Consider the following 124,690-nt stretch of genomic DNA (forward strand, 5'->3'; position numbering starts at 1 on the left):
ACTGACAACAGAAAAGATGTTGTCAGGTAAGGTGGGGGCTTTTTAAAATTTATGTTACCATCAAACTCCTATCTCCTCGTGTACCAAGGCTCCAAAAGCAAATTTTTAGGAAAGACATTAGGAGGAAAAAAAGAGGGAATCATGATTTAGAGTAATGGCAGGAAGGCAAGCTGCATCGATAAATCTCTAAAGAGCAGTTTGTTAAATAAATGGTTTCTCTCTGGAAGGCAGATGTTTATCAGTAAATACTCATCGGAAGCACAGTTTGTTAATCTGCAGGGGGAGATTTCTGGGCACTTTTGTCCCCTAGAGGCCAGGGTGAGATAAGGCGGAGGGAAGCTTGACAGCTGCTCTTGGATCTGTGTTCACGAAGCGACGCAGAGCCGTGTTTCTGCTCATGGCTGATCGCAGACCTCTCCTGCTAAGATACAGGCTGGGGCCGCTTGCGCACACACGTGCGGTGCCCACAAGCGCGCGCACACCCACTGCACCTGATTCTGGCAGAGCAAGAAGGAGATTAACATTCAGAAAGAGGTCTGTTACGGGACTGTACCAGTGTTTTTGATGGTACTACATAGCACACTGGTTTCAACCTGGGTTAAGCAAGAAGAAAGGCAACGGAGCTTACCTGATGAAGTCTCAAATTGGGGCTGGTGAGGGGACAAAGCAAAAGGTCAACGTGTCCTAACCGCTGGTGTTGCACTCAGAAGCATCTTGGGAAGGAGGCCTGAAATCTACATGGGTGGTGCAACATTCCTCCAGGCCCATCCCCGCCGAGGCCAAGAGAGGGGAGGGATGCCTCCTCTGCTTTTAAATCTGCAGTGGAGGATGGGTTTAAGGCCTTAATGACACAAGGTACTGGAGAGAGTCAGCTGGCTAGAAACTCTGCAGAGAATGTTACTCTCCCTGAGCCCAGAGAATCTGACTCACTTGCTATCCTTGCATACCCAGCCCTAGAACAGGACCCCGCCCAATAAATAATCGATGAATGAGCACTGAAATGAATGAATTGAATGAATATGAATGAATGCACAAACGTCATCTTATGGCATGCATTCCCCCTCTTGGGGATCTCAGCCAGAGCAAAAGAGAGGTAACTTTCCCAGCCAGCATTTCATATCATGAGCCCTGTTTGAGCTCATGACAAAAGAAAAAAGTAGATGTCAACAGTTTTTCCTCTATGGCTGCAAATCTCAGGGCCCTGATCGTAAGGTACCAACCAAATCTACAAAATAGTAAAAGTTTTTCGGATTTTTACCTGAAAGGAGTAAGAGAAATTACTGTATTCATAATACCAAAGCCATTGGCAATGGCATACACACATCTTTTTCCCTATGAAAGGCAGGCTTTATCCCTCTAATGCCGGTAAGAAAATATTTGGGTAAAGTCCCTCCTGCCCCCTCCCAAATATGCCCACAAATGTTTGCTACTTACATTACCAGACCCTTTGAAAAATTTACCCTCACTTCCCATCATCCAGAAATCTCAACTTTCCACAATCCCTCGGACCCTGCACACTTTATGAGTAAAAATTTACAGGTGGCATCCAAACCCAGTAAAGTCATCACTAAACAAAACCCAATAATTAGTCTGCTTTCTAAAGTCAGATACTTCTGCTAATCGGATACAAAACCATCCAAAATTAGCATCTTCCTTCCCCCTCGGTGCCAACGGCACTAAATGACTCAACCCCGCCATGCATCAGTCCCTAAAGCTCCCAGGGTATGTGCTGACATCCTTATCACGACACACTCCCTCATCCTGTAACTGCATTCTGTCTGCATCTTCACACTCACCCTGATGAACCCCCTGCCCTTCAGCATCGCTTGGTCTGGTTTAAACACCATCAGGCTGGGGGCTTTGGCCACACAGTGATAATGGCGGAAGATACTCTGGTAGCTGACGTGATGGGGGAAGGACGAATTCTTCTTAGTCTGTATTCTGGTTAAGGGAGAGGGATCATGCTTCTCATACTTGTTGGGTGGCCAGCCTTCAAATATAGTAATTCGCACGGGAAAATGTACTGCATGCTGGAGTTATCCTGAATTTTAACGAGTCTTTGATGATTCAGAAGGCACTGCGGGAATACTGCAATACTTGTGACTCATCGTTCTGAATATCAGTAATCAACGGAGGAGGAGGTTTTGGAAAGGCCACTGACCGATGCTTCAGATTGGTTTCGGCTCAATTGTTTCTTTGCATTGAACAGGTGCAGCAAATCTCTGAATGTGCCTGGAAAAGCCCTAGGGAGTCCTAACTGTTTTTATTATTACTATTATTTATTATTGAAATATAACTGACATATAACATTGTGTAAGCTTAAGACCCACAATGTGTTGGTTTGATACATTTATATATTACAATACGATTATTACAGGAGCTTAGCTAGTACCTTTACCATGTCACATATCATTTCTTTTTTATGTGAGAACAGTTACAACGTGGTCTCTTAGCAACTTAGGAGTTTATAATACAGTGTTGTTGACTATAATCACTATGCTGTGTATTAAGTCTCCATAACTTATTTGTCTACTAGTTGTAAGCTTATACCCTTAAACAACATCTCCCCAGGCCCACCCACCATTCTACTGTTCCTGAGAACCACCATTCTACTGTTTTTACAAGTTCAGCTTTTTTTCAGATTCTACATACAAGTGAGATCATATAGTATTTATCTTTCTCTGACTTCTCTCCCTTCCTAGCTGGTTTCTTGGTGTTTGAGCCTCTAGTATGATTTCATCCATCCAACAAATATTTAAGTTCTGTCTACATGCCTGACAGAATTTCTAAATTTTTGGTTCTGGCATTACCTATTGCAAATGCGCTCCTTCCTTGAGTACCTCATCAAATAGAATAAATGCCATGCCTCCTTGCCTCCAACTTTCTGGTAAAGGTTTGCCTTTGCCCATTTTCTTCATGATGGTCAATTATGGTAGACAGAGAAGTTTCATAGGGCTCTTCTCTTGGCTCATCTGGTCTGGTGGGTAAGAAGGCACACAGTGTGAAACATGAAGAGGTTTTTAAATTATTTTGTTTATTGACCATTTTTCTAATTTTTAAAAGAGATTATTTATTTGAGAGAGAGACAGCATGAGCAGGGGAGAGGCAGAGGGAGAAGCAGACTCCCCATTGAGCAGGGAGCCTGATGCGGGACTCGATCCCAGGACCCTGAGATCATGACCTGAGCCACAGGCAGATGCTCAACCGACTGAGCCAGCCAGACACCCCCACTTTTCTAATTATAAAAAAGAACTGTACCCAAACTCATCCCTATGTCAAGCTGAGATGCACCCAAAAACTTATAACTGTACCCGTCTCCTTCCTTTTATCATAACTCACCGATTTGAGGGTGGGGGAACAAGGAATATATTCACTCACTGATATTTGATGCTTAATTTTATTCAAAATTTAATTAATTTGAAGGCACGTTGGAGGGAAATAGGATTCTGCAAACCAGGGACCAACATTGGCTCTGCTAGTGACCAAGCTCTAACTTGGCTTTTCTGCACAACTTCCTGAACAGTTTTAAAGCAGGTACGTTATAACCTGCCCAGAGCAATGCAAGAGCAAGCAGATGACTGAACAGAAGGCTTTATATAAGACAAGCCACTGAAAAATGTCTTGGAGCTAACTGCTGCCTTTTCTCAAAAGAGTTGCAATATTTAAAAAATAACCAAGCACTTTCGACACTCAGATGTTTTTCACTGAAATTCTTTGCATTTTCTTGATGTGCTCATTTCAACAGAATTAAAAAGCAATCTATCACATCAGGTAAAAATGTTTTTAATTAGTGATATTTAGCACTATCCACCAGGACAGCTGGATTTCACAGGGTTTTACTGAAGACATGCACAAAATAAATGGCTCTTCTTTTCTATAATAGGATAAACAATGCCACATGATTGAACACAGGTAAGCACTGAAATCCTTCAGAGAACTTGGGAGGAAATGTCACTTTTCTCTCTTCTTTCTCTCTGGGTAAAAGAACAAACAGGATTACAAAAAGTTCAAAGTTCCTTTCTCAGCAGCCACGAGCTTCATAGGCTGCAGGCTGCCATACATATCCCATTATGGAAGGCAGAGGCTGTGAGAAACATCACTCATCAGTCTGTCTGCTTTTTGTTTCTTCCATTTCGTGCGATATCTAATTTTAAGGCCCTCAAAAATCATTTAATCCAATCCTTTTCTAAGCAACAATTACAGAAATCACTTGTTTTGTGAGTCTCCAAAAGGCTATATTAATACTTAAAAGCAAAGGACGAGGCAAAAGATAGCCTTGAAAATCACATTTGAAGAAGGGAGAATGTAAGTGGAATTAGATACTCCACGTGTTGAGAAATGGGACCAAGTTTGGGGCTTAATTGATTTAAATCCTAACTTTTCACTCAGATTATTCAAAATAGCATCTATTTCAAGCTGAGTTTGTTGCCAAGCTAATCTTTTTTTTAAAGTACAGCAATAGATGCTTGTTGTAGAACTCTGAAGCAGTGCAGAAAAGAACAAGCCATGGCCCAACCATGAGTCCCTCACCCCTGGTCCCCCAGTCCCATTCCCCAGAATTTGTGTACCCTTCCAGACATTTTCACTGCATGTACTAGCGTGTTTTCACATACACATATGGAATTAAAACATACTCTGTGTCCTCGGGAGGCCTGCGTGGCTCAGTCGGTTAAGCGTCTGCCCTTGGCTCAGGTCATGATCCCAGGGTCCTGCGATCCAGTCCCGCATCGGGCCCCTTGCTCAGCGGGGGGTCTGCTTCTCCCTCTCCCTCTGCTCCTCCCTCTGCTTGTGCTCTCTCTCAAAAATAAATAAAATCTTAAAAAAAATACTGTGTCCTATAATCTGACCATACATCCAGATGATCTGTAGCAAGTAAGCTATGAAGTGAGGTAGCTTTTCTGCAGGACTGTCAATGTGCTGTCTTCATGGGGCAGTATAGAGAATATGGACAGGGCTGTTTCTTCTAATATGAAATCCTGAAGATGGGTGTTTAGGGTGCTAGGGTTTATTTATGTCCCAGTCTCCTTCTGAGCAAGAGAAAATCATCATGGTTCTACTCCCGCTCACTTAGAAAACACTTTATGTAGTGAGTTACGTGGCAGCTGGTGGGCTAGGCTCTGGGGGTTCTGAGCCTAGTCAGCAAGCTTTGGCCCTGCCCTCATGGAGCTTCACAGAATGCTCTCCCTATAAACCACTGTCCCCGAGAGAACCTGCTCATCTACTCAAGCCAACCTTTATTGAGCACCTATCAGGAACCGAGCTCTATTTTAAGCATGTTAATACAAAGATGAACAAGGTTTCAAACCTGTCCTTAAGAATGCCAGTCTAATGGGGAAATAGATTATTCTGTCACCATGGGAGCGATGGGAAATATGCACGGTTTTATTGCCAGACAGGAAGAGGGGTCACATAGCTTTTTGGGGACCGGAGGGTTGCTGGGAAGGTTTCCTGAAGCCCGTGGGTAGAGTTGGGGTGGGGTTATGTCAGGGGGGAAGGAGACAAGGTGAGCAGGTACCTCCTTCAGAGCACGCACAGGAGAACGTGGAAAGCTTCACAAGTGTGTAAGGACTTTGGACAGATCCTAGGCAAGACGGGCATACTGATCTGGGCAGCAGGATAGAGGTGGGCGTGAAGGTTCAGAGAGCTCACTAGTAACAGCTGTAGGAGCCAGAAAACCCACCCAGCGGACTGAGGCCAGAGGAGAAATGAGAATCTAAGCCTAGGCAGGGTAGGAGAGAGAGACGTATTTAGTGCGTAAAACGGTCAGAGTATGGCCCCCAACTGGATGTGATGTTTCAGAAAAAGGGAGGGTAGGGACAACTCCCAGGTTTAAAATGTGGGGGACTGGTAGATGGAAGTCCAGTCTCTCTGGACTTAGGTGAAAATATATATATATATTTTTTACTTTTGCATTATCTGTAACCCTCTTATATTTCCCCTTGGCATAAAACTCCTTTTCTATCTTAAAATACTCTCTCCATCCTACCTACCACTCCAACGTTATTTCTGTTTATTTGTTTCAAGTTTTTATTTAGATTCTAGTTAGTTAACATATAGTGTGCATTAGTTGCAGTAGAATTTAGTGAGTCACCACTTACATACAACACCCAGTGCTCATCACAGCAAGTGCCCTCCTTAATAGCCATCACCCATTCAACCCATCCCCCCACCACCCTCCCCTCCAGCAACCCTCAGTTTGTTCTCTATAGTTAAAAGTCTGTTTCTTGGTTGCCTCTCTCCCCGCCATGTTCACCCGTTTCCTTTCTTAAATTCCACATATGAGTGAATTATTTATTATGCTTATTTTGCTTAGCATAATACACTCTAGCTCCATCCACATCGTTGCAAATGGCAAGATTTCATTCTTTCTGATGGTTGGGTAATATCCCATTGTATATATATATACCACATCTTTACCTATTCACTTATCGATGGACATTTGGGCTCTTTCCATAATTTGGCTCTTGTTGATAAAGCTGCTATAAATATTGGGGTGCAGGTACCCCTTCAAATCAGTACTTTTGTACCCTTTGGGTAAATACCTAGCAGTGCACTTGCGGGATCATAGGATAGCTCTATTTTCAACTTTTTGAGGAACCTCCATACTGTTTTCCAGAGTGGCTGCACCAGCTTGCATTCCCACCAACAGTGTAAGAAGGTTCCCCTTTCTCTGCATCCTCACCAACATCTGTTGTTTCCTGTGTTAATTTTAGCCATTGTGACAGGTGTTAGGTTTTGATCTGTGTCTCATTGTGGTTGTGTCTCACTGATTTGTGTCTCATTGTGTCTCACTGTGGTTTTTGATTTGTATTTCCCTGATGATGAGTGACATTGAACATCTTTGCATGTGTCTGTTGGCCATCTGGATGTCTTCTTTGGAAAAATGTCTATTCCTGTCTTCTGCCTATTTTTTAACTGGATTACTTGTTTTTTGGGTGCTGAGTTTCAAAAAATGGTGTTGGGAAAACAGGAGAGCAACATGGAAAAGAATGAAACTGGACCACTTTCTCACATTATACACAAAGATAAATTCAAAATGGGTGAAAGACCTCAATGTGAGACGGGAATCCATCAAAATCCTAGAGGAGAACACAGGCTGCAACCTCTCTGACATTGGTCATAGCAACTTCTTACTAAGGGTTATGTCTCCTGAGGTAAGGGAAACAAAAGCAAAAACAAACTTTTGGGACTACAGCAAAATAAAAAGCTTCCGCACAGCGAAGGAAACAACCAACAAAATTAAAAGGCAATCTTTGGAATGGGAGAAGGTATTTGCAAATAACATATCTGAAAAAGGTGTTAGTATCCAAAATCTGTAACAAACTAATCAAACCCAACACCCAATGTTCTTTAAATAACAGCTTTCTCACCTCCCATTCAATCTTCAACCCGCCACAGTCCACCAATGTGTCCCCACAGCCCCTGATGATGCCGCAGCTGCACCCTCTCTCCTGGACCTCCGGATGTGGACTCTCCCAGAGGGCTGCCCTCCCACCCCGTTCCTGGAATCCAGTTCTGTCTTGGGCTCCCTCCTCCTCACATCCTCCACAAGCTGTCCTGTCCACACTTGTGGCCTGACCTCCATCTCCACACTGAAGCCTCCCAATCCTAAGGCCAGACAGTCTTCCTAAATTCCAAAGTCACGTATCCGACTGCCCGTATTCAGTCATGTCAACCTTGTCCCAAACTCATCTCTTCTCCCCTCCTACATCCTGTGCTGCAGCAAACGGCACTGTGTGCACTCATTCACCAAAGCCCACGCACAAAGCACCCCTCTGCCCCCGCCTTTGCACTGCTGTTCACTCTGGCCGACACATTCTTCCTTTCTGAAAAAAAATCTATCTGACACATACACAACATTATATGCAAAGTCACCATCCCAGATTTTTGCTTATTCTGTCTTTATTTAAAATAGACTTGATACATGCATTAAATACATTTAATACATACAAAACTCTGTTAATAAAGAATAATGTAACAAACAGCCATAAACCTATCATACAACCCGAGAACTAGAATATTACTAATGACCTGCATCCACCTAGGTGTCCCTCTGCGATCCGCTCAGGATCCCCCTCTCAGGGTTAATTCCTCTGCTCAATTTTGGTTTATCATGGTTACTTCTTCTTTTTTTACAACATAGTTTTACCGGATACATGTGGTTAGACAACATATTCTTTGGTTTTGCTTGTTTTTGAGCTCCATAAAAATAGCATCATAGCCCATGATCTCCTGGGGTCTGCTTTTGTTCTTCTTATTTCCTGATATTCATTCTTACTGTCCCATACAGCTGCAGTTCATTCATTTCCACTACTGAATAATAACCACTTAGTATGAATATACCTAATTTATTTACCCATCCCCCTACAGACAGATGGACATTTTGGGTGTTTCGGTTCTTGACTATCATGAAGATGTTGCTATGAACGTTATTGCCCACACCTCCGGGCACATGTGTGCAAGTTTGTTGGATACCCGAGGGGGAGTCCGAGTCGTAAGCCAGATCCTAACGCATGCAAGAGTTCAACTTTGGGAGATAGCATGGTTTTCTGAAGCAGAGATGCCTGGTCACGTGCCCGCACCCTGAGAGTTCTCACAGAGCTTCTTCAGCACCCTGTATCATCAGGCTCCTTAACTTCTGCAAAATATGGATGTAAAATGAGATCTCGTTGTGGTCTTAATTCATATTTCTGATCTCCGAGGCTGTGGAACACTTTTTATAAGCCATGTGTTTTTCCTCTTCTGGGAAATGCCTCTTCAAGTCTAATTCTGCCAAGTTTCTTTTTTTATTAAATAGGAACCCTCTATCTATTCTGCCTACCAATCCTTTGTCAGTCAAGTGTAATACAAATATCTCAAGTCATGGTTTGTCTTTTCGCTACTTTAAATTGTTTATTAGCTTAACATCAATCTTAAAGAAAAAACCAGTTGATTTAATCATCTTTTATTTTTGCGGTTAGTGCTTTATGTCTCGAGGGATTCTTTCCTGCCCTTAGGCTTGTCCACGCAAACATTGAAATATATATTTTTTGTATTTAAGACCTTAATATATTTGGAATTGATGGTTGGATAACACGTGAGGCAGAAACCAAATTTCACCTTTTCCCTTCAGATAAGCATTGTTGCAGCACCCCGTGTGGAGTCACCCTGCCTGTCCTCCTGGATGCGCCAAGCCACCTCCGCCATGTTGTCAAGATCAACACATGCACAGGTTACCCTGCAGGCTCCTCATTTCACGGCACTGCTTGGAATGCTCACCTCTGCACCACATACAATGAAACCTACTACCTCGTAACCTCTTCTTCACATTTGGTAGCACTCAGCCATTCTTGGTCCTTTGCTTTTCCATATAAATTTAAATATCTGCTTGTCATATTGAACACAGCCTCTACTATAATTTCTGTTGGAAATGGCACTGAACCTATAGATCAATTCGGGAAGATGTGATACCTTTCCAACCCTTCATACTCCTGTTCATGAACAAAGACAGCTTGTTCCTACCTTGTTTCTTCTTCATCCCTCACATCCCAAGTCAGGCCTTCATCTAAGCATTGCCTTCCCAAAATATCTCTGCCGCCATCCTGACTAAAATAGGCTAAGTGTGTCTTTCATGTGCTGACTTTTTCAGATACCTGCAATAGTCTAAGCCAAAGATGATATAGGCTAAGTGTGAGGTTTCATGTTGGAGTGGTGGCACCATTCTTCATGACTGAATTTCACGATTGGAGAGGAATGAGACGAGACACACTGAGGTGTCTGTCTGTCTGCCTGGAAGGGGCTGTTGGATGTACCCTGTGCTCTTCAGGACAGAGCTTAGATGGGGATACTGACTCAGTGAGATCACCCACTGGAACTACACATGCCAAGGAGGTCACTAATGCCAGGCCCTTGAGGACACCAGGATTTAAATGGGCAGAGGAAGGAAAAAAAACTATGAAAATGGCTGAGAAATGATCAGAAACACAGAAGGATAAGCAGAGAGTGATGCCAAGGGGGAAGCAGGGAAAGGAGAGTTTTGAAGAAGTGGGTCTGCATTGTCCAGGCCCACGCAGATGACAAATCTCCGGGAAGGCCACTGGGTCTAACCTCTGAGGGGTCACTGATGCCAGAAGAGGCAGGTAAAAACCTAACCTCACTGGGTTCAAGAGAGAAAGGGGGAGCAGGTGGGGGGCACACAGCAGTCAGTCAGTATCTGCTGAGGGCGTGCCAGAGAGAAACAGAAAGAAGGCGGACTATTCTTACATGAGTTCAGCTGTGAGTGCAGCGAGGACATAGGAGAATATCTCAAAGGAGAAATGGGTTGTCATACACCCGATCTACCCACCATCCCACCAACCAGACTCCTCAGTGTGGACAGCAGAGCAAGCAGCAGAGAGAGGAAGATGCCAAACAAACGCCTCTTTAGAGGGAAAAATAATGTGGGATCTTCAGTGAAAATGATGACTATGAGTGGGTTCGAATGACAGCCACAGACGGTGACGACCAGAAGAGGTTCTGCATGGACAGGCACTGACACAGAAGGGACCCCGCATTCAGAACGGCCACCTACCTGCCTTCCAAGTGTATGACATAAACAAGGGAGGGGGCTTCAACTGGCACTTTATATTCTTCCATGAATATATAGGGGCTCGAACTTCCATGAACTGTTTCTGTCTTTGGAAAAAAAGGCATCCCTCGTGGGAGGAGATGAACAGTACATTTAAGGAAGCCATTCTGTCACATAACCAGCTGAGGGAAGAGATGGTAAATACTTAATGAAATCAGGAGACTCTTAGCAACTCTAATTCTGACGAAACACAGTCAAATATGCGGAGGAGGTTACTCTTTCTCACAGAAGAAGGTACCAAGAATAACACACCTGTTACAGAACAGAAGATAAGTCTCCCGACTAAGTGTCTCGGGAAACTGAGTCCCGTTCTCACTCACGCACAGACCGACTGTACCTCAAGAAGCACAAGGCTGTGTTTGCTTCAAGGGCAAGTGGTGGCTGAAAGGTCTGTTCCTCTGTAAGTCCACGTGGATACACTGCAGATGTGGAGGGTTCTCCTTCTCCGAAGATTTTTTCCTTTCGCCTCCGATGCACTTGAATGTACATTTGCTAGAACTGCTTTGGGAAGCAAGGCTTAAATCACGAGAGCAGAGGGAGAGGGCTGTCACACAGAACGTGAGTCCTAACGGTTCATGGGACATGAAGGCAGCTTCCCTGTCCCAGTCATAGTGTAAATGGGGCTCTAATCGCAGAAAGGGCACCTCGTGCAGGCGGTCCAGTCTTTATCACCTGCAATCCCCTGGTATCTTTTCGCCTGTTAATCTATTCCCTTCCCAGGAAGACTAACCGTGTGCTGAGCTGGAGGCGCTACTCACTGAGCTCTACAGAAGCTACTGTGTGTCAGATGCTCTGCTCCGTGCCCTACGTGTGTCACCTCATTTATCCACCCCTCAGACCCATGACAGAGAAACTGGTGTCCCCATTGTACAGATGAGAAGACAGTGTTGGAGAGTGGAAGCAATTTGCCCGCGTTGCACAGCCAGCGGCAAAGGTGAAATGTGAATCCAGGTATGTCTGACGTCGAAGTCCATGTTCTTAGCCATTTCCCCCAAAATAACTGAGAACATGTCAATGTGCTGTCCTACACTGCAGGAGTCCGCAGTCGGGTTGGCACAGAAATGGGGGAATTGAGTGCAAACTCGCTGCTCGTCGGTCCAACCCTGCACAGGACACCGTGGCTCAGCCAAGAGCCTGCTCAATTCCAGAAAACAGCGACAAGATGCTAATTACCCTGAGCAGCCATTTCCTCACCCCACCTCCTTCTTCGTCCTCAGGGCAGAGAATATGAAACTAGAAGAGGACATAAATGCTAGGAGAACACCCATGTGTCTGACCACCCTAGGGCAAACAGACTGAGCATTTCTAAGCAGTCAGCGGTGAGAGCGGACCTTCTGCCAAAGGGACTTCCGCACCCATGTAATCAGGACTTCAGAAAATGAAAATGAGGTCTTCCAGAGGGAGAGCAGAGTTGTACTTTCTTCCCTGTCAGAGTGCTGTTGCAACCGTTTTAGATTAAAATGCCCCATTTCGCACAGGGTGATTTTGCCATGGGGTCACGTTTTTCTATACATTTCTCTACTCAGCTAAGTCTCGGGCCTTTTTCTAAGAGAGCAAGAGAAAAAAATAATAATAATAAGTGGCCTCCTAGACGCAAGGTAAAAATGAAAGAAAAAAAAAAAAAAAGCAAGCTGACTTGCTTTGAAAGGCAAAAGACCTCTAACTCCAGCTTGTCCTGTCCGCGGGGACCAGGAAAACCACCAGAGCTGTGCTTGCTGCTCTTCGTTCAAGGTCCCCCGGAAAGGAGCCGCTTGCTTCCCAAGGACACAGGAAGGCCCTGCTCCTCTACAAGGTTCCACCAAACAGTCTTCTGAAGCCTGGAGCAGAGCGAGGCGGCGGGCTTTTATGTTGCTACTACTGCTGTTCATTTTAAAGGCACTCTGGACTCTATTTCCTTGAGGATCCTCAAGCAGAGAAAAGGATTTAAAAAATAAATAAACAAGTTACTCTGTGTCGTATCCCAAAATGGGTCCCAGCCATTTCTCAACCTCAGCCACAGACATGTTCTTCCGAAGAGCATAATCCTCAATCTGCAAAAGATTAGAAGCGGCATATCAAACCAAAATGATAAAGACTTTCTGAAGTGAGGTTCCCACAGGATTTGCTAGGAAACCTGAAATGCCTTCCATTTCTTGTCATAATAGCAATCTACTGAGTTAGATAGAGATGGATATTTATCTGTTCACCAAGTCGCCTTATCCTCTGGGCAGAAAACAACATGCAGTAAGTTTCCGGTGCCAAGATGCTGGCTAGAGTGTGTGAGTGTTGGGGGTATAGGTGTGCAAATGGGAGGGTGAGCATCGGGGTAACAAGCTGATATCAAATTAAGACATTAACTGGGGGTAAATTTCGTCACGCTTTCCCTCCCTTTTTATTCTCATTCACATGTAAAATAAAACAGGTTCTTCAGTTCCATTTAAGACAAGACAGGCATCTAGGGAAGCCATACACAAAGAAACGGCTAACTTACCTGATCCTTGGAAATTTTCCCCACTGCAAAGTATTTGGACTTCAAATTGGAGAAGTAAAGGCCGGATACTGCTGAAGCAGGTGCCATTGCTAGGGATTCCGTTAACCTAATGCCTGCAGAGAGCAACACAGGGGCGGGGGATGGGGGAGGGGAGAAAATGCTGATTTCTCCAGTGCCTAGCATAGGGCCTGGCGGTTGGCAGCACCCAATAAGCTCTTGTTTAAGAAGGAACAGGTGAATGAAAGTGAGCTCATGCCTTCTAAGTGGACACATGACACAGCATGAAATTCAGGCCGATCTCCTCTAACCCAGGGGGACAGACCTTGAAAAGACCGTCTGTACCCCCCCACCCCCCGCCATTCCTCCAATCTCAGGGACAGAGGCCTCCACTTGGTCCTAAACCCGGGCCTCTCAGAGAAGGAGTGCCAGCCCTGGGAGAAAGGCACCATCTGGACTCCCAGGCTCCTGCCCCTTGGGATGACAACAGTCGGGCCCTGAGAACTAGCCCACAGGACACAGAGGGAGCACCGGGCTGTCCCGTCTAAGCCTCTCATCTTATGGACAAGGAACAGAGCAGCACAAAGCTTCAACACTTTGCCGGAGATCACTAGGTAGCTCACGGCAGGGAAGGACTCGAACCTATATCTTACGGTTCCGGGAGTCCACGCCATTCCTGCCAGTGTCCAAAAGCCTCAGTCCCTCACCTGAACCCAAGTCCCTTTCACCTGATCGGCACTGACGGCACGCTTCTGATTAATTCCACTGACACGGTTAGTTGTGTTAATAAAGGGGAAAAGCTGAGGGGCAGGGGCAGCGTCCAGAGGAGGAGGAGCTGACGGGAACTACGTCACTGAAGGCTTTGAAGGTCGCTAATGGTGAGATTAGAAGCAGTGAGAGCCCTGTAGCAGGAAATCAGGGCGGGAGATGGGCGGGCACTATGATAAGCTAAATTCTCATCCGTTACAGCCTAAGAGAAAGTAATGGGAATTGATCCATCTAAAAGCGAGGGGTGTGAGACGACTATTCAGTAATGTAGTTGTAAAACAGTGGGATCAAGAGCTAGATGGGAGGAAGGGGGGGGGTTCATTCCGAGCGTTCCCACGTGTTGACACGGGTGGCCACGTGTGCACTGCTGTGTGTGACCGGAGCAGGCCCGTGACCCGCACGGGGAAGGAGGGCGCCCCCCGCTCCCCGCACGCACCCGTGCACCGCTCCACGTCGGCGAGCTTCCACATGGTGAGCTTCTCGCTGTGGTCAGGCTGGCTGGGGTAGCCGGGCGCCGGCCGGATGCCCTCGTAGCGCAGCCGCCGCAGGTCGGCGACGTCCAGCTCTTCGCACCTGCAGTAGGCCCACAACTCCCTGCGGACCCGCTCGTGGAGCTCCTCCGCAAAGGCCTGCAGCGGGGAGCAAGGCGTGCGTGTGGGCAGAGGCAGGAGCCCCCTGCACCGGCGCCCCCCGCCCCGCCCCCCCCATCAAAGCCGACCGGGGCAACCCCCGCCCTTGCCTGCACCACAGGCGGGAGGAACTGGGCAAGAGGGGCCGACTGCATTCTCAGCTCGCTTGTCGCTTCATCAGCTGCTCTCTGCCCAGTTTTGGCCTCAGCCTGGGCTCTGACGTATCCTCTTCAGTGATCTGAGGATTCGAGGGCCTTGAACTGAAACGCTTCCCTGACAGTGGCCACAAGGAGAAGCGGGGACCACTACAGCTGCCAGTTCCTCCCCTGCCAGCCTCAGGGGAAGCAGAGGGGACCCCGGCCACGTACAGGAAGATGAATCTACAGAGGATCGCAACACGAGAACAAGGAGTCCTGGCGTAGAAATTTGTCCTGAATTTTTCAGGCTCCTCAGGAAAACGTCACACAACAAGCAAAGAGAGACATCAGAACTACAGCAAAGAGGTCGCGGTTCTAAGGACGGCTACAAACTACGGCATTGCTGGAGGCATTCCTTTGCCCAAAAGATGATGTATGAGAGCAATTCGAGAAGAGCTGATTTTTTAAAATTGCATGTGATGCTAAGGCCAGCCTCATCTGACTCGGTGAAAACAAAACGGCAGGACATGGATGCTAAGGGCTGCTTCACACCTGGCACCGTCACGCGCTCCCCACCCAGTCTGTCCCCAGCGCCGCCGCTCTACCTCAGCCAGCCGGTCTCCCAGAGCCTTGACCATGATGCTGCTATAGTCGTCACACTCCTGCTCATAGGCCTTGCTCAGCTCCTCCACCCCGAAGCAGGCGACGGCAAACAGACCCAGGTAGTCGCGGACGCCGGAATGCAGCGGAGCAATGAAGTCCGAGAGGCACTGGTACGGGTCCGCGCTGGCAGGGTCCTTCTCGGCCTTCAAACCCAACAGACGGACAGACAGACTGTCAGCACAGATGTGGGAGCGACGCGCAACAGACAGCAATCTCGTCTCTTCAGACGGATCTAAGCTTCACACAGCGATGCCCGTTTTGTTCCCTGTTACATCCCCAGTACTTAGAAGAGGGCCTGATACGTAGCGAGTATTTGATAAATATTTGTGGAATCAACAAGTGAAAGAAGATTCTAAAAAAATACATGACATGACATGACAGACAGTCAAGAAACCACTGAATTTGCTCCTTCCCACATTTATTGCATGCCTCCAGGCACTGTGCTGGGAACTGGAACCCTAAACATTCATATAAAACAAATTTCCCCCAAAAGTGTTTTCAATTCAAAATCAACATTAAATCCAGAAGTTACATCCAAAAGGGATCCACAAATGCCTAAGCCTCTACTTAGCATCAACAGATGCAGTTCAGCAAACCTCTGGTCAGCAGCCCAGGGCCCCGTGCTGCCCGCCACAGTGGTGGCTCAGGAGACCGCGAGGCCGCCCCTGGGCCGGCCTGACACCAAACCCAGAATTCAGCAGCCCAGCTTCGGGAGTCTCTCCTCAAGGCCAGGTGCCCGCCCTTGCCCATTTCTCATGCCCAAATGGTGATGGACTCCCCCCTGCCACCAAGCAGACAAATAAGGTCGTATACATATCTCACAATCAACAAACACTTGCCGAGAAGATAAAGAGCTAGTAACTACTGTTCACCGAGTGCTCGCTGTACATCAGGCGCTACTCTTGCTGCTGTACAGGAACTCGCTAATGTCACGCCTGTCAACGACCGTGTGACGTAAGGAAGTGATACCATCAGCCCCATTTCACAGACAGGAAACCTGAGGCAGACAGAGCTTGATCAGCAAGCCCAGTGTCAGACGGTGCTAGGTCCGGGGGTCTGATACCACAACCCACGCTCTTGACCGCTGTACGGCACGTAAGACTGATCAATTAATCGGTGAGCAGCAAGCCAGAGGCTTCAGAGCTATTATTTGCTTGCCGGATCTGGAAACAAGCACAGCCTAACCAACACTGGGCAGAAAATGGTTAAATGGCCAGAAGGTGTTTGGTAATGGCCCGCAGAAATGTCACAGAGCGCAGGGACCATGATGCGGGGGCCATTATCAAATGATGTACTGTGTCCATCAACCATTCTTCACTAACAAAAGCCAGAGGCAGACATAGAGCTTCCCAGCACCACAAGCAGAGACAGGTCACAGAGCCCCTTCACAGTGCAGAAGAGACGGCCACTACAGTCTGAGACAGAAGCCTCCCACAGCAGTAAGTGGCTGTAGCCAGAATCATCTTCCGGAGCACTGGAAGAGAGCACCTCCTCAGCAAGAGCTATCTGAATGCGTCATACGTGCACATCGAGAAGTCCTGCTGTTAAATGCCATAACACGGTCTGCCATAGCCTGCCCGGTCACGAATGGTGTTGGACGTAAACAGGGCTAGGGCAGAGGTTTGTGACCCGAATTACACCTGCAGAAGAAAAGTCACCAGTTGGCTAGTGAGGAGGGGTGGGACCATACATAACATTACAACCGGCGGCCTCCTGTTCTGTGGTGTCGGAGCCTGGGTGCAGACAGGAGTGATGTAGCTGCCCTCCCCGATCTTATTACGGTATCAGTGGCCCAAGTTTAAGAATCCCTTCAGGACGCCTGGGTGGCTCAGTTGGTTAAGCGTCTGCCTTCGGCTCAGGTCATGATCTCAGGGTCCTGGGATCGAGTCCCACATCAGGCTGCCTGCTCAGCGAGGAGCCTGCTTCTCCCTCTGCCTGCCACTCCCCCTGCTTGTGCTTCCTCTCTCTACCTACTAAATAAAAATAAAATCTTAAAAAAAAAAAAAAAAAAGAATCCCTTCAGATGCTGTTACGGTGAAACTATCTGTCATTATGAATTACGCGGTGGTTATGATTAAAAGCAATACTATCGCTTCTGAATGACTGACAATGGTAGTGGAACTTTGCAGGATGATTTACTGCAACCCTCTGTTAATGGCTCTGGTGAGTTCTGGCTCCAACTCTGGATGAGGACAACTTTCATCACGGCCACAGGGACACGCACATGGTATCTGCATTCTTCCAGGTGGGGACACAGGAGAGGCAACCGTGTTGAGAAATGCCAGTTCTTGCCACACTGAGGGAAGCCCCCACGTGTGGACGAGCTGGGCTCGCCCCTCTAAAGCTGTGGACTTAGCACCATCTCCATCGGCCCTCATCCCCCTCCCCCTGTAGAATGGAAACATAAACTGTCTACAAGGCGGCGTGGAAATGAATTAAGACGGTCCATCCAGCACCCGACTAAGCACCTGGCACATCACAGACATTCAGCAAATGTGTGCTTCCGCCTGTCTTCCCCTTGAGAAAGGGAGCCACCGGCCTGTTTTAATAATATGCATGCATGCAAACCGATGTTTTTGATCAAGGAAACGTCCGTCTGTGTGTGACCACCGAGGCAGCAACAGTGTGTCCCGGCAGCCTGTCCAACACCACATCCAACACCCCTCTCCTGCTGGTGCCAAGGGGCCAGCCTCTCAACCCACACCGGCTCCTTCTGTCCACTGTCCTCCCGAATGCCTTGGCCCTGGGCCTATGAGTGGTCATTTGGGGTGAGGTGTATCATGTATACACAGCTCAGGCTTGCTTAATTCCTATTTATGATTTTTTTTTTTAGCACCGTGGTTCCCCATACCTGCTGCCTTAGCCCGTGGAAGGTGGCTATGGGCTCCGCGGCCTGTGGCGCTGCATCCTCCGCGTACAGGTGGATGTCGTCTTCCACGCTCTGCGCCGGCCAGAACCCCACCACGCCCCTGGCTTGGAGCTTCTTCTCACTGATCAGCACTTCCAGCATGTCCTGGGCATCGTCATAGACCTTTTTGGCCTCTTCACCTATTAGGAAAACATAGTCAGAATTCACTTAAAAATGCCAGTGATAGCCAGCAAAAAATACTTCTTTTTAAAGCCACTCCCCCTCCTCAGCCAGCCTCTCCCATCCCCCTTTTATCCCCCCAAATACTTCACTGGTGCCTGTCAGTGGCTGAGGGTTAGCGGTTCGGGCTGACTGCAGTGCCCCTAAATGCCTCTGTTCAGTAAGAGGCAGAGAGAGCCCAATCTGGGGCTCCCCAACGCAGTCTCAGACAGCGAGTGAAACAAAGCCGGCCAGAGCCTTCCATCACCGACCTTCCTCGTGTACCCATCACTCCAGTGACCTCACAGTGGCCTCTGGGGCCGTGGACCAGGTGGAGGAGGGAAGTGTGGGCCCAGCCCCTCTGCAGGGGCTCCAGCACTGCACTTGGGTGGTTGTCCCTGCACAATGGGCACCTGGCTCCCCTTGACCCTCACCCCAACCTCCTAGCAGAACACCCCTCCACCTTGCTCTCCTCTGGCTCTCTCCTAATCCTCTAGAGGCTTGGCATTGTGATCCCATGCCTCTGGGGGTAGATTCTGGGGGTGGGGCTGGGCCTGAAAAGTGGGGCCAGCAGTTTACCAGCTCACCCACATCTCCAGCTTCTCACCCCCTCCCCCCACCAGTGATCCCGGCACAATGGGCTCCTGGCATTTCCCCCAGTGGGCACATGTGACTGTGCCTTCCCATCCTGTCTCCTCTGCTGGGGACATCCTTTTCTCCAGGAACATCTCATATCCCCAATCCCAGTCCCTCCCATTTCATCTTCAAAAAGTACTTCACATACCACCTCCCCCAGGTCTGTCTCGTTATTGTGTGTTCACAAACGCCTTGGACTCAGCCCCGAGGCAGGAGCTTGGAGGGCCGCGCAGGAACTGCCCATCGTTGGTGGCCGCACCAGCTGTGAGCCCTGCACTGGAGGGCAGGGGTTACCCCTGTTACCTTCTGTTCATCCCCAGCACCCGCCACAGAGCCTGCCTCGTAACTGACGTCGATAAGCATTTATCAAAGAACAGACCAACAAAATACCCAATTATCCCATAAATAAGGACCGATCTAGCAGTTTAAAAACCACAGAAGAGCTGAATAGGTGAACGATTATAGCAATAAACTATCTGGCAGAATCCAAACCCTCTGCTCACCACCCTTTCTCCTCTTCAAAGTCCAGACACTACGTCTCGAATAGCAGAGTAGAAAGGAAGAAGGGCGTACTGAACTAACCTACAGTTTTGTCCTTAAATATCTTGGGAAAGCTTCGATTCGGGTACTTGCCCCGGAGCTGCCAGACATCGAAGAAGGGCTTCCAGTCGATGTAGGCCACCAGCTTCCTCAGGTCATAGTCTTCGAAGACCCGAGTCCCAAGAAACGTGGGCTTCACTGTAAAAAGAAGCCCCTATGTCAAGGCCAATGCCGGGGCCTGGGGCTGAGCTGCCTGCACCAGACACTCCTGGCAGGCTCTTCCCTGCTCTGGGGCTCCCCCTCTCCCTCCCTCCTGTTGCCTGTTGGACTTGTTTTACAAAGAGTGGAACTTTAAATGATCACGGAGAAGGAGTAACTCCGCAGCGAATTTAAATCAAATCACTCTTCCCAAGGGGCTGACTGTCCTTGGAAATTCTTCCCTCAGCCCTTCGGTCCAAGAGAAGAGACTTGGGTTTCTCTTCACTTGCACAAATGAAGACAATACTACAATAAATGCCACTGTAGAAAGGCACACGCAGGAAGCCACTTAGAAAAACGTTAGAAACCTGAATCAATCATCTCTACTGCCCACTGCTATATACGTACGCAGGCAAAACATAAGGAAATGCACGGAAAGAAGGCATCAAATTCAGGATCCTGCAGGGGAGGGAGGGGCGCTAGGGTGACTTCCACTATGTATGTTCTGCTTTGTTTTTGTTTTTTTTTAAATGGGCACCAGGTTCTTTTTTGTTTTCTTAAAGATTTTATTTGTCAGAGAGAGAGAGAGAGCACAAGCAGGGGGGCGGCAGGCAGAGGAAGAGGGAAAAGCAGGCTCCCCACTAAGTAGGGAGCCCAACACGAGACCCGATCCCAGGACCCTGGCATCATGACCTGAGCCGAAGGCAGACGCTTAACCAACTGAGCCACCCGGGTGCCCCTACAGGTTATTTCTTAGGTCTTATGTACCTAAGGGCTGGTATCCAAGATCTATATAGAATTTCTCAAACTCAACACCCAAAAAACAAATAATCAAGTCAAAAAATGGGTTATTTCTTAGGTCTTATGTACCTAATATATATATAGCAGGTATATATGGGTGTTCAACATATTGTTCTTTACACCTCCCTGCGAGTCTAAAATAGATCATAAGTGAATTAATGACAAAGAATCTGGAGACAGATGGTGCCACGGGGCCCTCTGGGACACCAGGAGTGACATTACTGCACCCTGTCTACCCAAGCCTGGGGCAGGATCAGGCCAGGGTCAGATGCCACGACCACCCCACCAGCTTCCTGGCCTCCGTGTCCTCAGTTCCCTGCTCTGTAAATAGGGATCAGAGAACTTACGCTCTCCTACTCATCTCAGGTGCTGTGGGGTAACACCGGAGCCTCCGGAGTATTTTTGTGTCACCAGATAGTCAGAGGTAGACGTGAGAGGGAGAAAAGTACGGGGAGAGTAGGCACTGCTTCTTACTTCTGCCCGGAAATCTCTATCTTTTCATACATGCTCACAGTAGCTCTATCTCATTTGTTGCTGGTCATCTTTTTACTATTCAGAACAATCTCTTCTTCATAACATTAAATTGTGTTGATGTGTTTGACCGTTAAGAAGAAACTAGATTTCCTCTGGATGAAAGCTCCCTCTTGCCTTGTAGTCACTGAAGGATGCTATTCTGGAATTTTACCACCAAGGACCTTGAGAGAAGAGCTCCTCTTTTTCCCTTTAGTGACTTCCTGCGACTACTGGAAGACTGGGTTGTCCTCAGAAACATCTCTGTGGGCTATACCTCAGGGCCTCTGCCCTTCTGAAGTAACAGGTGCAGAGCCCCACAGCAGCCCCACCCTGGGGACAGAGGGCTATTCGAAAAGTATCCCCACTGCTGCCTTCAGAGGACTGTCTCTGCTGAATCGTGCTGGATATTTGGGCTAAAATGGGACTTTCCCTGTGATGTTTTTCTAATTTCATAGTGAAAGGTAAAGGGAAAATAGTAGTTGGACTATCCAGTGATTTACATTTTTCAAAAGCTGATCTTCTTTTATCCTCACAATCTTCCATAGGGTAACTCCTTTTTACACATTAGAAACTGTCAACCATGGAAATGAGACGCTCAAGGTCGTTCAGTGATTCGGAGCGAGGAGCCAAACTGGGAGTAGAACCCGACCTCCTGACTCCCAGTGTGGCATTCCTCCCACTCACCCACACTGAACTCAGCAGGACTGAAAGTAGAACCAAGTGCACCTACATTTCCAATTTAATGCTCTCCACTCTGCCGATCATATGCGTAACACTGATGTTGTGAGCCAGGAGAGTGGATTTGAGGCATTACCTTGGAAATACGGATTCAAGTAATACAACCCCTGTTCACCCGGTCTCAGTTCTGCATTTGTACCTCATGCCCTTCTAAGCGTGCCAAAACATCTTCCATATTTTATTCCCTCATGAACAACTCCATAAGGCAAGAGAGATGGCTGGAAATAAGAAAGGAAAAAAAAGAAAAAACAAAAGAAATAGAAGGAAGCATTCAGAGAGAGAACGGGAAAGAGTGCACAGGAAATAGGAGCTCTTGCTTTGCTGGAATGTTCTAAAGGTCTGTTCAGGGTGAGGGCATCTTCGATCTCAAGCACTCCATGTCTACACTTGGGACTGCCCCGCGACCCAGGCCACCCAGGCAGGTCTCTAGAACTTATGTCAAGTTGCGGGGGGCCCCTCGAGCCCCACACAGAGGAAAGAGTGTGGGGTCAGAAGACAGACCAGAGAGAGAATCCCAGTAACCTTTCGTGTTCTCACCCGAAACTCAGGGTCTTCACATGTGAGTGGGGACAACAGCACATTCACTACAGAGTGCGGTCAGTCTGGTCCTCCGTAAATGGTACCTATTTCCTTTTCTTTTAAATCATCACTGTGCTTCATCACTATTATTAGACACAAGTAAGAGTCTCTAGCTGCACATTTGATTCTGTAGCCAAGTACGTGCAAACACCTCTCCAGCCCTCACTATCACACGCAGCCTTTCTCTAACCGACAGCCAGACAGACCTGGAGGGGGCTCCGACAGCCAGTCAATACGGAAACCATTTTTTCTAGCTTGACTTAAGGTTAAGTATCTTCTCTCCTATGAACAAAAGAAAAGTTATTTTAGTCGGAGACGCTTCTCTCTCCAGCTGCTACTATGGAAGTATGTCCCCAAAGCTAGTACATGACTTGTGTAAAAACAAAACAAAACAAAACAAACACAAATGCTTTTATTAATGAAAATTCATATCATAAGAAGCTCTTCCTTTTCCACCCAATATGGCTCCATGTTAGCACCAGAACAATAGAGAGTAAAGATTCGGTAAATACCCATTAAATGTTGATATGTAGATCCCTCAACACTGCAGTAAGCCCGGCAATGGAGCGGCATCCCGCCTGCCCTTTTAGAACATCCGAGGCCAGGGCTAACCGGCCTGCCGTCGACCGGCCCTAGGACCAGAAGGCAGAGCTAGGAAACTGTCAACTGTGGGCAGACCTGAGGAGAGGCGGAAAGCCAACCACAGAATCTTGGGCTAGTCAACACCTCAGAAACACCTGTTCTCTTCATGCCATTTGTTGTCTCCTTTTGCTCGCCTAACCACCCCCAAAGTGCCCCCCACCACGGACAAGGTCCAACAGGCAGATGAACCGGGAAGAAATATCCCGGTGACTTCTAACGAGTGATTACGTCTGCTGCCCAAGGATTCCCTGAAGCTTACGTAGAGAGGGACAGTTCCTTTAACACCGCTCTGCAGCCTGCGCTAGGCAGTAGGGAGAGAGGCTGCAATGGTCCTGTCTGATGTCTTCATTTTCTTCCATTATTTCAAGAAGAAGGATCCGGGGGAATCATGTCCACACACCGTTTCAGTTCTTGTTCTCCTGCTGGATATGTTTCATTCGTTCTCATATCTCTGCTCTCAGGCACAGCACCTAACACCTACTGTGTACCCAATAAATGTTTGGTGGAATAAATGAAATTAATTTTAGTATAACCCCAAATTACTGGGAACTCAGACACCAGAGAATTCCGATTTGAACTAGAAAACAGGGCTTCTCTAAAATGATCCTAAACTTTTGCGCTCCATAAAACAATAAAGTCACATTAAAAAATGCAGGATCGTTTTAATGCCCAACCATCAGTGACCTGTTTTTGTCACTTACCTTGAGAGACTCATAGTGGTCCTGTCTAATATCTTCATATTCTTCCATGATCTCCTCAAAATATTCATCCTTTAGATTCTCATCTAATAGTTGCGAGCACTGAACATGCAAGATCGAAATTCAAGAACCACAGAGGAGCAAAAGGAGACAAACAAAACAGGAGCAACACTGGTCAGTTCTGGTGACACCTCCTTCAGGGAGCTTTCCCTCGTTCACGTCATTCCCTCTCCCTTCGCCAGCTTCACTAATTCCTGCCGGGGCGTGCAGCCGAGGGCTACCTCAGTAGACCTAGGATGTCCAACTCTCACACATTCCAGAGAAACGCCTGGCTCTTGATGGATCCTGAGAGATAAGCTCTAAGCCCTTGCGATATCCTGCCTGATAAGAGTCTTCGTCCACCTGGAGCCCTGGGCCACCCTGCATAGTTTACGCTAACAATGTGATTTTGGGAAGACCTGACTTATGTTGTATCTGTCTGACTCTGGAGTAACTAAGGCGAGTCAGGTGCTTAAAGCATTCCATTCCTACAGGACTGACTCCCAGGAGAAGTCCTGGATACCAAGGCTTGGCTGAGCTTCCCTGGTCAGCAATGCGCTGCCCGTGGTGTCCCGCCTCACTCTCGGAAGGATTAAGCACTGTCCGTAGGACTCCACGGGGGAGGACACCTGGAAGCTGGTGCCTGCCCTTTCTTGGATTCCACCTTTTGTATCTTTTGCCTCTGCTGATTTTAATCTGTATTCTTTCACTGCAATACAGCGTGATTGTGAGTATAACGGTATTTCTGAGTTCTTTGAGTCCTTCTAGCAAATCACTGAAACTGAGGGTGGTCCCAGGGACCCACACAACACATTGGTCAGGTACCAATCTTCTATGTTTCAAAGGTACTCGGTGCCTCTCTCCCTCACTGCACTTCCCACAGGCTTTTAGTATCTGTGTATCCACTTGGCTCACTAGAGGACAAGCCCTTGGAGGGCAGGACTGCACCTTAACTGCCTTCGTGTCCCCGGTTTCTAGCTCTGTACCTGGCACGTACAAGGTGTCTCCTCACTAAATGTCTGCTGAAGGAATGAGGCTGATCTTCATGGTCAACTACAAGCTTGTGCTAAGGAAAGAAAGGAAACCCATCATCTGAGAAATGTGAGGCGACTTAGTCAATTCTAAAACTAGGATCAGCTAAATATTGTTTATGACTGGGATTATCAAGGTAATGGGAGAATAGCCACCACCAAAGCTCAAAATACAATTATCCAGAAAGAGGAAATGGCTGCTGATCACCATCAGCTCAAAACCCTGCGCTGCCCCATCTCATCTCTCAGCCTCCAACTGGATCTTCCAACACAAGGGCCTGGAAGGTCAGTATCATTATGTGAAACTGACCAAGTTAGGCTGGACGATGGCTGAGGTGCCCACCGGCTTGAAATGCCTTTAATTCTACATGAATTTTCTAAGTATCTCTAACAGCAATCCAATCCCCTAAGAGTTAGTATAAAGCCAAATCACTTTAAGGAAACTAATCAGAAAAGACCACTGTGACAAGCCTGACAATAGACTCCTGAATGGTATTCACACCACAAAGTACCTCCCAGCCTTTCATCCACCTTAACTCAATGGGGTCCTCGCTTAAGCCAGCAGAGCTAAATGGAGACAGGAAGGGGATGCCTGCTGTTGAGCCCGCCAATGCACATGGAATCAGTGATTTTAAATATTGTTTGAAATATTGTTTAAAATTCTGCATTCTGTGAGATTTTAGACCTGAAAAAGCAAAATCCTGATTTTTCTAAACATCCAAAGGACTTTTAACAGGACTCTGACATGGCTCCCATCGGGTAGACAGGGCACACCAGTTTGCTGGCACTGTCCATACCCTGGGGGCCCCAGCTCCCAGAGCCAGAGTGACAAGCCCCTCCCTGCCCAGTCTGACTTGCTCATGGCCCATTATACGGGCTTATCTTTGTGATCTTTCCACCACAAATCAGAGCTCGTCGTGGGTTTTCAGGCCAACCATTCACACGTGTTTTATTCTTTTATTCTTCATTTTTCATAACAGCAATAGCACAGTGAGAGGGGAGAAGTTGAAAATACAGTTTATAATTTAGAAAGAACTAAATATTGGCACCTCGTTTTTTATTTAAAAAGAAAGGAAAGACAGCAGGGGCATCCTGAGGTCTAAAGCTCCAATGATCCCATAGTTGCCACATTTCGGAATCTTTCAGATATTGGAGCCAGTGGTCCAGAGCACGGGCCTGGGCCACGCTCACTGGGGTAGGATCAAAAGACTCTGAACTGACAATCAGCCTAAATGAATTGTACCACTGACTCCTGAGAAGTGTCACCAGCAATGACCCAAATGACTTATCATCGCACTTATGTCTGAGTAATTTCAGAAGGGGGCCATCTCTTTGTATCTGAGAAGAGCTAACCACTGCCGGCTGTCCAGCCGGAACGACCGGCAAGAGCACCAGTACCCACGCCTCATCTTCGGGCTTTCGGCTCAGCCCCTGCTGCATTACTCTTCAAGACGGTGATGGAGTGCCCTCAAAATAGAATCCAGAGGCCAGTTCCTTCCCACCCAGAGTCATCCCCCTACCTGTGGGGGCAACGCTACCACCATGGACTTAAAGAGGGCCAACAGCCTGGTCTCCAAATGGGAAATGTTCAGTCATTCATTAGCATTTGAAAATAGCAACAAGCCTTAAAAACAGGCCCAATGGTTACTCAATCATGAACTCGATATAAGCTGGATATATGAAGCACAATCCAAATATAAGATACAAAAAACTGTTCTGAAATTGTAGAAATGTAGTTTGTTTACACATTAGTCTACATCAATGGCAAATAAAAAACTGCAACTTTATGATTCCAGTCTGATTTAATTGTATCCTTTTGAATAAAGGAGGATCATTTAAATATTAATGGAAGCAAGTTTAACGAGGCATGGAGTTAAGACCACCTGCCTTCACACCCCACACCTGCCGCTTGATGGACATGTGGCTTCAAGAGGGGTACTAACCTCTCCATTCCTGTGTCCTCATCTCTCAAATGGGGATAATGAAAGTATCTGCTTCATGGGGGTTTAAAAAAAAAAAATCCACGGAAAGCACTTAGCACAGTGTCTGGCACCCTATCAATTTCCAGTAATGTTAGTCATTATTGTTCAACTTCAATATAAATGAATTCACAGATCTGGAAGGATGCCTTTGGAAAATGGCTTAGGACATGTGGTCACCTGAGTTCAGGCCGCGTGATGTCACTGGGCAGTCTCACGAATCATCAGAGCCCCTCGGTAACTCTGCTCGCCCACAAATCAGAAGGCTGCACTACATTAGCGGTTTTTAAAATTGTGCTCTTTCGAGAACTAGGTGCGGGATGAAGGATGGAAGAGGCTGCTCTTATCCATACCGTGCTGTACTTGCAGACAAGGTTTCTGTGGCTAAAACAAACCTGGAAACCACGGGACCACACGGTCCCTCAGATTCTCTCCAGCTATTATTTCCTATTATACAATGAAACAAATGAAACACGTAACAACAAGAGAGGATACTGGGCTTCACTGATGGAGAGAAGCATAAAAACACACTCAGGTATGTTGTTTATTACATTTACTGAGAAAAAGCATCTATTATTCTGGGTTTTGAACATCTACAGAATGTTTTTCTCTCTTTGGGTAGGGTCAACTGGCCCATTCCGGGTTAAGGGTCTTTTTATCTGGACATAGGTCATTTTTTAAAATTCCACATTCCTTTTAGCTCTGGTGTGGAGTTAAGACAGTATATATTCATATTTGTAAATGCATGTAAATGGCTGAAACCTCTCTCCCTCTGGGTTGGTGTCAAGGTCACGAGTCTCTTGGTACCATGTCTCTGTTGCTCAGACCAGCGTTCCGCTGCTAGCTCAGGACGCGGTCTTCAAAAGCACAGGACATGTCACCTGGCCCCCCCTTCCAGCAATGCAGACCCCCGCAGTTGACACTGTGACAAGCTGTAGGCTCTTCTTCCACATTTTTTTTTAGTAGACTTGGACAAAAATAAAAGAAGATCTTGGGAAATACCCTGAACTCTGCATCTTCTCTTCTCCTTACAACATATCTGAAGGAACGCAAGGCCCCACACTTACCACCACCACGCTCTTAGATGCGTCCAGGACGTGGATTACAGGCGCGCTGTATCTTGGAGCTATTTTAACCGCCGTGTGGGTTCTAAAAAGAGGGGTCGGGAAGAAAAACACATCCATCAGGGCTGACAGTTCCTCCACGACACGTGTTTGGAACCATTAGAGATAATGTGTTTCTACAGAGTGCTTTCCAAGGAAAGATTGTAAGGTACTTCAAATACTGAACTTCACATTTCCCTTGTAAAACAAGGGGACTTCCTCCTCTCCCCCACCCCATAAGATGGGGAGTCTAAGGGGAGAAGACATGGATTTGTTGGCTCACGCTACAAAAACAAAAATCTGTGACAAAATGCAGAAGACTGTCCTCAGCTCTCTGCCAACAGGGATGCGACCATGACCTTGCACTCATTAGCAGCCTGTCTGAACTGAGGGAGCTAAGCAGCCCGGGCAATTGCGCTTTGCTGCCATAAAAGTCAGGCTGAGTTCCTTCCTCCAAATGGGCTGGGAGAGCAGCCAGGGCCCCTGGGGCACCAGGCACCAGGCAGAGGACGCACACGCTAGCTCAGGACGCAGTCTTCGAAAAGTCCACCTCGGACTTGCAGTAAGGAACCTCAGACCCTGAATAAATTTGACACGAAGTAACACAGAGAGGCAAAAGTGGCAACAACATTCAGCCCCAAACCCCTACTGCCAGACTGGGAAACAGGAGCAGTGAGGAAGAAACACCCTTTAACCCTTGGAGGGGCCTAACTCACTGAAGTGTGCAGCAAGCTGCCCTCTGATCACTGAATCTCATAGCACAGGCTCTGCAGCGGCTAAAGTGAGACCCAGTCGCACACCCTCCCCGACAGTGGTTACACCAGGGCCCTGAAAGTGGGACCCGAGTGTGCACTTTGCCACAAGCGCATTTAAAAGGGCGGCTGCTGTGGCTCCCCCAGGACGGACTGTCCTTCCCGGTCTTTTCTCGCCCTATCTTGTCCCCCTAAGGTAGCAGCACTCTTCCCGGGGTCAGATGCTTTCCTGTTCTTCCCCCTCAACTAACATGCATTTTCCTGTGGAAAGATGTCCAGAATAAGCTACTACGTGGGGAGAAAACCAAAGTAACAGAACAGTCTGTTTAATACAACTCTGCTTTTTAAATAAACAAGTACTACCGCCCTGAACCTGCCCTCACCTGCCAACCTTGTATGTGTATTTAGAAAAAAACAGAGAGACACACATCAGATGTCAGCCCTGGTTACACGGAGGTTGGAGGTGGAATGGAAGGCAGGAAGGGAGAGACTAAATTTTACTTTCCATTCCTCTGAAGGGTTTGACATGTTCTAATAATAAGCGTGGATTACTGAGGTAATTTTTAACAACCAGGAGAATATTAAAGGCACAATATATGGGTGAGTGTGTTTTTAATAGGCTTCTCAGGGATGACTAAAAGTTCATTCCCAAGAAGACAGACAAGAGCCTGACATTTCACCTGTCCCCCCCTTTTTAAGATTTTATTTATTTATTTGACCGAGAGAGAGAGAGAGAGCGAGAGAGGGAACACAAGCGGGGGGGGTGGGAGAGGGAGAAGCAGACTTCCCGCAGAGCAGGGAGCCCGACGCGGGCCTCGATCCCAGGGCCCTGGGATCATGACCTGAGCCAAAGGCAGACGCTCAATGACTGAGCCCCCCAGGCACCCCTCACCTGTCCCCTTTGTACAGGTCTCTCCACACACGGACAGGAAGCAGAGGACTAAAGCCCAAAGTCACAGGCACTGAGCTCTACAACAGACGTGCAGGCCCAAGGTGCTGGGCACAGGAGGCTCTGCTGGACTGGGGGGTTGGGGCGTACAGCGGCAGAGGGAGTCAGACCCAACACCTCCACGGCCGTCCCAGGGTGTGCTGTTGGTGCTAACTGTGTGCACAAAGATTTGAAAGTATCCCTGGTATTCTACAAGGCAGAAGATTTTCAAACAGTGGGAACAGTTTTAAAGAAGAAACTGTTTCCAGCTTCTCAAGAGAACACAAGTGAGACTATGCTTTCTTCCTCTTCCTCAGGTGGTCAGCTCTTCGAACACGCAAATAGCCCTCAATATATATTCTGCATGAAGTTCCTCTGGGAAACATTAGGCCTGATGTGACTTGGCTACTTCTCTTAAAGGGAACCAGAGCAGTTTTAAATCTTAAAGTCAACACAATCAATATTCATTAAGCATCCAAGGATTCCCAGTGCAATTCTGGCCATTCTCTCATTGATGATCTTCTGGACAAGGACACCGGGAAGAAATGGATGGATCCCACTATTTAAAACCAGCAACAACAAATAAAAGCAAAGTGCTGTTTTCCAGCGTGCACACACACACACACACACACACACAACAAAGCTAAAGGAGCACAGCCATGAAATTTGAGCTGGCTCAGCCATCAAGAGCACTACTGGTTTCCTTATAAATTAGTATGACATTGAGTCTACTTTCTTCTAAGCTTCCATTTACGCATCTGTCTCCAGCGGGAAGCAGACTTCTTTCCGAAGCCTGAAAAGATGGAAAACACTGGAATCTCTCCTCCCCTCCTACAGACCAACAGCACAGGGCTGGGCCCTGAGGCTGAATCTCAGCTCCGTCTCTGCTGAGTCCCTCAGCAATGCTGGGGATTCAGTGAGTCGCCCCCCCATGGTTGCCCAACGGGCAGGACAGTGTTAACTTCAGAAGGTCTTTTTAAAAACTCTGAAAAAGAACAAGTTAATTCAAGAATTTTTTTTAATGCCTTATCCTTCCAGAATTAAAACGTTTTACATAAATGCAGCATGACCAAAAAAACCCTTAGAATTTGATGAGAAAAATGAGAGTCAGGGGAAATGAAGACGGGAGGCAATCAGCAGTGGGATCAGACGCAGAAGTCGGGTCCGTGAAATCCTCCCCCCGCACCTGAGCTCCAAGCTTCCCCATAGCCAACGCCACGAGGAAAACAATGCTAGTTATGCAATTCAGCATCTTACCTCCTAACAATTCATAAAAAAAACAAAAACATGGGGCATCTGGGTGGCTCAGTCATTAGGCGTCTGCCTTCGGCTCAGGTCATGATCCCGGAGTCCCAGGATCGAGCCCCGCATCGGCTCCCTGCTCAGCCGGAAGCCTGCTCCTCCCTCTCCCACTCCCCCTGCTTGTGTTCCTGCTCTCGCTCGCTCTCTCTCTGTCAAATAAATAAATAAAATCTTAAAAAAAAAAAACAAAAACAAAAACTCGGGAAATGACCTCTCTCTTCGAGCAATGTGACTTCCTTCTGAATTCTCCACTATTCACAAAAAAATAACTGAAAAAGACACTGTGAAGTTATGGGTTTTGAACCATTTAAAAATTGAGTGCTAACTACCAGACTTGTGCCTTTGAGAAGCTGTGCAGCTAACAGGGCCAGATTTCCATGCAAGTCATTTCTAGCTTGTGATACAAAACAATATGCATTACGGACGGAAGAATATTCAGTTTTCTATCCTCTCAGAGCTACAGGTTAAAAAGGGAACTCCAGGCATGTTTCCATGCACACATGACCCCAAGTCTGTAGAGCCCTTTCAACTCATCCCGGGATCCATCAATCAGCTGTAAGGCTCATTGCAAGTGTCCTGGGAATAGGGTTCTAATTCCATCATGCCACCATGGGCCACTGAGATCTGGAAAAGCCATGGACATGGTACAGCCCCTCATCTTCTTTTATGACAACTTGGAAATCCTGAGCTGCCATCTGCTCAAATAACAGTTCACAAAGGCAAAAAATGGAACACGGCTGCTCTCTCAACAGGTCTGCAGGAGGTAAGAGTAAGAGCTCCCAGAGGGCTTCTGAGATATCCCAACTCTCCTTGCCTTCTAGCAAAGCTGACTTTCCCAGGAGTAGAGGGCGTTCTTAGAGAGATGCAAAAAGCACTAACCGTAAAGGAAGAGACTGATAAATCAGACTTCCTGAAGATTAAAAACTTTGTTATCGAAAAACACAACTAAGACAGCAAAAGGCAAGCCATAATGGAAGAATCTATTTGCCATATATTTCTAATAAAGGGCTTGCATCCAATATAAATAAAGAATGCATACCAATCGGTAAGAAAAAAGGCAGAATACCGAATTAAAAAAAAATAGAAAGCAAACCCAAATGGTCAACATACACATGAAAAGGTAGTCAACATCATCAGTCAGCAAGAAAGACAAGTGAAAACCATACCAAGATACTATTAACATATGTACTGAAATGGATGAAATTGAAAAGGGTGTGGAGTAACTGAACTTTCGTAGTTGCTGGTGGGAGTGTAAATTAATACAATCACTTTGGAAAACTACCTAGCGACATCTAATGCCAATGATCGTACGCACAGGTCCCAGCAAGTTTGCTTCAGGGCAGAAATACGAACACAGCGGCATTCTGCCCAATAGCCCCAAACTGGAAAAACCCAATGTCCACCAACAGTAGCCTGGATAACTAAGCCACAGTATAGTATACAATTATACAATGGAATATTATATACACCACAGTGGAAAAACAACTACTATAACCACCAGTTTGGGCCTCACAGGCAGAACGGTGCACAAGATAAGCGGGACACAGAAGAACACATGCAACGGGATTCCATGTCTATGAAGTTGAAATGCAGGCAAACCCAACCTACGGTGATGGGAGACAGCACAGTGGTCATTTTGTTGTAAAGGATGACTAGGTGGGGGACCAGCCAAGCGCCCAGAGTGCCAATAACGTTCTATTTCTTTATCTAGAGGTGCTTAAGTAGGGGGTTCAGTTTTGTAAAAATTCATCGAGTTGTAGATCTCTGACTTGTGTACTTTTCTGTATGACCGTTGTATTTCAGGAAATGGGCTTCCTTAAAGAAGAGGGCTGGATTAAGCAAGACTGAGTGAGGCTTCACCCACTGTCACTACTTTAGAACGGAGTCAGAGTCGGGGAGTTTTACACCGAGGTTCTTAGAATCTAAGGAATCTATCCTGCAAGGGCTGTTCTAGCAGAACAATGGAAAAGAGAACGTGTAACTGGTGACTGGCTTTTATTTTCCAATTATTTTCCCAGAAACTCTAAGAGGCATGAAGAGAACAGCATGGAAAAAGGCGGAGTTCATACAGAAACAGAGCACTGGAGAGCTGAAGGAACTTTGTGAGGTCGTAGGACCTAGATTTCCACCTTTGGGGAGGATCACGTCACCAATTCCCAGACCAAGAGAACAGAAGTTTTGCAGGAGCACAGAGAGACAGTGGGTAACTTCTGACCTGCTTCTAACTTGATATGCCAGGTTCTAACTGTTAGGAGGCACGTGTGGCTAATTTTGCATATGGTATATCTTGGGAAGCTAGTTATGTCGCTTCCAAATGTTTTTTTAAAATCCTCTTTAATCTGGTGGCCCTTACTTGGTAAGAGATATAACAGAATGGACCATTTATAATGTTCCAATTTGCATAAGAGCAATACGTGGTTTCCTGACGTTGAACTTCTCAGTGTGGTGTCGTGCCTTATAAAATGGTTTATTTGGAAACCAACATCACATCTATTTATTCTGTTTTATAACCGTGATCTTAAAAGGTATTTCATCCTCACAACAGTCTGTAAATTCTGATCATTCTCTTTACTAAGCTGATGAATATTCACATTAAAATCATCAGTTACCCAAGACCCTGCTCACTGAAACCCCAGTTCTTGATGGGTGGTCATATCCCTAGAGAATAATCTGCCCCATATCCTAGTGGGTAAGTCCTGGGTGGAAAAACAAACCCAGTTTTCTAAGGTGAGCAACAATGGCCACATTACGGAGTCCTTCAAGTATGAAAAGCAGTTAGTGAATAAATGACACAGAACACTGTTACTACTTGTGAAAATGATGCTCTCAGATTATAAATGGTATGATGGTTCATTTTATGTGTCCATTTGGCCACACCATGGGATCTAGGTTTTGGTCATACACTCTAGATGTTTCTGTGAAGGTATTTTTTTAGATGTGATTTAACATTTAAATCAGTAGACTCTCGGTGAAGCAGATTACTCTTCCTAGTGTGGGTGGGCCTTGTCAAATCAGTTGAAGACCTTAAGAGAAGAGACTGAGGTGCCCCAAGGAAGAAGGAATCCCGCCTCCAGACAGCCTTTGGAACCAAGACTGCAACATCAACTCCTGCCTGGTCTCCAGCCTGCTGACCTTCCCTGCAGATTTCAGTCTTACCAGACCCAAAAATGGCATGGTCCAACTCCTTAAAATAAACCTCTCTGTATACATAATATATAATATATATTAAGAATATAATATAGAGTAATATATATAACATACATAAAGTAAATATATACATATACATCCTATTGATTCTGTTTCTCTGGAAAACTTGGTTAATACGACTGGCTTAATGTACAGTTGTTTCTAGTGTGAAAGGAACTTTGGAATATCTTTGGACTCTACTGTATTCTTGTATTAGAAAAAAAATAAACTGCGTGCTAGTAGGATCATCAAGTTCAATGTTCCACCTGGGCATTATTCCCTGCCAAAGTAAATAACACGGGGCATAAGGAACATGTCAGAAAAAGTCTAACAGTACCCATAAATTAACATATTTCTCACCAAATATCATTATGATCAGAACGCCAGGAAAAATCTGACAAACTGAATAATGTCATGGGACCAACTTATAACTTTCTCCTCCTTAAACTGCTTAACTGAAAGTTTCTCAAAAGGTTCCCCCTTTCAAAAACAACTTCCCAAGGTGATCCTTTGGTTCATTCTTGCTAGCTTGGCCTCCTGCCTCAACTATTACAAAGCTGGAGTTTCTTCAAGGGAACCTGTAATTACTCAATCAGACACCTGCTTCCAGACAGAGAATGGGCTAAAGTTAAAGCAACGTCTTTGTGCCAAAAGATATACCTTTCTCCACTTGGTCTGATTTCAAGAGGAGTGTTTATCAGAAATCTCAGGAACTGAATGGGAGGTGAGGGGATTAAGGAAAAGACAATGACAAGCCAAAGGAATCCAAAAAAAGGCAAAGGGTGGGGAGATCACAAAGGAGTTTCCTAGACCATGCTCCAAAAGCACACTGGCTCTTGTCCAAGGGAAGGCTGAACGCTCATGGGCTTATACAGAAGGAGCCAACGCACTAAGCATAAAAAAACCAAACCAACAAACAAACCCCCCTCCCCAAAACCCCACAGGTTTTATCACTGTTTTTAAACACTGGCATTTAGATGAATTTAAAGGAAAGCAAAAAGCTCATTAGCATGACTTACCTGGATGTGGTTGCTCCTCCAATCAACAGTGGAATCTTTATAGCCAATCTCTCCATTTCTTTGGCAACAAAAATCATTTCATCCAGGGAAGGAGTGATGAGTCCTGATAGGCCAATTATATCTATTATTTCAAAAAGGAAAAAAGGACAGTGAGGAGGAGGATGAGAGAAAACACAGAAAAGTATGCAAGACTCATTTTAAAACCTTTGTAATAAAGACCAGAAGACCTTAAATGAATTCCCAACTTCTAATTATAAGACATCTTTTCTGGGGAGTTTCAATTTATTTGTTTGCTTTTGGTAGTAAATACGATTTGTAGCTTCAAGTTGCAATAATGTGCTTGCCACAGTTTGGGGAAGCCATGCAAATAAAATGCACTGTTTAGGAATTCCCAGACTTAAATGCGTCACAGTGTCTCAAGAAACATAAAAACGATGATACACAGAGGAAAATCTGATACGACCCTGTAATAATCCTGTTCCCATTCCCCATCTTCCCAGCTGGGAGGAGTTTCACCGGTCCCTATTCACCAATCCAAACCGCACTATAAACGACAGTGAAAGCCCCCCACGCAGGAACTGGCCCCTAATTGCCTGAGTGCCCCACTGGTCCCACGCGGGCTGGGGCATCACCGGTTACCAACAGACACACCCTGCTGGTGAGGACATCCAGTGGAAAGCCCAGAAGCACAGGTGGACCGTACCTGCTTTGTGGTCAAGAGCAGCTTTCAGGATCTTGTCACAGGGAGTCATGACTCCTAAATCAATAACTCTGGGGGACAGAAAGGAGATGTGAGGAAATTAATGAGAACCCATCAGAGACAAAGCCGAGATGAACATTTTTACTCAGCCACCAAACACTCCTCTAATGTCAACTGGAGTCACAGGGACATGCTCACTAAGCACCGACAATCATCACAACTACAATGACCACTTACGAAGTACTTACCACATATGCCAGGTGCTATGCTAAGATTTTTAAAGCAGCTTTATTGATACAGAATTCACACAGCATAAAATTCACCCATTCCAAAAATACGATTCAATCATTTTTGTCATGTGGCATTATTATTTTTTTTAAGCTCTGGTAAAATATGTAAAATATCGTTTGCCCTGTTACCCAATAAGTTTACCCAGAGGCACAAATTACAGTCAGTCCCGATGTTGTACAACCATCACCACTATTTTCAATGCCCTGTCGTCATCCCAAATATAAACTTGGATCATTCAGTAACAATTTCCCATTCCCCCCGTCGTCAAGATGGAGAAAGGACCCACCATGCCAGTCATTTTTACAATTTAAGTTTATCATGAGTATGCATTTCACAGCATGCACTTTCACTTCTTTTACAATGTCATTAAAATAGGCAAAATATTTTTTTTTCTTTTTTAAAGATTTAATTTATTTGACAGAGAGAGAGAGAGAGAGACAGCGAGAGCAGGAACACAAGCAGGGGGAGTGGGAGAGGGAGAAGCAGGCTTCCCACTGAGCAGGGAGCCCGATACGGGACTCGATCCCAGGACCCTGAGATCATAACCTGAGCCGAAGGCAGACAGACGCTTAACGACTGAGCCACCCAGGCGCAAAATAATTTTAGATAAAAAAAAAAAAAAAATCAATGCTACGAACTACTACTTGACACAGTATCATCTGGTAACAGTGGATGCCGGGCAGGAAGGAGTTTGCTTCTTGCTATATACATTTTATACTGACTTTTCAGCTTGCTCCCATATCACTTAAAAATTTTTTAAAAAATAAACTAGCACATACAGACTCCTCAGTAAAAAACCAAGACAATTTCAAATCAATAATAACTATACTCAGGGTGTTAGCACTAACCTGGTAGAGGAAATGCTGCAGATTTTAATGCTGTGGTGCCACAGGGTATAACAAGAGTCAGAGGACACCACCCTCTTTTTTTTTTTTTTAGCATATTGAAAAGTCTGGTAATTGGATTTTTTGCTAAACTATGACTAAATATAGACTGTTGCATATAAAACTAAGCAAAATAGTATATTGCCTTTATTTTTTTAATTTAAATTCAATTAATTAGTATATTGTCTTTAAATCAAGACAAAAAGGCATACATTTCAAAGCTGACTGTATTCAACATTGTATATGTATTTTTAAAATTCAACTAAAAATCGCCAGTATGATAGTAAGAATCAACTTGCTCTCGTGTCTTTTTCTTGTTTTAAGCAATGTCTCTTTCAGGAACATCTTTGCATGCTTGCTTGGTTTGAGGACAGTAAGGAGACCTTGTGACTGAACAGAATAGGGGAGAGGAAATTGGAGGCAGAGAGGTCGGGGGGAGGAGGGGGCATCTTAAGGGCCACAACTAGTTCAATTTTCAAAATACTAAGTTTGAGATTTCTTTCTTTCTTTCTTTTTTAAGAGAGAGAGCAATTGAGGATGCGGGGGTGGCAGAGGGAGAGAATTTTAAGCAGGCTCCCCTCCCAGTGCAGAGCCCAATGTGGGGCTCGATCTCATGACCCTGAGACTATGACCTGAGCCAAAGTCAAGAGTTGGACACTCAGTCGACTGAGCCACCCAGGCACCCCCTAAATTTGACATTTCTTTAGTTATCCAAATGGAACTTGAAGCATGCCAGGAGGGCGATACCTCAGCTGAATTTTCAAAGAAAAAGTAGGTATCAGCTAGATGCAGGAAAAAAGAGGGCAGGCCAGGAAGAGACGAGCACTAAAGGTCCAGAATGAGGAACCAGGTGGCCCTGGGGAACTTCAGCTGAAGGAAGGACCTGAAGCCTGGAGGGGAGGGGTGGGTTACAAACCCAGCCCTGCCTTCCGCAGCTCCCGCCCTACTTCCCACCGCCCCCTTGCCGTTGTCCCTCATCTTCACCGCCATGTCCTGTTTCCCCTACACCTCCATTCTCCATTCCCCCATGTTTTCCCTTGGTTTCCCTTCTCCACCTGGAGCTCTATGCCCCATGTCCACAGGCCTCTTCTTATACACAGTCTTGTATTATGCCACGTGAGAGATTAAAGAGAATAAAAATTAATGTTATGGGGGCGCCTGGGTGGCTCAGTCGTTAAGCGTCTGCCTTCGGCTCGGGTCATGATCCCAGGGTCCTGGGATCGAGCCCCACATCGGGCTCCCTGCTCAGCGGGAGGCCTGCTTCTCCCTCTCCCAATCCCCCTGTTTGTGTTCCCTCTCTTGCTGTGTATCTGTCTGTCAAATAAATGAATAAAATCTTTAAAAAAAAAATTAATGTTATGGGAAAATGGTGATTTTAAAATCATCTTTCTAAAGTGCTTATAACAGCTATAAACGCAAGCAATAATTTGGGCTTCTAATTCAGAAAAAAATGTAAGCTGCACTCGCTGCTTTAGCAAAGGCATCCAATACTACCTAAGAATACATACAATTTAAAAAGTACTGTAATAGATAAAGTCCCTTGTACTCTCTGGAAGAATTAAAAAGGAAACTCAGAGCCATGCATCTGCATTCATTCAGGGTGCCTCCTATCTGCTGCAGTCTCCAGAAGTGAACTGAACAAAGACAGAATTTCCTTTCTGATCTTGCAATTCACAGGTGCTACCACCAGATGGCAGTACCCTACTACTCTGCAGTCCCCGTGGCCTGTTTCCAATCTGAGGTTAAGCAGAGCTAAGAGGGTCTGTTTCAATTTCTCCTTTAAAAAAAAATAAATTCTGGAAAGTCTCCCTTTCAAATATAGTAAGCTGGGCAGACAAACTGAATAGCTATTTTTCCAAAGAAGACCTATAAAAGACCAACATGTATATGAGAAGATGCTGAGCATCACTAAGCATCAGGGAAATGCCAATCAAACCCATAATGAGATATCACCTCAAACCTGTTAAAATGGCTGTTTTCAAAAAGACAAGTGGTAACAAGTGTTGGCCAAGACGTGGAGAAAATGTTCTCACCACAAAAAGGAAATGATAATTATGTGAAGGGATGGTGGTGTTAGCTAACACTATGGTGGTAATCATATTGCAATATGGAACTGTATCAAATCAATACGTTGTACACCTTAAACTTACAAAATGTTACAGGTCAATTATATCTCAGTTAAGCTGAAAAGCCATGTAACACACACACCCATACACACACATACTCATATACACACATCAGGTTGAAAGCCTATGAATAATCATCAAGTGAGCATGTGTGGTCAGAACAGGGTGGATTAGTATGCCCTTGACCTAGTATAGTTGAACACTCTACCATTATTCTGTTCATTCATAACTCTTTGCTGCTTAATTTTTACTTATACTCCACAGGTAGATTAGCAAGCACTGGTTAAAATATAAACAGGCCTCTGTTATTACATTTCTCCAGATCCATATTTTTAAAGTACTAGATATAGGATATCTAATTTTAAATTTTCTTTTGACATGTCCTACTTTTTCTTACATAATTAAACACTGTGCATTACCTGTTAAGTGGGAAAAATCCACATTTTCTATGTAATAATTAGTAAGGAATGTATCTAAAATCCATTTTCATGTACTATCTGATCAAAAATCAAATTACATAAGAGGAATTTAACTAGAATATCAACATTAAACAGTACAGTTAAAGTTGCTTAACTTTATAACTAGAATCAATACTGGAAGATAAACTGACAGAGCACAGGGTCCTGACTTTTGGAACCAGAAGCCCTGGGCATATGGCCTGCCTCTTGCTGTCTGTGTGACCATGAAGAAACCGCTTAACCTCTCGAAGCCTCAGTTTCCTTGTGAGAAAGTGAGAAAGACAGTAATTGAAGCAGGCAGAGCAGGATTAAAACCATAAAAAGAAAGGAAGGATGAAAGAAAAGAAAGGAAAAGAAAAACATCAGGAAAAGAAGACAGAAAAAAATCAGTGCTATGAAAGCACTATCTAATTTGTGAAGTGGTAAACTAATGTTAGGTATTAGTAGACTCTCAGTGGATACATCCCTGAGGTCTATTCAAATTCTCAAATTTATATATTCTATTATAACATAGAATCTAATGCGTCATCCCCATAAAAATGTTCTCTGTCTAGACAGGACTATCGTCTTTAGTCCCCTTTACTTCCTTTTCCTTCACAAAGAAGGAAGTGCTTTCCCTTTTATTAGATTTTCTGCATCAATGACAAACAGCCAGGAACTAGAAAGTTGTATTAGGATTTGGTACCAGATGGTTTGTTAGACTTACTCACTAGCTGGGTGGTTCACCCCAAATCTAGCCTAGAAACCTGATGCTCAGCAAAAGTACATGTTTAACTACATAAGGTAGATTTTCGGGGCACTTGTCTACTAGCTGACGCCATAAAATTAAACTGACCAGGTGGCCACGTGTTAAGAGACACAAGACCCAAAAGGGTGTCTGACAGGATAGAAAATGTTTGCACATTCACTTATATTTTTATAAAAGGAATAATTACAGATTCACTGGAGAAGATACTCCTCCAGTTAGACTTATGAGCAAAGATAAGCAGACTTTCAATGCACAAGACAAAGGACTAGATGTGCTAGAGGAAAGCCTTGGGTTTAATAAGCAGGCTTTCACAAATGCTGACATTCTGCACTAGGAGCACCCTGGAGAAATGCCACAGTTCTCCCTGGCCTCTTACAATGTCTCTACTGGAGGAAAAAACATTCCTAGTGCGACTCTCTTGGCTACTTATCCATTTTTCAAAATAAAAAATTATAAACACTTGACAATTATATCTCAAGAATTGCTTTAGGAAGTTTACCTACAAACTGCTTTTTTCAACAGTTTCTGTTCCATGATCACGGTTGACTATGTAACCTGGCTATTTAGTAAACAATAAATTCCTTGAATTCTTGAGAAACGCCAACTAAACCATTTCTGGTGTCATTAGTACAATGTGTGGTGTATAGGAAATGATCTATAAACATTTACGAGCTGAATTCAATTTTAACTAATTACAATGAATGCCAACAGAAGCCAACAACATGGGACTTGAAAAGGTGAGACAAGAGCGGAGATGTCTTATAGATTTCAGGAAGCAAACACCTTATCCAAATACTTATTCTACTGGGGAAATCTCATTACAACCACCTCCGCAGTATCTCCAATATATTTATCATTTAAAAAATAATGAATGCATTCCAAGAACAATATTCATTTCCAAGGACAAGAAGGAAGTGCTAAGTGTTCTGACAGTGAGTAGGCAGCAAACAGAAACACCAGTGAAGACAGAGGCAGAAAGGTGCCATCCTGACGCGGCTCCTCCATCTGGAGCCTCCCTGAGTGCTTCCTGGTTGCACTGAATTGCCTGGAAGGCAGAGATGGTTAACCAAGATGAGAGAGGGAGGGGATCAACGGGGAATTGTCACAGGACAGCAGGAGTCACCTGTGAGGGGCTCCCTACTTCACAGAGAAAACAGCACATTGGAAAGAAGTCCATGACTCAAAGGGACTGGTGGTTGGACATGGACCAGAGAAGGCATTAGTTATATTAGGCTTCTGATCATAAAGAATATGTTGAAATCTGGGCAAAATGTACACTTACGGTCATCAGCTCTCACATGGAAATAACTGAGGGCTGAATATTCACTCTAATGAGATATGTCAGCCAGAGATTTTACTTCTATACAACATTTCAAAATCTAGCTTCATTGTTTCCAAGAGGGATGCATGGTCCTGTTCTAAGCAGGGGAAAGAGAGAATTGTACAGTCAAAGCCTTCTTACAACACCCCATTTAGCCAAAGTCTTATAAGATCTCAGTTCTAAAACATGGCAATTTATTGAGAAGAAAAACAGAATATGCCCCATGCCACTGGCTATGGGCAGGAGCCCAGTGTTCTAGTTATTAGAGCCTAGGCCCAAGGTCAATTCTCAAGAAGCCTCTGGTTGTTCTGACCCTGCTGGAATAGCTTTTACTGTTCTTTTTGTCCTTACCACACAGATCACGGATTAATTACTAACTTACTTCATTTGAAAAGGTGTATTCAATGTAGAGAATGTACAAAACAGAGTCAGGAAACAAATGAAAAATCATCTACAATATCCATGGCCATACCCTCCCCCTCCTGACCAATAAAGAATCATCCTGTTAATGCTTTTATTTTTAAATAAGAAAGGGGTTGAAAGAGGTGAGTCTTAACTTACCTGAAATTATTGCAGCCAAGGACCACGCCAACTATGTTCTTGCCTATGTCGTGCACGTCGCCCTTCACGGTAGCCAACACAATGGTGCCCTGGTAAGGATCCTGGGGAGTAAGCCATGCAGCTGAGCATTGCTGTGCTCACTTAGAGGAGATCACGTAATTCCCTAGAGCCAGACAGGTGTTGCCACAGAAAGCACTTTCACAAAACCAAGGCAACCTCAAAAGCAGACCTAGAACCCACATCACGTGCTCTGCCAGTAGAAAGCTGTAAGCCCGAGCTGTCTGAAGGAGGCCTGCCTCGTTGGTCAGCCCAAGAAGCTTCAACCGGGGGTTCCATCACCTCAAAGAACAGGTTAAGGTCAACTACAAAAAGGTCCCATAGCTGAAGAACATATCCTTAACTCCAAAAACGCTGTCTGACGAATATTTATTGTGAGCAGTAAGGGAGGAGGAGGGACCAGAGGGAGAAGCTGGAGAGTGCATACGGCCCATCGGAACCCGAATCACCATCTCAACGGCCCACTGCAGGGGCATTTCATTATATTTTGTTTCTTTAATACCATCGTGCTATGCACTGTGGGCACCCCTTCTCCCAAATATGTAACTAAATGAATGAATAAATCATTTTTTAAAAAGAGAAAAGAAAAGGGCATGCAAGGCAAGTGGGATTCTACATCTGTCGGAGCCATTGACAAACTCACATCAATATAAGAATTCAGAATCCCACAGGCCAAAGCCGGCTGAGCGTCACAGGGCGCTAAACAAGGTCAAAGCTTAATGATTTACTCTGGTGGTGCAGCCAACAGGAGTTAAATTGGATCCAGAAGCAGTGCTGGAACGTTACCAGGGTACAGAGACGATCAGTGAAGAGGTTTTCCAAAGCCAAACATCACTCAGTTACCTCAAGGGCAGGGACCAAGTTCTGTAGCTACAGTGTGGAGCACCGTGCTGGGCACATAGTAGGAGCTCTGTTAAATGGTCAGCAGATGAATGAACGAACTGGTTTTGATTTGAAATCATGGGCTCTATCTGAAAAACTACGTTCATATTAAAAATTCACAAAGCCACACTCAAAGGAAAAGCCCAGGGTATTCTGAGACTGGGTCAAAGAGATCGTTGCCCCATTTTATCTTCAATGAGAAGCACAGCCAAGCCCCATGGTCCCTACCCCACCCCAGTAAGTCTTTGAGGCCAATTGCTCACAGGGCTTAGCGGCCTGGACAAAATGACTTGCCTCTTCTTCTTCTATGCCAGCATGCATTTTATTTTCTTCTCTTTCTTTTTCCATGAAGGGAATAAGGTGGCCAACAGCCTTCTTCATGACTCGAGCTGACTTTATAACCTAGGAAAAACACATGGAGTCAGGCGTCTTTACCTGATCCTGAATGGTTGCTGATGGCCACTTGTGAATTTCAGCCTAAATCAAGAATGCAAGCTTTGACCACTGGAGTCCACTTTTGACCGCAGACTGGATAAGGAACAAGTTCCTTGTGGGGAAAGATGATGAACAAGGCATAGCAGAAGGAAAACAAGGCTAGGACCCGCATGCTGTGATTTCTGTCTTCCAAACTTCTGCACGGTATTTTTTCCTCAGCCTAGAAGGCTGTCTATCACTTCTCCAGGTTCTAGGCATCCTTTTCCAGCATGAGCCTTAATTATAAGTGAATTGTAATGCTGGGGATCAAGAAGAGAAGGCTGAGAAAGGGCTCATGCTTAAGCAAGAACAGGGCCTTTTACAAAATTCATCAATGTGTCCTAAAATTCATGGGTGGAAGTATGATGGGAAACAGGATATTTGCTCAGTCTCCAAGTTTCTCCCTACAAGTAAATTCACAGCGCAGAAAACCTAGCAGACACCATTAACCAAATGAGCAGAGTTCATATAACCATTAATGAGACCCAGCAACATTCTGGAAATCCTGATAAGATCCACTGTGAGGGGCACAGCAACGCTCTTATTCTTGCTGAAGAATGAGCAAACATCAGACAAACTCAAACTGAGGAACAGTCTACATAATAACTGTACTGTACTGAGGAAGGTAGGATAAAAAAGCAGTGTGGGATCTTGGAATAAAAAGAAAACAGTAGTGGAAAAACTGGTGAAATCTGAATGAGGTCCTTCTTTAACAGCGTTACGTTGATGTTAATTTCTGGGTTCTGCTAACTGCGCGAGGGTCAAGTAAAAACGCTAACATGAGTGGAAGAAGTTGGGGGAGGGATACAAGACATTTTTCAAACTACATTGCAAAATGTCTAATGTTTACTCAAAAATGCAAAGTGAAAAATAAGTCAGCACCATGAAGAACCAAGACCAAGGAACTGTCACAGGTTGGAGGAGATTAAGAGGACAGGACAACGAAACGTTCCTTAGCTCAAGTTAGCTAGAGTTTCACTGGTGCATGTGTTAAAACTCATCAAACTGCATCCTCTAAATATGTGCACTTCGTTGTATGTTAATTATAAAACAATAAAGCTGTTTAAAAAAGGGGGTAAATATTATAAAGGAAATGGGCAATGAATTGAATACAGAATGAGTAATAAAAAAAAACAGAAACAAAAACAGGGCCTTTAAGTTTTGTGTAATGCCTCGCAGCCCTAACCGTGATGGCTCAACACAAGTTTGTTCACTGATATGGTCAACAGCTTCTATAAATCAAAATGAGAGTTCTGGCTTTCTTGAAAGTTACAATGTAATGTATATCACTATTTTAAATGGGAATGATTTGTTCAAAATACACATCCTTAAAGATGAATACTTGCTGGCAAATCAAACACGAATGCTATGAATTTTACATTCATCTTGGGTTTTATTGTAACTTGGGGGAAGAGCAGATGGGTGTTGGGAGTAAGAGATGGGACACAGATCCAAACATGGAGATCAGAATGCTAACAGTTTCCATTGACCTCTAACCTGCCCCTCACCCTAAAGATGGACCTTCCAGACACTACTCTTGAACACATTTAGGGAAAGAATGACCCGATCTCAAATGTCCACAAGCTCTTATCAAAACCAAAACCTGAGAAATATACCCGAACTTACTATTTATTAAAAGACAAAGTCTTTTTCTTCCGGTTGTAAAAACTACCCCTGTCCGCTTTCCCCATCTTTTGCCAACCTGAGGTAGAAACATTTTTCCAGCTCCAAAAAGGTCACCGACAACTTTCATGCCGTTCATCAGAGGCCCTTCAATTATATTCAGAGGCCGGGGATATTTTTCCTGGTTTAACCTGGCTTCCTCAGTGTCCTCAATAATATATTTTTCAATACCCTATTAAAAAAAAAAAAAATTAGGGAAAAAAAAATCACATTAAAAATTGGCTTAAGTCCAAATACCCAATAAAGAATGAATCATGGAAATGCTTAAGAGTTCAGGTTTTGGAATCAGATTGCATGGGTTCAAATCCTGACTCCTATCACTAATCTTAGCAATTTACCAAGCCTCAGTTTCCTAAATTAAATTGTCATATAGCACCTGCCTCAGGTGGTTATTTTGAGGATTAAATGAAATACCCTATGTAAAGTGCTTAGCCGACTGGACTGACACAATGTAAGTACTCAGTAAAAGTGAGTTCCTAGTGAGAGAAGAAATACTAGTAAGTAAAGTTCAAATTCATCATAAAATACACTTTGCATCCTAGTGGTTCAGCAGAGTATCCATTACTAAAGATCTCCTGTGAAATCAGCATGTTTTGTCCCTATGAAGCTCTGGGGCTGGGGGAGGAATGACAATGGGCAGGACCCTGAGGTGAAGTTCAAATCCATGAAGCTTCCGCAGGCTTCTCCAGCCGTCACTGATCAAGCCCTAATCCTCCGTGTCCACAGTTTGAGGTCCCTTGGATGTAGCTGACTGATTGTACAACTTCAAATATGCGAATCTCAAAAGCTTCAAGAAGTTAAAAGTTAAATTTGAGAGCCAAAAAAACCCCTGAAATTCTCCAGACCACAATGAGGACAATGAAGCCAAGAGATTATGTTGTCTAAAATTCCAATTATCAGGATGCCTACGTGGCTTAGTCGGCTAAGTGTCTGCCTTTGGCTCAGGTCATGATCCCAGGGTCCTGGGATCGAGTCCCGCATCAGCCTCCCTGTTCAGCAGGGAGTCTGCTTCTCCCTCTCCCTCTGCCGCTCCCCCTCATTGCGCTCACTCTCTCTCACTCTGACAAATAAATAAATAAATAAAATCTTAAAAAAAAATTCCAATTATCAGCAGAAGAGCCCAGACTTGCCTGTTGATCAAAAGACAGCAATTTGGTCTAGGAGAGTGTTTCTCAACCCTGGCACCACGGACATTCTGGGCTGAACGACTGTCATGTGGAGCCTATCCTGTGCACTATGGGATGTCCACAGCATCCCTGGCCACTGGATGCCAGGAACACCTCCCACCCCCTATTGTGACAACCAAAAATATCTCCAGACTGAGCCAACGGTCCTGGAGGTGGTTGGTGGGGGGGGGCACACTCCCTCGGGGCTGGTCTAGGGACTCTCCCCTCCAGCCGTCCATTTCATGCTCACTCCAGGCTCCTACAACTCACCTTCACCAGGGCGTACTCCAGGCGTTCTTCGATGGGGCCATTCCTCCACTCATCAGTCTGGATGACTTTCTTCCCTCCTTTGCCATAAGTCTGAGTTGAAATTAGGACAGACAGATGAGTATAACAGGCCCTCCTTGAACTACGTAGGAGCAAAAAACTGTGCCTCATTCTTCTCATATACTACCAGCGCTTAGCTGAGTATCCAGCATGAATTAAGGTCTCAATAAATGTTTGCAGGAAGAAGAGATAAGGAGAGGTCTTTCAGGATTTGATCCTGTAGCAGAAGGACACAGTGAGGCCCCATTCTTCCTTTCCTACAAGGTAACAATTTCAAACGAAGGATTTCCAGGGCAGTAAGAGAAGCTCTTCCCCACATGTGAGGGGCCTCCAGAGCCCTCCACAAGGAGCATCATTACCCACAAATATATGCAGAGAGCTGATGGGTGGAGTCAGCATCCGGGAGGTGGGCATGCCAAGAGCCACAGGACATGGCCTACGCCCTCCAGGCCTTGGCCACATCCTAGGGGAGGCAGAGAGGGCAAGCCACCAGAGAAAGCACATGCCGGGGTCTGAATGAGCAGATAATACAGACAACTGCGTGATACAAACTAGACCGGGAACTTTGAGCAACGAGTCATCATCACAAACCAGGGTGGAGAGAGACCTCGAAGAAATGGATGGATTCAGCAAAGGGACAAAAAGTGCCATGATCGTGGCCCATCAGGTGAACTGCATGACCTTATTATCTGTTTTCTCCACATCAACTGGTGGCATCACTCGCCCCAACCAAAAATCTACAGAACATTCTTTAATATTCATTCCTCTCGTTCGGTCACTCCCCGAGTCCTAATGACTACACCTCCTCTAAACTTCTTCCTGCCCCGTTTCCACATTTTCATGGTCCAAGCCACTAGCTGGTCTCTGCAGCCCAGAATCTGCCCAGTCTACAGTATATCTTCTGCACTGTAACCAGAGGGGCCTTCCCAAACTGCAAATCTCATCAAACCACCCCACATGACAAAAGTCATCATAAGTGTCCCATTCCTCCCAGGACAGAGTAGCTTCCATGCCAAGCACTCCTTTTCAAGGCTGCTCTCTGTGCCATGCAATGCCCCCACCTGGCTTTCTCCGATTGCTTCATCTTCTGCCTTGCCCAGCAAGCTCAGCTACCCCAAACATTTCAGTTCCTCACACTCTCTGTCATCTCTTTCACCTCTGGGCCTCCACATTCATTCGCGTGACACACATCTATTCAGCACCTACCCTCATGCCGGTCCCCGGCTAGACGTAAATTCCCCGCCCTGGCAGGGACCACCAGCCCTGCACTCCAACGCCAGAGCCCAGCCTGGCTAAGTCCCATTTAGCTTTCATGTCTGCCCTGACCCGCGCCTCCTGGGAAGCCTGCCCGGACCACCTCTACCTTTGGGATCAGGGGCCCTCCTGTGCGTTCTCACAGCTTCCTGCACTTGCCCTATCCCAGCACCAACCCGACTGGGTTACAACTGCCTCTTGCATTTTCGTACACCTCATTCAACCGTAGGCCCTGGAGGGGCCCATCTCTCTTACTGGTTAGATCCTCTATGCTCAGTGAAGTGCACAGCACAGAACAAGAGCTCAGTAAATATTAGCTGAGTGATTTAATGCTGAACAAAACCAGATTTTCTGGAGCCACATTTATGCAGGATAGTAGAGGACAAGCCACAGAGCACCAGAAATCCATGCTATCGAGTTTGGATTTAACCTTCCAGGCAGTTGGGGCGGGGGGAGGCGGTGAGAGCAGGACCAAATTCAAAATTCTGAAGCTGCTGGGGTGCCTGGGTGGCTCAGTCGTTGGGCGTCTGCCTTTAGCTCAGGTCATGATCCCAGGGTCCTGGGATTGAGCCCCGCATTGGGCTCCCTGCTCGGCGGGAAGCCTGCTTCTCCCTCTCCCACTCCCTCTGCTTGTGTTCCCTCTCTTGCTGTCTCTCCCTCTGTCAAATAAATAAATAAAATCTTAAAAAAAAAATTCTGAAGCTGCAGAATAGCAAAGCAGTATTTTTAAAAGCACTTCAGAAGGGGGAAGAGAATTTAAAAGTCCGTGATCAAGGCCTGGACGACAGCGGTGGTGACAGGAAGGAAAGAAGACAAGCATAAAGACATTACGTAACGGACAACATGTTAGAAGAGAGGGAAGGAAGGACCCAGGGAGAGCCCCCAGAACCGCAGGGCTGGGGTGCTAACGGCAAGACTGATGGCACAAGGGCTTCCTCCCCTACCAGAAAAACTAAAGATGGTGACTCCAAAAGAATGATTGGCAGCATTATTGCCAGTAGCCAGGCACAGAAGCGACCTAAATGTGCATGGGTGGATGAACAGACACACAAAATGTGGCATAGATACACACAAGGTAATACTATTCGGCCATAAAGAAGGAGAAAAACCCAGACTTGTGTGGCACTGCCAAAAGAAAACCAAAAAGAGAAGAGAAAAGGAAGTCCTTCTGAAGCTCACAATCCTCTCACTTGATACGTGTGATGCACCATTTGCTCTGTTAGCCATGGCATCAGGCAATTCCTGCGGGTGGGACAGAGTCTGAGGAGTGAAAACAGGACAGGGTTCCTAACACTCTTGGAGAAAGGACCTGGCGTGTTCACAGAAAGATCCCACAGAGCGCAGCGCCGTGGGGCGGGGAGCGGTCAGGACCTATGTGACGATGAACAGTGGCTACTGAGGATCCGGGGAAGGCCAACGAAGATTTCACCCGAGTGTCGGAGGCCGCAATGAATGAAAACTACCCCATCTGATGACTGTGCTTCAGAAAATCAAAACTTAAAACAAAGGGCACATTTGAAAGCTGCTATTTCAGGAGTACAACATGGCATGCTGAGCCCACCTTGCTTTCCAACTAGTTATTCAAGAGAACCCTCCCCACAATCTAAGTGCAAAATCCGCACAAGTGGGACCACACACCAGCCACGCTGTGGATGCTCATCAAACACGAGGTTACCAAGCAAACCGACCAACGGTCATGTCCATCTGGTTATCCGTGTCTCTGTCGCTACTACTCTAGAGTAGATCCCGAGTCAGAGGCTCCCCATGGGATCTGTGCTTTGTTTCTGACAAACAAAAAAGCTGGACAGGCATCAAAGGGAGTAAACTGCTCGAGAGGAAGACAAAGAAGAACATGACCTCCAGTGGCAATGAGGAAGATGAAGGCCAGACCAAGAATCCAATAACTTTTTTCCCAGAAAAGCATCAAAAATATTCTCACAACCCAAGGTCATTCAGGAGCCACTGTATTCAGAGCAGAGATCCTTCCAGGCCAAAGGGGTCATGACCTCTATTAGGGTACCGCTTAATAAAGAAACTCCATGGGAAAAAAAGGAAAGAAAGAAACTCCATGGAAATCATACGGTACCATGATACCTGGAACTTTTTATTACCAAAAATAATTTACTTACCACAGGTCAGCCTGCGCCAAATTTAAGTAATTATTTTTCAATAAACCCATTAACTCCCCCAAAGTGGGATTAGAGAGCTTAGCAAGATCAGAAAAAAGACTCTTTCCACCTTTTAAGATTTTATTTGAGAGAGAGAGAGACAGAGAGAGAACAAGCAAGCAGAGGGGCAGAGGGAGAGGGAGAAGCAGACTCTCCGCTGAGCAGGGAGCCCGACGTGGGGCTCGATCCCAGGACCTAAGATTATGAGCTGAGCCGAAGGCAGATGCTTAACCAGCTGAGCCACCCAGGTGCCCCTCCACCTTTTCAATAACATATCACACAGGAACTTGGGTACAGACTTCATCATTTAATAACAAAAAGAGATAATCATTCTCTTACAAAGAAAAAAAAAATCCTTGCCCCTTATTTGCCTCTTAATTTCACTGCTTTTTATGCTCCATTTGCACTCAGTATATCCTGAGAAATGCTACAGAGCTGGCAACTCCTGGGACTTATTAAGTATACCTGTTTTGGTTATTAATTCCCTTAATGGTAACAGAAGTCACCTTGCATGTAGACAGTTAGCCTACCTGACAGAGGGGTCAATGGCTTGTAATAAGTCCTTGTGGTTACATTAAGAGGCAGGAAATTTCTTATATGATGGATTATTAAACTCTTGCAATTGCTATTAAGATTTCCCTCAGTTTGGCTGTGCCCCAGAGGCAAAACCTCTTGACAGCTCAGCACAACATGCAGAAAGAAAAACTTGTAAACAAATGCTAACAGTAAACAGACCCAAAAGAATGACTGACATAAAATACAAAGTCAATAACACCTTAAATGAGAATAGCATTTCAATGAAGGAGTCCGATCTTTCCTACGTGACAGAGTGGAGGAAAAATTGAAATAGCGCATCCTTGAGTGGGTTAAGAACTCTTTGGTGTAACTTCATGTTTATAGAACCCGTGATGCCCTTCTGGCCTTCAACAGAACACTGTCTCAGTTATTATTCCACTGGGTGGAAGACAGGCGAAGAAGAAAACAGGGTAGTGTTCCACACTCAGGGGCTAAGTACTTTGTCTAGATGAGTAGAAACAGCCCTGGAAAGATGGGGGAAAAATCTAGAGACTGTTTCTTATGCAATGAGCTGAGAAGCAGAACATGATTATATTTGCAATAATCAAGACCTGAGACATTCTGTCCTGGGTCCACAAGAGAAATCAGCAAAGTTTTTAAGGAACTGGGAGGAGGGTCCTGTGCTCACCGGCACAGTCTGATCTCCATCAGCTTTGTTGAGCCTACAGCAATTTCAGAAATTTAAATCTTGCCACCCATAAAGCTGACAAATCAAGGATGCAGTTAATCCTAAACCATCCTAGCCTTCTTCCAGAACACTCTAGTACTCACTCTGCAATGGAAGAGGAAAAGTAAACACTGCTGCCAGAGTTATATTCAGATTTTAACACGGAAAACATTAACAAAGGGGACAGCATCCATGAAAGTGTTCTACCACTTTCCCCACGTACTTTGTGAGAAAAATGTCTTCCTTGCCACTGCTTTCTGAAATAAATTAAAAAGTTTTTTTTGAGGTAAAGATGTCATTTCTCCTTAAACAGGATTCCAGGAAGCAGCACCTATGATAGATGCTTAATGTACCTACGACTGCCTGGCACACAATAAGAGGGAAACAAGAAACCGATTTTTGGATTAATTATCATATTCTCATGTCTTTAGATCAAATGTGTATAGACCCCAAGCCTCAAACTGCGGAACCTTGCCACAGATGGACCAGATCCTGATATAAACAAATGTAAACACATTGCAATGAGTACCAAGTAATAACACAGTCACACAAGAAAAGTCAAAATAGCGAATTTAAATTATGAGGTGGAAAAATATCTCGTAAAATGGAAAGATGTTCCCAATATACTGCTAAACAAATAGGTTACCAAAAAGCATCTAGAATAGAGGTCTGTTTTTGTAAAACTGTGTGTGTGTGTGTGCATGTGTGTGAGTGTGCGTGTATGTATGTGAGTGTGTGTACACAGCTGTGAGGACATATTCATTTCGAAAATAAAACCAAAACCATGACTGGAAGGTCATAACATCTCAACAGTGGTTAACTTTGGGTGACAGCGTTCTGAGTGATTTTTATTTCCTTCTTTTGCTTGTCTATATTTTATAAATTTTCTAGAATAACTATGTGTTACTTCAGTATGGGACAAAATTAGTTTTACAATTTAAAACAGATTTAAAGAAACCTAGACCTTAACTAAAATGGCTTCTCTGGGACTCTCTGTAGAAATCTTCAGTGACCCAAAGACATGATTAGATGCCTGCCCTTGGTCTACAACAGAGGTCAAATAACTGTAAGTGGGTGACAGGTTCGAAGGCAGGAAAAGCCCTCGTCAGAACACTTTTCTCTCTACCTGAGCATAGCGCAGGAGCTTCTCAGTGGCTTCAGGGTCTTTATTCCAGATGAGATCTTCACAGAGCTGGAGAAGCTCCTTGTGGATATCATCATATACGGGGAGGCTTCCCGCATTCACTATCCCCATGTCCATACCAAACTAAGGGCAAGAAAAAGAAAAAAATGAGGATTTCCAGGGATACTCTACATCAGGGGTCAGCAAACATTTTCTGTAGAAAATATTTTTAGGTCACAGTCTCTGTCACAGCTACTCAGCTCTGCAACTGTCCCAGAAAAGCTGCCATGGACAACATATATAGCACGAATAGGACGTTATTCACAGAGACTGGAAGCAGGCCAGAGCCAGTCTGTGGGCCAAAGTGGACAAAGCCCTGCCCTGAGTTGCTTTCAAAGGGCAAACAGGTGTTCTACCGTACCTTGATTGCGTGGTAAAGGAAAACCCCATGCATTGCTTCTCGAATGGCTTCCATTCCGCGGAAGGAGAAGGACAAGTTGGAAAGACCTCCACTTACTCGGGCTCCAGGTAGGGTTTCCTGGCAAAAATTTTAAAATGTGAAAAGATTTCCCTATTTTGCCAAAAGCAGGAATCACAGCCCTCAAGCTTTATATGTAAGAGTGGAAAGTAAAAAACATGAAGTTCGACATAATCCAGAGCTTCTTGTAGCCAGACAGAGACCAAAACTTGCCATATTATGGCATCGCGAAAGCACTGCCTCATAGAGTTTCTCCTACTAGGCTCTAATATCCCTGAGAGAAAATAAAAAATTCTGCCTTATCTCTGTAGGTCTCCTCAGTGGGCCTGATGAGGCCGCGGTACCTAGTGAGTGTGCCATAAAATATTTCCTGAATCGGTAACAGAGACAGAGAGTGTCATTCACTCAAAGGCTTCTGGAGCCTGAATGAACCAACTCCCTAATTCACCATAAACTTGACTAATTCTGACAGGACAGAATGAAACTGAGGTTCCCAGCACACCTTAGGACGATGTCCAGCATCAGCACGCATGTGGGCACAACAGGAACTCTTACTCCCTGTCGGCTAAAGTGCAAACCAGCTCGAGTGTTTAGGGAGATAGCTCGCCATACCTACTGCTGTGACCCGACCATCCCACTTCTGGGGTATACACTATAGAAAAACACATGTGCACTCAAGTTACACATACAAGAATGATCACGGCAGCATTGCTCATACTGTCCAAAATGGGAAACAAACCAAATGTCTATCAACACTAGAACAGTCAATTGTGGAATAGTTACACGATGAAATGTTATACCTTCATGAAAATGAACAAAGTCCAAGCTACAACAACATAGATGAATTTTTTAAGTAAGTTTGGGTAAGCCAAAAAGGCCTAAGAATCTTAAGACTCTATTTATATGAAGCTCAAAAATTGGCCAAACTAAACTGCATTGTTTATACAGCCGATTCTTGGTATTTGCAGGAGTTATGTTGTATAAAGTCACTGTGAACAACGAATTCGGGAATATTGAGAACCACTGCTCCTCGGGGGAAAAGTAGAGTTATGCTTCCATGAACCCCTGGTCACACAATTTTCATCTACTCATCAATACAAAAACCTGTTTCATGTGTGTTTCTGTGTAAAGACATCTTGTTTAACGAATACTATTGATTCACTAACACTGAGCTCGTGGCCAACTGGCTCTCAACGACTCACGTCTAAACAAAGCTTATCTAAACACAAGCATTTTCTCCGTAAGGCTCGTCACGGCCTTCCTGCAACCAGGAACATTAGAAAGCACTTTAACACTATACTTGGGGGCCATTTAGACAGAGAAATAAATTACCCTGAGAAAGGTCAAAACGGTGAAAAACATGGCACTACGTAGACCGTGCATTGGACACTTGTTTACAGAATGAGAGCTGAAACAAGTAGCAGAGTTTGTGGACCTCATCTGGGAACACGTGGGTTGGGCCACTCAAATTGTTCACCTCTCTGCAGAATGATTGCAAAAGCACCAAGAGAATTGATTTTGGGGTCACAAATAAACTTTAGCAAGTAGGTGAATCTGCAAACACAAAATCCATGGATAATTCAGACTGTACATAAGCGATAAAATGATAAAGAAAAGCAACAAAGTGGTATCATAAAACAGGATGACGGCTGCATCACAAAATTCAAAAGTTGAGGGTGTAATCTGAAAGGGAGAGTCACAGGGGCGCGCATGGTCTGTTTCATGACCTAAGTAAAAGCTATTATGTGCTTCCTAATTATTTATTATACCCTGTATTTTTAATATATTTTCTCCAGTATGTACATTCTACTTCATAGCGTAAAACATCACATCAAAGAAAAATAATAAAGGGCCCTAAGTTTCAGAAAACCAATTTACTACCTAAGAGTAAACTGTCAACATTCCCAGCCAATAAACAGATATGTTAGCTCAAACTATTCACTGGAGCCATGCCATAAATTTGAGTAATGTCCTGAGTCGAAGAAAGAAAATACCCATATTTACTTTAATGATTTTTGTTGCCTGGATAAAATTAACAGCATACAAGTTGTGCTCTTCCATCCCGGTACCAATGGTGAGGATGTTAGGGTCAAAGATGATGTCATTTGGATTAAAGCCCAGTTTTTTCACAAGTAGATGGTAGGCCCGCATGCACACTCTGATTTTGGTGTCTGTTTCTGTCGCCTGGGGAAAGGAGCAAAAGATGTAATTTAAAATAGAAAAATGAAGTGTTATCTATGAAAACAGAAGCACATTTTACTTTTCAAAGGCACTTAACTATCAATGCTTGGATTTCATAGAAATCCAAACGCCAAGCAGCCTCTCAGCATTTATCAAATTATCTCAGAGGAGGAGATGGTTTAAAGTCACTTTGTGTTTTCATCCGCACAACAGCTACACTGCTTCTGTGAAAATCACATCTTACACACACACAGATGGTAGATTAATAAACAGCCTTCATACAAAATACACACATGCGATAAAGATTCAAATGTTCCTAAGGAACAATGAAAAAATAAGCATCCCTCCTGTCCCGAACTGCCCGCAGTACCTTAATGCATCATCCAGGCAACACTACCACGAGCTTCCTGCTCTGACATTCCACAAAGATTCAAGGATATGTCCCCAGCTTCTTCCCAACCCCCCAAACACTGGCTAATTAATGTGGGCCTTAAGCCATCAATATAAATTAGTATTGCTCTTCAAAATAATGACATTGGAAGGCAAAGGAGTGACTCCAGCAAAGACTCAAACTCCCAGTCACTTCCCCTCATCCTCAGAATCAGGGCCCACATCTCCGGTTTGAATTCCTACCAACTGCCCCTCCTCTACTCTACTCTCCCCTCAGTTCCTCTGACAGTCCTGAAAACTGCCAAGCTCCTCCTACCTTCGGGCCTTTCCATTTATCGATGCCACTGGTGTGTAGCTCAGGACACACCAGGACGTGGCCGTGTACCTCACGTCACTCGAGTCTCTTCCCAGTAAGGCCTTCCTCACTCACCGGCTCCAAACCAGCCCCTCCGCCATCTTGCCTGCTTCCTTTGTCTTCTTTATGATACCTCTTTCTAGAACTTGTATTTATTTGGCAACTTCTTTATCTGTTTTATTATTTATTATTAACTTGTTGAGCCAGAATGCCAATCTTGCTATACCCCCCAAGTCTACAGCAGTGCCCGCCCAGAGTATGTACTCAATACTGTTCACTGAATGAATGTATGCTGCTTTTACTCAAAGCCTTTCCGAACTTTGTCATGGAGACTCTCTTCCCATCTAATTTACAACCTCAACACAGAGCTTATGCCACAAAGTACATTCTGAGTGATTTCTTATATAAAAAATCAAGTCTGGGCTGCCTGGGTGGCTCAGTTGGTTAAATGTCCACCTTTGGCTCAGATCATGATCCCAGGGTCCTGGGATCAAGTCCTGAATTGGGCTCCCTGCTTTGTGGGGGGTCTGCTTCTCCCTCTCCCTTTACCCCTGCCCGCCCCCACTTCCCCGTGTCTTCCGTTGCTCTGCTCTCTCTCAAATAAATAAATAAATAATCTTTTTTTTTTTTTAAGATTTTATTTATTTATTTGAGAGAGAATGAGATAGAGAGAGAGCATGAGAGGGGGGGAGGGTCAGAGGGAGAAGCAGACTCCCTGCTAAGCAGAGAGCCCAATGCGGGACTCGATCCCAGGACCCTGGGATCATGACCTGAGCCAAAGGCAGTCGCTTAACCAACTGAGCCACCCAGGCGCCCAATAAATAAATAAAAAATATATCAAATCCGCTCTGAAGAAAAGCTGAACATTTGCTAGCACTTGAGTAGTTCCAAAAAACTAAGTCACATACAATTCTGAAGAGATGTGCAAAATGCTCCTGGAAAGTGGCCAACACCAATGAACCACATGTTGAGTCTCCAAGCTGCCTACTTTGAGGCAGGGCGCCCTTGGCTAGATGCGGACACTAAGCATAGTGAAGACTCAGGTCCTGATCACACACATTCTGACCTCTGGAGAGGGCTCTCCAGGCAAGCACACAGATGAGGGTGGGGACACTGTTGTAGCTCCAGGGTACTCAGGGAATCCCCATCTTCCAGAGAAAGACATGATAGTCTAATTACACAAAGAGCTCGCGCTTACACCTAGGCTTTCAATAGCTTACCTACTTTGGTATCCATTCAACTATTCCCTTCAGTCTCGAATGTCTCCCTGCTTCCTGCAGCTGGTGGGGTTAGATTTCACCTCTGGCTGCCTCAAGGCACCCATGACGAAGCAGACCAAGGGGCCCTGGGAGAGGGAGACAGGAGTGGGCTCTGTGGCCTCACTGCTCCAGGCTTTAGGGAAGGTGGCAAGCTCTCATCTTCCTTAACTGAATTTCTTCAACAACTTACTTACTCCTTCAGTGAGAGTGACAAGGTTAAGAGCAAGATGTGGGCCCAGAAGAAAGGAGTCAGGAGCAGGTCACCCAGGGAAGCCTTTAGTTTTAGACTTTGGTTCATCCTTTACCAGTGAGCCAAATGAGAATTCGAGGTTCCAGGTTCATGGCCCAGCTAAGCTCCCTAAGAAAGAAGGTACAGGGGTTTGGGGCTCCAAAGCTAGAAGCTAGAGCTTCTTAGAACCTAGTTTGGTTGGTAGGTCAAGAAATCAAGGTCCTTCTCATTTCTCCAAGCCACGAAGGACACCTGGCCTTATCTGGCAGGCTAAGTATGCTCCTCACAGGGGAGCAGGAAGTCCAGCCACCACACAAGCAACGAGGAGGAAGGTCTTCCCAGGACAGGAATCCTTTTATAGGGCCGGAACAGAATCACCAACTATCAGCCCCAGAAGGATGGGGCCTTGTCAAATTGTTCCTGTAGCACCCAGCAGAGTGCCTATCACCTTAACAGACAACTCCTATCTGCTGGATAAACGAAAGAATCTCAGAATGACCAGGCTTTCAGGGTACGGGCCTTTGCCAGGAGCAGGTCATATCACATTAGATTCGCCAAGGTTTTCTTTGTCGTGTTCCTCAGCCAGGAAATATGCACATCAGTCAGTCTCAGTCATGCCTGAGGATCTCACAGACCTGGAAGAGAGGTCCAGGAGACCCGGAAGAGAGGACCAGGAAAGAACGGAATGGGAACCTTCCTCTATTTGCAAGGGCTCTCAATTCTGGTTGCATATTATCGCTGGAGGCTTCTTATTCATGTGCTAATACCTGGACTGCACCCTAGACCCGTTAGATCAGGATCTTGAGAAGAGACCTAAAGCAACAGTATTTTTAGGAGCCCCTAGTGATTCTAACACACAGACAGGATGGGGCCCCGGGTTGGTGAGGCGCCATCTTCTCCGGTCAAGCTATGAGAAAACCTGAGTGACAATACCACAAATCTAGGGGTCAAGAAGGAATAAATACTTTTAATGATTTTATGAGTTACCCAGTTTACTCTTGAGCTTCAGAAAGCTAGACAGCCATCAGTAGGTAGAAGATTTAGTTAAGAAATCCAACAGTCAGGCTTTGCTAGAATATCACTCTCGGGGAAAAAGGAGATAAAACAATTTTTGACTGACTCATCAAGGTGGATGCTGGGAGGAAGAGATAGAAAAGGTGGAAGATACCTAGAATCTATAAGAATGTAGCCAGACAAGGAACAGGGAAGGAACAAGACCAACTGCCGAGGTAGGTCAAAGGTTCCCCACGGAATGAGCTTCACATGGGCCAGGGAATGCGGCAGGAGGCCCGTCCTGCTGCCACCAAGTCCCCAACAGCAGCGATGGAAAGGGACGTCTGTGCCACCATCAGGAGGGCACTGACAAGTCAGAAGGAAAAAAGCCAAAGAAAGGTTTTACGTTTACTTAAAAAGTTTACAAGGACAAACGCTCTGGCTTTTCAGAACCACTGAGGGCGTCGGCTTAGTTCAGAAATTTTCTGGGTGGACTGTCCACTGTGGGCAGGAGTTAGGGATGCAGAAGCAGCATCTCGAGGTCAGAAGCGAAGGCACGGGGTGAAGACGGGGGAGATCCTGCTTGTGGCGAAAGAGCAGAGTAGAAGAGTGAGCTGGGGTCACTGGAAATGCAAGGCCAACCTGGAACGTGGTGCCCCCCAGCACAAGCTCATGTTCCAGCAGGGAATCCGGAAGCCAGGGACTCGGGACTGAGCAGGAAACAGACCCGATATCAGACAGGGAACGAGACTGAGAGGCCATCTCCACAGTGTGCCAACACCAGGGAGGAGAAAAGGGTCTCATCTGGGACCACTGCTGACAAAGCAAATGAGGAAATCAGAAACCAGACTCATCTGCCTGGTCATCATCGTGATCCAATGCCCACCCATGGCTTTTTTTCTAGAAACCACAGGCAGAGGCTGCTTGCTGGAAAAATCCTACTCGGAAGTGCCCAGGTGAAGCAGCACCATATCCTAACAGGGGGCATACAACCCGGTTCCAATCTTCTCTTTCACAAACAAGAATGCCAGGTGTGTGTGCTGGGAAGCCGGAGGGCCTGAGCTGAGGGAGACGCCAGCTATATGCTGTGCTGTTACTCTTGTGAAGTCAATGAACATCCCAGGCTCTGTGGATGTCTTAGGACTGAGTGCTTGGAGGCCCCCTATTCCTCATACCCTGCCATGAACTCCCACCTCTGAAGGTAATCTAGAGAAGTCTCTTTCTTACTAAGAATTTAAGATCTGGGGTGCCTGGCTGGCTCAGTCAGAGGAGCATGCAGTTCTTGATCTGGGGTTGTGAGTTCGAGCCCCACGTTGGGTGAAGAGATAAATAAATAAATAAATAAACTTAAAAAAATAATTTAAGATCTATAGTCCATCTTATAAGGAAAGGCCCAAGAATGGAAATAATCATGTAAGCTTAGCCAGGGAGTGGGGACCTCTGTAGAGCCACTGAAAAGGAGGCACTTAAAATGCAGAAATATAGGTCGGATTTTCAGAAGGTCAGAGGAGAACATGTGAGAATCAGTTCCTAGGTGTGGGCCAAATACCTTCAGAAAAGAAAAATAAAGGGAATGTTAAGAACTATTACTTCTGTTTCCTAGAACTATTTATAATACCATGGTGCGTATTTTCCTGGAAAATACAACTGAAAAACAGTATCAATTTATCTAAATTCAATAAAGAGGCCGTTACCAAATAAAAATCCAAAAAATCACTACCAAAGGAAAAATATTTACGAAAGGAAAAATACGCCAATCACAACAACAACAAAGCAACACAAAATACCTAGGAACATTCTTGAGATTTCCTATTTAAGAACAGCTATAAAACTTGACTAAAAGTAACTGGAAAGACATACCATGCTCCTGAATGACAACTCTGAATATTGCCAAAATAGCACTATTTTTAGGTTAGGGTTAATTAAATTTTAATCACTATCCCAATGGGGCTTTATTACTCCATAAGCTGGAAAATTATTTTTCACATCAGTTTAACATAGGAAAATGTGTTGAATATAATGGATGCATTTACAGAATACTGATTCTTCTTTTATATAGTTTGCATAGGTGCAAACAAAAATGATACAGCCCATTCTATCATGTGATAATTATATTTCTAAGAAACCGACCTTACCAAAAATTATCATTTAAAATAATCATTTCAATTAGAAAAGGAAAACTAAATCTAGAAGTGAGTAGGAATAAAGTTACTTTCCCATAGAAATTTCAATGATAAAGGTGTTTAGTATTTTGTTAGAGTTAAAATAACAGGCGGGGGCCCCTAGGGGGCTCAGTCAGTTAAGCATCTGGCTCTTGATTTTGGTTCAGGTCATGATCTCAGGGTTGTGAGAGCGAGCCCTGCATTGGGCTCTGCGCTCGGCACAGAGTCAGCTTGGAATCCTCCCTCTCCCTCTGCCCCTCCTCCCTCTCATGTTCTCTCTCTCTCTCTCTCTGAAATAAATAAATAAAATCTTAAAAAAAAAAAACAGGCGATCAAAACTACTGACATCAACAGAAGACAGAGAAATGCTTCCTTATTCGCCTTTTATTCCAGAAGTTTCAGGGCCAGTCCCCTCTGCCACAGATGGCTTTGATTTGGCAGTCTTCATTGTAACATAAATCATAAACGTAAACTGAAATCGCAGGCAGATACTGCAACAAAAGCAGGTGTGAGTTCCTCTGCTCTGTTCAGTTGCAACAGTGGTTTTCCATCTGAGAGAACCGCATTCTCCTTAGAAGCAACTGTGTCATGCACGCAAAGCAGATTCTGGTTAACTGACCATTACACCCAAAAGCGTAACGAGAACTCGTCGACAGACATGCTTTATACCAAAATATCTGGATTGTTGGTTTCTGAGCTTTGCAAATACATGAATTTTTTGTTTTGCTCTTTATAACTGCTTACCACAATCCTTCAGTGAGCATTTATGTCTATAGTCATATAGAAAAATTACTTTGTAACAGGAAAAGCAGTATTTAAAAGGAATCTTTAGTTCTACCACCTTACTCTAGTAATTACTTCCCTTAACAGCATTTTCTGCCCATCTTTATCAAATGTAGTTTTTACATAGTCATATACAGTGTCTAATTTTCAGTTTTACATTTTTTATTTACATTTTTTATAAGCACTGTCATCCTGCTCCATAATCTTCATAATTATTATCTGAATACTCTGAATAATATTCCAACAGAATGATGTAATCTAAGTTAGCATTTCTCTCCAGTTGGGCATTTAGGTTGTTTTTTTCTTCAATAAAGTTAGTGAAAAATCCTTGCATATATAGCGTTCTTATGCTGTTGAATTCTTTTATCGGGATAATTTCCCAGAAATGAGATCATTAGCTCAAAGGGTAGGAACATTTTTATGTCCCTTGGCAGGTATTATGGTGTTTTTCAAAAGGACCGTCCCAGTTGATGCTACGCTCTAGAACGAATAAGGCTTTCTGTTTACTACTGCTGGACCAGCACAGATCTTGATCATTTTTAAGTTTACTTTTACTAACTTAGTATGGATAAAACACTACCTTAATATTGCTCTAATTTGCATTCTTTCATAACTAGCAAGTTAAAAAATTTTTTGCCCTACACTTGCTTTTTCTTTGTAGTCACATTCAGATCTAAATTGGGAAGGCTTGTTCTCAGACAGGATCAAACACTATGCAATGCTAACAGATAAAGCATGGGGATTACACAGGGCTTGGAAACATGCATCAGTCTGCAGACTGGCAGAGCAGGGATCCAAACTTGGCTCCAGCTTGTCCTAGCTGACCTTGGCTCACTGTAAAATGGGACGACAGCTACCCCAGGTGGTTGCTATGAGGACTGAGATCCACTCTGCTGGTGGTTTTCAACCAGAGTTAAACATCACCTCTGCGGCTTTAAAATTCCTGAAGCCAGATTTTAAAAACAAAACAAATGAGCAAAGGAAGAAAAGAGAGGCAAACCAAAAAACAGACTCTTGACTAGAGAATCAACTGATGGTCACCTGAGGGGCGGGGGGGGGGGGATGAGCGAAATAGGTGATGGGGGCGTGACGAGCACCAGGTGATGCAGAGAACTGCTGAATCACTATACTGTACACCTGAAATTAATGTCACACTGTGTTAACTATACTGGAACTTAAAATTTGAAAAAAAATGAAAAAACTTACTGAAGCCAGCTCTCACCCCCGACCCAGTGAGTCAGGAACTCCAGGGGTGGAGCCCAGGGACGTACGTGGTTTTTAAAAGCACCCATAGAGACTACCCTTCCCCACGGGAGTGTTTCTGCCTCACATTCCTGGTTAAGCACCACAGACACGCAAAGCACACAACACTGCATTCTCATTCTCATTCTCAGAGCCGACCTTGCTTCCTACCTTCACTGAGAAAACAGAAGCAATTACAGACTCCCACCAGCACACTGCCCAGCGTGCCTCTGGATCCGCACTCTTACACTCGGCTTCCTCTCCCGCCGCGTGAGCCAGGCTTCCCCTCCACTAGCACGCTGATTGCCCTCCCTCTCCACTTACAAGGTCACAGACCCAGCAAATGCCCCCTTTCTCTGGTGCATCAGTTCTTCCCTCTCTACCAGATCATTTGCATCATCAGCTTCCGGATATCCGGACACATACTGTCACATCACCCATCTTCTCTCTCTCTCTCTCTCTCTCTCTCTCACACACACACACACACACACACACACACACACACACACACCCTTCCTTAACCTCCTATCCATGTCTGGTTTCCACACTATGTCTCTGTTCCCTTTTACAGCAAAATTCCTCAAAAAAGGCTGTTTACACCTGCTGCCTCCAATTCTCCTTATTCTCTCTTGAACCCACTCCAATCGGGCTTTCATTTCCTTAGAAACAGTACAGCAAGATCATAAACTACCCCATTTCTAAATCCAATGACAAATTCTTTGTTTCATCCAACTCAATCCACCACAGCTCTTTTAAAATAGCTCATCATGCCTTTCTTGAAGCTTGTTCTTCTCTTGGCTTCCAAGTGAACCCTGTCTTTTGGTTCCTCTCCTACCAAATAGGATGCTCCTCCTCAAATTCTTCTGATGATGATGGTGTCTCCTCTTCTCCCCAGCCCTGAGCACTGCAGCTCCAAGATGCACTTGGTCCTAGGACCTCTGCTCGACAGTCATTCCTTTGGTGACAGAGTAGTCTCCCTGCTTTAAATCCCATCCATGTACAAATTATTCCCAAGTTTATCCACATATGTCTATATATGTTGGATGATGTATGTGATCTGTGTTTTGTTTCTTACTCCCTTTGCCCTCTAAGAATATAAATTGCACAAGGACAGAGACTAGGTTTTTCCCTGCAATCTCCCCAGGGCCTGGCACACACTAGGTGCTCAAGATAGATTTGAAAGGATTAAGGCCGGTATCTGCCTCCATCAAACAATAACAGATTTCCGTATCAATTCTTAAAAGAACACTTAGATAACAGCAACAACAACAACAACAAAGAGCTCCTAGAAAAAGAAGAGATAAAGACTCAACAGCGGGTTTGGAGAATAAATATAAGGGTAGAAATCTCACACTGAGCAGAGCAAAATGCTAGAGCTGAAAAAACAGGAAGGACAAAAAAATTAGGCAATCTTTCCAAAACATCTAGTATCTGAATGCCCCACATGCCAAAAGAGAAGATAAAACCATTCAAGAAAACTTGCTACAACTGTGGCCGCAAGTTTTCCAAATGAAAGGGCCCAATGAGGGCCCAACATAATGGATGGCTCATCGTCAAGCAATTTCAGAACATCATGGACACAGAAGGTCCAAGAAGCATCCAGAAAGCAGGAAGATAAATAGGTTTTGCAAAAAAGAACCAAGGGTTAGAAGAGCACCAGTGTGGAAAACGATTCAAAATGATGTCAAGCTTGTACTCCGATACCCATACAATTGTCCCGGAAGTGTCAAAGTAGAATAGGGCCACTTTCAGACATGTAAGGCTTCAAAAATATTTACTGCCATGTTTTCTTTCCTAGGCAGCTGACAGAGGACGCACTCCACCAAATGAGAGATTAAGCCAAGAACTCAGACATTATGAGATGGAAAAGCCCGAGAGAGGGGCGAGAAGAATCCCTGGGATGGTGGCTCAGGGGCCAGTTGGGCAGCCAGCCTACGACCTCCCAGACCATGTCAGGAGACTGGGAGGCAGAATTCTTCAAGAAATCAAAATGACCGTCTACTGAGTGTGCCTGGATACACTGGATATTGGAAGTGTACACAACCAGGGGTATTCTGAACATACAATCTGTAAGAAACAAAGCAGACAGAAAGTCCTGATCTCGGGGTGCAGGAAAGGACTGGAGCTCTCACACCCTGTCTCAGCCTGTGCACTGCTTACTGATGTGAGCGCCGAAAATAGTTACAACTAAAATTAACTGTACTGGGAGGGTGTGGGGAGAAAGGAAAGATGTGGGAAGGAGGGGGTAGAGGAGAGTAAAAATGCCAAATCTGTGGGCACTACAGAGAGGCAATGAATAACAGTGGAAACGGGGACTTGGAGATAAGGAGGTAAATGCTACAAGGAGCAGATAAGAAAGCTGACAACCGGTGCCTCTGGGGGTCTGGAGGGCTGCGGGCTTCTGTTTTCCACAAAGAGCCACACAGAACCATTTGTCTCTGGAACCACCCACGTAGACATCTGATGGAAAAATAAAAATTATGTCCGAGGGTCCCACCACACGGAACTAGCAGTGGAAGAGGACTGGGTAACAACTTCGCAGACGCACGAGTTAACTGCGTGTGTCCAAATGCTGCACGCGCATGCGCTTTGACCTAGCAGCCCCACTTCCACGAACGGACGAGGAAAACCAGGGCACAGGGGTAAAGGACTGAATGAATTAGGGTATTCGCTGACCACACTCATTCCACTAAAAAATCAAGAAACAACTATCATTTCACTCTGCTGAATGATAGCAGATCTCGGCTCAAATCCTAGTACTACTACATGCTACCTGTGACAACAGGGACTCAAGTGCATGGAATACAAAAATAATAATCATATATACCCAACATTTATACGTTGGGAGGAAAAGCTGATTTAACGTGTGAGGTGTGCCTGCTTGGTAAGAGTAAAGGTTCAATACCCGTTCATTATCAAAATGATCTCCTCTGCACTCTTCTGAATTATTTGAATTTCTCTCCTGATGAAAATACATCTTTTGTACAAATACAATAACCCTTTAGTTAAAAATAATTTTATTCTAAAAATACACAAAGCAGAGAAAGAAAAACAACATATAATCCCACCGTTTGTCAATTATATAAAAGAAGTCAGTATGTCCCCATCTGAAACCATCCCTACCCTCCAGTTACCTAGCAATTTTTTTCTCTGCTTATACAGACATACATATACCCATATTAATTCTTTATTAAATAAAACCAGAATCATGTCACCTGTTTGGTTTTTTTTCCCATTTTCCGATATATTGTTTCCATGGCTCCCATCACCTCATTCTTTTTACCTGGTACACAGTATTCCTTGTGGCATGTAGTAAGAACCGAGGCATTCCACTACTGAAGAACTTTCAGAGTATTTCCCATTTTTCGCTACCACAGAGCCACAATAAGTGTGAACACATACCCTTACATATCAGCTTATTATTAAATTCCAAGAGGGGGCTGATTCATAAGGAATGGAGTTTTTTTCATTGTTTTTTAAAAAATATTGAATAGACACAAAAATAGTTGTAAAAGTCATGTGAGGTATATAGCAACAACAGGGGCGCCTGGGTGGCTCAGTCAGTTGAGCATCCGACTCTTGGTTTCAGCTCAGGTCATGATCTCAGGGTCATGAGATCAGCCGGTCGGGCTCTGCACTCAGTGGGGATCTGCGTGAGGATTCTCTCCCTCTGCCCCACCCCCCACTCATATTTTCTCTCTTTAAAATAAATAAATCTTTAAAAAAATAATAAAGCAACAATACAATATAATCACTGCACGCCCTCCCTCGGATGAACTATCATTATGTTTGAAGTTTCCCATTGCCCCTCCCTGACTCCACAGCAGAGACATTATGAGAGGTGCCGTGTGTCAATCTTTTACTTTTTTTCTCTTTGCTAAAAGAAACGAATATCTCATTAATGCTTCCTTTTTCCTATCTTTAATCATTACAACATATAGTATCTTCTCATAGGTTTATTGGCTATTTGCATTTTTTTTCTATAAGCTGCTTATTCATTTCCTTTATCTTCTTTTGGGTTGATTTGGGTGTTTTATTTTCTGATTTACGGAAACGCTGCATATTGGGGCTATTAACCCGCTGTTACTACTCATGTTGCAGATAATACCATGCCCTTCACCAGAGAAAGTGTTACATTCCCATGCGGATAGCTCTATTAATTTTCCTTCTGGCTTCCCAACTTTAGGTGAGGATTTGCCCATACACTCTTTAGAATTTTGCTTTATATGTTTAGATCGTTCATTGACGCAGACTTTATTTTAGTAGATGGTGGGAAATAGGTCTGTACTTTATTTTCTCCCAAGTGCACAGCCAGTAGGTCTAATAGCTTTTACTGAATAATTCCTTTCTCCATCGATACAGCGACTACTACACATCCAATTTTCACACACACGCGGATACAAGTGTCTGTACGTGTGTATGATGCATGTGTGTGTGCCTATGTGTACACATACGCATTTATGGTGTTTACACAGCTGTTTCAGACTCTGTTCTCTTCCACTGCTCTGTCTCGCCCAGGGAACGCCATGGAGCGAGGTCCAAAGAAATCACTCACCTGCCCTTCTTCATCAAAAGCCATGACCACCGCAGCAGCTCCAAACTTCTTAATCTTTCTAGCCTTTGCCAAGAAGTCATCCTCTCCCTCCTTCAGGCTAATGCTGTTGACAATGCACTTGCCCTGGCAGCACTTCAAGCCGGCTTCAATCACGGCAAAATTGGAAGAGTCGATGCACAAGGGCACCTAGATCAGAGGGGCAGGAAGAATCAGGGAAAAATCACAGGTCACACAGATTCCCTTCCGAGGGCCAGCTCCCAGTCCTCATTTCGTATGTAGGGAAACAGTACATCAATAACAGTGTGGCAGAAAAAGGATTTTAATGTACTTATTCTTTTAAAGCCCGTAACACTTGGAGTGATTCTGGTCCTACAGGTGACCCCATGCATGAGTCCAAAATTTACACACATCAAAGATCACAGCTAAATACCAGGACGAAATCACAGAGCTCAGCTCATCTGCTTCATCCCCAGTTTATACCTTCCAGTGCCTACAGCTCAAACAGGATTCCGGTATCCCTGATCTGACTCTGGGATTAAGGTTTGGCCTCACACCCTTGGGAAGAGCCCTCCAGCCAAGTTATTCACATCCAATCTTCCCTTTAGAAAATCAAGTTCCTGACTGGATAAGACAAACAAAATTTTACTCTTAGAAAGGAAAAGACGTAATATTTAATAAATGTATATAACTACGAGAAAGGACGAAGTTGGAAGGCACAGATGAGAACAGGGCCAATTTTACTAGTCTCCATGCATTCATGCCTCTGTTCCAGGAAAGGTGAAAGTAAGGGTTTCGAGGCAGGACTAGAGTCAAGCACAGAAATGAAACAGGGCAGCTGATCTAGGCTCCTTTGCTTAAGTCACTCAATAAGTATATAATTAAGCGACAACCACATTAGGCCGCATGCTAGCCTTGGGGGCAATGACAGAGTCGGTGGCTCCCTGGCTTCCCCGAGCTTTATAAAGATAAACGATTTAACAAGTAACGACATAAAGTGTGGGGGACATGAGGGCAGGAGAGGGGCATAGCTGTCATGAAAGCCTGCTTCAGGGGCACCAGACCCCACCTGTGCATGGGGGGCGGGCAGGAGAATCACGGAAAGGTTCCCAGGGCAATCGGCTCTTCCTCAGGCCCACCTCCAAAGGAGAGAGAGCACAACGGAACAAGGGATTCTCGATCCTACCCTTTCCCAGCACGCTGGTAATGACAGGTTTGTGGTCAAGTACTAGTGCCAATACCAGGCCAATGTTTTAAAGTGCTGGTTGAGTCTGGTGTCCCAACTCCGCTGGTGAAAATGTGCTAGTCGCACCTTTTTATGCTTGACTCCAGCTGTTCATAATTTGGTCTCAAATAAATTGTGGTAGGAGGTCCAATCCAGGAAAGATAAGGAAGAACAATTACTGGAGCAATCAGAACAGTAATTAATTAACAATGTCTTAAGTTACACAAGGCTGTTCATAGTGAAGGCACTTTTATCTTCAGGGTTCGAGAGTCAGACACAGCAGGTATGACTGCTCCCACTTCAGGGCAGAGGAAGGAAACTCGGGTCAATGGTCAGTTGGCTTGCCTGGGACCGTAAGAGTCTTTTGACTCCCAGCAGAGCCCCCTTCCCACCCCTCAGCTGATGAACAGCTGCTCCCCCTTCTCCGTACCTTAAATTCTCAAAATATTTACTCCCAGAGGAGTGATGAGGCCTTTTACTGAGGAGTTTAAAGACACAAATGAAAGATGGGTTAATGTAATCCACTGCTTACTGCAAGACACCTGACTTAAGCACTGGCTGAAGGCCTAACGAAACACTGACAGCCCCATCTCTCAAAGCACTAGGAAGTTTCTTTAAAAAAGAACTTCACAAATCACTTCTCCATCACAAATTCAATGGTAGAGAAATGAAGTAAAAACTTTAAAGATTTTAGGATCCACCTAAAAAATGTTTTAAAGAACTGGACACACAAATTAGTTTTCACCTTTTAAAGAACAAATGTAAAAGCTGACATATGCTATTTTGATTTATTCTTGTTTTATAGTTTTGTTTACTCTGATAAGCCCCAGAAGGTCTCTTCCTCCCGCAATAAGGAAGAACTGCCTGAGTGACCCTGTGCTCAGAATAGAACTAATGTCTTGGTAGGAACAGGCAACTAATGTCCTTCAGAGACGTGGGAAGGAGGTTCTTAGTCCATCCAGACATCAGAGGAAACTCAATTCTTGTGAGCAATTCCAGAAGCCTTGGAAACAGCTGAGCTGAAGTCACAACTCTCTCTGGTTTATATCGAAAGACTACCATTAGGGAAGAAAGTGACAAACAGAAACCGTTCACTTTCACTGTAGGAAAACAGAACACCAGGGCGTGAGATGACGGATCCCTGGGACAAGTGACAAAGTTAAATGAGTGACAGATGAGGGCAGGTAAATCCCCTCATTTTGTACAACCTTGGCGATGTCGGGCTCGGAAGCAATGAAGTTGCAAAATCTGGTCATTGCACTTGAACCATCCAGCATGCCATCATCCATGTTGATATCCAACACCTGCGCTCCCATTTCCACCTGCACTTTGGCAACACTCAGTGCTTCCTGAAGGAAGAATGCCAGAGGAGGCAGCATTAGGAGAAGGTGACTCAAGAGAAGGCTACAAAAGTCATCCCTACCACCCCAGCAGTCCTTTCAAATCAGACTGGATGAACCAGCCTCCCCAAGTCCCGGCCTGCTCTCCTCCCATCCATCATCACAATCTGATGACTGGCCTTTCCTCCACATCTCCTCCCTCATGTCAGTTCATGACTCAGAATCCACCAAGGCTCTGTCCTCCTGCCGTAAAGAAGCTCAACTCCCTCAGCCTGGCGTTCAAGGGCCTCTGTGACCCGGCCCCACTCTTCCCCTCCTGGTTCCCTTCACCCAACCACATCTGTTTCCACTTCAGGGTCACAGATCACGTTATCTCCTCTGTTTGGGATACAATCCCCTTCCCTTCTATACTGTTTAGGACCCAGCTCAAGCCCCAGCTCCTCCAAAAAAGTCCTCAGAGAAACCATCCACAACTTCTGTGACTCTTCAGTGTTTGCCAAGACATGCAAAGTGTGTTGCAGACTGTTGGTAAGAGTTACATGAAATAGGAGTTAAATAAAATCCAACAGATTTTTATACTGGAAGGCTTTTCAAATCCTTTAATACACTGTCACCCACTGTAAATATCCAAGAACAGAATACGCAGCATTTCCCAACTTGTGACCACTGAAGGAGTATCTTGTAGACTCAGTGCTCCAGAAAACATACTTTGGGTGGGAAACACGGCTTATTCCACAATGACCTGCTGCCTCTGTAACTTCTGCAACGACTGTGATCATTACATCATCGTGGTCTATGAGATCATCGTTTCCCCAGGATTTCATGAGTATTAGCTTATTCCTCAAAATAGAGTGTAAGTGTTTGGAACTCTGGAAAGGTCTTAGGTTTCTCCTGCTCTCCTTTGAACAATGCTGGGCAAAATATACATGTTCCATAATGCTTTCTAACTAACTGATAAAACAGAGAGTTTATTTTAGGTCTTCATTGTACACTTTGTAATGTAATAAAATAAATAAGGATAAAATCAATAGTAGCTTCTGATGTTGTCTTATTTTTTCTTTAGCTTAAGAAAACGACATCGAAATTTTAATCATTGTGACAGAGCAGGCATGAGACCTTTTGCATATGCCACAAGGAAAGACCATTCGTAATGACCCAAGGTTACAAAGGAAAAGGATCACAATAAAATTCAGCACATCAAAAAATGTTTTTTCAGTATCGGCAATGTGTGAAATACTATAAAGAATCGAAAGCATGCGTCCCAATCCCTGTTCCTGGAGGGCTTACATCTAGCTGGGGGCATATGACATAGTCACACAAAGAGCCAGCAGTGTTGCCATGTGAGGTGTGAGTCAAGTGCGAGACGGCCTGCAAAGCAGGAGAGGGCCAGTCTCTGCGGACTGAAATGGAGGAAGCCACCTCAGAGGAACAGTCTTCAGCTGGCCCCTGGGAGACAGATTGGAGGAAGCAGAGCGGAGACAGCCAGCAAACTGGTGAGACCAGAGATCGAAAGAGCTGGAAAGCAGAGATGCCAATACCTGACCTGTCTATTCCAGAAAAGTCACGGAGTAAAACCTTGGAGGTCCAACCCTCCCAAATGGGCTCGCTACGATGATGTCATTTGTACAAGGTGAGCAAAAATCAGCCCTGGAGCTTCTTTCAAGGTCAGTGCTCCTTCCGTTAAACCACAAAGGCTTGAGGGATCGCTAACTCAGGGAAAAGTAGAATCAAATGAGGAATCAGCCCTAGCGGCCCCCTGACAGATCCCACTGACCGCTCCTGTGTCCTGCAGGCAGGGACAGCAGAGTGGCCTTGGGGTCTATCATTCACTTGCTGTGAACAACAGTTGAGTAGTTTGCCTTCCCCCAGATGTACGTGGGAAAAATGGGGGTAACAATAGAACCTATCTCATGGGTCTGTGAGGATTCGGTGAGTAATGATGGAAAGCACCTCGCACCATGACTGACACATAGTAAGACCCTACTGAAGGCTAGATATTATTACTCCCATCCGCTTTCATGTTCCTAAGTTGTCCTCTGTCCTCAGTATCAAATCTATCAAATCTGACAGCTCAAAGGGACACCACAGAATGGCCATAAGAATCAAAAAGTAAATAGAAACATGGCCAACTGAAGAATGCTATGTAACTACTAAGGGTCATCAGGACTTCAGAGAGGAACAAACAAGAAAAAAAAGGCATGGGTGCAGAAGCAAGCCTTCTGGAATGTTCGGGTGACAGGTTGGAATGGGAAGACAGTCTGGTGTCTAAGTGAGCGAAATGAATGGTGGCCTAAAGGGTTTGGATTTTCTCCCATCTGCACAAAATGTGACCCTGTGAAAGCTTCTGATCTGGGGGAGGGCTGTGACAAGAGCTCACGGCAGCGGCAGCAGGAATGCAGGGCAGAGGGCAGACGGGACCTGCCAGGAACCAGCAAAGCAGCTAAGCAGGCCGTGTCGGTGTGCCACAGAGGGGCGCCACCGAGTGCTACCGTGGAGCAGTAACTAATAAGTCCATGAAGGCTGATAAATGGCTCCTTTCTTGGTGATTAAAATGAAGTCTGCTTTGATACTGATTTCTGGAAAATCTATTTCTTAAAGCTTGCAAAACCTCCAAGTGACAGTTGATGATAAAATAAATCATCACGAAAGCCCAGACTAAATTCCTCTAATGTTTAACTTACTATTTTAATAAGAAAAAAAAAAATCTATCCGGCTGTGTAGGGTAGGCTCTATGGGGATCAGAGTTTGCAGACCCACAGAGTGACGAAGCTGAGAAATACTATGGCTAACCCCTCATGTAGACTCTCCAAGGCAGGGGCCTATTCCTTCTTTTCTGTGTGCTTGTTTATTTTAGTCTAGAGCCAGCAGAATCAAGACCACCGCACTAGTCAGCTGTTGGATGTGGTCACAAGGAAGTGACTAGGAATGCTCTTGGCTTCTCCTTTCCCTGGAAGGATCTGTGAGAAGCCAACATGAAGAGTATTCTCAAATTCTTAAACTTACTTCACAGTTAATAGAAACAGCCAGAACCTGGATCCCTCCCACCTCACCCCACTTCAGATCCCAGAGGCAGTTCTTTTTGACAAATATTAATAACAGCAGCTTCAGTCTCCCGAAGCCGCAGGCTCCCACCTGCCCACCTGCTGCAGACACACGTGACCGTTCTCCTCACGGTCCCCAGAAGCTCTGCTAATAACACTCTCGAAGGCAGAGCTGTCTCATTTACATGCTGTCTAGCCAAAAACATGGCAGATGCCTCAAGGGTCTTAATGAGATGCTCACTTCATAGTTTCCTGCCATGATGAGTTTAGCAAACTTCCTGGATCCTGCCACGTTACAGCGCTCTCCAATGTTAACAAAGTTGGTGTACGGTCCGATCCTGAAGGGCTCTAGACCTTAAAAGGAGAAGCATTTTGAAAATTTTCTGAAAATTCATATGATGACATGAGACAGACAGAAAACAAATGTTTTCATTGAGAAAGAAGCTTCAGCGGCACAGCCCACAGGACTAGACAGGATCCCTGATGTGGGATTAGGACCATGGCCTCCTCCCCCAGGGATATTTAAACACAACAAAGGCTACATGTTACAGCTACATGGACACCCAGAACTCCCAAAAGAAGTATTTTAGGAGTGGAGATGCAAAATGTTTCTAAAGAACTGCTTCATACCAGCTCTGAGAAACAAGGAAACATTATCATCATACCCCTATTTCACCAAGAGTCGGGGGTGGAAGCCATGAAGTTAGAATCAGAAGGATCACTCTGCAGCTGTCCACCCAGACATCAGCTTGAAGCCGGATGGAGTAAGCTTTCGTAATCACACCAGCTATGAGCTGAGAGCTTTACCTTATGTCTTTGATCCAGAGGCCATGAACCTATAACCAGCAAGGACGAATGGGATCACAAGGAAGGACCCACGCTGAGCCCCGGGAGACAGGATTTGCCGTGGCACACCCCCCCTCATGAGCTGACGCTGGGAAAACTGGGGCTCTCTGCACCTCTCTCCTTGTATCTCTCCTGTTACAGGCCATTTGAGGGGCAAATACCAGCTTTCTAATTATGAACACATTCATGGAGGTAAAAAGCGAGATGAGGCGTAAAGTATCACTACAGAAACAGCCCTTAACTGTTTTTGCTCTACTTGTTCTATTGAAAGTGTGAGGCGAGGGGGGCTTGCAGGGTGGTTACAGGAAGGATGGAGGGACAGCCAGCCGCGGGTTCAAAGCCCAGGGACACCTCTGTCATAGCTTCTGATCGTATAAAAGAGAGACGTAAAAGGATGGTTTTTCATACTTGTTTCATACATTTCATGGCACTATTGTAAAAATGAGACTAGAGAACACTAATAAGCATAAAATTAGCACCAGCAGTCATAGCCGTTGTTGTCAATAAAAGAAAATGGCTTTTGTGTCCTTCGTCAAAGCACTGGTTGAGAAAGAACAAAATATCAGGGAGAGGAAAAAAACGAATATGAGATGAGCAATCACAAAAGTATTCCAGACTGTTTAAGGGACTGGGGAAGCTATCCCTTCCCAGTTTTGTCCTATGATTTCTTCCCACTGGGAGTGACCCTCCGAGTGAGCCGCAGGGTGGCCCCGGGCCTTAGTCAGACCCGGGGGCACGCAGGACAGGCAGACAGCTGGGCCGACGCGTAAATGCTCAAGGGGTCCTGCATCATCGCCCTATGAGCGCCGCATACAGAGGGCTTCTCATTAGTTACACATGTGAAGTATCTGATATAAAAACTACGTTTTTCTTAAGTTTGTAATCCATGAAAGAGTATGTTTGATGTCATTCTTTAAAATCTGATTGAAGGTGATTTTTAAAGCAATTTAGAAATAGCACATGAAATTCAAATCAGAAGGGGAGGATTCTTTTATTCTTACATCTAAATTCTTCTTTAAAAATCGTATCTAGCAGCGCCTGGGTGGCTCAGTCAGTTAAGCATCTGCTTCGGGCTCAGGGCATGATCCCGGGGGTCCTGGAATGGAGCCCCATGTCGGGCTCCCTGCTCAGCGGGGAGCCTGCTTCTCCCTCTGTCCCTCCCCCTGCTTGTGCTCTCTCTCTCTCTCTCAAATAAATAAAATCTTAATAAAAAAATAAATTAAAATAAAAATCATATCTAAGTGGTTCTCTTCTTGTTTCAATTGTGGCAAAGGCTGACTATTTAAACTGCTAGTCCTTGGCTGAAGCAAACAAGTTTTAAGATCTAAGGATGAAATAAACTATCCTACCACACCTCTCTCTGTTTTCTGGAGAACAAAAAGAAAACAAGGAAGACTGAAGAGGGTTTTTAACCCAACTTCACACTCACTCACTGGGATGAATTCGATGAAGTTATATTCCAACTGAGAAAAGTAGGTGTTCCTTTTACTTTCTCTTGTATTTTATTTCAATTTTCTTAGAGGAACATAAGGAACAAAAATATTTCAATTCAGAGAAATGCTAAATTCTAAATTATTAGGGTGCCTAATTTCCCATGTGCGCTATTTGCATGTTCTCTAAGAATCTGTGTGTGTGTGTGTGTCTATATGTATATATATAGAGAGAGAGACACACACACACAATTATTTTCCTTAGAAATACTACCTAACAATACATCATTGAAGTATTATGGGGAAAACATAAAATTTAAAGTTATGTTTCTAATGAATGGCATGATAAATTCTTTTATTAACGTTCCTTATTTGAACATCAACACTCGTTCTCAAAAAGGGAAGCTGCCCACCTTATGGGACTGTCGAGCACCAGAGAACAGTCAATACCACACCTCTCTGTAAAGTCCTAAATACGTGGTGAATCTCAGATGGCGACAATCATGTTGTAGAAGCAAGCACAATTTTCTACGAAGAGGCTGCTGTCATGACAAACCACTGAGCCTCGACAGTTTGGAATTTTCAATAACTAAGAGCAAGTCTGACGATTACAACAGTTAGCCTGTGGCCGAGAGTATGTTTTCAAAGCAGTGCCTCACAGAGCCAGGGCCACGTGAGTTCTAAATCCAAGCAAGGGCCCCACCCGGGCAAACCACCTGTACCTTCTGCCCATTTCCCACCCCTGATCTTCACGAGAATTCATCTAAATGCAAGAAAAAATATGGACGCTTCCTTGACCTAAGAAACAAGTTGCTCGGCACACACATCACTACCACTTAGGATAAACACGAAATTAACCCACAAATGGTTTCTGAAATGATAAAAATCATTACTTTATCACTTACCAGATAGTAACATATGCTCTTCAAAAACAGTGGCAGGTGGAACTCGAGGCTTACAGTTTTCCACAGCTTTAGCAATCTCCCTGAGTTAAAAGAGAAAACACTATCTCCATTAATTCGAAATAAAATAAATTTAATTAAACTAATTCCCAGCTATGAAATTAAGTCTATTTAACATAATTATGCACATAATTATATACCTAATTCCAAATGTGCAGCAACAGTTATGCCTTTTAGTTTTCTCAGCAATGCAGAAAATGAATGTGTCAACTTTAACTTTTCTGTATTTTCCCAGTCTGCTGTGTACTGACTGCACCAGTTTCTGCCCTCAAGAGATAGAAACCGACATACGTAATGGTTTACGCAAATGCAAACAGCAAATCTCCTTTCTTTCCCAAACCCATAGATGCCCTTTACTCCATGAAATAGGTGCTTGCTTCTTAGTGGTTTAAAAGAAAAAAAAGCTTCATCATTGAGAAGGAGGAGCATACAGGAGAGGTGCCAGGAGCGGAGGCCCGTGTTTCAGGTCAGTTTTTCCCGAGCACAGAAAGCACAGAGTAGGGAGGGTCCATGGTAATAAATCACTAAAACTCCAAGATGATTAGTCTTCAAAATTTGCTTTGATTATGCATATACTTTTTAACCTTATTGGCTCTGGTAAATTATGTCTTTGATCAACCTGGAAAAATCTGTCTACTCCACTAAATTTATCAGGGCCAGTATGAAATCCTCACTCTGCTGCCCCCTAGACTGGTATGCCAAAGTAAAAGCAGCAAACAGACACACACACACAGGTAGGTAGGTAAGTAGATACAGACATACATATACCTGCATGCCAATACACAGACACAGAAACACAAACACACAGGTATTTTTAAAACAACTTTTTTTAAAAAGGAGGAGATAACCTTAAAAACAAAAAGAGATCCAAAGATTTAAAAACAAAAAGAGATCCACCTTCAACTACTGATAGCTTTTAGATACTATTTAAAAGATATTTCAGGGGCGCCTGGGTGGCTCAGTCGTTAAGCGTCTGCCTTCGGCTCAGGTCATGATCCCAGGGTCCCAGGATCGAGCCCCATATCGGGCTCCCTGCTCCCTCTCCCACTCCCCCTGCTTGTGTTCCCTCTCTCGCTCTCTGTCAAATAAATAAAATCTTAAAAAAAAAAAAGGTACTTTAAAAATTCCATAGGCTCTTCACAGAGTCTATCACAGAAGCCAACAAAAGCAGTGAACTGTTAGGTAATTCAGGATGGTGGACACATCGCGTGCACAAAAACAGACTCAGAACAGTGAGATGACTGGCTCAAAACAGGATCATCAGTCACAGGAGAGAAAAACAAATTACAAACAGTCTGAAACTGGATTTTATTCCACTTCTTATTCCTCTTATCAGCCACAAAATGGCAAGGACTTGAACACATACTCCACCAGGCTCTTCTTCCACACCACCATGCTTCACACGCTCACTCAACAACATGGAGTACACAATGACCTTAAGGTACCTGGTTGTCTTACTGTCTTTCCCTTCCATGAGACAACTAATGGACACATGTACTTGCCCACAAGATATATGAACCGTTCCTCCTTAATTTTCTGAATACTAGTTAGGTATTTAAGTGATAGAATATCATGATATCTGGAATTTGCTTCACAATATTCTAAGGGGGAAAAAGTTGGAAAATAGACAAAATAAGAATAGCAAAATCTAGAAAATTATCGAAACTCTGGAAATTCATTTTATTATTTTTCTACTTTTATTGGAATTTTTCACAATATAAAGGCATCTCAGTTTGCTAGGGCTGCCAAAATAAAATACCACAGGCTGAGTAGCTTAAAGAGCAGCAATTTCTCAAGGTTCCGGAAGCTAGAAATTGAGACGAAGGCGTGTGGACAGGGCCAGTCTCCTCTCAGGCCTCTCCGGCTTGGAGACAGCCGTCTTCCCCCTATGTGTTCACTGGATCCCTTCCTCTGTGTGTCTGTCTCACAAAGACACCAGTTACACTGGATTAGTGTCCACCCACAGGATTTCATCGTACCTTCATTATATCTTTAAAGATCCTATCTCCAAATACAGTCACATTCAAAGGAACTGGGCGGCTGGAACTTCAACACATGAATGGTGGGGGGTGGAGGACATGATTGGTCCCATGACAAAAGAGCGTATTTAGAAGTGATTCCTACCTGATATGATCTGGTGTCGTACCACAGCAACCACCCACTATATTGACCAAGCCATCCACAGCAAAGGCCTGCATTTCGGAAAAGAAAAAGTTTCACAGAGCCCATCTGAATTCTAAACTCGCTTCCACCAATTCAGCAGGAGATCTATGTTTCCTGAATAATGAATTTTTCATTGTAAAGAGAGTTAAACATACTTAATCCAAGATATAAAGCTTTCACGCACCCTGCATCTAAGTTTAAAAGCAGAAAATAGTCCAGATGCTATGAAATCCTTTACACCATTTATAAGTACAATGACATAATCATTTGCCTACTTGGTCATAATAGAGACTTTTTTTTTTCCCATATGCTGAGGTGAATGACTGTGAGCTGGATAGTGTATCAAATAACACATAAAGTGAGCTTCAGTTTTTATATTTAAGTTAATTTTAAATTTTAATGAACTAAAAATTCAGGGGTGCCTGGGTGGCTCAGTCGGTTAAGCATCTGTCTTCAGCTCAGGTCATGATCCCAGGGTCCTGGGACTGAGTCCCGCATCGGGCTCCCTGCTCAGCAGGGAGCCTACCTCTCCCTCTCCCTCTGCTCCTCCTCCTGCTCATGTGCGCGTGCGCGCTAAAAATTCAGTTCCTCAGTCACATTTCAAGTTCTCCAATAACCACATGGTAGTGGCTACATACTGGGCAGTGTGGGTCTAGAGTTTAACCATACGCTAGTTAGCGAAAGACAGTAACTGAGACAGGAAGTCAAGAAACTGAGAAGTCAGAGTATTGGAAAGATCATCTACTAGATAAGGAACTGAAATCACAAGAATCAAGTCAGAAATCATTTAGGGGAGAATGTTAGTGAGCCAAAAGCTGAAAGTTCAAGGAATGAGGAAGAGACCCAGGGGTTAGTGGGCAGTATGGTCCCATGACCTGGGATTCAAAGATGGGAGGTGTGTGGGTGATAAGGTGTGCAGGCGACAACAGGGAGCAAGGAGGACACCTCCTCCACCCAGAAGTTTGGTTGGGGTGGAGTGGGGGAGGGAAGCCACCACATGAGAGGACTGCAGAAGACAGCGAAGTTTCAATTAGTCTGGGTCCAGCCTGACTGGGGATTTTCCAACAGCCCCAGGGCCAGATGGGGAGAAAAATGCTGCCGGCGAGCCCCTCCCTCTGCCTCTACCATCGTAATTCAGAGTGGGTAAGCTTTTGTTATATAGACACTGGGATTTCTTTAGGAGAAAATTCTACTTTTAAATATTCTAAATCTAAGATTTCCATTACTCCAACTCTTAAAAAACCAAATGAAAGACCATCCTTAACCTTTAGTTGCATGGCCATCATATGCGGAGTTTCGTCGTAGTCACCAAATGTGTTGGGAAGACCTAAGAAAGCACATTTCAAGCATTACTGAAAACCATCTTAACAAATAGCCTAGTGTTTGTGAGGCTGCAGGTTTAAAAGTTAGGAAATTTTATATTTATAATTAAATGGTGATTACTTGCAAAAACAAATAATAGTTCTTAATATCGAACATAGTAAATGCAGAGATACCACACCTCTCCCCGCCCCCCAAAAAAATCACAGAGGCAAATAAACACAGGCTATTTCTCTTCCATTTGAAAGAAAAAAGTCACTACTATATGGGACAGAATTTCTCCAACCCTATCCCCTTCCCACAGAGGAAGCTCAATCTTGTCAGCTAGCTGCTTGGGGGTAGAAGCTGGGGACTACTACATACCCTTTGAACTAATGAGCACCTGGCGATATGAATTAAAAACAAACTCAAGGGTGCCTGGGTGGCTCAGTTGGTTAGGCGACTGCCTTCAGCTCAGGTCATGATCCTGGAGTCCCAGGATCGAGTCCCGCATCGGGCTCCCTGCTCAGCAGGGAGTCTGCTTCTCCCTCTGACCCTCCTCCCTCTCATGCTCTCTGTCTCTCATTCTCTCTCTGTCAAATAAATAAATAAAATCTTTAAAACAAACAAACAAACAAACTCAAAACACAACCAGTTCTCAAATAAATTTTTCCAAGTCCAAATGCTCAAGTAAATTTTCCCAAGTAAAATTTTAGCATCGAATTAACCAATTTCCTGTTTTATTTATTAGCTCCTTCCAGTTATCTTACTCCTTCTGGAGAAATAAAATTTGGTGAGCATTAAGATATACATATTTGGAGAAAGAAAGCTGGAAAATGATTGTTAGCCCTAAGGAGCTAAGCAAATACTCAAAAACATTCACCAGGAAATCTGGTTAATGCAGAATGGGTTACTAATTTCTAATTGAATAGTTTTAGAACAGTAAAAAATATCTGTATCTATATCTATATATAGTAAGCTAGAAGTGCTAACTTTTAGAAAGGAAAAAGCTGACAAAGATTGTTAACACAGAACAGAGAGGAGGGCTCCCTCTCCTCTTCTTTGCACTCATCTCTTTGACTGTGTTCCCATGGCCAGCACTGTCACCTAAAGCAAGGCTCTGTAACTAGACTTCATCCCCCAAAGTTCTGTCCAATCCTGAAGCTTGCAGGCTGAGTCAAATTGTTCCTTCAGGTCTAGAGGCAAGCAGTGGTCTAGACCCAAATACTCTTCATTTAGAAAATGGCCACTGAATTTCAACTACATACCAAGACCTGCAAAACAAATTCTTTTGGCCAAACTCTTTTAACCCTACCTACCCCATCCTATGTATTTGGATTTCCCCATGTGCAACTCCCTAGAAATACACACCTGCATTGGGATAACAGAGTACATAGGCTGTTGTACATTTTCCAATTGTTTCAATAAAAGGTCTCATTTCAGCTGCACCCAGAGCACAGTTTAATCCAATGCTGTAAAAACAAAAAGAAGGTATCAGGAGCATCATCTTGTATGCAAGGTGTTTATGTATATAAAACATTACAATAAAGTAAGGACTATATTTAAAACCAAGCAGATAATAAATCTCCATGTTAGCTTTAGCACCTTTATTCATATATAGTCAAAGCCATTTCACTGAAGTCCCTCTGAATGTTTCTGTCCATGTCTCCAATGTCAGATGATCTTACAGCTAAAGGACCCTGCCTATGGTAGCTCCTTGAAGAATTTGACAGTTTGGTTACTGGTATACCGAAAACAGAAATGCCAGCAAACTACCAGTGCTAACACACGTCTGATCTGAAAGCAATACTTATGAGAAACAGAAAGGAAAATCATGGAGGTAGAAGAGAAGGCACAGTAATGATACATGGAAGCCACTGTGCGAGTCCAGAAGACCAAGACTGAGTAGTCGTTGCTCTGTAACTGACTTGCAAGGTGACCTTGGCCTTACAGTTTGTCCTCTTATAAATTAAACTGGTTTATCTATAAAACCAAGTTTAATTTTGCATCTGAAACTTACTGTCTCAAATGAAACAGATCCAAGCAGAGCTGCCCTAACTGAAGTTTTCAGGGTGGAGGGCCTGAAACCCCTCCAATACCACTCTCAGTGGGGCCCCTGGGGCCCTCAGGAATTCAAAAATTAACTAGGAAGCTACTAGACTATTTCAATTGTTTTCTTTTACTATGATTCCTAACTGCAATGTGATACACTAGATTAGATCCTGAGGCAGAAAAAAAGGGCAATTGTAGAAAAACTTGAAATCTGAATGAAGTCTGGAATTTAGTTAATAATAATACTATTCTTAGTTTTGACAAAAGGACCATAGTTTTGGAAGACGCTAACATCAGGGAAAACTAGATGAAGAGTATATGGAAATTCTCTCTACTATCTTTGCAACTTTTCTGTAAATCAGAAATTACCCCAAAATAAAAAGTTTATTTACCAAATACAACACCCATGATAAAAACTCTCAGCAAACTAGGAATAGAGGGGAACTTCCTCAACTTGATAAAGAACATCTACAAAAAAACCTATAGCTGACATCATAATTTGATGTAAAACTAGACGCTTTTCCCCTAAGATTGGGAACAAAACAGAGAATGTCCATTTTCAACTCCTACTTGACATTATACTGGAAGTCCTGGCTAATGCAAAAAGAAGGAAAATACAAGGTATACAGATTGGAAAGGAAGACATAAAACCATCTTTATTCACAGATAGGATGTAGAAAATCCCAAAGAATCAACTAAAAATTTCTTGGAACCAATAAGCACTGATAGCAAGGTTGCAAAATACAAGGTTAATATACAAAAGTCAATTGTTTACCTATATCCCAGCCATGAGCTATTGAAATTAGAAATTAAAAACACAATACCATTTGCATCGGCACCAAAACAGATGAAATAGTGGGGTATAATTCTAACAAAGTATGTACAAGATCCACATGAAGAAAACTACAAAATGACAAGACTCAGAAGAAAGAAATCAAAGCAAATCTAAGTAGGTGAAAAGATATTCCATGGACATGAACAGGAAGACTCAGTATTATTAAGATGCCAGCTCTTCTCAATTTTACATATATATACACATATACATATATTCATTCACACAAACCCAGTGAAAATTCTAGCCAGGTATTTTGTAGCTATCAACAAAATGACTCTAACATGTATATGGACAGACAAACAACTCAGAGTAGCTAATACAATATTGAAGGAAAAGAACAAAGTTGAAGGACTGACACTAAAAGCTAAAGTAATCAACGATACTGGTGAAAGAAGAGACAAATAGATCAATGGAATGAAACAGAGAGTCCAGAGAAAGAAACACACACAGTCAACTGATCTTTGATAAAGGAGCAAAGGCGAGCCAACGGACAAAGGACTTCCTTTTCAGCAAACAGTGCTGGAACAAATGGACATTCACATGTGAAAAAATTCGATGACACACAGACCTTACACCTTTCACAAAAATTAACTCAAAATGGATCACAGACCTAAATATAAACTGCAGAACTATTAAAGATATAAAGATACATAAAAAGATAACGTAGCCTGAAACTAATATTATACTGTATGTTAACTAACTGGAATTTAAATAAAAACTTGGAAGAAAAAAAAAGGTAACACGGGAGAAGACTTAGGTGGCCATGAGTTTGGCCATGAGTTTTTAGATAAAACACTGAAAGGAGGATCAATGAATGAAAAAGCTGATAAGCTGGACTTCACTAATATCAACAACTTCTGCTCAGTGAAAGACACTATGCTGTTAAAAGCATGGGAAGACAAGCCACAGATTGGGAGAAAATATTTGCAAAACACATATTTGATAAAATAAGTGGTAACCAAAAGATAAAAAATTCTTAAAATTCAACAATAAATATATGCATCTAACGTAGGAGCAACAAAACATATAAACAATTATTAACAGACTTAAAGGGAGGAACTGACAGCAACACACCAACAGGGGACTTTAGTACACCACTTCCATCAATCGTGATCATCCAGACAGAAAATCAGTAAGGAAACACTGGCCTTAATAAGACACATTAGACCAACGGACTTAAATGATATACAGAACCTTCTATCCAAAAGCAGCAGAATACACATTCTTCTCAAGTGTACACCGAACATTCCCTACAGCACATGTTAGGCCACAAAACAAGTCTCAAATTAAAGAGAAATCATACCAAGCATCTTTTCCAACCACAATGGTAGAAAACTAGAAATCAATTACAGGAATAAAATTGGAAAAACTACAAATATGTGGAGATTAAACATGTTACTGAACAACTACTGAGTCATAGAAGAAATCAAAGGAGAAATTTAAAAATACCTAGAGACAAGCGAAAATAGAAATACGACACATCAAAATCTATGGGAGGCGGGGCACCTGGGTGGCTCAGTTAGTTAAGCAGACTCCCTTTGGCTCAGGTCATGATCCTAGAGTCCCAGGATCGAGTCCCGCACTGGGCTCCCTGCTCAGCAGCGAGTCTGCTTCTCCCTCTGACGCTCCCCCCTCTCATGCTCTCTCTCTATCTCATTCTCTCTCAAATAAATAAATAATATCTTTAAAAAAAAAAAATCTATGGGAGGCAGCAAAAGTGACTCTCTAAGGGGAAAGTTCAGAGCAACAGAGGTCAACCTCAAGAAACAAGAGAAATCTCAAATGAACAATTTCACTTTACACCACAGGAACTAGAATAAGAATAAATGAGGCCCAAAGTTAGCAAAAGGAAGGGAATAATAAAGTTCAGAGTCAAAATAAATGAAATAGACAGGGCACCTGGGTGGCTCAGTCAGTTAAGAAGCCAACTCTTGATTTCGGCTCAGTTCATGATCTCAGGGTGGTGAGATCAAGCCCCACATCAGGCTCTGCATTCAGCCCGGAGTTGGAGCCTGCTTGAGATTCTCTATTTCTCTCTCTCCCTCTCCCTCTGCCCCTCCCCCTGCATGTGTGCGCTCTCTAAAACAAATAAATCTTTAAAAAAATATAATAAAAAAATAAAATACAGACTAAAAAGACAAATAGAAAAGATCAATGAAACTCAGAGCTGATTCTTTGAAAAGATAAAACAAAATTGACAAACCTTCAGCTAAACTCACTGAGAAAAAAGGAGAACCCTCAAATAAATAAAATCAGAAATGAAAGCAGAGAAGTTACAATTGACACCACAGAAACACAAAAGAATCATAAGAGACTATTATGAACAATTATATGCCAACAAGTTGAAACTTCAAGAAGTGGAGAAATTCCCAGAAACTTACAACCTTCCAAGACTGAATCACAAAGAAATAGAAAATCTCAATAGTAAGGAGCCTGAAGCAGTAATCAAAAACCTCCCAAAAAACAAAAGTCCAGGACCAGAAGGCTTCACTCGTGAATTCTACCAAAACATTCAAAGAAAATGTCATACATATCCTTCTCAAACTCTTTCAAAAAATAGAAGAGGAGGAAATGCTTCCAAACCTCCTTAAGAGGTCAGTATTACCCTGATGCCAAAACCAGACAAGGACAGCCCCAAAAAAGAAAATTACTGGCGGGTGCCTGGGTGGCTCAGTTGGTTAAGCGACTGCCTTCGGCTCGGGTCATGATCCTGGAGTCCCGGGATCGAGTCCCACATCGGGCTCCCTGCTCAGCGGGGGGTCTGCTTCTCCCTCTGACCCTCTCCCCTCTCATGCTCTCTATCTCTCATTCTCTCTCTCAAATAAATAAATAAAATCTTTAAAAAAAAAAAAATAAAAAAGAAAATTACTGGCCAATATCCCTGATGAACACAGATGCAAAAATCCTCAACAAAATATTAGCAAACCAAATTCAACAATACATTAAAAGGATCATACCATGATCAAGTGGGATTTATTCCAGGGATGCAACGATGGTCCAACATCTGCAAGTCAGCCAATGTGTGAGCAGAAAGAAACCTTAAAAACCACACGATCATCTCAAAAGATGTAGAAAAAGCATCTGCCGAAATTCAACATCCACTTATGTTAAAAACTCTCAACAAAGAGAGTATAGAGGGAACATACCTCAAGATTATAAAAACCATATATGGCAAACCTACAGCTAACATCATACTCAACGGTGAAAAGCTAAAGCTTTCCTTCTAAAACCAGAAAAGAAAAGGATGCCCACTCTCTCCACTTTATTCAACACGGTATCAGAAGTTCTAGCCACAGCAACTAGGCCAAAAGAAATAAAAGGCATTCTAATTAGAAAGAAGTAAAACACACTATTTGCAGATAATATGAACTATATAGAAAACCCTAAAGACTCCACTAAAAAAAATTGCTAGAACTAATAAATGAATTCAGTAAAGTTGCAGGACACAAAATTCATATACAAAAAAAATCCATTGCATGTCTATACACTAATAGCAAACTATCAGAAAGAGAAATTAAGAAAACAATCCCATACAATTGCATCAAAAAGAATAAAATACCTAGTAATAAATTTAACCAAGAGGTGAAAAACCAGGATACTGAAAACTGTAAGACACTGATGAAAAAAACTGAAGATGACACAAAGAAATGGAAAGATAACCATTCTCATGGAATAAAAGAATCCTGTGAAAATGTCCATAGTACCCAAAGCAATGTACAGATTCTACAGCAATCTACAGCACAATCCGTATCAAAATTCCAATGCATTTTTCATAGAACTAGAACAAATAATTCTAAAATGTATATGGAACCACAAAACCCTCAAAGCCAAAACAATTCTGAGAAAAAAAAGAAAACTGGAGATATCACATGCCTGGATTTCAGACCATACTACAAAGCTGTAGTCATCAAAATAGTATGGTGTTGGCCTAAAAACAGACACACAGATCAATGGAAGAAAAGAGAGCCCAGAAATAAATCCATGCATATACAGTCAATTAATTTACAATAAGAAAGGCAAGAATATGCACTGGGGAAAGGACAGTCTCTTCAATAAATGGTGCTGGGAAAATTGGACAGCCACATGCAAAAGAGTGAAACTGGATCCCTGTCTTACACCAGACACAGAAACAAACTCAAAATGGATTAAAGACTTGAATGTAAGAACGGAAACCATAAAACTCCCAAGAGAAAACATAGGCAGCAAGCTCCCTGATATCCATCTTAGTAATGTTTTTTTTGGGGGGGATCTGATTCCAAAGACAAGGGAAACAAAAACGAAAATAAACAATTGAGACCACATCAAACTAAAAAGCTTCTGCACAGTAAAGAAAACAATCAACAAAACTAAAAGGCAGCCTACAGAATAGGAGAAGATATCTGCAAATCATACATCTGGTGCTCGCTTCGGCAGCACATGTAATAAAAACAGAATGATACAGAGAAGATCAGCAGGGCCCCTGCGCAGGGATGACATGCAAATCATCTATCTGATAAGGGGTTGATATCCCAAATATATTAAGAACTCATGCAACTCCATAACAAAAAAATCCAATTAAGAAATGGACAGAAGATCTGAATAGATATTTTTCCAAAGAAGATACTCAATAGGCCCATGAAAAGATGCTCAACATCACTCATCATCAGGGAAATCCAAATCAAACCCCAATGAGAGATCACCTGACACCTGTCAGATTGGCCGGTATCAAAACGACAAGAAACAACAAATGCTGGGGAGGATGTGGAGAAAAGGGAACCTTTGTGCACTGTTGGTGGGAATGCAAACTGGTGCAGGCACTATAGGAAACAGCAGGAAGGTTCCTCAAAAAATTAAAGACAGAAATACCATATGACCCAGCAGTTCCACTACTGGGTATCTATCCAAAGAAAATAAAAACATTAATTCAAAAAAAATACATGTATCCCTATGTTCACTACAGCATTACTTACAATAGCCAATAAGGGTATGATGCTAAGTGAAATAAGTCAGACAGAGAGAGACAAACATCACATGATTTGACTTGCACGTGGAATTTAAAAAACAAAACAAACAAAATGAAACCCAGACTCACAGATACAGAGAACAGACTGATAGCTGCCAGAGGGGAGGGAGTTTGGGGGTGGAGGTAATATGGGTGCAAATCAAGAAGCACAAACTGGCAGTTACAAAAGAGTAAGTCACTGGGATGTCATGTACATCATGGGGAATATAGTCAGTAATACGGTGTTAACTTTGTATGCGGACAGACGATAACTAGATTTATTGTGGCAATCATTTTGCAATGTACACAAATGTCAAGCCACTATGTTGTACACCTGAAACTAGTATAATATTTTAAGGCAGTTATACCTCCATTTAAAGAAAAAAAAAAAAGACTGCACAGCTAAGTTACAAGCCTTGAATAGACCTGTTCGGTTGCACCAGTCTCCATTTGGAATGCTTTTACTCTTTTTTTTTTTTTTTTAATCTTGTGCTACTGTCATCCATACTCAACACCAGGTAATAAACTAAATTTTTTTTAAATCATCACATTATCATTAGAAAGGATCCTAGACTTTTTCTAAACTTCGTTCTGATCCTAACTCATCTGGTTCAATAGTAAGGTGGCTTCACGTCCTCATTTGCGGCATGAGAAAACAATGCCCAATCAGCAGTGAGGGTCAAGTGAAAGTAACATCAGTAATACGAAAACGTTTCATAAAAACGCAGTCCTTCTCCTGCTCTTTGCTCATTCTGACACATCCATCTGCCTCTGCCTAGCGAACTCTGGCTCATGCTTCAAAAACGAGCTCAAGTGTCACCTTCTCGACAGAGCCATCCTTGAATCTCGCAAGGACACCATTAATCCGTCCTCTGTCCGGCCAGATTTGTGTTCATACTTCTGTACAGCAGTTGATATTTTATATTTTAATTTACTTATGTATTTCTCCTAGGGTGGACTATTTCACATTTGCCTGTATTCCAAGGCACAGAGTAGGATTTCAATTAATGTTCAACGAATTAATAATAATAATAATAATAATAATATAAAGGCTCTGTCCCATTGTACTTTGTGAACATATGTACAGTTTGCGAGAATCACAAATCAGTAAGCGATAGTTTCTTACACACTTTGTTACATACTATCTGTTTACATATACACACATATGTGCATATACACATTATTTTAAAATTATCATATATTTGTTAACAGGACTCCTCTATACTGAGATCGACCCTTAGTACTGAACTAGAAAGAAAACCAGTAGGCACTACTCAGAGTTCTGAACCTGGAACAATATAAATAGGACCTGATACAATTCTCCAATTCCTGGGCTGCCTTCCATCCACCTATCTGCCCCTTCGGTCTGTAAGATTCCTAACAAATCAGAGACCAAATATATTCTCTCTGTGAATGGCCTACAGATGAATGTTGAAGACACAGAAAGAATTACAGGATAACAATAATAAAAAAAAAAAAAATGAAACCACTGAGAGGGTCAAAAGTTAGAATTCATTGCATGTTTGCTTAAGGAACAGAAATATAAATTTTTGAAACTCCATTAAAATATCATCCTTGGATTCCCGCCGGTGAGGCAGGGAGTGGGAGAACATCCTCTAAGGATGTCCTCTGGGAACAGTCAAGAAGACTAAAGAGCAACATGACACTTGGGGCAATGCAGGGGGTTTCATCTACACATCTAGGGGTTCCAACCAGATCACAAATTAAGACTCAGTAAAGGGGGTGGGGAAGAGAGCAAGAGAATAAAAGGAGGAATGCTCAAAATATATGAGGAAAGACAAAAAAAATCGAAAGTAAACTAGATAAGGTTTGTCCTCAGAGACCCCTACATTTTCCTATCCCCAGTTTTCCTGTTAAACATTTACTGTAGCCATCCTACATGCCAAGGACTCTGTTAAGCACTAGAGACATAAAGATGATGAAGAGATTGCTTTGGAAAAGCTCATAAGCTGTTAAGGGGTCAATCACAGTCCAGTTCAATACAGTTACTTTCTTAATTATCAGGCCCAGTCAAATGGATAACAATGCACTCTAAATTACAGCAGCTTTTAAGAAATCACACAACCGGGGCGCCTGGGTGGCTCAGTCGTTAAGCGTCTGCCTTCGGCTCAGGTCATGATCCCAGGGTCCTGGGATCGAGCCCCACATGGGGCTCCCTGCTCGGCGGGAAGCCTGCTTCTCCCTCTCCCTCTCCCACTCCCCCTGCTTGTGTTCCCTCTCTCGCTGTGTCTCTCTCTGTCAAATAAATAAATAAAATCTTTAAAAAAAAAAAAAAAGAAATCACACAACCACACTAACTCAACTGTAAGGCATGTCATGAAATTAGAAACATTAGAACATGAAAAAAAAAACAATATCAAATAACTGATAAAGAGTAGTAGAGCCCATGGCTGTGAGCATGCCCCTATGCTAGACCCACTACTGACTGCACGCTGGGCAAGTCACAACCTCCGAGCATCTCTGTCCCCTTCTCATCAAAATGAGGACATGAACAGCAGGGCCCAGCTCAAGGTGTTGTTGCTGGAATTAAAAGAAGTCAGTCACATAAAGCACTTAAATCAGCAAACTCAATAAATGCCTATTACTATTATTTTTACGGCAAAGACTATAATAAAGTAAACAGAGTGCTCTGAGGACATCAACCTGGGCTAGTCAGAGAGGGAGAGTTCCCTGGAAAAGACCCTGGAGAGGATTCTTAAAAGCTAACAAGGTGTGTGTGTGTGTGTGTGTGTATGTGTGTGTGTGTGCTGGGCGGGGACAGGCACAGCTTCCAGGAGGGAAGGAGCCAGGATCCAGCAGAGCATGACTCTGTGTGTGTGTGTGTGTGAGTGTGAGTGTGTTGGGCGGGGACAGGCACAGCTTCCAGGAAGGAAGGAGCCAGGATCCGGCAGAGCATGACTCCGTGTGTGTGTGTGTGTGTGTGTGTGTGTGTGTGTGTGTGTGTTGGGGGGTGGGGGAGGCAGGCACAGCTTTCAGGCAGGAAGATCAGTACATGTGTGGAAAAGGCACAGATGACAACAGTGTACACTCTTGGAGGTTTTGTTTCATTCATGGTATGTAATTTAAAACATTTCTGACAAGAAAAATAGAATGTAAAAGCCAGGTGAATTTTTTTTTAAGATTTATTTATTTTAAAGAGAGAGCACGAACAGGAGGGAAAGCGAGAATCTCAAGCAGACTCCCTGCTGAGTGTGGAGCCTGACGCGGGGCTTGATTCCAGGACCCTGAGATCAGGACTTGAGCAGAAACCAAGAGACGGACACTTAACTGACTGTGCCACCCAGGCGCCCCAAAGCCAAGTTAATTTTAAAGATAAAAATCTGAGCTTTAGAATTCCCACCTTATTCCAAGCTGGACTGCTTCTGTTTGCTCCATAAGCATGGAGATAAAACACTTTGCAAAGCCCTGCCCTAGGAATGTAAGCACTGTTTTTGTAGCATTACGACTGAGCCAAGCACAGCCTTAAATTGTGAGGGGCGCACTTACAAACAGCCAACCGTGTGCCTGATCCAAGGGGCAGGAGCACTTGCCCAGCCCCTCAAACTGACTCATTCAGGCAGGGGTCTTCTGACACCCTTAAGAAAAGTCTGAATGTACTTCCCAGAAATCCAACATCCCATGCGGGTGGTTCAGTGGAAATACGCAGCAGCGATTTTTGTTGCCATGAGAAAAGATCCCTCTAAAAGGAATGGGGTCAAGGAAAGAATGATCACTTACCAGAGTGGGTCTGCGTGAGACACACTGATGACAAATGCCTCTCCTGTCTGTCCGGAAAGAGTTCGCCCACTTTTATCAATAATTGTCCCTGAAATCTGAATTAACAAAGTAAACTCAGTCAACAACAGAGGCTCAAATTAAGAACACGGACACAAAGATGAAATAAAAACAGAAAACTGTTCTTTTACGAGGAAGGGGAGTGTGGAACTCTCCCACAGAAAGCACTTTTCATCATGGTCAGAAAGGACATGGGCAAAGGGATTGTGGGGAGGAGTCAGGAAGCCATAAACACAGAAAACAGGGAAAGTCACTGAGGCAAAAGCAATGACCAACAAAGCTTTAGAATTCACACATCCAGTCCCATCGCAGAAGGCTTTACCAGAGACCTCAGGCTGTCCTGGCTATTTCCCCTGCTTCGTCTAACACCCCTTGATTTGATTCTAGTCTTTTCCCACCAAGCAATCTTGGGACTCTCCCGGGGGTCTGTCTACTTGCAGGCTGGTGTCATCCAATCTGGGAATTTCAGTCAGCATGCAAGCCCACCTCTCCTGGGGCCCTATCAGAGGGAGTCCCGAAGCCTTTGACTTCAGGGGACCAATTCAGCCAGGCTTCTTTCGAATAGCCTGCCTTCCACCAGCCACTTCTGGGTTCACCTTCTTTGCATTTCCAGAGCTGAGACAGCTACTGGTTTACAGCTGCCAGTAGGAGGAAGGTGAACAGAGGAAGCTGAAGTGGGTGGTTCCTTAAAGATACTGCAGCTAGTTCTCCTATGCCAGGAAAACAAAAACCCTACCCTCAAGTTGACAGTATTAATAATAAAAGACAAAAATCATCATGCAAATTTTAGAACTTACAAAGATAGGCCGGGGGCGATATTCCTCTTCAAAAAGTGTTTGGAGTGCAAACAAGGCAGCCTGTCAGTGGGAAAAAGAACATCTTTATTTCTGAGAGACTGTGTCCCCGGTCAGTCTAACTGGCTGATGAGAATGCTCCCTTTTCCAAAACCTCTCTAGATGTGATCAACATTGCACACTCTGGGACAGACACGCATCCTCTCTGTAAGGTACGATACTGATACCCCTTTCTCGAGGAGAACACAGTACCTACTGAAACAAAACAGATGCTGGCTCAGAGTTTACTACAAACTAATATTTTCTCCAAAGAGGAGCTCAAGATCTATGCTCTTTCTTCCTTCTCCCAGTCAAAATTAAAAATAGATGAATAAGAATGCCTCCACCATCCACATCCTCACAGATACACGGGAGGTACAGAAATGAACAGCACACGCTGTTCCCGTGCAAATTAGAGTGAGCTCAGAATGGGCTGTGTAGGTACTAATGCTAAGTAACTCAGTGCATGCCCGTGATGCATTAAGTTCCAGGGAACATCTTCTCCTTCTTTTGATCACTGTATTTCCTGATTCCAAGACGTGCACATTTTCATCATTTGCTGAAGTCAGAATGCAACCTGTCTATAATGTATTCCTTTCATGGGGATGGTGGGTTTCTTTCGCACAGAAAGGTATTAAATCAACAACATGAGTTGTTGTTGTTGTTGTTGTTGTTTTTTTAAGAACTAGCCAAGTTGATCCTAAAGATCTTATGGAAAAGTAAATGAGGAAGAATAACCAGGAAAATTCTGGGGGAAAAACAGAGGGTGAGGGAAGTTAATGAAAGTCTACCAGTTATTCAAGAGGTATTTTAATCGCAATGGTACGGAAAATAGCAGGATAGGAGTGTGACATCAGACAGATGACTGGAATAGATTCTACCCAGATGCACTTCTGAATTTAGGGTGGTACACGATTCCTATCACTAGGAAATGGTAGGATATTTAATAGATGGTGTTAAGAAAACTAGGTAAACCTTAGAGAAAAAGAGTACCTAGTTAGATCTCTACCACATTCCTCACTCCAAAATAAATTTGACGCGTCATGGGGACAACCTGTCCCTCAATAATCGAAAGAATGTAATGTCACACTTTCCTCTACCTGCGTAGCATCTCTATCAGGACCCCCACGCCGGTAATAGCTGACCCAGGAAAGACCTTGATGCCCAGGGAATAGGAAAAGGAAGGATATTTAGTTTTCACTCCATACATTTACGTACATTTTAAATTTAGAACCATGTATATATATTTACTACATCTGCATATGTGCACCTAATTAATAGCTATATGTGTATTTACTTTCATAATTAAAAAAAATGCTTTTGAAAGTTAAAAAGATAATCTTTTGAGGTTTTTCTCATCCCACTGGCCTCAACTAGAAATGCTCAAAAATAGAATGGAACAGAAGACTTTTATTTAACTTTGACAATGGCTTCTCGCCCCACTGGGGGACTCATCACAGCCCCCACCCCAGCTGTCCCTTTCATCTCCCTTAACTCACCTTGGCATTAGCGGTATCAAAAATAGTTTCAATGAGTAAGATATCAACCCCACCATCCAGAAGCCCTTTGGCCTGCTCTTTGTATGCTTCAACGAGCTCATCAAATGCTGCAAAAAATAAATCGCATCCAGTCATAAAAATCCTCTCAATGATCAGGACATGCTATGTTCAGGCCTGGCACCTGTCAGCTAACTATTGCTGGTTTCTAATGCTTAATTTAAGGACATCACCTTTTGTGAGAAACCAAATAAAGAAATGGAGCATTGATGTTAATGAAACCTGTAGACTGAACACAGTCACTCCTAAACACTTACCACACAACCTCCACATCCCACGTATGAGCCAAGAATGAGTGAGTGAGCAGGTACATGGTTTAATGAGCCCTGTACCTTATTTTCAACACCTTCAAGGTACATCATTCTTCCTAGGAATGGTTTTAATCAGTCCAGTTAAGGGATGAGTGCGAGGAATAAGTAGAGAAACACATCACCCTGACTTGGAAAGATGGCAGGTCTAGTCACATTCTCTCACACTGGCTGTGGTAAAAGGCTTCAGTCCTGTGGACTTCACTCCTGCCTGAGAGAAAACCTGCCTTGAAGGGCAATTTCAGTCTGAAACCAAAGTGTTCAATCATTCCTGGGTACAATTTTTTTTAGAAACATCTTGAGTTGTCCATTTCCATTTGAGAGGTCATCCCTCTCCCCATTTACCTCCCAATGAAAAAAAGACAAAGACTTGGTTATTCAATAGGAAAACCCAAGTAGTACCTTTATGCTTGCTGTATACAGCACAAGAGAAAGGAAAACTTAGCCCCTCGTGGTCATGCCTGGATCAAAGAGGGCATCGATCACGCATAAGCCCAGTATGAGCAACCCCTAGTGAAGAACTATGATATCAGCACATGGAAAGTTCTATAACCAAAAACCTACAAACCATACTTGCCTGAACTTGTCATCTACACAAAATTCTTCACCATACAAAGTATCAGTACTATTCAGCTAAGTTTAATTCTTTTTGTATTTCATTGTCTTGATGCTTAAGAAATTGACCTAGATATCTAGATTTTTTCATGAAATCTCAATGTAAGTATGTTTCTATACATTAGTTTATAATGTCAACAATGCTAGTATGTTTATATAGTTTGGAGTGATTTCTGACATAAAATGGGGGCCCAGTGGGTTATCCCATAATAGACCAAGGCCTAGTGTCCATATTTGCTCAACTTCTCAGTTTAAAGCTTTCTCTTGATTAGTTTCCTTTCCTCAGGTGATAAAGAAGCATGATCACAATACCATGTACATTTGAAATAATAAAAGTAGTAATAATAACAAGATCTTTTTATTTAGATGTTTACTACATTCCAGGGACCATTATAAGCCCTTTATGTCCATTAAGTCACAATAACCCTGAGGAAGAGCCTATTATTGGTCCCATTTTACAGATTTTAAGATCACTGAAACACAGACGTACTTGCAGGAGGTCAAAGATTATTTACAATACTCACTAATGTTCCTGTAATCTGGTCTCTCCACAGACGGGGACACAGACAGTGTCTTATTAGTTGGACCCAGAGCTCCTGCCACAAACCTCTTAATTCCTTTGGGAAAAGAAAACCAAATGTAAAAATCTCTAAAGAGCTTGACCTTTTTGTTGTGACTCAATAGGCCATAAGATTTTCCCCTAGAACATAGGTCTATAATCCTTTATCCACAACTCGGAAATACAAGAGCACAGATTATTTTCTTAATTCATTTGACAAGAAAACGACTTCTCCTGGACCAACAAGAGGCTCTTTAAAGTCTTTATCACACTCAGTGAGACAATGCACAGATTTGACTGCAAATGTGTATCCGAGGATAGGAGCTATCCCGGACCCCACCGGGAAAATTATGAAATACAGGGATGTATACAGCTGATTGCCACGCCAATCCAAAAGACTCCGAATTCTCACCTATCGGGCTTCAAAGCGTTTCAGTAACTCTTTTTTATCTCCACAGCCGTGTTTGGATAAATTACCTCCCCTTACTCTTAAGGAATCTTGAAGGTCCTGAACCTAACACAGATTCTACAAAAGCTCCTCACAGTAGTGTTCAACTTGAAATGCTCTCCAGTATCGGGCTGCAGGCCCTTCACTGGGGGGAGACTATTAGATCAGGATTAACAATTATAAAGCCTAAAATTAAAATATGAAACTGGTCAAATCTTACTGTAAGCACTCTTTTAATAATTCTTTAATAACCTTTCCTCCGGGCTAGAGTCCAGGTGCTTCTAAAAGAGCCTCAAAAGTTAGGTTCATCTACATGTCATAACTGAAGCCGGGGGAACACGGCCCATCACCTTTGGTGATGGTAACCACTCAGTAACCTGGGTTACGCTTTACAACTTAAGTGGTGAAGATTACCAACGAGTTGATAACCCAGCCTTTGAACAGGTTACCTTGCCCAAAGCTGAACAATAATGTGCGTATAAGAAAAATGTCCTTATCTTTCCCTGCTTTCGCTGGTTTCACATTCTCTGACCCGCGACTCTGTTGGGGTAACAGTCTATGCACATCCGTGGATTTAAACACTATCTCCCAGAGGCAGAGTTCCCATAAATTGCTTCGGTCTTTCTTCATTAGTATGCTGTGCCTCACTTCCTAGCAATTTTGCTTTATATTTTCCCCTGTTGGCAATAATTTTACATTTCCAAATCTTAAGGGGCTCCATATATTTCTTCTATTCCTTTCCCTCCCTCAGAGCCTCCCCACCAGCTGGCGCCCAAGTCATGTTATGGCAGCCAGCCAGGAGGGTAGTTATTTCAAGAGGCTGCTTTTCACGTTCCAGCAAGGCTGAGTCTCATACCACACTCCTGTGTGTGCTGCACAGAGCCTTCAAGGACATTAGGGATAGGACACAGAACATGCTCAAAAGGCAATGGCTCTTCACCTACAGAAGCCAATCACAAGGACGATGGTAGCTTCAAAGATATTTGAGAACATCAAATATCTTAATGTTAACCGACATAACCAGAGCAGGCAACTGTCACCTGAATGTGCTTCCAAAAGGAGAAAAATCACCTTAGCTGTAAACATGCGAAGAAGCTATAACTATGAAAAGAAAAAGTAGCTATAGCTACAAAGTGAAGCTGGAACCCGCAGTAGAGGAAACCCCAAGCCCAAAACCCAGGGTGACAGAATCAATTCAGAGAGACCGGGGAGGGCTTGATTATGAAACTGCAAAGAAGTCACCTACCCACAGGTACGAAACAGCATCTGAAGTGTTGCTGGTGGGCCACTTGTCATGGAAGGGAAAAGCGCAATGATGACAGCGCATGATAGCTGCGACTCTCAAAGGAGCCATCCTTGCAGCCGTGCCTTACCTGTCTGGAGAGACACCTCCTCGGCTGCCTTTCTGGCCACCCCCGCAGAGCACTTGTTCATCTGGTAGGCCTACACATCAACACAAACGTTAGCTAGCACTTCTCTCCCTCCACCCAATAAATTAGGGATTCGTGACCTTATAAAACCCAGTTTTTTATGTCGAGTAAAGGACATAAAAAAGGACACTTGGGTTGATTCCACCTTTTGGTGATTGCGAACAGTGTGGCTGTGAACATGGGTGTACAGAAAATGTCGAGTGAATTAATAGGAGGTCTGAGCGAAATCTTAGCCAAGAAGGAAGCAGGAGAGCCAAGAGTCCTTGAGAACCACTCTGAGCTTCTTCCCCTTAGCCATGAGCTAACTATTAGAAAAAGGGCAATCTCTTGGACATCTGGTATGTCAAAGAGTAAGCTGATGCAGTTAAATCCTCTGCGAATCAGAGAAAGCACAGGAATGGAAAAAGCACAGGCTTCAGAGACAGGAGACGGGGGTTCGAGGACCAGCTCTCTCAGGGCCTGCCTGGGCAGTTCCCTTAGCCACTTCTCCGGGCCCTGACTTCCTTCTCTATACAGTGGTTGTACTCAGGGGTTCCGAACTTTTCGCAGATTATTAGCCTCTTTAGAATTTGGTAAAGGGCCATGAACCCCCTCACTAGGAAATAAAAAGTATGCACATACACACAAAATAATGCCTACAATTTAAAGAGGTTCATAGGCCTGCTGAAACCCTTTCCCAGAACAGGTTAGAAGGTGCTAGACTTGTGGTCTTCATGAGCCCTTCTCAGATCCTATGCACCGTGGTAATTAAGAAACCAGAATATCCTAAAATAGGGGTTGGCAAACTCTATAGGTCCCAGGGCAAATCTAGCCTAGGCCAGTTTTATAAATAAAGTTTTACTGGGATACAATCAAGCTCATTCGTTTGCATATTGTTTACTGTTGCTCTTGCACTATAATAACAGAGTTGAGTGGTTGCTGTATATGGCCCACAAAGCCTAAAATATTCACTTATCTGGCCCTTTACAGAAAAAGTTTGCCAACTCCTGCCCTAAATCACACAAAACTAATCATTTTCCCTTGATAACCCAAAAGACGCGAGATCTCACAAAGTCCCAACATCATGAGAGAAATCAGTGTTGCATGAAAACAGAGGCATGCGTCGGGAAAAATCCCACACAGACGTGGGTACGGCAGCATCTACTATGTACTCCCATCATCCACATTTTACAAAATTTGAAAAAGGAGCATCATATTGATTAAAAAGAAACCAGATCCTTCACCCCACACCCACTAGGATGGCTACTATCAAAAAAAAAAACAAAATGAAAAAACAGAAGATAACAAGTGTCAATAAAGCCGTACAAAACTTGGAATCCTTGCATACTGCTGGTGGGAATATAAAATGGTGCAGCCAATGTGGAAAACAGTATGGTGGTTTCTCAAAAAAGGCAACAGAATTACCACTTCTGAGTATATATTCAAAGGAAATGAAAGCAGGGATGCAAACATTTTCTGTACACCCATGTTCACAGCCACACTGTTCACAATCACCAAAAGGTGGAATCAACCCAAGTGTCCCTAACAAACGAATGGATAAACAAAATGTAATACACACACACACACACACATACATACAGGGGAGCATTATGCAGCCTTAAAAAGGAAATTCTGACACTTGCTACAACATGAGTGAACGTTAAGCTAAGAGTCATAAAAGGACAAAAACTGTACGAGTCCATTTACGTGGGGTACCTAGAGGAGTCAAATTCATAGAGAAAGAAAGTACAGGGGTGGTTTCTGGGGCCCAGGGGGGTGAGGGGAGGACGGGGAGTTACTGAATGTAATGCGTACAGAGCTTCAGTTTTACAAGATGACAAGAGTTCTGGAGATGGATGGTGGTGCTGGCTGCATAGCAACATGAATATATTTAATCCCACTGAACCATACACTTAAAAATGGCTAAGATGGTCAATTTTATGTTACACGTGTTTTGCCACAATTAAAAAAAAAAAACCTGCCACCCAGGGCATAAAAAGGGTGCACACACAGCTGATCATTGTGCCTTTATCAGCAGCCACTGCTTAATAAGTATCATTTTTACCTGATTACTTGCCCATAAAAGAAATCAGTTAGAAATGAATGGTCTGCTGTGTTCATAAGCAGAGAGATTCAAAGCGTTTTCCCAGTCTGACCACAGGCATCAGCTTGACGCTGCAGCGTCTGATGGTTTTCTCACCAGCAACTATCAAGGCAGTAAATGCCCAGAAACATCTTAGTTTGAGAACAAGGGCATTCTTACCAAGTGTTCAAGGCCATAGTCTGCTTGGGCAATGTGAGTGCTGCTAAAAGTGTTTGTTTCGATGATATCTGCCCCAGCCAGCAAGTAATCCTGCAACGAGATAGCAATGTCAGTGCTCGGAGTTTCAAAGCCCCTGTCGCCCAACAATAAACACATCTGTTCATCCCCACCAAACACCTTGTGACTGCTCCCTAAGCGCAGGCCCTGCACTAGAGGCCAGAGATGCAAAAAGATGCAAGGATTTCAGAGAGAGGAATGTGGTATAAATAAACAAACGCAGAGCTTGAATTCAGACACAGTTCACATGCTAAGCTGGGTGAATGGAATCAAGTTCCTTAAACCCTGAGTTCCAGTTTCTCATGGAAAGTACTAGAACCCAGCTCCATGGCATGGCTGTGTGATGACACAAGTTCTGACCCAGGATGGCGCGCTCCAGCCTCAGCACAATTTGATCCCCACTGGCAACGGCTCTACGTCTGAGAGCCCAGTCCTGCCCGTAATTGTTTCAGTCTCTCTCTCTGCGGGTCCCTCTGAGCCAGATCAGCACTCCTTCTAGAACCCTGAGGATCTCGGTGCCTTCCTATCCTCCCTGTTCGAAACCCATCTTCCTCATTTCACTCTTTGGACGACACCTCCACAACCTCAGTGCGATGAACACTCTGGAATCCCTCAACTCCCTTGATTTTCCAATAGTGACTAAACCCAACCCCTCCCCAACTGATGAACACCTGTTTACAAAATAGCTGGGAAATGAAAACCAAGATTTACACATATTTATAATAAGTCACAAACATCCTAAATATCCACCACTGGAAAAAACTAAATAAGCTAGAATGTATCCATTTTATAACATGCTTTGTGGCAGTTAAAAACATTGTGTATAGCTACATATACTGACATGGAAAGATCTCCAAAAATATTGAGTAGAAACCAAAATTGATTGATATGTAAAATGGGACACCATTAAGTGTAAAGCATACATGTATACAACAGTATGAGTTTTCTACAGGTAAATATGTATACACATATACATATGCACATATATATGCGTACGCATATGTATGCATATATATGTAAATGCGTAACAAAGAAATCTGGAAAGACATACAGCAATTAATGTAAATGGTTATCTCAGGAGAAAAAATAGAAATTTGGAGTAGTGGTCAAAAGTGAATTTATTCTCATCTATGGGTTTTGTTTTATGAGAGCAAATTAAATTAAAAGAAAAAGAACAAGAAAAACTGGAAACAACATTAAAGCTTAGGAATAAGTGAATTAGTTAAGTAATTAATAATATATACATAGAATACATTATGAAGTTATTAAACCATGTTTCAGAATATTTAATGCTCATGTATACAGATAAAAATACAAATTATAAAATAGTACAAAGGAATATAATTAAAATTTAATTTTTAAAATCCCAGTATAAATACTAGATTAAAATGTAAGTTAAAATATGTGAATGGATAGTAGTTATGTCTTGGTATTGATATGTCCTGGTTTTGATTTTCTCTTTTATGATTTTCTTTTTTTTTTTTTTTCTAAGATTTTATTTATTTATTTGTCAAAGAGATAGAGAGAGCACAAGCAGGGGGAGCAGCAGGGTAGAGGGAGAGGGAGAAGCAGGCTCCCCACTCAGCAGGGAGCCCGATGTGGGGCTTGATCCCAGGACACTGAAATCATGACCTGAGCCGAAGGCAGATGTTTAACCATCTGAGCCACCCAGGCATCCCTCTTTTATTATCTACTTTTTTTTTAAGCAATAAACATGTTTTGTCTTTACAATTAGGGAAAAAAATTTCTACGTTCACAGTTTTCTCCAATTTTGTGTAGATTTGAAAATTTCCACACTGTATAGTTTTCTACAGGTAAGTATGTAGGGATTTCTTCTAGCTCTTCATCCTCTCTCTGTGCCTTTTCTCCTGGCTCAATATCCTCACTTGGGGACTCCAGGCAGGACGTCCCTCTATTCCAAACCTATTCCAAACCTATTCTTGCCAATTTCCAAACCTATTCTTGCCAGTTTAAAAAACGTGTGATCTGAGGCACGCTACTGAATTTCTTTACTCCTCACTTCTCTCATGGAGAACGCTGTCAGGAGTCAAGGAGGACGTGAAGGACAGCATTTGTAGATGCTAACAGAGGCTCTGACTTCTGTCTCCTGAGAGAGCTGCTATGGGCTAGCAATGCCTGAGGTGCTCACCCGCACTCCCTGCGGACAGCTCCCACACACGTTTCCCTGGGCAGAGCCCAAGGTGTGGTGACACCAGCCCTTGTGGTATGTCAGCAACAACCATGGGAACTTTTGGGAGAAAAAGGTATATTACTCACAAGTCCTGGAGGGTACAGGTATGCCCAGGGCCATGCTTCAAAGGGCGAGGGCAGATGGGCGGTGGGGGTGCTGAGCACAGACATGGGGTTCTGCCTTCTTGGGGGGTACAAGGATGGGGCACCTAGGGTTTCACAGTTTCACTCTTTACTGCTGAATTTAAAACGGAAGAGTGGGGATCAGGGTGTGGAAAGGGAAAAATGAGAACCGTCAGTTGTCTGGGTCATCCAGGTCTCCCCAAGAGTGGAACTCATGGGTGGGAGCAGCCTGCTATCTAGTTGTTCAGCAAGTAGCAGCGTCATGTTTAATACAAGAGATGTCTCTGAAATGGATATCTTGGCAATCCAAAGCCTGATGTCAGGCATTTACATTACCACCAAAGCAGCTTACTGTCAGGCACCTACATTACAAATATAACTTGGACATTCCATTAAAATTAAACACCAGGGGATCTGATCTGTGGTCACTAGCTCCACTAGAAATAGCCACGTGTGAAAAAAACACAGTCTGTTTACCTTCTTCATCCATGAACACGACATGCTCTCCATATCTCCAGCTAGTAAATGTGCCCCCAGAAATGGGACACCCAGGTATACTTTATTGTATTTACAGCCATTTTTGTTTCATGTACCTATCATGGGAACCTCATTGTTCCATCTAGATGCCTACCTAATACACAGGGCAAGGATTCTTTCCTCTATTGAGTGCCTCCTATATGGGAGGCACCCGGGTGGCTCAGTCATTAAGCATCTGCCTACGGCCCAGGTCATGATCCCAGGGTCCTCGGATCGAGCCCTACGTCAGGCTCCTTGCTCATCGGGGAGCCTGCTTCTGCTTCTCCCTCTCCCTCTGCCTCTGCCTGCCACTCCCTGTTTGTGCTCTCTCTAATAAATAATTTTTTTTTTATAAAAAAAGCGTATTTGTAACCATACCAAGCAATTCATACCCATGATGACATTCCCAATCGACTAGGATTTTATAATAGGATTTAACTACATATTCTCAAGGCCTAGCAGAAACACTTAGTTACCATTCTTCTGGCAGAACCACACCTTTTCAAGGACCAATTTTCAATCTTCTAGGACCTAGAATTCCCATTATGAGCAAAGGAAAGGCATTCTTAGCTTTTCTTCAAATGAACGCCATTCTGCATGTAACCTAAAACAAAGTCTTGACCACGCAAGAGAATGATCCCTTCCATTCCCGATGGATCATTTAATCACAAAGTGATTTGTTTAAATGACTTTTTTTTTTCCTTAAGAAGAGTGTGAACACATCTACAGCAATGCCCTTCTCCAGAAAATAAAACTTTCTCACTTCACTGGTAAATACACTTTGTCCTAACTGAATCCAGACCAGGAAAACAGATTCAATCACCTCAATATCTCTTCTGGTTGTAATTCTATGAAATTATGATGATAACCTATCAAACAATTTCGTTCTGTGTTTATTTCTAAATTTTAAAAACCTACCGCCCCCAGTTCCTCATTTCTTTATGCCGGCTAACCGTTTTTATTGGAGACAGAAAAATGGAATGAAAGAACGTAGGATTTCAAGTGAGGAAGTCTCCCTAACATTAGGCTCTGGGAGTCTCAACTTCCAAATCTTCAAAATGAGAATAACCACCACCTTTTGGTTTTTCTTTATCGGGACTATTGTGGTGACTTAGGTAAAGTAGTGTATGTGAAAAGCCCAATTTGCCCAAGATTTTTATGGTCTTTCACTGGAGTTTAACTGTCTCGAAGGCAGACAAACTACCTTTCTCATCTCCTTATCCTGAATGTTCATCACAGTGCAAGACCTTAATCGTGTGCCCAACGCCTTCTTTGTGAACAAATCACCTCTTTCTTCTGTACCTTCTAGAGCCCTCAATATGCGGAGCGGCTTATAGGATAATGGACTGAGAACAGGAGACACGGCGGATACTATACCTTATGGATTTGGTAAATGACACTGGGTTGCGTTATACTTAAAATGTCGTTGTTGCCTTTCAGCGGCCTGGCGTGATCTTGAAATTCGTGACCTCGGAAGTCTTCTTCACTTAGCTTATGCCGCTGAATCATGGTCCCCATCCCTCCATCCAGCACCATGATCCTCTCCCGCAGAATGGCTTCAATCTCATCCTGCAGGCTTTTCTTCACACCTGCTTCAAAGAAAGTGAAAAATCTGACTTTCAAAACCAGGGGGAAAAGATGTGTGGAAAAGGTTTCTAAGAACTACTGGAAAGCCACAGAAACTATGGTGATTGGAGTCCCTGAAAATTCCTAACATGGAGCCTCCTCCTTGGTCAGCTTTTCTTGGCTACCCTCAACACAGCCCACATCTACTGTCCCAGACCTGCTCTCTTTTAGCTCCAAATCCTTCTCCCTCTGTAGGAGATTCTACCTAATCCCATTCAAAGAAGTCTTCTATTGGGAGCTCCAAAATTCACCCCACCCTCCACCTCATAATCCTCTTACAGCTTGGCTTACGCTACTTTCCTTCTCTCTGCACTTAGGGAAGATTCGCACGTCTGTACACACTGCAGGTCTGTCTGTACCCACTGCAGGTCTGACGGTGAAAAGCATGCCTCTATTCCTCCTCCCATTTTCATAAAAAATCTAAGCACTTTCCCATGGGGTCCCTATGGTATTCACTTCTCAATCCAGAAATATAAACTATTTTTGGTCTTTAAGACAGTTTAGTATTTACCATAAAACAACCTCGCCCCCACATATACAAGTTCTGAGATCTTGTGAAAGGAGTCATCATATATGCAAGAAATCAAAGCTTTTTTTTTTAAACTCTAAACAAAACATCTGATTTTTTATTAGAAATTTGACAAACATATTCTATAATTTATGTGGAAGACTAAAAGTCCAGAAAAGGCTAAGTTAACTTTGAAAAAGTAGAAAGAGGTTATTTGACCCACTAAATATTATAACATACCATAAAACTATATTCCCATGAAAAAGGAAAAATAAAATATAGTATATCTTCCTTACTTAGAATAGAGAAAGAATTAAGTCTCAAAAAGCCCAACCTATAATATTAAAAAAAAAGATGAATTTGATTCCATAAAAACTAAGGATTCCTATGAAATGAAAGTTACCATAAACAAAAATAATAAAAAGATTATGGATTGGGGGAAGATTTTGCAATGTCTAAAACTCAAAGGGACTAACAGCTATAATGCACAAGGAACCCCTACAAAGATACGAATAGTCAAGGAAGAAGAAAATAATACCCGGCAACTATATGAAGAGATGCTCAAACTCATGAGCGAAGACGTGAATTAAAACAAGATGATACGCATTTGCACCCAGTAGATGGACAATAATTAGAAAACTGGATAATGCCAAAGAAAACCTGAACCCTCCAGGATGCTTGCTGGACAGAGCCATTCTGGAGAGCAGCCTAGCAGAACTTGGTAAAAATTAAGTATGCGGAAAACCCAGCAATCTCAATCCCAGGTGTATTTCCCAAACAAAATCTCAGATTGATCCGTCAGTAACACCGAAGAGGATGTTTGTAGGAGTGGCACGTTGGAGACAATGTTGGGAAATGGCCAAGTAAAATGTGGTGGATACTGGTGGGGAACACTGCACTGCTATACGATAACGATGGAATACTGAGCGAAAGGGTCAGAAATCGTCAACTTACCAAGATACTATTTACATAAATTAAAAATACACAGACTAGAGTACAAGGAAACGTATGAATACATAGCAATATGGGAAACAGGCCACCTGTGGGAGCAAGAGAACTGTGAACAGAAAATGAGATTAAGGGCGCCTGGGTGGCTCAGTTGTTAAGCGTCTGCCTTCAGCTCAGGTCATGATCCCAGGGTCCTGGGACTGAGTCCCACATCGGGCTCCCTGCTCGGCAGGAAGCCTGCTTCTCCTTCTCCCACTCCCCCTGCTTGTGTTCCTGCTCTCGCTATCTCTCTGTCAAATAAATAAATAAAATCTTTAAAAAAAAATGAGATTAAATGGGATACATAATAAAATGGGAATTGCATGCATTGGATACAAAACTCCCCTCCAACTGAGGCCCTTAAAAATCCCCTGCTTCTACATCATCCACATGCTTATTTATCCTTTAGGAGATAAGATTTCCCTTCTAGAGAAACTAAGAGGTCTTCCTGCCGGATTTGTTGGTTTAAGTGTTCACTGTTCTTATCCTCATGTATTCCCCAAGCTTTTCCAGTAGGGGGTTATCATTCACTGGCTTCTAATCACTGCTGCCCCTCCAGAACCTTCTCATAAGGGTAAGCCACCTTAGCAATTATCCTTTCCCTTGGTAAGGTGAGCAGTCACTGAGATCTTCCATGAAGAACAATGATAACCTAAACACCCTCATATTTATCTATATTCGGTTCATCGCATACCGAACATTCTGTACAGTTTACTCCTGACTAATCAGGTTCTTAACAGAGCAGATTCTCCCCAACATCTCTCACAGTGAAAACAAAAATATATAGCTCTGCATTTCCCCCATTTAGCCAAGGCATTCTGCTGCTGATAAATTTAGATGAAAGGGAAATCACATATTTCCTTTTTTAATTAAATGGAAAGGCAAGAAGTCATGAAGCAGAGATATTATTCAAAGAACTATATGATCTGCCTCTCTACCTCTTCTTTTATAGCAACAGTGATAAAATGTTTCACAGTCACCTTTCCACTGGTTTCAAGAACAATTTTGCCAGTCCCACATCAGAACCCTAGAATCAACAGGGTCACTGGCTCACCTCTGATAAATTTCCTTCTGAGTTATGAATTCAATATTCACCCCCTGCCAAGCTGAACACCCTCATTCCCCCACAGCCAGCTATACTCTGTCTACTTAGGACTGGTTCTCTTCTTTCTACTTTTCCTACCTCATACCTCACATGTTTTTATGGGTATGTTTGACCACAGATTTTAACCAGGGATGACCTTAGAAGCCCAGATCTCATTATAAAGCTGAAATTATTGTCAGTTCTTAAGCCAAACTCGTTTTTTCTCATTAATCTCAGAGCCATCCACATCAGAATCACTTGAGATTGCTACTCCGCATCACGACTCACTGCTCATTTTACACAGTGATTCTATGCCACTGGAGTTTGCAGAACGACTGCTCTAACCCTGGAAAAGAAACGTTTCCTGTAAGTTTTAAATAGTTCTCTGGGTTTCCTTATCCGTCCCTCAACACGTGAACTTTTTCTGTATGAGCACAGCAGGTGCTCAATAAATATGTATTGAATTGAGAACGTTAACTCGGGCAAAACTTTCATTGCGCCCCGCTGGAATACGTTGCACCGAACTGCAAAGTTACTTTGACATGAAGAGGTGTTTCGGGCGCGCGGGGAGAGAGCAGTGCCTCGTGGCTGCTGATGGTCTGTCTGTCTGGGGAGGAAGGGGTGCAGGTGGGGAAGGAATCCAGCAGAACAACGTGGAACCTCCCGGCTCCTCCGCCAGTTCAAAGGTGCCGCCCTCCCGCCCGCGAGGAAACCTGGCGCGCGTCTCCAGGTGGCGAGGAAAATTACCCCAGGGATTAGGAGCCCACAACAGGAGTCAATAAACAACCCAACCGCGGAGAGCGGGTGGCAGCGTTACCGGAAGGCGTCAGCTCTGGCAGCGCGGGTGACATGCCGCCGAGTCTCCTCCTCCACAGGCCAGGGGCGAAGCCGGGAAGTCGCACTCTGCACAGGAGGACAGGGCCAAGAGCGACGCCAGGCAGCACCGGCCTCAGAGGCCCAGGTCGCTGGGGGCACCGAGGGCCCCGGAGCCCGCGGCGCCCGGGGCCTTCCGCGCACCGCACGCCGCGCGGGGGACCTCCCGCGGGACCTGGGCGCGGCGTGGGGATGACAGGCGCGCCCTCGGCCGCTACAACGCTCGAACACGTGCTTTCTTCCCGGTCACCCGGCCTCTCCTCGGCGCGGGGCTGGCGGCCACACACGCGCGACCCGAAGTCGGGTCGCGGGAAAGGCGCAGACTGGACCCGAAGAGGAGGACGACGTGGCGCCCGGGACGCGGGACCGAGGATCTCAGCCCCTAGGGCTTTGGGACACCTTACAACGTTAGTTTCTCCGCTCAATCTAGCCTCTGCATGGGAGGTCCTGCCCCTTCCGGCCTATGATTGGTCTGTACGAGCACGTCGCGGGGATTGGCGGATCCATTTTAACCAATCACCTGAGGGTTTGCCCCAGGGCTCTCTGGGAGATGTAGTCCAAGGTCCCACGCAGTCAGTGATGCCGGAGCCCAAAACTGTAAGTGCTGCGGAGGCTGGGCGCATCTCCAAGCCCGATATCCGTCAGGGCGGCCTTCGTGGCCTCTCCAAGTTTAAGTCGTGGTGCGAAGTGGGCGCTGGTTTCAACCTGTTGTGGTGTCCAGAGCGGGGAATTTGGAGTCAAGACCAAGTTCTAGTCACGTTTTGCTGCAGACTGGTGCGGGGCAAGATAATTAACCTGAGTCTCACCACTCTACAAGCAGGAAATGATAGGGTGGCAGTAACTGCTATTTTATAAGATTGTAGCAGGGAGAAAATGAGATCGCGCGAACGCTCTATGAAAACTCTTAAGTGCATATGTGCGTGTTAATTGTCACTTACTGACAGTATAACTATGTATCATGCATTGGGCTACGCACTTGGAATGCAAAGAAAGACAATCTACATCTCACCCCCGGGGGCTGCTGTCTTGGAGAAAGAACTCACAAACTAGTTAAAACTAACAATTGAACAGGGGAAAAAATGAGAACCACATACAGTGTGCCAAAAGAGCGGCATTAGGGGCGCCTGGGTGGCTTAGTTGTTAAGCGTCTGCCTTCGGCTCTGGTCATGATCCCAGAATCCTGGGATCGAGCCCCGCAATGGGCTCCTTGTTGGGTGGGGAGCCTGCTTCTCCCTCTCCCACTCCCCTTGGTTGTGTTCCCTCTCTCGCTGTCTCTCTCTCTCTGTCAAATAAATAAATTACATCTTAAAAAAAAAAAAAGGAGCTGCATTACTCTAAGGGTTTTGGGGGAAAGCTTCAAGGAAGTAACTGGGACTTGAAGTAAGAGCTCTCCAGGGGGAAGAAACTCCCTCAGTAGAACACAGCACTTGAAAGAATTTGAAAATAAAGGACAGCTCTGTAAGGATGAGCATGGTAGAGGGGAGGAAAGCAAATGAATCTAGAAAAATAAAATTGAGACCAAATTGCGAAGTTTACTGATCTTTTTATTTTAAAGTACAAATTTGCATGCCACTCTCATTTTACTGTATGTAATTATACCTCAATTTTTTATATCTAAAATAGTATAATAATAATGTGTATAGCATCTTTGCCAAAAATGGTCATACTCAGAGATGGAAAAAGCGGAGTGGGGGAGAATGGAACAAAGAAGAGCGTGGGAGGGATAGAATGGCCCTAAAGAGCTGAGGATCTTGTTAAGGTTGTAAGGTTTTAAATTATCACCTATCTCACTGTTTGTTGAGGTGTCCCTTAGGGGGAGAGAAAAAGTCTTTTGGGTACCTAGTTACTTAGTATCCTCTATCTAAGCAGAAATTGCAGGAATTGTGGATCAGACTCTGTTTAACAAGCCATCAGATATTTGCTTTGTCAGCTAAAACTGACCAGACCTAGGGTTTTCTTAGTCTTAAAAGAGTAGCAAATAAGACTAAAGGGGCCGTGAATTCCTAGTACAGAAACTCGCACAACTTAAAGAAAAGTTCCAAGAATACTGTTATGGGTTGAAATGTGTCCCCCAACAGATGCAATTGAAGGCCTAAACCCTAGTACTTCAGAATGGAACTTACTTGGAAATAGAGTTGGTGCACATGTAACTAGTTAAGATGAGGTCCAAGGAGAATGGACCCTTAGTCCAACATGAGTGGTGTCCTTGTTGGAAGATGAAAGAGATTCACAAGGAAAAAACAGCCATGTGACAGCAAAAATAGAGGTCAGGATGGCCCTGCTGACACCTTGGTTTTAGACCTGTAGTTTCCAGAACTGTGACCCAGTACATTTCTGATGTTTTAGGCCACCCATCTTGTGGTACTTCGTTACACTAGGCCTAAGAAACTAATACAATTGCATCTGTAGATGAGGTAGGACCACTGAGACAAAGCCTCAATTTCTCTATTTCTGTAGTAAAGCATCTATTATCTTATTTTGATGAAAATCTGCTAGCCCCCCCCCCCCCCCCCCCCCTTCCCCCCCCCCTTTTGTCCCCCCCCCACCCATCCAGTATGTAGAGGTACAACTCCAAAAACCCCTCGGTTGTTTTTTGGTTGTTCTGGGGTTCTCTCCCAGCGGGTTTGTCTTCATAGAAAGAAGCTCTGACTGATGAACCTCAATCTCCAACTCTTACTGTACGCCAGTAAGTAAACTGTATTCTAGCTTTATACATTATTCTGTGGCTTTGGGTGGCTCAGTTGGTTAAGCATCTGCCTTTGGCTCAGGTCATGATCTCAGGGTCCTGGGATCAAGCACCACATCAGGCTCCCTGCTCAGAGGAGAGTCTGCTTCTCCCTCTCCCTCTGACCTCCTCCCTACTTGTGCACATTCACTCTCTCTCTCTGTCTCAAATAAATAAATAAAATCTTTAAAAAAAAAATTCTATGGGCTTGATTGTGTGTGTGAAGCCCATTGGGTTGCTTTGCTGTCCTGCTAGTCAGAGTCTTAAGAATGTCAACTGAGAGTCAGTTCTGGAATAAGGGATTGCTACCCCTGGAGGGTGTCAAGGTGACCATGGCTTTCCCCAGAAGACTCTTGACTTTGTCCTTCTTCTCTCAAATCCTTTCATAATCTCAAGATTATGACCCACTCCCAGAGTCAAATAGGTCAACAAGCACTTTGATAACCCACCTGGATTGTAGTAATTGAGCTGAATTTATGGAGTCTGTGATATACAGTATTGTTGCCAAGTACAAGGTAGTAAAAAAGAATACAAAGGAAATTTGAAGTTATTTTATTGTCACCAATAGCCCTACAGAGGCCTTGCTCCCCCTTTTCTCCTGAATGAAGAGAATTACCATATCTCTCTCTGTAGGACTTTGGCACCTGGGGAGGTCAGTTGGCTCAATTCGTTCCACCTGCTGCACTAACTCCAAAAGCATTCTTTTTTTTTTAATTTTATTTATTTATTTGAGAGAGAGAGAACGCTTTAGTGGGGAGGAGGGGCAGAGGGAGAGGGAGAAGCAGACTCCCCGCTGAGCAGGGAGCCCAACGTGGGGCTCGATCCCAGGACCCTGAGATCATGACCTGAGTTGAAAGCAGACACTTAACCCACTGAGCCACTCAGGCACCCCTCCAAAAGCATTCTTAGTCATCAAAAGGCAGCTCATCTTCGACCTGGCTAATTACGCCAGCACCGTATGTAGACATCACGTTTGACTAAAAGGAAATACAAAAAATGGGCTTGATCTGGTTACAGGGTAATACTGGCTCTTGTGTATGGAACTCTTAAGTTCTTACGTGCCATCTCTTATTTTAATAAATCTTCATTCTTATAAAATAGGATTCATATATTTGTTCCTATTTTAGAGAGGCAGAAATTAAGCAAGAAGGAAATATCCAAGGGCTCGTACAACTAGAGAGCAGTAGAGTGGGGACCCAGGCAGCCCCACGCCAGAGCCCAACACAGTAAATTATAGGTTGAACAAAAACTTAATTCCAAATACTGAAAATATCAGCATTCAGAAGACAAGAGGAGAACATTTGTGGATTTAATTGAGAGGATATTTAAAACTTTTTCAGAAAATCCAAGCAAAGTGTGGAGGGTTTTGCTTTTACAATTGGGGGGAAAGGGGGAGGAGCAGAGGGAGAGGGAGAAGCAGACTCCCTGCTGAGCAGGGAGCCCCGCATGAGACTCCATTCCAGGACCCCCGAGATCATGACCTGAGCTAAAGGCAGATGCTCAACCTACTGAGCCACCAGTCATCCCAGATTTTGGCTTTTTAAAATTTGCTTTGGCTTGGATTTTTAGTTTTGGGCTTTGGGGGGATGGTTGATTTGGTTTGGTTTGGTTTGGTTTGGTTTTGCCTAGGAGTACAGCAAATCATTTTTGTTTAATAGACAGGAAGGTGGTATTTAATCAGTTTAAGATGATGAACTGAGAGCTAAACGTTTAGCTAACTGCTAAACTTTCATTTTTATAAATGAGATATACGGCGGCACCTGACAAACACTTTCTGAAGTCTTATCTTTGAAGTCGAAATTTATTGTATAGATCCGGAGTGAAATCAGAAAATAATTTTTAAATTAAAAAGAGTTCATTGAGAACCAACTCTTTTCTCATAACTACAAAAAGAAATTGGTTAGGGTTCAGTGCTGAAAAAGTTCGGCAATTTTATCCAAGTTAATATTTTGTTCTTGTTTTCCTTTAAAGGGCAAGTTTTAAAATAGAGGTGATTTAAAACATTATTTTCTGGCCATACTTGGGAAGCAGGAACGCAAGTTCCAATTAAGATGTGTACTGGCATATAAAGATCTGATTGCGTGTGCCTGGATGGCTCAGTTGGCTGGGCGTCTGCCTTCAGCTCAGATCATGATCCCAGGGTCCTGGGATTGAGCCCCACATAGCATCAGGCTCCTCAGCAGGGAGTCTGCTTCTCCCTCCGTCTGCCGCTCTCCCTGTTCATGCTCTCTCTCTCTCTCTCGCTCTCTCACTCTCTCAGATAAATATTAAAATATAGATATAATTTTTTTAAAAGATCCAATTGTTGAAATCCTATGAATTGTTGGCGTTATTATTTGTTTTGTTTAACAAATATTTGTTGACGTTGGTCAGGCACTGGAGCTAAAATAATGAGACAGACCCAGGCCCTGCAGCCTAGAGCCTAGGAAGAATGATCATCACATGTATCATTATAAAGCAAGATTAGTGCCATGGAAGAGGCTCTCCATAAGCTAGGTGCTCTTATTACCCTTGTTTCAGGATGAAAAAACCAAGGGAAAGAATTTGGCTGGTCTGAGTGCAGCCGTAATTGATCACCAGTTACAGATTTCTTTGTACCTTCTCCACTTGCCTTGCTTTACTGATTAACCCGAAAGAAAAGGACAGAAGAGAGAGAACTCAAACAAGTTGCCCAAGGTCACATTTCCAGTGCACGCAGCTGGTCCTCAAACCTGGAAAAACTGGTTTCAGCATTCGTACACTTTGTCACTAAGCCAAGACTTCCCTGTGGGCAGCCTTTTCCCCAGAAAACTGGATGTCCCAAATTGCTTATAATTTCAGCTGTCACTCAGATGCCCTGGCCCTCATTTACAATAAATATAACATGGGTTTATAAAATGTTACCGCTTTCTTAGTAGTTAAATAAATGCCATCCTCATTCCCGAAACCCTGAAATTTTAAATATGCTACATTTTCAATGGGAGATACTCGTACGTGGCTTTTAGGGCCAGATAAAAATTTAATGTTCAAAGGAAGATCACAAACATCATCCCCAGAGTGTTAGTACAAGACCTTCCTGAGTTCTGGTAGGTCAGGTACCTTGCCTACTACCCTGTCTGCCCTTTTGCCTTGCATACTTAAGTCTTTTATTCAGTTTAAGAAAGTCTTTTTTTTTTTTTTTTTTTTTAGATTTCATCTATTTGAGAGACAGAGAGCACGAGTGGGGAGAGGGTCAGAAGGAGAGGGAGAAGCAGGATCAAGCAGGGAGCCGTATTCCTGGGACTCTGGGATCATGACCTGAGCTGAAGGCAGGCACCTAGCCAACTGAGCAACCCAGGGGCCCCAAGAAAGTCTTATTTAAGTACAGACTTTTTCTGGTTCTGTCCTAACTACATCTACAAGCAACATCTAGTACCTGGGCATACAGTGGTAAGTGAATACATGTTTGCAAGAATACATTACTGGGGCATGCCTGGCTGGTTCAGTTGGTAGAGCATGAGACTCTCGATCTCGGGGTTGTAAATTTGAGCCCCACATTGAGTATAGAGATTCCTTAAAAATAAAATCTTAAAAAAAAAAGAATGAATTCCTGGAGAAACATGGCAGTCGCCATTTTTCAGACCTTATCAAATGAACACTGCTAGCTCAGATTTCACAGCAGACTCTAGAAAAGTACAGAGAGAATTTTGTGTGCTTGTTTTTGTTTTTACCAGGATATCACTTGAAAGCTATAATCATTCTCTAAAATTGGAGGTATGATTCTTTTGTTTTCCAATGGTAAGATAAATCTCACAGGGTTAATACTAAATAAAGCAAAATAATCCCCGGATGAAGGTGACTATAATTTAATAGAAGGTGATAATCCTGGTAGAGAAACACCGTGTTCCTCAGAAAATGGGGGGGGACTGGGTGTGGCTGAGTGTGGGTGAGGAATGGAAGCACAGAGAAGGGACTCCGGAACGTCCACCTTGCTAGTGGGCTCTTTACCCTTGTTTCTGGTGCAGTGGGTATGTATACTAGAGAGCATACCTCCGGCTGTCATGGTTTGACAACACTAACCTTCAGAGTCATCTAACTATTGCCTGGTGACCAACTAGTCCTTCTCTGCAGACAGACAACCATGCTGGGATAGTTCTTTCCGTTTAAAGTAGGACAATAAGGGCACCGGCGTGGCTCAGTCGTTAAGCGTCTGCCTTCCGCTCCAGTCATGGATCCCAGAGTTCTGGGATCGAGTCCCGCATCGGGCTCCCCACCCAGCGGGGAGCCTGCTTCTCCCTCTCCCTCTGCCGCTGCTCCCCCTGCTTGTGCTCTCTCTCTCTCTCTGTCAAATAAATAAATAAAATCTTTAAAAAAATAAAATAAAAAAATAAAGTAGAACAATAGTATACCTGGTAGGTGACTGAGAATACCCATGTGTAAGTATCATGTACTTCTAATAATATTTGGGGTAGCTTTCCACTTGGATGACCCTTTGGTGTCAAGGACCTTGATATAAAGTCCTTATTAAAGCCATTAATTTGGACGCCTCTCAAAAATGAAATATTGCCTGACAACGTTACACAATCTATGTTTTTCTTCAAGTAAATATTTAATCAACAATCACTTATTCATTCTATGTGTCAAACATTTCAATTTACATTGCAGGGTTAATTCTGTAGTGTGTTAAATCTTGGAATTTTTTTTTTCTAGGAGCTAATTTAATTTCAAAGAAATTGAAACCTATGGCATTATTCAGACTATCAAAATGTATAATTAATGTTGACAGCAGAGCCTTAGAAAATTCAATAAAACAAGTGCTAATTAAGTGCTGGAAGTAGATAGGTACTATGTCAGGGGCTTTGGGGGAATACAGAGATGTTCAAAATAGGATTTCTAGGGGCACTTACGTGGCTCAGTCAGTTAAACGTCTGCCTTCAGCTCAGGTCATGATCCCCAGGGTCGTGGGATCGAGCCCCGCGTCGGGCTCCCTGCTCCACGGGAAGCCTGCTTCTCCCTCTCCCTCTGCTGGCTCGCTCTCTCAAATAAATAAATAAAATCTTCAAAATAGGATTTTTACCCCAAAGATCCTGCAGTACAGATGAAGACAGATTATAAATGAATAAGACAAAGCAGAAATGGAATAAGGGAAATAGAAATGAAAAGCTCCTGACTAGAGGAAAGAAAGATGTACATTCAAAATACAAAGAACCGATGCCTGATGTGATGGTATTGGGGGTTGGGCAGCCTTTGGACGGTGCTTAGGTTATAAGAGTAGAACCCTCGTGAATGGGATAGGGCTATTATAAAAGAGGCCCAAGGCAGCTTCCTTGGAAAAGGGAAATTGAAGAAGGGCACATAGATGTTCTAAACTCTGCCATATGTAACATGTCTTTCTACTGCTCAGATGCTTGAACGGCTGGCTGATTACCTATGAAATTCTTGAATCACAACCTCTTCCCCTCAAAACTGATTGCTGTGTTGTCTCTTCTTTCTTTTTTTTTAAACAGCTATACTGAGATATAATTCACATACCATGCAATTCACTTATTTAAGGCATACAATTCAATGGTTTTTGGTATATTACATTAATAATTTTTTAAAATTGTGTTATAATATATAACATAAAATTTGCCATTTAACCTTTTTTTAAGTGTACAATTTAGTGGCATGGATTACAGTCACAGTATTGTGCAACCATCACCATTGTATACTTCCAAAACTTTTTCACCATCCCAAACAGAAAGTTTGTAACAATTAAGCACTAACTCCCCATTCCTCCTCATCCCAGTCCCTGGTAACCTATAATCTGCTTTCTGTCTCTATGAAGTTGACCAATCCTCATGTAAATGGAATTATATTTGTCCTTTATGTATCTGAGTTATTTCATTTAGCATAATATTTTCAAGGTTCACCCACATTGTAGCATATATCAGAGCTTTGTTCCTTTTTAAGGCTAAATAGTATTCCATTGTATGAATACACCACATACTGTTTATCCATTCATTTGTTCATGGACACGTGGATAGTTTCCACGTTTTAACTGTTATGACTAATGCTACAATGAACACCGGCAGACAAGTATTTGCTCCAGGCCCTGCTTTCAACCTTTTGGGTATATAGTTGGGAACTGGAAATGCTGGATCATATGGTAATTCTACGTTTAGCTTTTTGAGGAACTTCCCAACTGTTTTCCATAGCGGCTGCCACATTTTACATTTCGACCAGCAATGTAGAAAGGTTCTAAATTCTCTGCATCCTTGCCAACACTTGTCATTTTTCATCTTATTGGTAACAGCCATCTTAATAGGAATAACATGTTATCTCATTGTGGTTTGGGTTTGTATTTCTCTAAAGATTAGTAATGCTGAACAACCTTCCTGTGCTTATTGGCCATTCATCTATTTTCTTTGGAGAAATGTCTACTTAAATCCTTTGCCCATTTTTGAATTGGGCTGTTTATTTTTTGTTGTTGTATTATTTATATTTATATATTCTGGATAGTAATCCCTTATCAGATGCGCCATTTGTGTGGGTTTTCACTCTCTTGATAGTGTCCCTTGAGGCACAAAAGTTTTCAGTTTTGTTGAAGTCCAATTCGTATATGTTTTCATTTTATGACTTGTGCTCTTGGTGCCATACCCATGAAATCATTGCTAAATGCAATGGCATGAACATTTTCCCCTATGTTCCCTATGTTTTATTCCAAAATTTTTGTAGCTTTAGCTATACAGATTAGGCCTCTCATTCATTTTGAGTTAATTTTTGCATATGGTGTAACATAAGGGTCCAAATTTATTTTTTGCATGTGAAATCCAAATTTTCCCACCACAATTTGTTGAAAACTTTTCTTTCCCTATTGAATGGTCTTGGCATCCTTGTCAAAAGTCAATTAAACATACATGTGAGGGTCTATCCTTGGGTTCTGTAGTTTATTCTATTGGCCTAAATGTTTATCCTTAGGGCAGTACCACACCGTTTAGCTTTGTAGTACATTTTGAAATCAGGAAGCGTGAGTCCTTCAACTTTGTTCTTTTTTTCTCAAGATAGTTCGGTTATTTGAGGTTCCTTGAGATTTCAGATGAATTTTAGGGTGAGTTTTTCTATTTCTATAAAAATGCCCTTGGGATTTTAACACGGATTGCATTGAATCTGTACATAGTTTTAGGTAGTATTGACATTTAACAATATTTCAATTCATGGGTGTGTGGTAGCTTTCCATTTCTTACAGCAGTGTCTTATAGTTTTCAGTGTGCAAGCCTTTTGCCTCCTTGAGTAAATCGATTCTTAAGTATTTTATTCTGTTTAATGCTATGGCAAATAGAATCATTTCATAAGTTCCTTTTTAGATTGTTCACCGCAAATGTATAGGAATACAGCTGATTTGGGGGTGTTGATTTTGTACTTGAATCTTTACTGAATTCATTTATTGGCTCTATTTTTGCGTGTGTGAATTCTTTAGGGTTTTCAACATGGAAGATTGTGTCATCTGTGAACAGAGATCATCTTACTTTCTTTCCAGTTTAGATGTGTTTTCTTTCTTTTTCTTGCCTAGTTGCTCTGGCTAGAACTTCCAGTACTTCATTGAATAGCAGGGATGAAAGCAGACATCCTTGCCTTGTTTCTGATCTTGGAGGAAAAGCTTTCAGCCTTTCACCATTGAATATGATGTTAGCTGTGAGTTTTTTATTTTGTATGGTCTTTATCATCTTGAGGAAGTACCCTACTGTTCCTATTTTAATAAGTGTTTTTATCGTGTAAGGGTGTTAAATATTACCATATTCTTTTTCAGTCTCAATTCAGACAATCATGGGTTTGGTTTTTTCCCCCCTTCTTTGTGCACATTAGACAAAAAAGATAAAACTAGGCAGGGACCCTAAACTGAGTGGTTTCAAATTAGGATTGGATGACTCTGTGGATGTGTCTCTGCTCTTCTGCCTCTCTGCCTTAGGCCAGGCCTTTATCTCACACTTGGACTCTTACAACAACCTTCTCAAAATATGTCTTCATTTTAATGTCAGCGGATCTTGGAATGATTGTTACTAGCATACATGAAAGAATTTTCTATCTTAAAACTGCCTAGCCCTCTATGGGGGGTGGAGGTGGGTGCTGCTGGCCTTTCTCAGGCTCTCTCCCAGTCGCTCCATCTGCACACTGCTCACTGTCTGACCAATCCTCTTAACACCCCCTCTCAGCAGGCCCCTCCTTCATTCACTAGTCGGCCCTCCTCATTTCTGGCCACAACGAACCTTGAGGATATTGGCAGTGAGCAGTGAGCTCTGGAGTATGTATCCTTTCTGTTCCACCAATGAGCTGCCCTGGAGACAGCCATCAGCCAGGAGCCATGGTCTCTGGGAAATACCTGGCAGCCCAAGCCCCAGAACAGAGGGAGGCAGTCAAGTCTTGAATAGTGGTGGGCATTGGCATAAAGCAGGTGCAAGCACTGACTGTGGCCATGTATCCTGTGCCAAAGAAAACATACTTAGAAGAAGCTTAGACATCATTCATTCAATGAAGATTTATCGAATGCCTATTTTATGCAAGCATTGTGATAAGCAGTAAGGATTAAGAGAAATAAGGCATGGCCCCTGTTTTTAAAAACTTGTGGTCGGTCTGCCGGGGATAAAGAACTTCCAAATCAGTGATCTTATTGGACACTGGACTTTTAATGAAAGACTACTGGGTTGCATTGTCTGAGAGACCTGGTTGGTCCTGATCTCCAGGCTCTAAGTAACCTGTTTCGTTTTTAACCTCATAATAATCTTGAATGTGTACATATGTTAGGACATAAATGTAAATATTAAATTAAGTTTAGTGTTTAAATCTAGAGTCTTAAGGGCTTTCATACATCTGAAGCAAACAGTCTGCTTCTTATATGTTTATTGCTTAAATGAATACTCCAGTAGGCCGGGGATTCATCTGGTTTTGCAAATTTCACACATATTTCCATTTAATATTTTATCTATTTATCTTTCCCTGAACCATTCAGTATGGAACATCTCATGCATCACACGGATTTGGGTGATTCGGACACCCGGCCTGGTGGGGAAAAAGTGTGGATTTTTTGAAAAAGAAGAATGGCTCTTACAGTCCACCCCAGCAGGAAATGGAGTGTGGCCCTATGTGCGGTATTAGAATCAGATTCAGAATTGCCTACCTTCAAAATTCATCTTGGGGTAATGGATAAGAATAGTTCTGGAAGTCCCAACTCTGCTAGCTGGGCAATCACAGTCACTTAACCATGATGGGCTCAATTTTCTGCAGAATGAGGATAATAGTCAATTCAACGGGACTGCTGTGAGGAGCAGCTGTGAAAATGGGTGTCACCTTTCTTCTCTGAGACTCGTTTCTACCAAATGAAGGGATTTGGATGAGATTATCTCTGGGCCATAATTTCCTGAAATCTTGTTTATATCTTTAAATTGGTATTTCCCAAAGCATGTTTCACAAGAGGATTTTAGGTATGTGACAGAACAGTCCTTATTTTATTAGTTATGGTGGCAGACAAGGAAGAGTTGACCAAAGGTCCAGCACTGTTCAGGGTATATGCCTGACACCTGCCGTCAGATTCGCTGGGCCTCACAAATCCTCAGCTGCCTATCAAGACTCTACCCACAGCCTTCCATGAGTATCAAAAGTAAGTGGGGTGATGAATGGCTGGCTTTATGATAACCACTTGGGGGCCATCAGATATCGGAAGAAGCAGCAATAAAAGTTTAATTCCATGGCAACAACTTGGTGCCCATAGAGCTCCCCACTGGGATTCAGATGTGTAGATTCCCTTCAGCATGTGAGCTTCTGGAGGAATCCTAAAGTAAACCCCTCAGCTGGAGAGGAGAGAGACCTGGGGCTGGGACTACCGTGTGGACCCCAGGCCCGAGGCCCACTGCAGTTTAAGGAGGGAACGGGCAGTAGCCTTAACACTTGTGGCTGATGTCTTTGGTTCAGGAGCACTGTGGTAGCAAGAGTACAACAGAATGGCAGGCCGAGGTGTATGTGGTATGATGTGCCAATATAACCAGCATCCCAAACACACTGGGTGATCAGGGACCAAAAAAATAAGATGGCGAGGAGTGAGGCAAGGTTGACCAGCAGCCTTTCCCCACTGATGCCATCTTCCCATAAGAAAGTGACGTCATTAATGGAAGATCCAAGTGGAAGATAAGACATTCAGCACACTTATCCTTCAAGATCCATATCACATAGTCTCTTTTGATAAAACAAACAACGTTCTCGAAAGAGAAGAGAGATTATTATTTGGAACAGAATAAATGGATGGGTGGGACAGGAGAAAGACAAAGAACCTTAGCCCCAGAAATAAAAGTATCCTGTGTCAGCAAAACTGCTTACATTCACTCTGATGGGAAAGAGTTAGAGGGGCGTTGGATGGTAAAACCGTGTAGAAAAGAGAGGAAAAAAGCATGTGAAAACAAAGAATGTCTGAAAATTGTGCTTAAAATTATATGCCATGGTTGTAAAATGAACGAGTAAATGGATGGATTGAATGAATGGATGTGCTGAATTTGGTACAAAATGTCACTATCTTCCATTATTAAATATATATAAAGATCAGTTGACAGAAAAAAATGTGAAAATGTTTAGTAGAATCTAAAACACCATAACTAGGGGCACCTGGGTGGCTCAGTTGGTTAAGTGTCTGCCTTTGACTCAGGTCATGATCTCAGGGTCGTGGGACTGAGCCCCAAGTCGGGCTCCCAGCTCAGTGGCGAGTCTGTTTATTCCCCCTCTGCCCCTCCCCTTACTCATGATCATGCATCCTCTCTCTAATAAATAAAATCTTTAAAAATAAAATAAAATAAAATAAAATACCATAAATATAGCTGTGCAACCAGGTCAGGAAACCGTCAAGGTTCCTATTGTATTATTTGGGGTAAAGCTAAGCCGCTGAAATAGAGTTCCTAAATACAGTGGCTTAAAGCATATACAGTTGACCCTTGAACAACATGGCGATTAAGGGCGCCAACCCCCCACCCAGTGCAGTTGAAAACCTGCATAGAACTTTTGACTCCCCGCAAACGTCACTACGAATAGCCTACTGTCTACTGGAAGCCGTACCAATAACAGTCGATTAATACGTATTTGTATGTTACATGCATTATGTACTGTATTCTTACAATAAAGTAAGCCAGAGAAAAGAAAATGTTAAGGAAATCATAAGGAAAACACATTTATAGTACTGTACCATATTTATATATATATTTAAAAACCCTGCATATAAATGGACCCACGCAGTTCAAACGGGTATGTTTAAGGGTCGAATGTACAAGTGTGTTTCTTTCCCTATGGCAGTCTTGAGGCGAGCAGCCCACATCACTGGGGCGAATCTGTCACACAGGAACCCAGATGTCTTCTCGCCTGTAGCGTTCCATCCCTTGGCCTTAAAAACCGACTGTTGGTGACACTTGCTGTCTTTCTCTTACAGACTCCTTGTTTAGTCCATTATACTCGGGAAGGGTTGGGGGCAATTGTTCAACACACCTTTGCCAGTATCTCTTTGAAAATGAAATGCTTTTATTTTATCATGTGCTTTAATTGTATTTCCATCAAAACATCGGAGCTGCAGCTTTAGATAATTGAAAAAATGGAAAATGTCTCCATGGAACCCAATTACCAAATTCAGGCTAAATGGTTAACTACATCAGTCTTACTTCCTGTCATTAAAAAAAAAAAAATCAGACTTTATTCTTCCATTCAAATAAACTGTTAACACATTTTGAGCAATAGAATAAAAACCAGAGAGATAAAGGATGCAACAAATCCTGTAAAAGCAGTTAAGTCAAGATTAAAATGCTGTGGTGCTAATAGAAATTGTTCATTATGTAAATTTTTCTCATTGACTTATGCAACATAATAGGTAGCTACAATTTTAAATTATTCCAAAAGCTAAAAGGAATGATACTCCTTTGATACATCTGTATCCTGAACTCTGGTGTTTGGAAACAAATACAAATCATGTATAAAATTAAGAAGTAATTCCATTGATTTTGTTAGACATACTGATCAAACTTTTCCCAAGTATTTAGTGAAAGAGTAAGGACAGACTGCTAAAAATTAATTGGTCTGGTAGCTAGTATAGGTTTTATTTGTTTATTATTTATTGCTAACATGAAATTACATACTAAATATTTTTTTTTAAGATTCTATTTATTTATTTGACACAGAGAGAGAGACACAGCAAGAGAGGGAACACAAGCAGGAGGACTGGGAGAGGGAGAAGCAGGCTTCCTGCAGAGCAGGGAGCCTGATGCGGGGCTCGATCCCAGGACCCTGGGACCAGGACCTGAGCTGAAGGCAGACGCTTAACGACTGAGCCACCCAGGCACCCCTAAATATTTTCTAAGATGAAGCAAGTTCAAGACTGTCACTAGAATATTTTATATGCCTGGATAATTATATTTTGAAATACCGTTTTGTGTAATACACACCACAGCTTAGAGACGTCATGTAAAAAATGACCACAGGCTTCATCTGGTGAAATTTGCAAACTGTGGTTGTCTCAGAAAACGCTCCTGTGCTGGCCTCTGATGCTTTGGTTGTTGGGCGGTGCTTTTCTAACAAGCTAACTCATTCTAACGATTATTCTTGAGCGTAGCTGAAAAGAATTGCTTTTGCTTAAATACAGGACCAAAAAAGCACCATTTAGATAGTTATTCTTACTGATGCTCTGATTTTCCTTTTTTACCCCATGAATATATCTTTCTATTTATTTATGTCTTTTTAAATTTTTACCAAGTAACTATTGGTAGTACAAAATTTGGTTCAATGAATCATACACCTGAATGTAATGGTAACACTGCTCAGGGTTGGGTGCGTATGAGGTGTGTGTGGGAACAGTGGCTAGAGAGAAGGCTGGTTCCCTACGGGCACTCACTGTTACTCATGCATGGATTTCCTTGTATTTGTCTGCATATCCCATTGGCAACAGTCATGGAGCAGACCACAGAGTCCCGAGGCTCCGAAAAAGCCGGGGTGCTCAGCCTCAATGGTACATTAGATTGATCGAGGGAAAAGACTAGTACCGTTGACTGGCTTCTCCCACCTCCACTGCGATCAAATATTCTGATCTGAGTGCTCTACGGTGGGGTCCAGGCATCAGTAAGGTAATTGTGATGAGGGAGGTGATTTTGATGAGGGCTGCCCTCCTTGGTTTTGGGCACTGGTCACCTAGGTAATTTTGAAACTATACACTGAAATGCTGACCATCATACCATCTCATTGTTCACACTGAGTATTCAAAAAGTCATTTTCTCTTTACAGTTAGTTTACATAGCTAATCTTTCTCCATCTCTGGTAGCTTGTCCCGTGAAGACACATCATGCCTTGGCTAGGGGTTCCCATTGACAACTCACAACCACCTCCAGCTCCCAGTTTCAAAAGAATGATGGTCTGTCAGTTTCTCAAGGATGGAGTTATTAATGAATGCGTAACATCTCCTTCTCCGCTGGTTCCATGAAAATGTCCCAGACAGGACAGTATAATCCCTGCCCAGGCTGCTGGGTATTTAAGAAAGCTCAAGGACACAGCTGGGCACACTCAGTGCCTTCTTATCAAATAATGCTGGGAAACTGGGGGTTGGGGGTGAATTTTTGTCAGCTTGTGGTAACAATTAGCAACTTCACCTTAAAGTACAAGTTTTTAACTCTGTAGCATTTAGATTTGGTCTTTTCACTTAAGGGCCAGAGGGAGCTCATCTCCAGCTTTTTCACTCATGAACATGCATGAGTCAGGTACGCAACAAGGCAGAATACCAGGCCAAATGTACCCATCTCAAACTAAGTCCTTACCTGGCATTTCTAGGTCACCAACCAGATGGTGCCGGAGTTTGGCCATTTGTCCCCTTTACCTTCCCAGTAAAAGCCTCTCTAAATCTTTTAAATTTTTTTATTCTGCCGATCCTTTCCTTTACCTCTAATCCAGTGGATTTCATTATTCTTTATTTTTTAAAAGATTTTATTTTTAAGTAATCTCTACACCCAACATGGGGCTCGAACTCATGACCCCAACCAAGTTCCAGAGTCACACGCTCTACTGACTGAGCCAGCCAGGAGCCCCTAATCCAGTGGTTTTCAATTAAGTGCTATTAGAATACTCCATGGAGCTTTTAAAAAAAAATTTCAGATGTCCAGGTCTTAACCCAGACCTTCTTGACACTCTGGGGTGAGGGCTGGATATGCACACATTTCAAAAATACCTACTGTGCTTTCTGAAATGAGCTCCTAGGTAAAAATTCCTTCCTAATCCATTTAGTTTCCCCATCCATTCATCACTCACCTCTAACTGGGTCAACCTTAATGCCTCATCTCAAATTCACCCTTCACACCACAAGCCCATCTCTGATTCTTCAAAGTGGACAAATATTAGCTCCTATGAGACTTTTAAAATATGACAGAAATTTTAAGTGATGGAGTTTGTGGTTAACCAAAGAAACCGGTTATTGTTGGGAATAATAAAAAAACAGGAATTCTTTTCTTTTTTCTTCTACAAATGAAGTTTAATTGATAATTCAGCTTCAAGAATAAAAATAACTTCTAAAAGGAGACTATAAACATATGTTTATTAAGTGTTTTTCAGAGTTTACTTCTTTTCTTCACTTATTTGCATATAGTGCTGATCCATTCTCTTGCCTGAATGTCGTAAAGAAATTAAGATTTCAGGTAGATGAGCTACCTACTTCCATCCTAAAACACCACAAATCCCCCTGGTTGCCCCAAAGGCAGAATGACTTTCTAGTGTTTCCATAATGTTTATGGCTGGAATATAGCACCTGCTTGAAATAAAATAGGGAGTCAGAGTTCACCCTAAACATGACCCCAGAAGTGTTTGGCATTAAACTCATGGACTCGGATATTTCACCGGAATTCGCAAGCTATCATCTACTTAATAAAATGAAGCACGTTACATTAAACTTATAAAGGTCGAGGGTTCTAAATGGGCCAATGTAGTAAAAGCAGTTA

The 124,690-nt window shown here is 43.5% G+C and overlaps 1 protein-coding gene and 1 non-coding gene across 3 annotated transcripts; one reads left to right on the forward strand and one right to left on the reverse strand.

The window, feature by feature from the left end:
• Nucleotides 1-12,533: 12,533 nt before the first annotated feature.
• Nucleotides 12,534-107,013, reverse strand: MTR (5-methyltetrahydrofolate-homocysteine methyltransferase). Of its 2 annotated transcripts, XM_021696094.1 has the most exons (33): nt 106,980-107,013; nt 103,335-103,549; nt 99,072-99,161; nt 96,773-96,842; nt 94,917-95,009; nt 93,413-93,519; nt 91,878-91,937; nt 91,024-91,118; nt 80,789-80,889; nt 79,384-79,445; nt 78,080-78,147; nt 75,899-75,978; nt 72,959-73,071; nt 69,545-69,685; nt 67,115-67,300; nt 54,970-55,149; nt 52,909-53,025; nt 52,491-52,631; nt 46,643-46,732; nt 45,226-45,378; nt 43,344-43,451; nt 42,111-42,211; nt 35,725-35,792; nt 35,022-35,142; nt 27,799-27,880; nt 23,686-23,784; nt 22,549-22,624; nt 19,556-19,711; nt 18,122-18,318; nt 15,213-15,413; nt 14,278-14,470; nt 13,077-13,189; nt 12,534-12,636 (listed from the first exon to the last, which is right to left on the reverse strand). In XM_021696094.1, the coding sequence occupies exons 1-33, from the start codon at nt 107,011-107,013 to the stop codon at nt 12,550-12,552; spliced, it is 3,798 nt and encodes a 1,265-aa protein (XP_021551769.1). In that variant the 3' UTR covers nt 12,534-12,549. The 2 variants fall into 2 exon arrangements, with proteins under 2 accessions (XP_021551769.1, XP_021551770.1); XM_021696095.1 differs by lacking the exon at nt 45,226-45,378.
• Nucleotides 86,702-86,808, forward strand: LOC123325187. Its single transcript, XR_006540292.1, has one exon. It is a non-coding gene; the product is annotated as a U6 spliceosomal RNA (small nuclear RNA).
• Nucleotides 107,014-124,690: the final 17,677 nt, after the last annotated feature.

This window comes from Neomonachus schauinslandi, chromosome 6 (assembly GCF_002201575.2).
Source record: "Neomonachus schauinslandi chromosome 6, ASM220157v2, whole genome shotgun sequence".
Taxonomy (NCBI): domain Eukaryota; kingdom Metazoa; phylum Chordata; class Mammalia; order Carnivora; family Phocidae; genus Neomonachus; species Neomonachus schauinslandi.

Excerpts from the sequence above, each read along its gene's own strand:
- MTR (XM_021696094.1), bottom strand. The coding sequence starts at position 107,013 with ATGTCACCCGCGCTGCCAGAGCTGACGCCTTCCG. Across the intron at positions 46,733-52,490 it reads AGCTCCTGCGCTATGCTCAG|ACTTATGGCAAAGGAGGGAA; the intron begins GTAGAGAGAAAA and ends ATTTCAACTCAG. Across the intron at positions 14,471-15,212 it reads TGGGAGACCGGCTGGCTGAG|GCCTTTGCGGAGGAGCTCCA; the intron begins GTAGAGCGGCGG and ends TCCCCGCTGCAG.